This window comes from Pipra filicauda, unplaced genomic scaffold, assembly GCF_003945595.2.
Source record: "Pipra filicauda isolate LSUMZ 115617 unplaced genomic scaffold, ASM394559v2 scaffold316_size853178_pilon, whole genome shotgun sequence".
NCBI lineage: Eukaryota > Metazoa > Chordata > Aves > Passeriformes > Pipridae > Pipra > Pipra filicauda.
The window spans coordinates 318,261-462,439 of record NW_024104439.1 but is presented as its reverse complement, the minus strand read 5'-3'; the positions used below and the strand labels follow the sequence as shown (position 1 = coordinate 462,439).

Below are 144,179 nucleotides of genomic sequence, written 5' to 3'. Positions count from 1 at the left end.
TATTTTTGTGTTTGTTGTTCTGACTGCCCTTTTTTATTTGGGGAAGCTAGATAATGTACAGTATAAGTGCTACTTCCACTCAAGCTTTTTGTGCAATTTCAGTGGAAACTTTTCCTTGTAGTAGGGTATTTATACTAAATGAAAAGGTGGTCTCTCTTCCTGCCATCTTAAGGGAAGACTTGTTAGTTGATCTCAAAATTAAACTGTACTCTTTTTCTAAGTTATAGTTATGATAATGGAAAAGCTCTGTAAGCTTTTCTGTTAGTTCCTCAGTATCTGGAATGTAGCAGCAAAAATAATGTTTACAGAAAATTTGGGAGGTTCGGTACTGATTATATTTAAATGGATGCATGTAAATGTGCAAGTGCATTGTAGTAAAAAATTAGAAAAAAAAGGACATTAAACAACAATTGCAAATATTAACACAAGCTTACAGAATGTGAAAAACCATCATTACACTCAGGCAGAGAAGAAGTCTGTCTAAATCTAAAAGAAAATGCAGTGTTATTTTCGAGATTATAAAAATGTCCTCAAAGAACAGAGAGGCAAAATGACAGGCTATCTTTCTATTTTGCTTGGGTTAAGGAGTTAAAAAAAAAAAAAAGGTAAGTGTTCAGCTCTGTCATCCCCAGTGCTTGAAAATTCAGCACCTGGTTTAAAAGTTAGCAAAGAAATAGGTTGCTTAATAGCATATTAATGCACTGCATACATTTATCCACCATTCATGTAACGCTGCTCCTGATAACTTTAAATGATAACTCTCTGCTGAAATTTTAGAATATGGTATTAGAGGCAAATGAGTGAATGTCAGGGAAGAGACCTTAATATCATGATGGTATTGAAATATTCTGCCACTGCAGAATTAGTTGAAATAATATTATAAGGGAAGGTAACAACTTAGGCACAGTGCTGTTGTGCCCAAGCCAGTCCTCTTAACGCGGCTTACAGATAGATGCAGTGGAGTGCAGTCCGTAGGATTGCTGTCAAAGTTATAAGGATGCACAAGGAGTAAGAGTGAGAGAAGGGCACACATCAGTGATATGTAGCTCCTTGGACACTGATGTGGCTGTTGCACAAAGAAGGTATTTTGAAAGGCTTATGGGAGATAAAAGTAATTTACTTGTACTTTGGTTTATACACACCCCACTACCCCAGTGTCTTCCTTTCTCATCAGCAGTACATACAACTTCCACTGTAAATGCATATCTGTCATGGACATTAGGCCTGCTTAGATGTTACTAGTCTTAATTGTGCAGTAAGATAAGCTTGCTTTTTTACATGATTATCCTTGAAAGAAAAAATATAGCTCCTGGTCTGACAGAAGTATAAAGGCATGTGCCTAGAATCCCATTCAGGTAGACTCATAGAATCATCCGAAGATCAGATGAAGAAGAAATGTCATGTGAAAAGAGCCTGGTATACAAGAGCTTTCAATTTGTAGAGTTTATGTCTAGTTTAATTATCGTAGAGTTGCTTGGCTTAGGGCTGTAGTGAAATGGCTTTAACTGTTTCTGTAAATTTAAGGATAAAGCACTTAAACAGAGGGCAATGGGAAATTTACCTCTTCATAGTTTATATTCTTATATGAAAAAGATGAATATGCCGTGAAAGAGATCTACCAAACTGTAATTAGCTATGCAGTAGAAAATTTACCAGGTAATAAAAAAATGGAGGGGGGGTAATACTGAAAACTGACTGTGCACATTTACACACAGCTTTTTTCCTCTAAGGTTAAAACATGAATTTTTGTAACCTTAGAGGAAAGTCACCACTGGAAAATGAGCTACAGTTATATCCAAGTGCAGTTCATCCATTAAATAAAGACTGAGTTCGGTGAGCTGTGAAAGTCTGCAAAAGCCTTTGCTGCTTGGACCTTGTGGTGCAGAATTTTTGCTGAATAGTCTTCAAAGTGCATAGCATGTTAATTTTTGTTACAGTTCAGCTGATTGAGCAAGTGAGAGTATTGTGCTTATTTGGTAAATTAGCCTTGCGCAATTGTATTTTTCATAAAATAATTCTTTACGAACTTTTGTAACCCTTTATAAACTACTAACATAATTCTGTTTTATTTTTGTAATTTAGTTGATGTTTTTTGGAATCTTTTTGTGCCTGGATGCTTTTCTCTATGTATTCACCCTGCTTCCTTTGAGAGTCTTTCTGGCAATGTTCCGGTTCATCACTTTGCCATGCTATGGCTTACGGTAAGTTGATTTAAGAGAAAGGTGTTGATACCCTTAAATAATATTTCTCCATTTATGTGTGTGCTTCATTTTATTGCCTTTCTGTACCTTTTGAACTACTGATGACTTCTTCCACTGTAAAATAGAAGTTTTGGTCTAAACTAGCCAAAGCAAAGGTGTGTGTATGGGACTTTTAAGCTTTGCCACCAGTCACTAACTGTCATCATTGCTTCCTTCAGACACAGCAGTTTGATAACAGCACCACTTAGGCATATTCAGGTTAGTAAAGGACAGAGATGTAACCTTACCTTACAGTTTTGTTCTTTTATCTAACATCTATTTGAACACTGTTTCAAAATTTCTAAGGCTGACTGACTTGGCCCATGTCTTTTGATAGACTTTTTGATATTAAACAGAAGGGTTTTGGTGGTTTTGTTTGTTTGTTTGTTAACAATAAAAATTTTCCTTATTTTCATGGTAAACTTTGCCAAAAGGATCCCTGAATAAAATGTATTCTTTTCTTTCCTTTGAAGAATCTTGGAGAGTAACTCTTAGAGAGGAAAACTAATCAGAATATTAAGAACTTTTAGATCTTAACTCCTTGCTTTCCTGTTCAGATCAATACTAAGAAGAAGTTGCTAATACATAGGATTTTTAGTTTGCCTTTCTGGCATAGGCATAAAAAATTGGATAGAATTAATTTCCTTCATAAAATTTGCTACTTTACAGTAAAGCTGATTTTGTAAGCCTTAAGTGCAGCTCAAAAGAAAAAGAGCATTTGTATTAGTGTTGTAATTTTTTTCCTGAATGAAGAAAGACTTCAGGGTTTTTATTCCAGGTTTCCCAAAACTTGATTTATGGTTACAGATTTTTTATTTTTTTTTTAACTGAGTTGCTTGAATTAGTGTTATTAATATTGTCTTTTATATGTGAAGGGCTTTTAGATGCATAGTTTACAAATGTATGTTCTTATTAGAGCAAATGCTAGTCTAGTTGCACAAGAAATTATATTTTAAAGTATAGTCTAAAGTTGAAATGTTTGTATTTTAGCGATGCTTAACATAGGCACTAGGTGGCAGTCTCTAATGTTTTATTGTGCTGTTATTTTTGAGCCGTCTCAGACTTTGATTAGATCAAAAGATTTTTCTTAGTTGTGTTAAAAAGTGACAGCTATTTGGTTTTAACCTGATGACAAGTCAAATTATGTGCCTATTTTTAGATATCCATATGGATGGTATTGCTAAAATGTTAAAATTCAGGTAAATGTAGCGGATTTTAATGTGTCATTTTGATCTTACTACTTTTTTTTTGTTCAAGAATGTTTTTCCTTGTCTATAAACTCAGTTTTGCTTTTGACAAAGAAGTTTTCTGCCCTTCTGAAATTATGATTAAAAATTTGAAAGACCAGTTGCTGCTTTTGGTGGTTGTTCAATATCCTGAAGCAAATGACGTTGAAAACACCGCACGCACTCACACATACGTGATGTGTGTATATGTAGGTACAGGAACCTGCAGTGTTAAAACTTAGTCTGCTTGCTTGACAGGATTTTTAGTCTATGAGGCAGGGTAGAATCCAGTTTAATCTATTTAACTTGCCTGTGTTAACTTGAAAGTGTTACCAGGTAAGATGCAGTGAAAATGAGATGATCTTGAGTGAAGAAGGCTTTGTTTTTGTAACAACTGCTGGAGCGATTTCTTTTGTCACAGTTTCCTCCAATGTGTTTGGAATTTAGATCCCTAGAATCTCTTTACTTGTTCAGTACTTGAGGCTTTGTCTAATTCATTCATGTTCTAACGTTGGTGGCTTTTTACTGAAAGATTTAGAATTCACGTCTGTGATATCTAATGGAACTTTTTCAGATGTACTTACTTCCAAATATTCAGAGCCTGCACTTTGATTTTGGTTTTTTTTTGTTGTTGTTTTTCTGGTTATGCTATGTGATTTATTATGGCGAAAAATATTTGTGATTTTCTTCTAGCTTAGGAAATACATTTCTATTTGTTTGTAACAGACAAGTTCAATAGGTAAAGCACATTTGTAATTGCAAAAGGTACTTACAAAGCAGGTGGCTGTTTAGCTTGCTCTTTCTCACAAATATCAAATAAATGTTGACTAGTTGTTATTTGAACCTGCCACATCATATTCCATTCTGTGTAGTAAATAAAAGTGCTCCTCCCTTCATCTTGACTTTTTTCTCAACATCTCAGTGAAATAATTGAGCAGTGAGTGTTCTGTCTCCCTTTCAGTTTACTCTTCAGTTCATTTATTTCCTCATAATTCTATCTGCTCTTTTCAGTGTAGAAAAAGATTGTTACCCATTATTTCTATAAAACAATAAACCCACATTCTATGTAAATGGGCTAATTCCTGTCTGTGTTATATTGTGCACAGTGCTTAAGTGGATGGGGCATGCTTAATAGCCTCTTCCACGGGTTTTAATATTCCATTTTACAGAGTTCTGAAAGGAAACAGAGTAATGTATCTTAAAGAAAGTGGTTTCCTTTTTCTGCCTGGACAGTGTAAGCGCTTCAGTTTGACTTTTGTTATTCCTCATCACTTGATCTTTCCTTTTGAGCAGATTTAGTTTGGTGGTTTTGTGAGAGCTATATTGGTGCTAAATAAGCTGGTTTTCAGCAAGACTCTAAAACTTCTTCAGTCAGAAGAATCCAAGATTCTATCATTAAGTGAACTAAACTGCCGGTTAAATCACTGTGATCAAACTGGCAGAGGCTGAATCATCACGTTGTGGTAGTTTTGGCAGGTGCAACTTCATTGTTTCTGTGCTTGTGCTCTTAAAAAATTAACAAACACTTCACAAAATTAAATTACATCTTCTGAAATAAAAAAAATCAGTTTTACTGTATTTTCTTTTGAGTCATGAATTTTCCTAAATTACTCTCTTTAATCTTGTAAACTACTCTCATTTTATTAAAATATTCTTTGACAACATAAAAACACATACTTAGCTTTAACAACCAATCTGAGGTAGAGAGAGAAGTGGACCTGGTGGAATTGTCTTCCTAATTACAGTCCTTGGTGACAGGTTCCTAAAAATAACTCTGTTTGTGGCTGAAAGGTACAGTTTCCTTTTAAATGCTGATTTATTTTTTTTTTTAATACCTCAGACCCAGAGATTCTGGGTAGAATAATATTGCTGCTTGTTTTGAAACTTTCATAGAGCTAACTAATTTTTGTTGAAAATATGTTGCACATCAATAAAAAGTCATATGGGAATATGGAAAAGCTCTTCTATATTATTTGTAAAACACCATGATATGAAAGCTAAAATTGTATATTAGTGAAACTCTGATGGGACTCCCAATTTAATTATCCCTGAAGGCATTTTACATTATCTCCGCAAAGCAAGTAAGGACTTGATAGGGAAAGTGAGACTTTTTTCTCCTCCAAATTCTAGTTTTCTCAAGAAAGTACAGTAGAAGATTTTTTTATATGTGAAGATTGAATGACAAGACCTTCACACTTCTTCCACGTGGAAGTAGATATAGTTTATAAATACATGTTCTGCATTTTGCTTTTACTCTGCTCTCTGAAATAAATTAATTTAGGTCCTGTCAGCAATAGCATCATTAACTTCAACTGTATTCTATGTAACTCTTAAAATTCCCATTGCCCTCCTAAGAATTCACAGATTTACATTTTTCAGTAGGAAATAAATAGAACAGCATTATTTCAAGAAAGAAAGCATCTCAAAAAAAAAAATAAAACACACTGGCATTCTTATTAGGACATTATTTCTTTGTTCATATTGTCAGATTATTAAATAGATTTGAACCTCTGTTGCACACTTATTCCCAAGCCTAATTTTTTTTTTTTTTTGTGAAGGACTATAATGGTCACCTTAAGTTCACTGAGAAAGTAGTGCACCTGCCCACCAAAATGTGTAGTTTTCTACCAATCAAAAAAGGAAGGTGCATTCATTATTTTCGGTAGTGTACTCTCAGACCAAGTAGTCCTTTCTCCTCTCCATAGCAGTGCATAGTGTAGCAACATTACAACCTTCTCTTTCTTTCTTTCTTGTAAATCAGACCGAAGGGAAGAGCACTTTCACTTCCTTTATAGGATGGAATGTGGTGTCACAGGGATTCCTCCTTGGTGAGTAAATCCTGATTTTCTTTTTCCTTCTGTGCTGTCAGCCAAATTCACACATCTACATGTAATCAGTAAAAAGACTGGTTACAAATAGCTAAATTAATCAATGTACTTCAAAGGAGAAAGCAACACTTAGTTTTAATAACCAACACACAAAATTGATTCAGTGCTGTTTGTAGTAGGTATATTTTCATATGTAACTTGCATCACTGTGGAAGTTGTGATGTTAGATTTAAAACATTTTTGCTTAAAGTGCCCACGGACCAGTTTGGCCCATTTTAAAATAGGATATGCTGGAAAAACTATAGCCCCTGCTGTACTTTAGTTTATAGTGCCTTAAGGTTTTTGATGTTTGTTCTAAGTACTGCTTCAGTCAGGTTCATAGCTTTATTTTTGTGTGTACTTCAAGCAGGTATTTTTTTGTAATGCTTAACCTAAATTCTGGGGAGTCCTGAGAGTTCATTGCCAGGTGTCGTAGTATTAGACTTGAAGATGATTCTGTGCATAATAAAATGCAGCACTTTAGCAGTTTGTTTACTGACTTCAGTTATAGTTGATTCTGTTGTTAAAAAAATAAAAGCCTAATGAAAGCTTATTCTAGTTGTCACTTATTTGAAATCTTGTTGTTTGTTTTTTTTTTTTAATTTATTTTGAGACAGCTCTCATCGGGGCCTAACAGCAAGGTTGGTTTTGTTTCATTCTTAGCATGGTCTCGTGCTGTGTTGTGTGCATGTAGAGGCTTTTTATTGTTTAAGAAATGCAATGCCATCTAATCTTGGCAAACTGAGTTCTCAGTACCTTGGAATTCTTCATTTGGAACATATTTTTATTATCACAATTTTACGACAGTGAAGTCCTGGGTACTATAAGATGTATCTCTTTTTAAAGCCTCAAACTGGATATTAGATTTGATCAAAATAGCTTTTCTTTCTGAAGCCAAATGAGCATAGTTGTAGAATATTTCCAATGGATCACTTTGGACATTTTAAAAAGTTTTAGTGTGTAGTTATGTGGGCAAGTATACCCCTCAGACAAACTTGCTTGGATTTTTTATTTTCCTTGACATCTTTAGTTATGCTAACAGGAAAATATCCTGTTATGTGTTAATCTAATCATTTTTGTTAGTGCTTCATGTAAGATTAGAAATTTATGACACCACGGTTGATTAATGAAGGATACATTGGAGAACTGAGAGATTGATAAAGACTACAAGAAAAAAAAATCCTACAAATAATATAATTAGAAAAGGTTTTCTGTAAAATACATGCTCAAACTTGTAACCTCAGTGCTAAAAGACTTCTTCAATGCATTATTAGCAGAACAATAAACCTGTATAAATGAAAAGGTTTTTTTCCGTGAAATAAAACAACATTTATAGAAACATTACTCTTATAATAAGTTTATAAATGTAAATGTCTATTTTTTATTAATATGAAAATATCCATCTAAAGCATTATTACAGTGTTACCGTATTCATATCTTAAATTACTGTATCTATGACATCAGTATTGGAAATTTTGTCTGTGTTAACTTCAAAGGATAGTAATCTGAATTATTTGGATGAGACTAAGCAGACTAAAAGAAAAGAACCATTTAAAATGCAATTAACTGTTCAGTTAAACAAGAAAAATGTCTCGAATACCTGTTGGTTTAAAAAAAAACCAGCACAACAACCAAAATGCAAACAACCCTAAGGTGACTGGAAAACCATATATCATCAGACTAGTAAAGAATTGAGGAGCACCAGGAAGCCTGAAAGACAAAAATTAAGAAGTCGTATGACATCATATGACAGTCTGTGCATAGTTAAGTTTATAATAATATATTCAGAGTGCATATGGGTTGGATGCTAAAGTAACTAAGTGCTCGGACAAGTGTACTTGTCTGCAGATTGCACAATATAGTGAAAACATTGTTCATTGTGCAGTGACAGTTGCTGAAAAGCATACGAGAAACAACTGTAGGGAGGAGGTTTTTTTATACAGCAAGAACAAATTTCTCCTTGTCCAGGGTGCATTTCATGTTCCAAATGGTTTAACAACTTTAAATTCAATAAGCAAGGCTTGTTAAAATACTTAACACACGGTCTTGTTTTTTTCAGAAATCACTCACTTAAACTTGTGCATTAGCTAGTTGTGATTTTTAACATATTAAAGATAAATATTGGTAAACTGTGATTTTTTTCCTAATAATGTTCTGCTGAATGCTAAGTAACTTCAGTTGTACAGCTGTTGGAACAAAAAACGGCTTGATGGGGTAGATAACAATACACTGAAAGCCTTGAGCCATTTTGCTTCTTTAGTAAAGTACTGTGAAATCCATCGTGCTGTTCGGTAGCAAACGTTACAGATCCAGTGGTATTACCATCTGTGTAGTCATAGAGCATGTGGATGATTGAACTTAATGGTTCTCAACCAGTAGATGGAGACAAAACTCTTATTACTATGTAAGATGAAGATCATGGCATTTTGAGTATGATACTAAATAGACAGACCTTGAAAATTACAGACAGGTAACTAGTTCCTTAAACTTTCACTTTATCTAGTGAGTTTGCTTACAAGGAACACTTGTTTTCCACACCAGATTTTTCTTCTCTGGGTAGCTGTTTTATGTATGTCTTGATATGAGTTTGGCTGTATTTGTAAAAAAGTGGATTTTTTACAAGTATCGCAAATCATGAAAAAAAGTAGGTTTTTTTGGTGCTGTTGTTGTTGTTCTTAAAATTTGTAAAAGAAATCTGTGGGTAGCTAGGATATTTGGTAGCATTCTAATGTGATAGCATTTTAATTAATTTTATAGAATAGCAAAGTAATGCTTCCTAACTAGTTATAAGGAAAGTTGCTTGCTTTTAGCTTTATAAAGCAGGGGGACATGCATAGATCCAGTGGTTTTCAGAACAGGGGAAAGACATGGATTCACACTTTCTAAATGTGTCTCAAGGTGAACAAACCATAAACTGGAAAGTTTGAAGTATGAGTATTAAACCTTGATTTTTAGTATATTGTAAAAAGTAATTTTTTTCTGTAACAGACCGATTTTTCTAAATTTCTAGTTCTTGGTTGATGTCAGTGTCATGGTTTGAGATAGCCCCAACATCCAATTCCCTAGCTCCATTCCCCCTCCCACATCTCAACCTAATGTGAGATGGGTTTTTCCAGACAAAACACACCAGACTCAAAGTGGGGAAAAGGGAATATATTACAATGACTGTACAAATAAATACCATATCACATTATACACACGATCACAAACTATCTCTACCATGACATATGTATTTACAATGGATCAGATCTCTTCCCCCCAAATAAAAGTCCAGGAGGGAAAGAAGGACAGATCCCTTCCAGGCAGCATCTTCTAAGGCAGCAGGTTTCTTCTTCTCATGCATGCAGCAGCTGATAGCTGGCTTTCTGCCAGCACCACGAGGGAGAATCCAAGCCTCTCTCTCGGCCCCATCGCCTCACAACCGAGGGGTCTTCCGTGGCTTCGTAACCCCAGACAAGGTCGTTTCACCACATCATATCACGAAGACACAGGGGGGTCTTCGTGACGGTCTGGTATCTCTTGCAGGGCCTCTGTGCCCTGTCTCTCAGGCTGCCACCGTGGCAGCAGTGCAAGGGGGGGGAGAGCCAAGGTCAACTCCCCCTGCATTCCTCTCGGAGCTCTCTAGCTCCTTTCTACAGTGCATGTCGCACTTCAAGGCTCTTTCAAGTAAGAGTCCAATCTTCCTCCTTCCAGGAGGTCTCAAAGGAGTTTTGGGGATCTGGTATCAGTCTTACCCCAAGAACTCTGTAGCTCTCAGCTGCTGGCTCTCCTTTCCTACTCTCCTTCCAGGAGTCTCCTCTGCAGTGCTGCATGTTGCTTCTGCTGCTTCTTCAGTTCAGGTTCTTATCTCTGGCTCTCTGCCACCGTTTCTCTGGTCAGCGTCGGCTGCTGCTCTGTGCCCATGGAGAAAACATCTCCCGGCATAACTACAGACACCTAGCCCAGCTTTATGCTGTTCCAGGTCCCTGCAGCCCCCAGCCAGGGGCTGGGAGGGGGGCCAGAGGCCCCAAGGGGCTCAGAGCCCCTACCTCGTGGCTCTACAACATGACCACCTCTCCTACAACAACCCAACTACAACTCTTCTTTTCCGGTCTGGTTGTGGTATGTTTACATTTCTGCAGGAGCGCCCATTGGGCAGAACTTCAAAACTTCCAGGGGTTTCCACCCCTTGGGGTCTACCACTTCTCTTAGCCCCTGGGGAAAACAAGGTTCAAACCACTACAGTCAGTCAGTGCATTGTATAAACTTTGCCATAATTTGACTTTTAACTGCTTTAAACACTGTATGATAAGTGCTCAGCTTGGCACACTTCTCCTTTTGTTAAATGACTGGGCTGAAACAGAAACATGCTGTGGTGGAATGGGGAGGTATAGTAGTATGGCTTGCACATAACTTTCTTATGTTAAAATGAATAATAAGCTTGTATATGCCCTTAAGCATGCATTTCTGTGTTTGTATGATTTTGAGATGTAAGGCTTTGTTTTGTAGGAGATTTTCTGTCAATTAGTAGATGTAATGATAAATGTACCCAAAGGCTGAGGAGTTTCCACATCTTGTTAAGTACATGCCATAGAACATTGAAGTCTCTGTGTGTTTTTTTTTCTGTATTGCTAGTTAACATTACAGTGCAAGAGAGTTTATCTGTAGAGAAATGCTTGGATTTTCACTCTGAATTCAGCAGATTGAAAGAGCATCTCATGTTTAAAAGTTTGGGGTATTCAGTGGTAGCAATAGTGTAGCAATATAAGATTTTATGTAGTGGGCAATAGAATGCATAAGCCTTACTCTTTAGTATTAAGGTACTTTGCTGTTTGAGGAAGTTTTAAAATTTGATTTGTTGATAGTCTGTGCTATACAGTTAATGTGGAAACCTGAGACTTAGAATAATGAAACCACTTGTAAAATTCTGTTAAGAGCATCTCAGAGAGCATGACTTATAAGGTTGTACAGTATCCTGCTCTGAGTTATCACAGTAGCTAAGTAATGGCTGATTCTTACAACTTGGGTTCCTACTTTCAGGTGAGATATTAAAATTATCAGCACTATGCTGTATTTTTCTTGTTTGTTTTTTGGCCTTTGTGTAGCTGCCACTAGCAGCTTTTATCTTTGTTTCTTTGAGATTCTGTAGTACTCATGGTGTGGATGACTGCAGCAGTATGAATTTGTGTGTTATATTAATCATGAAGTCTGATTAATTAGTGCTTAAGATGTTCTGAAAGTACTTTTCGGTGTTGGTACTGAGTTGGTACTAAAGACAATAAATAGAAACATATTGAAAAAAATGAATGCAGAAAATATAGCATGTGAAATGGGTGGGCTAGGACGTTATGACAGGCATAAAATCATATCAGCCTGTGTGTGTTTATATGTATTAAATAGCTTAATGCAAAGGATAGGAATGATTCGTAACAAATACAGATTGGACCAATGTGAGCCTGATCATATAGAAAAACTGCAACATTCAGTTCTCAATGAACACTGACTATATCATTTCATAACTGCAGGCTTTGCAGTCAGTTCTGTATATTTGCTGAAAGGTGACAAATTATTAGACTTTATTAATTTATTTGATTTTCTTGTCTTTGTAGGAAATAATTATCCCTATTCCGTATTATATTCAGAACCACACCTCAAAATCCTTTTGTAATTGTTATTAACCAGAGTGCAAAAGGATTCTGCTCCGATAAAAATGCTTCTGTGGACTTATACAGTAGACATAGTTAATCTCAGTCAGAAGCATGTTAGTTGTACACCATAGATTACTTGTCTAGTCAATATGAAGGGGTCTTTCTTATTGTGCAACGAAAGAACACTGAAATATATTTTAAATGCTAGAATCTTCTTACTCTTCTCACTTTCTAGAAGGCAGTTTTCTGTAGTCAGCCTTTGCAGTAATCTCTTGTGCTGACTAGGGGGTAGAGATGCTGACAGCTCTTCTGTCATCAAACAGAGGAAGTTTGAAACAGTGAGGATATTTTTGTGACTGAGATGTTGTGGTTTAATCCCAGCCGGCAACTAAGTAACACACAGCCACTCACTCACTCCATCCCCCACCCGTGGGGAGGAGAATTGGAAAGAAAAGGTAAACCTCGTGGGTTGAGATAAGAACAATTTAATAATTGAAACAAAATATGCTAATAATAATACTAATTATTATGCTGGTAATAATAATTGTAATGATAAGAAGAGGGAAAGAGAGCAACAGAACCTAAAAGAAACAGGTGATACGCAACACAGTTGCCCATCAGTCTCTGACTGGTACCAACCAGTCCCTGAACAGCAGTGGGTCCCCTTCTGGTAACTCACTCAGTTTATATACTGGCTGTGATGCTCTGTGGTGTGGAATATCCCTTTGGCCAGTTTGGGACATCCTGTTCTGGCTGTGCTCCATCCCAGCTTTCTGTACAGCTCCTCACTAGCAGAGCATGAGTCACTGAGGAGTCCTGGACTCAGGGTAAACACTTCTTAGCAACAACCAAAAGATCAGTGTGTTATCAACATTATTCTCATACTAAATCCAAAAAACACAGCACTGTACCAACTACTAAGAAGAAAAGGCACTCTGTCCCAGCCAATACCAGGACTACTGTGTTTTGAAGAAATTGTCACAGCATTAATGTTGGACCGTGTGGATGAGAAGCACAAGAAGTTATGTACGACTTTGAATAGAACATTAACAGATTGTATTTTTAATTAAATTGTCAGAAAAAAAATTGTTTACTGCAGTTTTTTTTCCTAGACATACACACTACTGAGAAGTTAAATCCAAGTCACTCTGAGAGTTAGGACAAGAAGACTGCAAGTTGTGCCAGAGGTCATGTAGATCAGATATTAGGAAAAATTTCTTCACCAAAAGAGTTGTCAAGCATTGGAACAGGCTGCTCAGGGAAGTGGTGGAATCACAGTCTCTAGAGGTATTTAAAAGATGTGTTGACCATGATTTAGTGGTGGACTTGGCAGTTAATAGTTGGACTTGATTAACTGAAAGGTCTTTTCCAACCTAAATGATTCTAAAATTCTCTAAAAATGTTATTTGAATGTAATCTGTTCTACAAGTTTAATTCCTGTAAGGCATCAGCAATCAAGAGTAGTTGAACTGCCTCTTTAGGGCAACCTTTGAATCGAATCTTTCCAGTGTAGATGATGCTGTGTGCAAGTTTGTATGGAACTTCATACAGTGTTAGCCTGCAGAGTTGAGACCACCTTTAGAAGAGCAGCTGTGCTCTTGACTGTATGTAGTCTGTTTTCAGAGTTTGCATTCCCCTGTGATGGTTACTGTCTGCATTTACATTGGCTTCTCCTGAATTGGTTTCACTTGAGTGAGTGTAGTCATACAGATGAAAATCGACACAAGCAGAAGAGTGATAGAGCACAGAACATCTGTGACTCGTGACTGTAGTGGTGGTTGAGCATCTTTGATGTTACTTGTAAGCCAGAAAACCTTTGACATGATATTTTCAGTCTGTATTGATTTGTGGACATCAAAGCATTTTCCCGTGAGAATCTTTCTGACTGCTTCAGAAGATTCATAAACAGATTCTCCTTACTGGTGCATTTCAGTAAGACACCATCCTATCACTGAAATTGGTACCTTGCCAAGCTTTTAAAATATAGGCTTTTGAAGTGAGTGTCTCTTTTGCTAGTCAGGTGTACTCTACCAGGTACTGCTCACTGCTTCTCTAGTGATAAAGAAATTGTTGGCTGGGAAGTATGAGGATGCTAATTTTCTAAGTAACAAATTCTGATTCTGTGGTGGAGTAGGAGTACCTTTACCACTTTATCCCAGTCTATGTTGCAGAGTTTGAGTGTTGTCTGTAGACTTGTACTGAAATGACTGAGTACACTTTCAAAATGCAAGTAGTTTGGAGAAAAAGGAACATGCTGTGTTACTCAGCATATGAATGGTAATCATAATCATGAGCTTGCTTAAATGTCATACACATTTCAATATATGCTATTATATTTTAATAAGTATGACCATTTAAGTCAGATGTAGTTAAATAAGGCAGTAAATTTTCAAAATGTGATTTTGCAGGTTGGGGTGCATTTTTGGGGGGAGGTGTGTCATGCAAAGACGTAGTCATAGGTTTTCAAGCAGTGGGCAAAACATACACTTTCAGTTTTCTGTAAGTTTTTTAATTAGTATTTTCAGTTAAAACTCAGTTTGGAGGGTGGGGAAAGGAAGAAGGTTCACTGAGGCTTTTTCTCAAGGACTTTGTCTGAAATAAGTGGTGTGGATATTGTTACTGGATGACTTCTGAAAGCAGGAAAGTGTCTCTTACGGAGAGAAAGCCACTCTAAGCAGTTCTCGTACGCTGGACCAGGTTGAATTCTATTATTCAGAATATAATTAATTTTAATACAGTTTATGCAGTAAAAAGTGAAAGGAGCAGTTGCTCCTTGTTCAGAGTCTAATACTGTAAATCTGAGAGTTCTGGAAACTTTCTTGCTCATACTCCTAGCAAACACATGATCTATTTGCCTATATAATAATATAATAGCAATGTAATGCAAAAATGTCTTCAGGGCATTTTTCTTTGAATGGAAGACAACAAAGAAACACTAAGTATAACACTCCAGCTCTGATAATATATTTAAATAAAAAGAGTGAAGTAGCAGGGATTTTTGTCTTGTCCCCAGGGTCTGTAGAATGTCTTGACTCCCAGAAGTCATAAGTAACTGTTTGGATGGGTTTTTTTTATAAGTAGTGTAAATTCTTACAAATTAACTCTACTTTTTTTTTCTAAACATCTTATCAGTTTATGAGAACACTGTCTAATTTCTGGATAACCTACTGATTTAAGAATACAGAAATTGAAAATTCGTAACTTGCATTCTGCTAATTGGTTCCAACTTTTATGAAACATTAACTTCTGTAAAAGCCTTTCAGGGTATATAAAGAATATATATAATAGAAATTATTTCCTCCATTTTTTTATATTTAATTGTCAACTTTTTGATTTCATTTGAAGGCTTTTTAACTGCTTTGCATCCTGTTCATACTAAACTAAGTAAATAGACAAGTAAATACTGCCTTGCAATTTCATTATGTGTATGGCTACTGTTGGGACAATTGAGGTAAAGCTATTTTCTTCCTCTAATTCTAGTTTATAGGAAGAAATTGTGTAATGATTCCTTTAGTCTCCTGGGTTACTCTTGGGACTGTGGATAGAAAACTTCTGCAGTGGTTCATGACCAACCTCAAGCTCTGATGTCAAATTGTTTGCATTTACTGCTGCAGAGCTTAGAGTTTGAAGATACAGAATTATGTTTACAACCTACTCCTCAGCATCTGGTTCATTAGACTGAAATTGAAGATGACGACTTTATTTCTTTTTGGTCATAGCAAATACAGCTTCTGTAACTGAGGAAGTCAAAATCATAATTATGATTGGCTGGAAGAGGGAAGGTAAATGAGAAACCAAAGGGCATGCATGCAGAAGGTTGTTAATAACCGGGAGCTCTTAATAAATACACTGTTTTAACTAAAGGGTTGTGGCAGATAAGAGAATGTGATCCTGTTCATGATTGTGGTCTATAAATGTGTATCATGGTCATGGAGTTGAAGTGAGGGTCAGAGGAAGGGGCAGTAATAAACCACATTAAAATATATCCTTGATTAATGGCTTCTGTAAATTCCTGTTGACTTGGTAACACTTGTATTTTGTGGGTACATGACATTTAGTGGAACTTTTTGCCCTTTGTATTTCAGTGATAGACGTTTGCTACAACCTGCTCAGGTATGTGACATTCTCAAAGGAGTTATATTGGTCATCTGCTACTTCATGATGCACTATGTTGACTACTCTATGATGTATCATCTGATAAGGGGACAGTCTGTCATAAAGCTCTACATCATCTATAACATGCTTGAGGTAAGAATGTTGGTATCAGAATATGAAGCATGCCTTTTTCAGACTATCTAAAATGTTGTGTTACGGTGTTGGTCCTTAGAATGTGGCATATCTGGTATTCTCACAAATGTGCACATACCCATGATAATAAGCCTAGATGCAGTGAAACAGGCAGGTTTGTGAAAAATAAGTTTTTAGAATCTGTTTCCAATTGCCTACTTTCTGGAGCTTGTTAATCAATTCCACAGCATGAAACTTGAGAAATGGAAATGAAAGATGTGTCTTAGGAAATGCAAGATAATGAATGAGGTTTTGAACTCACTGAGCAAAGTAGAAACTGTTGATTTGAAATAGTGATAAGATCCCGAGAGAGAGAGCAGAGAAGGAAGATAGTAGAAAACATGGAATTTGGGTTTTTATCCATCATTATGGAAATACAGCTTTCATTGTATGCAAGGACACATGTTACTGCTTAACCTGTCTGAGTCCTGGCTAGCCGACTTAAGCCTGAGTACATAAGCAATAAGTTGAATGAATGTAGTGACACAAGAAAAGGAAATTCTCTTTCAGGAGGCAAGATAAAGAGAAATTCTGGTGAAAAAATAGTTTCTGCTTAATTATTAATGTAAAGCATGAGATTTTTAATTGCACTTCTATGATCAATGATTCACAAAGTAAATAATGTTCTCATAGCTACAATCTTATCTCCATCCTGCAAATATAGAACACAGTAGGAATACAACCTCTTAAAAAGGACTCACTCAAGGCTTTGTACACAAAAGTTACTCTACTAGGATTCTGGGATCTCTGAATGACATTAATCCTTGTTTGAACATCTGTTGTACCTTTGTTTGAAGACTGTTAAAATAGGGTTACACTCTGCTAAATCTCAATATGTTATCTAAAAACACTTGTTCTTTCTTCATAAAATACGAAAATATTGCATAAATAAAACACTTTGTTACCATAAGTGAAATAAATATCATACAAGCCACCTCAGTTGTTTATTCATAGGTTTTTATTTTCCTTTGATTTTAGATTTGCTGAAAAATATGTACAAATATTAAATTAGCACTGAGTTTTAGTTGTGTGGGGTAATACTTAGCCATATATAGTTCCATAATTGATGAGAGATTATCACTTACTAATTGAATCCATGTGCTCAAAATAGTAATTTCTCTTTATTTCAAGGCTACTTCAAGTAGTGCTATACTTTCTCATCTTACCAAATAATTTGAAGCGATACTACGGTGTTTGCTGTGAATTGGAAGCCACGTGCCATTCCATTTTGAATGAAGAGTTGAATTATTTTGCTATATTTAGCAGAATCAAAAGCATGTATCTCAACTAAGAAAAGTGCTGCCTGAGTGTTTCTTTTAGGAAAGAGAAAAATCTATTACCACTCATGGTTATTAGAAAAATTATATTAGACTTTGAAGCTGGAAACAGTATTTAACTACCATAGTGTCTCATGAAACCAAACATGCCAAGCAGAGAGCATGTTTTTAAGGGGCTTCTTTACTATGGCAGCTTGCAGCAGTATTGGCAGAAAATGTTCATGGGATCCCGCTGAAAGACTTGGTTGATAGTTAGCTTTCAACAGTTTGAATATTGGCTTGCTTAGACTGCTTTGGTGATTTTTATTAAAAGTCTTTGCCATTGATGCAAGCAATGCTTTTTAAGGAACTGCTAATGTACTTTTTTTAAGCAATATGCTTTACATTTTTTCACAAATTTTCAGAATAGGAAGATCTTTTTAATTTAGTGAAATCACTGAGCAACAGAGATGTTTACAATGTCCTAATGTTTTCGGCTGTTGGCAAGTCCAGGGAATATTGTCCTGGACAGATATGAGGAATGCAAAATCTTCAAATTATGTGCTGAATGCTCCCAACAGACAGCCTGAGGGGAGCATTCAGCACATTTGGCTTAAATGACACTTTTCTTTTTTAGATTCAGACCCACCGGCTCCTGCTCCTTGTGAAGCCCCAGTGTGCGTTATGATGGTGACAGCACTCACCATGGAATTCTGCTGGAGCCTGGAGCCGGCATATAGGGTTTAGGTAAGTCATATTTGGAAAAGCAAGCAACAATATATTGTGGTGGGTTTTAATATTTTCTATCCTTTCAGCTAAGAAACAAGGACTGTTTAAATAGCAATGAAACAAAAGCCACCATTTTATCTATTAAAACCCTCACAATATTGTGGACAAAAAAATTACCAAACTCTAAGCATTCTGTAGTTAGTGTTACTACACCAGGTGTAATTATTCAATGGGTCATCACAATGAGCAGGAACCAAATCATGCGGATCACACTAATTTACAAAATCTAAAAGCCGAAAACAATGCCACTGTAAATATCTCTTGAACTGATCAGATTTATGATTTCATCAGCTCATGGTTTTGTTCATTCTATTTCATAGGTGATACTTGGTAGTATATTTTATAGTTTACTTGAAACATCCTGTAAAATTTTATTTTAGTTCAGCTTTCATATTTTAGGAAACTTCATTTAATAAATGTTTCTTGAATAAGTATGACTTCACTCACTTTGGTATCTTTACCTTGAGAACTCTTAATTTAAAAAGTCAGGAAATGATCCCGAGTCTAGGTTTATTTGTATTGTGCCAAGAACTTACGTTCTTTTTAGTAGATATGGTTCAACATTTGAAGGTACATTACGCACCTAGTCCTCTGTTGCTACATGTTGTTTTAATGTGTCCAAAATTGTTGTCTTACAGAAAGACACTAAGAGAAAATATTGTCTTGAATAAGTAGAGGTAGTTTTTCAACTACCTCTATTTCAACTGTTTCTATTTGGTTGAATTAGTAAGCAATGAGAGATAGCTCTTTTTTCTAGCCAGACATGTGCCTTGTGATACCAAATTTAAATTTTGAAGTGTTTTTGTTGCCCTGTGCAGCTTAGTTTTAAAATTACTGAACTGTAGTGTATAGACAGAGAAAACCTCTTTCTTTGTAATGATATTCAGTTTTACCTGCTTGATGATGATGAAGTGTTGAGAACTGGTGGAACTCCCTGTGACCTTTCTTGCTGTGGTATTAAATTACAAGTTAAAATGCTGTGCATATGTTTTCTATCTTTAGAATTACTGCTAGGAGGTTTTTTTCCTACTTAGGCGTATATTCTTTAGATTACATTTCAGGTGTTTATTGGTTTTTTTTCCAAACTAATTTTCCCTTTTTGGCAGAATTTCAAGTACCTCTTGATCATTCGTTGTGTTACACTCCTTTTAATTTTGAATTCTGCTTTATGCAGATATTTGCATAAAGTGTACACTTCAGTATACAGGGAACAGTGGAGCCAAGTCTAATTTCAATCCTTTTTGTACCTGTAAGCTGATATTCTTAGCCATGCATCTGAAATTAACTTTTCATTGCTTTTTTTCCCCCTATTAAACCCAGAGGGATGGGGAAGAACATTTATGATAGTTTGACACAACATACATATTGCTTTATCAAAGGCTGAGGTTTGAGCTGCACTTGAATGTCTTTCAAGGAAGTATCTAAGATAACAACACAGGATTGTTTATCATAAATACTGTTGAAAAGGGATAGTAAATTTGAGAGGAAGAGTAAACTGCTGAGCATACAAAAGGAACAGTATCACTGTAAAATCCAGAAATGCAATAAATAAGAGATGAAAAGTGATAAATATGTGAAACTTTTTTAAATTGAGCTGTACTTACAATGGCATATTCAAGTGTTGGAGAGAAAAATAGGTAGTGAAAGGCAGTAAAAGGTTGTTCTTGTTTAGGTGGCTGATCGTCTGATTTCTTCATTTGGACAAGATATTTTGGATGCCCTTTATTGGACAGCTACAGAACCTAAGGAGAGAAAAAGAGCTCACATAGGTGTGATTCCTCACTTCTTCATGGCAGTGCTGTATGTCTGTATCCTTTTTCTATGATAAATTGCACAATTTTCTAAAATAAATTGAGTAATTTCTCTGCATTATTTTATTTTAATACATTTGAAAAACTGATAGTATTCCTAAAGCAGTGTTCCTTTACTTGCAAAGTAAAATTGCCGGTACTACCAGCTTTTAAAAAAATCCCTTCACAATGGTATACCACTGCAGTATTAGAGAGCTTTTTAAATACCTGTAGTAAAGTGAAAAACAGTGATTGGTACTTCATGGAAAATTTGATTTCTAATTTGTATTTGAGTATTTTGGGTCACGGAGTCTTGAAAAGACAGTGGGGTTTTGGTTTTTAGTGGAATGTAAATGCATCTAGCTTGAACATATTTTCTGGAAATGAAGGGATAAACTTGTGCATATTCAGGATGCAAATGTGCTTAGTGTGAAATAACCTAACAGTGAATTGGTGAAAATTATATCTCAAGTGATGCATAGTCCAGTAGTTATGGTGATGAATTTAGAATTTTTGCACTTTTCTCTGTTTGCTCTGAAATCTTTAGACTAATTCTGAATCTTTTTACCTCAAATTTCTTTTCTTCAGATTGTATCACTGTTTCTCCTGACTAATGTCATTGAGTTCTTTTAGAACAAGAAAATTTAATTTAATTATTACATGCTACAAAGCACTGTGGGTATATTACATACGTGTAAGTATTGTCTTGCTGTAAGTCTGATTGTCATGGATATAGGAACATTTTTGTTAAACTTTGGAAGCAAAAGAGGAAATGTGAGGTTTGGTGCTCTTCAGTACTGTTGTGCAGAAAAATTATTTCAAATATGCTTCCTTAACTCTGCTATCCAGTCCTGCATGCTATTCTTATTATGGTTCAAGCAACAACCCTTAATGTGGCCTTCAATTCCCACAATAAATCACTGCTTACCATCATGATGTCCAATAATGTAAGTATGTAGCTTTATTATATAGCTACCCTAATTCATTTCAGCATCCTTTGTCTTTGTGTATCATATGTCTATTCACATATTATTTGATAATATGGTTTGGTTTTATCAGTTTTTCATCAATAAAAACTAACTAACTGTTTTTAAAAATTGCAGTTTGTTGAAATAAAAGGAAGTGTTTTCAAGAAGTTTGAGAAGAACAATCTTTTCCAAATGTCAAATAGCGGTATGTATAGCTGTGCTGATCGGGAGAAAATGTGAAGTGAGGCTCCTTTTTTAATTTATTCATGTATTTAATGTATTCAGTGTATTTAATATTCTTACTACAATTACTTTATCTTTGTGAATTTGGGTGTTCTGACTTGTATTCCTCATCACCCATATTACTGTTTGGTTCAGTAGGATGAAACTGATATTCCGCTTCAAAGAACATTGGTTTTCCTTCTAGTTTTTATTTGAGGTGCTAAAACAACCTATCGACTGAAACACCTGTGTGTGTGCCGAAATACCCATGCCTCCACGTGTCTCAAGTCTTCTGTTTTCAAAAAGTTGACTCTGCAGCGTGCTATATTGGCAGCGATCTCAGAATGCATCTTGTTGGGCAGTTGTGAGGATGGATCTTGAAATACTTCCCTCCATCCCTAAAAAAAAAACCCAACTAAGCAATGAATGTAACAATGAAGTAGCTGGCATATAAAGAATATACCAGAGATGACTCTTTAAGTTTTGATGTGCTGTAAAAATAATAGCAGAGGGTACTTAGGAAACATGCTATGCTTCTGGCAGTTACCTGTGTTGCTGCTTAGTATGAATTTTGGGAACTTGTACTCAGTGTGTCTTAGGAGGAAAAGCTGTTCAGGTATCCTCTGATGGGGGTTCTTTCTAATACTGGTATCAGCCATCAGAAATATTTGTTGAATTCTGGGTTTCGAAGCTAATAGGAGAGACTGTGCTTTCAGGCTGTACTAGAGCTTCTTTGCTTGTACTGTTTTCATAGAATCATTGAATAGCCTGGGCTGGAAGGGACCTCGGAAATCATCTAGTTCCAACTCCTCTGCCATGGGCAGAGACACCTTCCACTAAACCAGGTTGTCAAAGCCCCATCCAGCCTGTCCTTGAACACTTCCAGGAATGGGGCATCCACAGCTTCTCTGGTCACCGTATTGCAGTGACTCACCACCCTCACAGTGAAGAATTTCTTCCATATATCTGACTTAAATTTCCCCACTTTCATTTATAAAGATAAGCAAAGAAAATAGAATATACTTTTTCATTCCAGCTCATAGTTTTTAAGCTGGAGAACCCAAATGTGCCCTAGGTTAAAAAAAAAAAATAAAGTAGCTACTTATTTAAAAACAGATGATTCACATTTTTGTATCAATAGTTAAATTTTCAACAGGCTTGCATCAGGTTTTGAGTTCTTGCTGAGGTGATTTTTTACATGCAAATGTTAAATGGCAATTGCTCTGTGGTTCTTTGGATGAAAGACTATTTACAAAAAAATCTTAAATATCACATAACAGAAAAATTAGCACTAAATTTTAATCTATCTCATAAAGTTCTTAAAAACACAACAAAATAATCTTTACAGCTGGGTTGATAAGCTATTTATTCTGTGCTAATAGTATTATTTTTGGTTCCAAGGTTTAATTACCTCTATTTTTGAAATTGAAGGTATTTAACTTTACAGTGAGAACACCTAAAAGTGATGTTTACTAAAATATTGACAGAAAATGTAGATGAGTTTTTTTTAAATTTCCTTACTAATGCAGAAAATAGTTACAAGTATGCGCCTGCCTCTGCTAAATAAAGGCAAGGCCTCTTTCTTCAATTAAATGTTAAAATAAAGAAGGGACTGATATTAAAAATGGCGAGTAATTTCCTCCATAAAAAGAAAAGTATATCAATGTTTTATTGCTGGATATAATTATTGAAGACGCGTAATGGCAATATCAGGTCTCCTTTTATCAGCTGGTGGAAAAAGTGATGCTATTCATTATACCACATGGGGATGGAAGCAGTGAGTACCTACAAAGAAGAGTGCACAAAACAAGCTAATTTATTCCCTTCAAACAGATAAGTTTTCCTGGAACACTTTTCAGTATGGTTATAAATAGCAGTGTTTTTCTTCTCACAGATAAATAACAGAAACAGGTTTTTAGTAGAGATTTTCACCTCTTTTGAACTTGAACAGATTTACTGCATCACATCTTCAGTAAGGATGGCACAGTATTGTTGATGTATTCAGATCACTTTAGTATCCTTTAAATGTGTTTTTTATGCAGCTGAAATAGTGATGTATCTTGTGTTGGCATGCTATGCCAATGCCATATCCTACCCCTGGAACTCAGGCTACGCTGGTCCTGTCGGCTGAGCTTCCAGTTAGGCTTTGGAGTGTGTCCTAGACACCATGTGCTTAAACTGCATGCCTGGACTGAACTTAACGGAAAGAAAACCCTAAGTATAAGCCCCCCCCACGTATTTCCTACCTTTCTCAGTTTCTTCCAGCTGTTTTCTCAGGTCTGCAATCTGCTGTAGGGCAGCAATGGCAGCGGCAGCTGATTCAGCTTAGATAGAATGAATTCCCTTTTGCATCCCCTTTTCCTGGGCTCTGCTCAAGATATTAGTGTTGTCAAACACATGTTTTCAGTTCAATGAAAAGATACTGATTAGTATACAGTAGCTAAATTATAGTAATTCTTGAGGGCAATAATGCAAATCTTGTAGAGATATGAGGAATTTGTCATGAATAAGTGAAACTCCCATCTTATTTAATATGTTAATCAAAAGAAGAATATGATCTAGCAGAAAAGATAAGCAATAACCTCAAGAGTAGATACTGTGTTCAAGAGAAGTTGCTCCAAATAGAATTTTAAAGCAAGTAATCTTGTGAATAGAAGCATGAGAACAGAAATGAACTGTTGAAGTCATACTTTCTAAGAAATGTCTTGTATCCCATGTTGAAATACCTCGCAGAGCCTTGCCTGGCTCAAGCTGGTATGTAGTAAGACATCAGGAATTGAAGTGCCACCAAACTAGGAGTTTAGATCTGGATACTGTGAAATCAATTTTACTTGGCATTGTGCTCAGCATCACTTTGTGGACAGCAAGCTGATGTGTACTATTTTCCCTAGTATTTCCATATCTAGACTTAGTGTCAGTGGAAACAGTGATCCTCCTCACCTTTGTATGGCCCCTTAAAATTCTGCTGTAACAGCTAATTCACTAAAAGTTCAAGACTAAAAGAATTATGAATCATCTGTATAAAAACTAATTGAACAGGCCATGAGATATGCATTGGTTACGTTGTTATCTAATAAAACTGAACCTGTTATCTTTTAGGTGCAGAAGGTAAACGAAGACCTTGGGGCTTATATAGCTGCCTGAGGCTGCATCTGCAGCATCTGTGACTTCAGTCATGTCGGTCCCGCAGCTTTGATTGTCAGCTGCAGCAAAACTACTTCTGCATTGTCACCCTGACTTTCACTAGGAAATTCAGGTGCATCCAAGCAGTCTAAATTCTGTGACTGTCAGAAAAGACTTCTATACAGAAGACAAAAAAAGTTTTGATTTGTTGTAGCAGGAAGAAATATTTCCCTTAATTTAAGTAGTATATTCTCTTTTTTAAATAGTTATCTGTAAACTCATTTCATAGTGTCAGGATTAGTGAACAAGGAGACCAAAATTACAAAGAGAAGCTCTTTCATCATTGTGGAAAGCCCAGCATGCTGCCTTCCTTTATGCTTTTAAATGTCTTATTTTAATTTCAAGCTGTGCTCTAAATTAATTTTTTTTTCACAAAATGCAATTGTACCTCGTACAAAGAAGTACTTTAGGTGTAGTGCATTAGGTTATTTGCTTCAACTGGCTGTTAGGCTTGACTGTTTCCTGTTTTTTAAATCTCTTATGTCAAAAATTTACTATTTTTACTCTGAAGTCTTAGGAACTTCAGGTTTTTTCTTTATAATTTTGTATTCTTTTTTAATTCTGTTTTTCTGCTTTGTTCCCAATTTATCTGTCTCTTTGATTAAAATAGTGAATAGCCTTTATTTTTATCTTTGGTCTTTGGAATTCAAACTGCTTTCTTTTGTGGCTTTATGGTTTTTTTAATACCACTATTCTAATCCAGTTGTTAATTTTAAGGATGAGGGATTTGGGGGCAGGAGTACATTTGAGATCGGTGCCCCCTTGATGATTCTTTGTTCAGTCTTGGATCCTTTCTGGTGCTCTGGTCATGTGTTAAGAGGTAGCTGTCACTGGAGCTACTTGGGATTTGCTGAGCTGTAAGCCAAAAGATCTTGTTTCACTTCTTACATGTTACAATTTATAACCAGCTTGTGATCTAAACATATAAACACTGGGATTTACATGATAAAAATTATTTTTTTCCTTCTTGATTCAGGATTCCTTCATGGTGTGCCAGGGAGTCTGAAAGGAAATAACTAGGTGTTCTAAAGACTGCCCCACTTCTATGTTTACTGCTTCTATTCATGTGACAACCCTCATAGGCATATGTGATTTATCCTAATGGAAAAAGGTTTTGTGGCTAGATTTTGACATGTGACCGCTCATATCTACTCACTTGCACCAGCAGAGGATGCATGGAAGCACAAGCAAATTCAGTGCCGTCTTTCAAAAAAATCTGAAGTGTGTATGGGCAGTATATGTATAGTATGGTGTGTGGCCAGACTTCAGGGCCAGCCCTAGTAAGTGTGCAGGTTGAGCATGGCATTGGAACGCAGTTTATCACAGAAACATAGAAAGGCCTAGTATGGAAGTTCCAACCCCTCTACTGTGTCCAGGGGCACCTTTCACTAGACCAGATTGCTCAGAACTCCATCTAGCCTGGCCTTGAACACTTCCAGGGATGTGGCATTCACAACTTCTCTGGGCAACCTGTTCTAGTGCCTCACCACCCTCACGGTAAAGAATTTTTTCCTAATATCTAATCTAAACTTACTCTCAGTTTGAAGCCATTCCCCCTTTGTCCTATCACTATATGCTCCTGTAAAAAGTCCCTCCCCATCTTTCTTGTAGACTCCCTTCAGGTGATGGAAGGGCATAATTAGGTCACCCTGAAGCCTTTTCCTTTCCAGGCTGAACAAACAAAATTCTCTCTCAGCCTTTTCTTGTATGAAAGGTGCTCCATCCCCCTAATCATCTTAATGGCCTTCCTCTGGACTCACTCCAACAGGTCCATGTCCTTCCTGTGCTAAGGACTCTAAACCTGGATGCAGCACTCCAGGTGGTGTCTCCCCAGAGTGGAGAGGCAGAGTCACCTCCCTCAACCTGCTGCCCACACTTCTGTTGATGCAGCCCAGGATACAATTAGTTTTCTGGGCTGTAAGTGCACATTGCCAGGTTATGTCCAGCCTCTCATCCACCTGCAACCCCAATTCTTTCTCAGCAGGTCTGCTCTCGATCTGTTCATCCCCCAGCCTGTGTTGATACCTTGAGTTGCCCCAACCCAGGTGCGACACTTTGCACTTGGTCATATTACACTTCATTGGATTCCCATGGGCCTATTTCTCAAACTTGTCGAGGTCCCTCTGGATGGCATCCCACCCTTCAGGTGTGGCAACTGCACCACTCTTGATGGTCATCTGCAAACTTGCTGAGGGTGCACTCGATCCCTTCATCTGTGTCATTAATGAAGATATTAAATAACTGATCCCAATATGGACTCCTGAGGGACACCACTTGTCACTGATGTTCACTGGGACTTCATGCATTCTATGTCATCAGGACTATGCATGGTATGTGCTGACAAGAGGCCGGTCAAGGGGATAAATATATCTGAATTACTGCTGGATGTCAGGTTGTCAACACTTAGGAGCATGAATACTGAGAAAATAAACTTCTTAATCATGTGCTTGTGGAGGTAGCTGAAGACCATTTAAAATGTCCTCAGTTTGTCATTTGGGCTCTCATTTAATCATGTCTTATAATGGAAAGGATTATTGGAGCTATACTGTGTTCTAAGAGAAAAACAGTTTCTGATATGCTTCTCATCAATACTTCTTGGGATACATGTCAAACTGAGTTGAAATGCCTTATATCAATGTTAGCTAAGGATGGTCATGATGGAGAATGAAGAGAGCACTCTTTCTTTCTACTTTATTCTTTGTTATGCTAAAGCAGAGTAGAGTAATTCCCTTCTGCTACTACCTGAACTCTCTGTAACTGAACACTAACACTGGTGGCTTGTCACGGTTTCGCTAAATTCACAAATACAATAATTTATTTTGCTTTAGTTGTTCTTTAAGAGCGCGTTGTCTTTAAGTGTGAATCTAGGAATGTAACCTTACTTGCTCTATAGTTCGCCACATCATCTAAGAAGTGGCAATACATAGTACAGGAAATTCCCTTCATGTGTTTAAAAAAAATGAATGTACATATGTAACATCAAACAACTTCATAATAAATGATGAAACATTACTGCTGCATATTTTCTATTCTGAAATTTTAACTGGGATTTAAAACTGATTACCAGTGGTTGATTTGGATATCCTGAAGCTTTTTTTGTCCTTGTCCATAAGGGTGAGAAATGAAATGAATTTTTTAATTGTTTGGGATTGCTGTTGAAACTGCTGTAAAATACTGTCTCCCTTGCTTGCATCTCTGACAGTCAGTTGATGAGAGGGATGAGGATGAAGAGCAGCAGCCACAGTCATTCGTCTCACTCCTAACAGCCTTGAACAGCTGTGGCAGCAGCGATAACAGATTAGAGGGGAGGCCAATGAGAATAGGAAAAATAAGCAGAGGGGAAAAATAGGTATCAGCCTGTCACCCAGTCTCAGAAATTAGTGGAAGAAAAATGTTTATTATTATAGCACAAGCGGAAATTTAAAGCCCAAGGTGTCCCTTCTCCATTTAATCCTGTCGTCTGGTGAGGTACATAAACCAAGCAGGTAATAAATGTCTGGAGGATTAGCTTGAGACATGCTTTAATATTTAGGCTTGAATTAAGGTCCTTAATTCCCACTTGAGAATAACTGTCTATAAAGGCCCTCTAAGATCTGAAGCACTGAAGATGAGATCTGTGTGTTGTCTTACACATAGGTGACCAGTGATGTGTCATGGCAGTGTGGAAGTATGCAATGCGGGAAATACAAGATGAAACCTGTCTGAGATTCTGGACAAAAGTCTGAAAACTCAGTGATTATTTCCAGGTTGCTAATGGGTGTGATAAAGAATTTAGATCAATGAATGCTTGACTGCATTTTAATCCATTGATGACAGCACCAAGTGGTATCTCATAACTAGATTTTCCAGAAAATACTGTGTTCTGGTCATTTGGGCAGTATTTTGTGAATTTAGAAGCATAGAAGAACATACTTGAGTTGCTGGAGTGTTATTGGCAAGAAACTGAGAAATTATGATTATCTATGTCCTGGTTTTTTCAGCTTTAAATTTATTGTACTGAAGAATTTCCTTGTTTCTTCCCCCATAAATACATCACTTCTTGTGTTTTGGAAGCTTGTGCTTCCTCTGACCCTTCCCGAGCCCGTACTGAAAGCTGAATTTATGTACCCCAAGACATGTCTTTTTTGTGTGTACATGCAATCTCATTCTTCTTGAATCCTGCACTTTTTGTTCCCCTCTTCTGGAGGATTTGTTCTTTTCTTTTTGCTCCATTTTTTCAGGCTTAAAAGTATTTTGAAACTTCTATTTTAAAATGAGGGGTATTATACTGTATTATCCCATACACACCCTATACAACTGCAGCCACAAGCATTGTTATTCACCTGTGTTTAGTCAGGGATGATGGAAGCTGACACAGTGTCAAATACTTTTTTTTTTTTGAGCCAGATCAATTTTTATGTGTTCTTCTGAACATTTCTATTTCTTTTTTCCTAAAATCAGTAACTAGAACCCCACAGAATATAGGAGGTGCTTGATGAAGTGAACCCTTTGGATTTGGAGGTGACTTGCCCACAAAGAAATCATTGTAATGGTTATTAACAGATGTAATAAGCAATAACAGTATCTTCACAGATTTTTCTAATAGCTCTGTCTTCTAAAGAGACTTCTTTGGACTTGCTAATTGTGATATTGTTTTAGTTTTTACCCTGTTTTTCAGTAATTTCAGGTGTTTTTTTAGTAAGCTAAAAGATGTGATACTTTCTTCCTGAAGCAAGCTGTATGCGTCATCTCTGGAGACAGGGCACCAAAGCAGAAAAAAAGACTGCCCTGTCTGGGAGGGCAAGTCATAGGACTTTGTGTATAGTCAGAATTCTTTTGTGTTACAGTACTTATAAAGATACAAGGGCTCCCTGAAGCAACATCTCAGCCTTGGCCATATTGATCAACATAACTGGTCTACTCTGGCCTCCACTCAGGAGGCCTGGAGACACACCATCTGTAACGCTGCTGATGCCTTTGAGAACGCCCGCAGGATCACTCGAGGAGAAAAGACAACGCAGAAAGAATTGTGCCTTGCAGAATATACCACCTAAGGAATCTTTCTGCTGTGCCTTTTGTAATCAGACATGTCTATCTCATATTGGCCTTTTTAGCCAACAGTGTGCCTGTAACAAATGTGGATAGAGCCTTTCCCAAATCTTCGTTCACGAAGCCTAGCCACAAATGAACAGTACTTATGGTTTTGATAACTGCTGATACATCCTGCTGGTCCCTTTTAAGGTGGCAGTGTGAAAGACTGGTAGGAACCTCCTAGCTAAGGCATAATAGTCTTGAAACACTTTTTTTCTTCCTATTACTGAACCCAGTGTATAGCAATTTGGATATCCACATTCTGTAGAAAATGAAATGCACCTTGCTAATACCTTGAAAAGACAGATGGGTATATTGTCTTCATTTTTGTACCAGGAGGTGCTGGTTCTTTTTGAGTCCCAGAAGGAAAGCACAAATTTTATCGAGAAAGATGATTATTTTATTAACATATTGGAAAAGGTGATAGTAAGTCATGACTTAAGTCCCCTCTGCTGCTTGGAACCCTGAGGTGAGGCAGCATCGGACAGACCAGACCACAGCCTGCTGCAGAAATCCTGTCTGTGGTGTCGTTCCCAGCTGGTTAAATAATTTGTGGAAAAGATTATCTAACCCAAAAATGAATAAATTATAGAACCTCAGAATGAGTAGATACCTGTGTATGCAAGCAAATGTTTCTTTGGAGTTGACAGGTTTTTTTTTTTTATCTAGATATAAAGGAGAGGTTCACCAATTACGTGCTGCTACTAATTGTATGTCTAAGGAATATGGAACAGTTCTCATGGAATCCAGGTGAGTAAACTAGTAGAAAAATTAAATAAAACATGACAAATTCCTGTCCAATCAGCAACTGTATCTCTTGCTTCTTTCCTTAATCTGAAAGATAAAGGTAACTAAAACATTTAATTAAGGATTCTTAATTTTTTCAAATACCTTAGATTCTCATTTTTCTATTTCTGACATTCTTTTAAGAGTGACTCTATCCTCTGCTAGAAGTATATGTCATTATGCCATAAACGTGCATAGTTATATTTCACGTAGTGTCTGGAATGATTTCTTCCCTGCCCTTTCCTTTCCTTGGGGTACACAGAAAATGAAAGATTCCCTAGAAAATGTTATTTTGTGAGGCTGGAATTTGATAAAGATGTTAAAAATACCATTCTTAATTTAATATTGATTATACTTAGGATTTTAATACCATATTGAATAAATATTGAGTAAAATATTGATTTTTATTTTATTAAAACATTGCTTTAATAATTTTGAGCCTCATCTATGTGGTGTATTTTGCTTTAATGTTACCAGTCTACCTAAATTGTAGCGTCAAAAACTGCAGGTGCTCTGCCTATTCCTTAGTACTGAACCTGTACTATCTAGTATTTGCAAAGGGTTTTTTCCTAATAGAGATAAAGCCTTACAAAGTAAAGACTTTGGAACCTTATCCTAACTGTGGTGAGATTGTATAGTACTGATAAGTTTCTAGAACAGTGATGGAATAAGGAAGATGCACACTATGTGCTGAGTGGTGATGTAAAGTCATGAACTCTCAGACTCTTGAAGATTTTTTGCAGTTGAGCAGAAGTGTTATAATCTTTATTTTGTATCCTGGCATTAAATTAAATGGCCTAACATGTTTCTTCCCAACCTACAGATCATCTTTGGGTGTTGTTCCCGGATGTTTGCATGGTGGTTGCTTCAGAAATTGCGGTGGATATTGTGAAACATGCCTTTATAACAAAATTCAATGACATCACAGCAGATGTAGGTATCCTATTTGGAATGCTGAGTGCTCTTTTAAGTTGTAGTTTATTTTCCTAATATTTTTTTTTAAGTATTAAAATTTTTTCCAGTGCAGAAAGTGTAAAAATAGTTATTTTCATATATAACATATAATTTGGAAAATCTTGGTGATTTTCTGATACAATATACTTCTGAGGATCTTTTAAATGGGTAAGTAACACCTCTGCTTCTAAATTAGTAGTTCCAGATCCATAAATTATTGCAAGTGTTGTGTAACAGCTCACATAATAGCTACAATTCACATAACTGGCAGATCCTTTTGTGAAGTGATCATTAGTTAAATTGATGGAAGGTTGCTTGTTCTGCAGTCTAGACAGAGCTTGTACCATTTCCTAACAAAATAGTTTGTAGGTTAAAATTCGGGCTTTTGGAAAAACAGACCTTGTTAGGCTATTTTAACTGTGCTCTTGCATGTGTGTTAAAAATGGAATCTGAAATCAGATATTTTTTTCCCACTGTCCCTGGGGCACTAATATGAAGTAGGTTATGTTAGTTTCCCACTCCTGAAATTTCTTGGGCCGCATATATTATCCAGTCCCTCTTTTAAAGCAGTGGATGAGGTTACTTCTTGTGTGTTGCAGCGTGATACATTGGCCATTTGTCTTCCACATTGTGTGAATTCAGATGCACTTGATAAATTTGTGAAGATGTGAGTTAGTGTCTTTTCACTATTAAAACCACTTTTCAGGAAATGAGATCAAAACTTGTGGAGTGCTGTCTTTTTCAACAGCTCTAAAGTAACTGCATTGTGCAGTAGAGAAACAAGTGTAATAGATGCACTTAATAAGCTCCCTTATGCCAGAGGCATTTATGCATGCCCTACTTTCATATAGAGAGTGTGGAAAAGAGCAGTAATGAAGTCATGATAGCCAAAAATGTAGCATGCTTCAGAGTGCTGAAACAGCTGGAGGATGGGGGTAGTGACTGGCAATTTTGCAAGGTTTATTTAACAAACATCTTTTTGTATGAAGTTCTAAAGATTTATGGTTGCTAGGTCAGACTTTTTCCAGAATTTTTAACACCTGCAGTGCAAGTTGTCCTGCCACTTATCCTTAGAATAGACACTTTTCTGTCTTAATTTGCAGAACTGTTAAAATTTAAAGAGAAGGAAAAACTTCATCTTCTGATGCAATTTGCTTTTTTTGTGGGTTCACTTGCTTGGTGCATAAGAAAACTCTCTCATTTGTTTAATTTGATGGTAGCGCTAGCTTTCCCATAGCTTAAAACCAATTATGAACTGTGAGGGGGAAAAAAAGTAAATGTGATTTGTCTTATTTTGTATTTCTGATGAGCCTGAAATTCATTACCTTTATAAAACCTCATTCAGTTCCAAAAACATAGTGTTGTTTGTTTGTTGTATGTATATGCAAGGTGCTTTATTGCCGGAATAGAGGCTCATCTCTTGAAGGGTGCAGTCAGACCTCAGAAAAAATGGCTTTGACTTTTTATTTATAAACTTTTGACTTTTTTTATTATAAACTTGAGTTTATAATATTCTATGGAAATATTTTATTAATAGCTGTGTTGCTTTTATAAAGTGTGGTAACAAATTAATCACACATCTGATGTGCTGGATGTTTTCCAGGTCTACAGTGAATACAGAGCCAGTCTTGCATTTGACCTTGTTAGCAGCCGACAGAAAAATGTAAGCCTGAAAATAAAAGGAACTTTCTTGTATTAACTAACATAGTTGTTAGGGGGGGATATTGGAAAAAATACTAAAGAAATATGTACAGTACTATTACATTCCTACACTGCTGAAATTCTACTCTGCTTTTTTTTAATAAGAGAGAACGAATATTTCCTTGTGGTTTATATTATTATTTTTGTCTGGTTGTTCAGGTCAGTTCAGGCTTTATTTAATATATTGTTGAGAAGTCTCTTCCAAATACACTTATACTAAGCAGATGATTGTAACATCCTTTTTGTGATGATTGTAACATAACCTTTTTGAGATACATGAAAAGTAAGCAAGCTTAACCGGATGTTCTTGAGATAATTTTAGATTCCTGTTCTTTTCACAGTATTTTAACTGTGTTGGGTTAAAACACAGTTTTAACTGAATCCCTAACAGGATTCATTAGGACTTTCTGTTTCTTCACAGAGAATGTGCACAGATGTATAGGGATGTTTGCACCATGAATGCTACTGTTATGGCATGGGTATTTATAGAACACACAGACCACTTGTGTTTTTATTTAGTACAATTTTTTAGAAGACTATTTACAGCACACCTTTCCTGGAGGAGGGCTCGTTAGGGTTCACTGGTTAGGGTTCCACTCATCAGCGCTGTAGATACATGCTTTAACTGTTAAATGAACTTTATTACAATAATTTCTGTAGTTTTCTTGGGTATGTTTCTAGGGCTGTTGTGAGGAATGAAGTAGTTAAACCTCATAAAGAAGTTAGGCATCTTCAGTTACAAATAATTAATTATTAATAATTTGGTAATAGTAAAAAACCCAAGTTTTTTAGTTTTGATAACTCTATTACTTTTTCTAAGGATCCTCTGTGGGAAGTGAAGTAGTATCATTTAGGCACTAACCTCTGGTGCGATGTTCAGTACTGCAGGCAAGCTGTCATGCAAACTGTTTTGAGTGTTCAAATGTAAACACATTTTCAAAATTATTTTAACACAATTATCTTAAGGCTAATTATAGATGTTTGTCAAATAGTTTAAATTGCTAGTGTGGCGGATAATTGTTCTTTTATCCCTGTTACAGTTTTTTCTGTAGACTATTTGAGGATCAGTCAAATTAATACAAAAAGATCTCTAAGCTACTAATAATGTACAGATAAAATATCACAGTGCCTTTGGATTCAGTATCCTAATTGCTCTCGATTTAGGGATTTGTATTATACTCCAGTTTCTCTTGATTGAGAGCACTGAAGCTAATCTTACTGGTCATGGCAGTATCACATTTTTGTCTGAGAGTACAGCTATCTCCGTTTGAATTCCAAAATGTGAATAGGTACACTTTATGCCAGTATAGTGTTTGTTAACAGATCTTTATTCTTATCTAGAGGGTGTGCCAAGCTAAAATAAGCTCATTCCTTTGCATAAGTAGTTCATTATTCTTCCTCTTTTTTTCCTAGGCATATACGGATTATAGTGATTCAGTTTCCAGAAGAATGGGTTTCATTCCTCTTCCACTTGCTGTTTTAGTAAGTTGTATCTTTCCTATCAGTCTTCTGTCAATAAGATCTCACTTTTGAGACTATGAGACTCTGAGATAGCTGACTGGATGTTTTGAGGATGAAATTATCATGTTAAGGAACTGAAATGATGCTGGACGGTTGAGTTAGCATTCAGTATAACCTCTATCACATACTACTTATGACTTCACAAATGCATTACTGGTTCTTAGAACATAGAATACCTTTCGTAGAAAATCGAATATATATTAATTTGGTAGAATTTGTAAGAATTTGAATTGTACTAGTGGAATTAAACTACATCTGTGTTTATTAAACATATATTACTTTTGGCAGTTATCCTGTTCATTCATTTGGAATAGTCAAAGCAGCTGGTTGCCAGAAGGTTAGCAGTAGTGCAGCAGTTTATTTAGGTTTTTCATAGTAGTCCTTGTGGTTGTCCCCGTGATGGCATGCTTAATGACTAAATATTCTTTTATATGGGGCACTGAGCTTTTGAGCTGTTGTAGAATACATCATTCTGAAATAGTTGACTGTTACTTGTACATGCTGCTGTAAAATGAATCACTTCATTAATGGAACTTTGTCCACATGCTGTCTGTCTTGAATTAACTATTGGAGAATGTTTTCTGTAAATAGCTGCTCTAATTTTCCCTATACACACATGTAGATAAGCAGTAGTTATCATAATGCTGGGAATGTGTACTTGTTTTGCCAGCAAATATGCTAATTCACAATTTTCCTGGAAGAATATCAATATGAATTAACTTAAATATAACGTTCTCCCATTGAGATGGGGGAAATACTGTTGACAGGCTTTATGTAGGTTTGTACTCAGGATTTAAAACAAACAAAAAATCAAATCAGAACTAAACCAACAAAACCCCAAAAAGAAGCAACACAAAAAAGCCCACAAACAACTATGATCCTAATCATTATTTTTTTTATAATGAGGTAAAGTACATCCCGACAGAATTTAATTGAAATGCTTTTTTCCAGTTATTTGTGTTCTGGCATGATATGATATGCTGGAGACTAATAGGTTTAAAATAAAATTAAGTGCTTTGCTAACTTGAAACCCTAACTGTGAACTACTGAAATAAAACTGGGGTTTCAGGATCATTTGTTAGTGAAACTTGAGAGTCATATGCCTAGTCCACAAAGCAGTTTTGTATTCATAAGGTTAGCTTGGTGCAAAACACTGATTCTGTTTTGCTGCATCAGAATCTCTTGATATTTTCCTCAAAATTTGTTAACTCGCCTTCCAGCCCTTGAGTTTTGGAGACTTTTTTCACTTATTTTACTTGAAAGTCAGTGGTGAAGGAAATGTTATCAGACTCCAGTTTTGGCAAAGCAGTATAATACTTATTCAACCCATAATCTTGAATAGTTGGTACTACCACAGAGAACATTAGAATAAATTTCTGTTAATGTAAATATTTCTACTTTTTCTTGAATTTACCAAATAAGAAATGTCTGTCATGATGTTCTGTTTATAACTGTGTGCTAAGTTTTAACTGATTAACCTTTATTCTTAAAACAGCTCATAAGAGTCGTAACAAGCTCAATAAAAGTACAAGGAGTCCTAGCTTATGTTTGTGTTGTGCTGTTCTACTGTGGGTAAGTAAATGCATACAACTGAAAAGTATTCACCATTATTTGATCAGATATATGAAAGAAGTTTCTGTTGACACTTCTAGATATCATTGTAAACATAGTTTATGTTCAGTAGGACATAAATGTAAAACCCTTATGCTCATAATCTGAAATTAAGAGTGCCGATTTATCCCTAAATACTGTAACTGCATTGAGGGATTATAGCCCTCAATAAGTAACTTCATTAATGAAAATAACTAATGGAAAAACCATTCTGAGAATTTATAACAGACAAACACCATACTTCTGTGTAAAGAGGAAAATTGAGTTCTAAGGAATAAAGCTTTCTGTGAAAAAATTCAATAAGACAACAAAAATAAGCAGTTTAAGTGCTCTGAACAGACTGTGAATTTTTCTCTCTGGTAATTAAATGCAAGGTTTACTTTGTGTTAGGAAACTGCTGAAAAAAAAAATAAATGCAAGGCTCACCTGTCTGGGAAGGGTGAGGTTAATAAGTAATCTCAGTTAAGGAATATAATGTCCTGTGGCAATTTGTTTTCCAAAACCAATGCTTTGCAAGTATCCCTTTGCTGCCCAGTCCATTTATACTTGTGTTATCTTTAGCTTCTCACCAGTCGGTATGTACTTCTGAGATACACATAGTTGTACTTTAAATGCAATCTAGTTTGCCTGTCTCAAGGCACTTGCTGTAGACTGCATGAGGATGGCCAGTTTCTAGGAAAACTGTCAGTGTTTGTTGTCTCTCAGTACTGATACATATGGGAATCATCCTAAAATTAATCATAAAGAATTAAGTGATTCAAGTTGCTACAAAGAACCTGCCCTGCGTTATTGTGGGAATATCTCTTCCAGTGTCCTACCAAGTTGTGCTTATAATTGAAGGCAGCAAGGCTTGGGAAGTGAAAGACTTCTCGGTCTGGGGGAGTGGTTCTGCAGGTATATGGGAAGAGAGGAGACTACTGTTTTACAATAGCTTATGAAAAGAACAAGATTTCTGCACATTTTTCATTAATAGGTAGACTCTTATCTCTAATCTGACCTTTATCTGCAAAAAAAAAGTAGCACTTGATCAGATGTGTCTAGTCCACATCAGTGTAGGGACACACCTTTTTAGTGTCAGACAAACTAGGGCTTTGAGATATTGCATATAGACCAAATATTAAAATTTCAGCCACATTCCTTTGCACCATACTTTGATTTCTTCCCCAGCATACTACATGCTGTGCCTGTGTTCTCCCTAAAGCCAGCTCTATGTAACTGAAAGCACTAGCCCCTAATCATCACATTCAAGCTGGTATACCAAGCTCAGCACTTTCATTCTGCACACTGGTTTCTCCTTTTTCCCAACTTATGTAATATTTTCCTACCTCTACCATTCCACTGCTGCAGCCCAGTCCTGGATTTTTTGCTGTTGCTGTGGCTTGGAGAATGGAGGGCAGGAAGAAATAAAGTGTTTAACATGAAGTATTAAATGCTGCTCCTTGAAGGCATAGGTCACAAGAATAAATACATTTTGGTCTATTTTGTCCTTGTTGAAAAATGAGAACAGAGTTTTACTTCTGCCATGAAGTCAGATTTGGAGCTAACTTACCTCTTGGATCTTTCAAGTATTTTGTGTTATGAACATAAATTTCAGCTTTTCATCAAATTAGTATAGCATAGATATGTGAGAAATGACGTGATAAAATCTGAAACAGTTAACTGGGCAAAGGATTGAGCCTGTAATTTGTTTCGTATTGATAATTAACAACTGTAGTACTGTAAGTTATAATATTAAAGTCTTGCCCAGCATATGAAACTTGAGTTTTCTTTTTCTAGAATTTTGAACAACTACAAACTTATATTGTTGTTAGAAATTTGAGCCTGGGGTGGGCTGGCAGAATAGAATGAAGGAAAATTGCTAGAAACACTTGCATAATTTTCCAGGAGGAACTGATACAGTAAAGTGTTGATTTATGGCCTTTTCAACTTCTGATCTCATTAAATCAGAGACAAATCATGCTGTAAAAACCTACTCTCAGAACAAAAACATGTTACATAAGAAGTGTAAGAAAAACACCTCTATGGAGAGCTTCTCAACTCTCTGAAGTAAAATCTGTCCCAATAATCTAATACAATTGTAGAGAAGCACAGCTTTCAACTTCTATAAAATTATGTTTTCTTTGTGGTTGCTTGGATACTAAAATGTCACTTTCTTCAGAGTACTGAAAGTTGTGTGCTCTGCTCATTCCTCCATTTCTCTAAATTTCTTCTACAAGTAAATGTATTGCATAAAATTCCCTTAAAAGTGTTTTTGTGTCTGACAAGTTCTGATTACATTAATGCAGTGAGAGAGAGTGAAGCTGCTGCTGAAGTGTGGTTGGGTTACTTTATGATTAAGCAGTTAGACCTGCTCCATGGGTCTGTGAATGTTCACTCCAAGTTGGCTTTTTAGTCTGTTAGTGATGTACATAATAAACAGACTTTTCAGAGAGTGGAGAATGAATTTAGAGTCTACATTTGGTTCACTGTTGTTACATAGCTTGATTTGCCTACAGAGTGTTTCATTCATCCTACAGAGAATAGATCATTGTTTCCTTGTTGTTCTGCAGTGAACCTTCACTCACTGCAGTGGACATTGGTCTGTGAGTCGTGTGTTAGCTAGTAATGGAACTTAGATATTACAAGGCTTATTTGAGTGGTAAATCTAAAAGCACTTGGTGGTAGATGAGACCTTCCTGTTCTTCAAATGAAAAGACAGATGTAAAAGGGATTCAGTAGTTTGCCAAAGTCTGTGCTGCAAATTAGTGATAGTAGAAAAGGAGTCTGCCACCAGCTGGATTGTGCTGTGATGGTTAATGCAGTGCTGCTACTTTGGATTTGTTGAGTTTTATGCTCTGTCTTCTGTGATGTGAAAAAGGACTTATTACAATTAGCCTGTAATTTGTGAAAGCTAGATATTGGACTTGGCAGTGCTGGGTTAATGGTTGGACTCAATGATCTTGGAGGTCTTTTCCAACCTTATTCTATATTTGCTGTCCTGTGGTTCAAAGTCGACAAGTGATCCTTGGCTGAGCACACTTATGGCTACAGTTCTAAGAGTAGTGCATTTAAGTCTGACTGTTGAGGGCCCTTTTTCCTACTGTGTTTAAATGTTTGATGTCTTAAATGGCTGCTGAATTGTCCCTGTAGTCCTTTAGTTAAATGATAAAATTTGGTGTTTTTCTCTAGATGCTTTCTGGAGGGAAAAAAAATTAAGCATTGAATCTGAAATAAATTGTTAGGAAAAGGAAATTACCTTTTGATCTTGCTATTGAGAGGATTTAATTTGTTAGCTAATCCTTCTAAGACAGCACTAACTATATGCAATTATTTTCATATAAGTAATTGCAGTATGAATAATATGCAATTATTTTAATATGCTAATGCAAATATGTAAACAATTTTTTTCAGGCTAATATCTCTCAAAGTCCTTAACAGTATTGTATTGCTGGGGAAATCATGTCAATATGTAAAGGAAGCAAAAATGGAGGAGAAATTATTCAATCCTGTCCTGACTGCAACCCCAGGGAAGACAGCTGGCAAACAACAAAGCACGTTTAAATCTACCCAAGGTAAGGTTAATTGCCTTGGTTCGTTTTCAGTAAATTTTTTTCAGATTAAATGCTGCAAATTCACCCTCTTGCTGGACCTTAATTGTACCATATCACAGCTGTGAACATAAGTCGGTAAATGTAATAGAATTTATTGCTTTTAGTTCATACATCTTCTTTTGGTAATAAATACTCCTATCTCTGATAAGATCCCACCCTTACACATGGATAAAAACAAAGGTGATAGAAACAAAGGAACAGTGGCAGGCTGTTGTTTGAAAATCATAATTATAGAATGTTTGGAGTTGGAAGGGACCTTTCAGAACACGTAGTCCAAACCCCTCTGCCCTGTCACTGCACAAATAAGTAAATATTTACACATCAGCTGTGGCAGTGCTTAAGTTTAGTTAGCAATCTATGTATTTCTGATGGAAATGAATGTCAAACATGGTAGGTTCAGGCATAGGTATAATTAGGTATAATTAATTGTAGTTGTCATGAAAAAATTAATGAAAAGCTTTATGAAATCCAAATAAGAATTTCAACAAGTCTCTACTAACTTTATTTCAAGTCTGTGCAGTGCAGTTTTCTCTTACAGGTTGTCAGCATTAGCGGTTAATATATAATGGAAATGTGGCATTATTGTACTTGTGTGACACATTAAAGAAGGAAATAGAAACCTTCATTGTTCCAGTCAACTGAATTGGATTGTATCTTCCTCTATGAAAAGCTCAATGAGAGCCCTAGAGAACCTAACAGTGAGGCTTTTATTGTGTTCACTACTGCTTGCCAAGGACCTGACCAGCTTGAAATGCAAGGTGCTTGTTAGTCGTCGGAGTGTCTCGCCAGCAATAGGAGAGTTAAGAATCTGTCAGTTTCAGTCCTAATTCTCTACATCTCACCTGTGTCAAATCACATCAGGCAGAAACTTGGTGCAGGCATTTATTTTGAAATTCATAGAATTGCTTTACGTTCATGATGAAAGAATGTAATATGAATTGGTGTCAATGTCTTTTGCATTTCATTGGAGGACTATCATGATGATAATGTTTTAATTAAACGTTTTAGCACTACAGTTGGGTATGACACTTAATAAGTTGCACTTACTTTATACTGAACCTTAAACTTACAGTATATAAATCCTGAAGACTATTTTTAACTGAAGTAGCAGAGATGTTTATTTCCTCTTCCCGTGGAAAGATTTTGATCGAAAAGTAGCAACCAAAAAGCTTTTGCGGATTTTATTTAGAATATTCTGAGCATTGGTGATTAAAAGGCTTGACTTTACAGTTTTTTGGGATTTTATACTTTTTTAACAGTTCTTTATTTACTAGAAATCAATTATGTGAATAATTTTACCTTTCACAGCTTTCGTGTATTTGCATTATTACTACTGGGGTCTACAATCTTAGTTAATCTCTATCTCCCACTCATCAGGTTTTTTTCAATACAGTTGCTCAACCCATCTCTTATTAGAATTAGAGTAAAGGAATTAATCTCATCTCCTTTCTGCCAGCTTATAATTTAAGTCAACTTATTTTCTGAAGATTTCCATTTCGTTCACAGAAACAGTTAAAATTTTGAAGAATAAAATTTTAAACTTGCTCTTGAAGGATGAAAGTTCTAATTACTGGTAATCATTTGTGAGCTGACAGCTGATGATGAGTTAGAAAACACTTATGTTTGTAACCAAGTTCTACAATTAGCATTACTTGTCTCCTTTCTCAGTGCAAGTTTATTACCTTAACTTGCATAAGACTGTAGAGCATAATCCATGTACCTTTAAGTAGTAGTTGGTACACTGTGAACAGATGTTCTACAGAAATAAATTTTTGTAGTAATTTGGATAGTTCTACCATTCTGACAAGTAAGGTTCCCTTGGGCTGGTCTCCCGTACTCTCTACATCAGTCAGATGTTTACAGATTTCTTTAGAAACAATACCTGTCTTTACAAGGAGATAGTAAATAAGAAAAAAATATTGCTTTGTCATTTGCTCGTGCATTTTAATTCTTTAAAAATTTTAACAAAATATGGAAACAATACGTGGATATTACTTACAAATATCTTAGGTTAATGAAGCCAGTGTTCAGTCCCACTGAAGTAAGAGGCAAGAATAAAAATAGACATCTTTAACAGCACTGCTTTAAGAGCCAGTGCTAATAAAGTGTGTAGCAGTGCATGAGTCATTTATTAGCCATCCCTAGAGAAGGCAGGTTTATTGTACTTATGTAGAGGATTAGGCACATCTAGTTCCTGCCACAGAGATTCCTTTTGTTCATTTCAGTAGAAAATATTTGTGTGATTCACACGACTCTCAAAAATCTTTTTGCTTAAGCCAAAAAAATGAGCATGTAAACCAGAAAAATACTCTAACTTCTGCTGCTTATGCTCTTGCTCATTATTTGAACTTCTGTAGAATTAACTTTCTATCCATTTACTAAATTAGGAAAGAAAATCTCTTACAGTAAAGCGAATAAGAGGTAGTAGCTTCCAGAAAGCATTCTCTTGCTTCTGCTGATTTGATGCAGTGCACTTTTTTAGAATAGCTTTGCATGAATCTGGATGTTACAAATTGCATCAATATGTCCATGTTAAACTCATGATTATCTTTGTAATTGTCTTCTGTTCCAACAGGAATTTCCACAGATGAAAACGGATCTACATCAGTTACCAGTCAGCCTGTGCATCAGAAGGACAGTACGCCATCTTTACTTGTAACAAGCAATTCTGATCAATTTCTGACGACTCCTGATGGAGAAGAAAAAGATATAAGCCAAGACAGTTCAGAATTAAAACACAGGTCTGCAAAGAAAGACTTGTTGGAGATAGACAGGTTTACTATTTGTGGAAACAGAATTGACTAAGATTGTTTGTTTGTTTTTTTTTTTTTAAATCAATGTGCTAAGGATACTGAGCTGTTGGGACAGCAGATGCTACCAGAATGGACAGTTGCCAAAAGGCACATAAATATTTATTTAAAAACTTAAATTATTAATGGCAAAAAAGAATATTAATTTCTTTCTACAAGTAACTTGGCTTGGTATCTGGTCGGGTCAAGTAAGTGATCTTTAGCTTGCCTCTTGGAAAATGTGGTGGATCGTGAGTCTCTAGCTTGGTGGCAGAGCTGCAGTATCACTTTGCTGGAAAACAGACTGGAAAAAAACATAATCCTGTTCTGCGTTATGAAACCATGCTTCCAGAACACTGTTTTTCATGAAGGTTCCTCCAGTGTAAGGATATTCCTGGAAATGTATGACAACTTGACCAGAAGCTTGCCTATCCTGTTACCGTGTTTTATTAAACATCTGCAAGCAGAATTCAAAACTTGTGCTTATATCAACAAACGCATAAAGCATTGGTGCATAACACATACACAAACCAGTAAGTCAAGATAGTTATTCTTGTCAACAAAAACCTTTTCAAGATGTATCTTGAAAATCTTGTAATCAGAATAAAATTTTGCCTTTAAGTGAAAGACTTACTGCATAGTATTTTATCTGAATACTAAACACCAAGGAAAGACCGCAGTAATGAAGGTTCTGCTTAACTGGGCAAATATGAAGCATATCCATTTTATGTGTTGTGTGTCCTGCAAGGCAAATTATTTAGAAAATTACTTTTAAAAGCTGAGGAATTTTTGTTGCTGTGGGAAAAGATCTTAAAGGGACACTTCTAATGTTTAGAAACAGCAATGTTAACTGCAGCGAAGAAGTGTCATGTTGGAACTGTATGTACGGCATTAACACAGCAGAAAAGAACTGCCTTTTGCATTTGACTCTTAGAAGAATGACATCTGTGTATTAACTTGCCTGAGAACATGCTTGTAAAAGCTAATACTGACAATCAAATCAGAATTATGCATCTTAATTTAATTGATTGGTTGTAGTCAAACTTCAGTAGATCTATAAAGCATTACAATGCATCTTAGTTTCTGATGTGAGATGCAGTTGTGAAAGAGTTCACAAAAGACGGTTTTGAATCCTCAGAACAAGAATGGATTAAATTTGAGCTCAAAACTTGGGCTCTGGAGTCTTGTATCAGAAGAGACCCCTTAGTTAATGATAAATTCTTCATATGTTGTTAAAACACAGCATTAGCTTCCTATGCCTTTCAGACATTTAAGTAAGCACCAGTTTCACTTTTCAAGGAAAGGTATCATAAAAGTACTTCAGTGCTGGACAAATGAAGACAATTTGCTTTTTGCTAATTTCATAACTTGTCAGAGTGGGAAAGCCCAAGTTTATTTGCTGTATGAACATTTGAAAGTTTAATGTATGTGCTAATCCCTGAAACTTGCAGGACTACAGTAATACAGCAAACGGAGGCAGTTGGACAGAGTTGTTACGTATCTGAGCAGACTTGGCAATGAGAACTGCAGTACAGGCAATGTGGTCTGCTCAGTGGGAACTTGTTGCTGCAGTCTTTCAGCCTCTCCTCTCCCATTAAGAGTAGTGGGAGTAATGGCCAAAATCTGTAGTTACTGATCAGGGATGAGAGTAAAAAGAAGAGGACTTGTGCTGTGGACAAATTAGAAATTCTTTAATTTTTGATGTATTTTATACTAATTGGAGATGTTCACACGTTGAAATTAAGATTATCTGTCAATTTGGTGTATCTTACTTCATAATTATTCAGCAGTTGCTAAAGAAAGCTTGAAATTGCTTTCATTTTTTTTCTGTTGAATGACATTCTGTATCAATTTTATAAGTGCATCTTGTGTGAAACTCAATAAAATTCAATTTTGTAATATTTGTTTAAAAAAGGAAAAGTACAGCGTTGAGATTTCTTTTTTAGTATTCAGAGTTGGTGATCTTGCAATGTATTTAATGTATTAAATTCTGATTTCCATAAAGTAAGATTCCTGCAAATGTGGGACACAAATGTGCATAAGAACTGGGTTATCAATGGCTTTACTTCAAATCTATTTCTGTAGCAGTTGGTTTATGCCACTTGTAGGAAGAAGTTTTTGATGCCAACCTATTATTAATTTGGTTTTTAAGGGCACACACCATGTAAATGAAAAAATACTGTATCTTAGGGGAGTTGTAATTTGTGTAGTCAGTTACTACAGCTGGTCTACTTACACCTACACAGCAAAGACAAATGTCAATGCAGAATAAGCACAGGCAAATCCTTCCCTGAGCACAAGGTGGTAGCAGTGGAAGGGTAATGGCTGATTGCACTTGGGTCCGAGTCCTGGCCTGGATCCTCCTGGGACTGGGAGCCTTGGTTGGTTTGTTTTGACAGTTGAATTGTGGTACCCAGATCTAAAGCAGTCTAAAGCTGGGCTTTGGGATACAGCTGGTACCTCTCTGCCTGCTGTGTAGGCATAACTTCATTGACCTGCAGGTCACCATGGTGCAAAGGTGTGCTCGAGGCACTGGTTGTAGAGGGCACTGCAAACACAACACTTCCCCTTAAACTCTGGAAGCCTCATAGGGGATCAGCTAGGCATGAAACATCATTGTTTCCTCTTGCTGCAAGCTCTCTGAGTGTTCTCATGTTTTTGTTCGTGATTTATAGGGATTCATTCCTTGGATATCTAGCAGTGAAGGGTCACAGCGGCTTCTCTGGCCCTGGGTGGTCCTCTCAGAACTCTACAGGTGGCTGAGGAGGAACAAACCACCAAACGATAAAACCCCAGCAACACCAAATTTCTCATCTATAGATGCAACTGTTTATTCAGGTTTTCTTGAAAAGCTCCTGTCTTAACACTGATATGTGTAAAAGCATCTGAAGTTAAGTAGTGAATAAGTGGAGTTCTTCAATTGATAAATCCCTCCAAAATTAAAATCTAGTCAAGCAGTGATATTTGAGCTGAAGTCACAGTTGCCAAATTAATTCCAAATGCACACATTGAGTACAGTATATATTCATAATTAGTATTATTCTTTATGGGAGCATTAAGGAACAACTGTTTTGACAGGATTATTTAATTAATCTTTTGAAGCCTTTCAGATGTTCAACAGCCAAACAGAATTTTCCCTCAAGCAAAGTAGTTTTACAATGACAAGCATGCTGTTAATTTACTTGCCTCTTAATTTAGAGTGAGTGTGTTGAAACTTTTCAGTTTTGTCTTGATTTTTGTGGTGCAAAATTTTCTGTACTCTAAGCATTTGTTTAGAATTTTGTTTCTGTGAGTCAGCATAGTTGATGAGGTCACTTGTTAAAGCCAGTATTTACCTAGTTGTGGCTGCTGTGCCAGCTCAGTTGTTGGCTACAGTTGTAAATCTATTTGGTGGTGGTAAGCAAGGATGAGTGCAACTTAATTATAGCACAAATGTACTCAAACTCTGTGAAACTCCTGAAACGCTGCAACATTTTGTCTTACAAACTGGGCTACTCCGTCCTGAGTAAACTAGGAGTTGTATCAACTCTGTCCATCTTGGGTAATCGTAGCTTCAGAAAGCTCTTCACGAGTGCTAAACAAGTTTGCTCTTAAAGTTTATTCAGAGTTTACGTGCTCTTTCTTAGAAATTTGGACTGTCTTAATTTTGCTGACTGCAGGGAAGCAAATAGCTTTGTGTAAGTATTGAACAGCTGGCAGAGGAGGCTGCAATGGGACCAACTTTATCACAAGGAAATTTTTCTGCATTTAGTGGTATGAGAGGCTTAGACTCTGAAGGCTGTCAAAAAACATCTGGTGCATCATTTCTGTATATGTGTTTCTCTAGGAGCATGGTAATGTTCATTGACCATACCTACCAATCCTGAGCCTAGTTACACTTTTTTTAGGACTTCAGTATACTCTGGTTTAGAAAAACATGTTGCCAATGGAGGAGTTGTAAGAGGGATCATAAATATATAAACACCAAAGAACACTCTTTAGTAATCTCAGAGCTCTTAAAAACAGAAAAACCCAAAATTACAATAGGTTTTAAAAATAGTTCTCAATTTTGACCAAAACACTCTTATCACTTTTGTGATGAAGTAAACTCAGATTTCAGAATGTGCCCTTGTTGTAACTACGCTGCCCACCTGTACCTCACAGCTGCTGCTTTAGGCTGTGTAGACTGTCATTTCTCCCATTCATCACTCATGTCTAGGAGAGCAATGCTAACAGGCAGAGCCGAGGCTTCACTCTAAATTGGAGGCAGTTCTGTCTGACAGCTGGACTGCAGGAAATGAGCACTGGGGGGAGAGGGAGGGAGACAGGTCGATTCTTCGTGAGTACAAAGATGTGGGTTTGCAGCAGCACTACCTTGAGTTCTATTTTTTTTAGGTTGACTCATGCAGTTCTATTTTAAACTTTGCTAAATAAATCCTATATTGCACAGGCAAACACATTGCATGTATTATATTTTGTTTATTACTTTCACATTTTTTTTATCAGAAATGACTTTTTAATCTTAGATTGGTGGTATGAGAGCTATGTTGCAAGGTAAGTATAATTTTAATAAAGCAATTTTTGGTTTATTATTTTAAAAATAAGTTTTATATTGGTTGTTCTTCCTATCTGTGTGCAGTTTGTTGACTACTTTCAATATCAGCAGTAGTCTGTTCCTGTGATGCCCAGTCCTGACAGATAGGGACTATGTTTATACAATTATGTCATAGAATCATTGAATTATTTGGGTTGGAAGGGACCTGAAATATCATCTAGTTCCAGCCCCTCTGCCATGGGTAGAGACACCTTCCACTAGACCAGGTTACTCAGAACCACATCCAACCTGGCCTTGGACACTTCCAGGGATGGGGTAGTGTGGTGGCTCAAACCACAGTTTCTCTGGATAGCCTGTTCTAGTGCCTCACCACCGTCACAGTAAAGAATTTCTTCCTAATATCTAGTCTAAACTTGCCCTCTTTTCAGTTTGAAGCTGTTTCCCCTTGTCCTGTCACTACATGCCCTTGTAAAATGTTTCTCTCCATCTTGTAGGCTCCTGATCTGCTGTTCCTGAAAATAGATTAAGTATCAAGGTAGCTCAGGAATCACTTGTTTGATGCTGACAGTTTAAAGTAAGTGGAATTGTGAAGTCTTGGAAAGTGATGCCTCTGATGTACTGAGAAGTGTGGAAATGAAACTTAAAATCCAGCATTGGACAGCACATTCTCAGGAGTGACATACCAAATTAACACAGGAGGGTGTGTGAGTTGATGCTAGCAAGTACAATCTGATGACAGACTGACTGTCACCAAAATTTTCCTGCAGATTTGATTTGAACTTGACACTTATTGAAGGCAGCAATAGAGCTATCAGCCACTTTCTGTCTACAGCCAAGGCAGCAGGAGCTGTGGTAAATGAGTTTCTTCTTGTATCGTGTGTATCTAACCTGTACATAACTATAAACCAGAGCCCCCTAAGTAACAAAAAGCTGTGGCCTAAAAGCCTCGTGAAACCTGTTAATTCTGTTTAGCATATTGTGGAGCATTTGAAAGTCTTTCCTAGTGTCTCGAAGAGAAATTGTTCAGGATAATGCTTTTCGCAGAAGAATTAATCAGGCATTTTCTTCTGCCCACTGTGGGTAATGCTCAGCAGATTGGGGTTCTAAAGCCTGTGTCACTTATATGGTTGCTAGTGATCCACAAAGAATATACATGCAGTTTTATTTATTAGAAAAAAAAAAAAAAAGAGAAAAGGAAGGAAGGATGGGGCTGATAAATAACAGTGGGGGAAAAAATGGAATTTTTGCAAATAGCCTCTGCAAATTTACAACTTCATCCATGAAGTGTAACAAACAGTAGGAGGAATATGCATTTGAGTGCACATTTCCAGAGATGCATTTTTGTATGTTTATGTGAAAGGGACAAATTAAGGTAAAGTCTTTTTTTCATTATTCCATGCTCCTAAGCTCTGCCATTTGGTCACTTTGCCTGTCAGCCTAACCCCTTCAAATCAACTGAAGGGCCTCTGGATGGAATTCAGCTGTACCACTGGTTATTTGGTGCTTTGGGTTCCCCTGACTGGACACCAGATCTTCAAAGGATGTAGTTGCCTCTGCAAAGGAAAGTGCTCAGGACTTGGGGAAGGTCTTCCTTTGAGCAGCATTTTTTCTGATACCAGACAAGAAGTGCTTGTAGAGCAAGATGTGAATATGTAGATGAAAACAAACCCCTTGACTCACTGAGATGGGGGGAGGGGGAAAGGGGCTGGCCTTGGGCACTTGATAAAAGCAGATAATTTCTCTCCTTTGTTACACTGCTCAGGAATTTGGCCAGATATGGTTCCCCTCTGCTCATGGGTGCCAAGGTGATGCTGTGGCCTGATGTGAATGCTGACAGGCTCTCCTGAATTTAGACTGAACATAGAGAACAGAGCAGAAAATTGAGGCCTTTGTCAAGGTCACCTTTGTAACTGTAAATAATGTACCTTTTTGTCATGGCACAGAACTTTCCTACTTGACCTGCTGTTGTAGTAAGTAAATGGTGCACTTGCATCATGAGAGAATCATTGCACCTCAAAGCTGACAGCTGAGTGCTCAGGGAAGGGGAGATGGTGCTGTGGTGATGATGATGATGGCATTACTTGACTGGCACAGGAAGAAGACAGATGGGCCTTGTTCCACTTGCCCCATGTAAAATGGGATGAGTTTGTGTATGAGCATATAACAACCGGGCATACGCTGTGGGAGATGGGAATGAGAACACCAAGCTTCAGCCAGTGCCTCGTAGAAGGCAAAGGAGGCATCAGAGTTATCCTACAAGTACAGCGGCTCAAGCCCTTCCACACTGGACCTTTCAAAGCTACTTGCCTTATTAGGCCATACATACACACAGCAGTCACAGCTTGTAAAGAAGCAGGGAAAGACAGTCCAGTACACTAGGCTAGAGCAGCTAGAGTGTTCTGGGATGCCAGTGTCAAAATTTGGATCTTTCTGGTTCCATTCTGCTGCAGTTCCCTCCTTGTTCCTCTGCGTTGGTGCTTGTCCAGCACAGGTGGCCAGGTTCCCTGCCACAAGAGCAGTGGAGAGCAGCTTGGTGCCAGGGATGAGGTTTGTCCTCTGCGCTGTTCAGGTGGTATCTTGCTTGTTTTGTTCTAGCACTCACTGCTGCACTCACTTCTAGTTTACTTATTTTTAAATCTTATTAATCAAGCCTAATCTTTGGTATCAGAAGCTGGATAGAGCTCTTTATTTTAGCTCAGGTCCTGTCCAATGCAGCATCCAATTCATGTACCTCCTGATAGGCATTTGCTTAACATCTTTCTCAATCTCAAATGAGAGAGATCCCACAACCTTCTTGAACAGTAAATATGACCACTGCAAATGCTGTTGTTACCTTCCTACTGTCTGTTTTTTTCTTACTGAAATTCAACCCTCCTTACTTTTTGTCCATCCTGGACATTTGCCTCTCCCTCTCTTTTCCTCTTACATCGTTGGCAGCTGAGACTGCTTCATCTTTCCCTTCAGGCTCCTTTGCTCAACCACCCCAATGAGTTCAGCTTTTGTTTGTCTGGAGAGCACGTCCCATGCTCATCCTGAGCACAGAACTCCAGCTGATGCTTTCCAACCCAGCTGAGCTGAGCCTGAGCCACCTTTTAGCTACCATATCCTGATATGGAATTTACTTCTTAAAAACAGGATGCCACTTCTGACCCAGGAGAGTTTGAATGTGCTGCAGGATCTATATGCTTCCAATGGAACTGCCTGATTGTTCCCAGTCCTGCACTTGTGCTCAAGTGTAGTGCTGCCAAAAACGTAAAATCCTGTATTAGAGCTGCTTTGGTTCAATTTTTTTATCATCTGTTTCTGTGATTAGTCAAGTTTGTTTTGAACTCCTGTTGTGTAGTGTATCCACACCCTGCCCTTTACCTTTGGCACCAGTCCAATACTGCTGATTAAAAACACTGAATAGCAATGGAGCATGAAGAGACCCCTGCAGAAACTTACTGTTGTATGATGATGAACCAGTGATAAATATTCCCAAGCAGGATTTCCCAAAAAGCTTCGTCAGCTGCTCCAAGTAATTTTAATCTGTACTGTTTCCTTAGTTTGAGAATATCATGTGAAAGTATCAAAAGCCTCATGAAAGTCAACATATGTGATTATCTGCTGCTTCTCACCTTTTGGTGTATTATGTTCTTGAAGGGCAATGCACTGGTTTGAAATGATCTGACAAATTTATGCTGGCTGTCATTCATCATCATGTTACTCTTCAAGCGCTAAAAAGAACAAAACCCAAATCTGATTACGTGCCCAGAAAAATTCTGGAAAACTGCAGTTGGTTTGATCTATCGTTTCCTATTTCCCTTTTTTACAGATTGCTCTTTTACATCACAAGAAATCTGCTAACAGCTTTGTTAGCCACTTTTTGGAGTTTTTTGTTTTGGTGCCAAGAATAAGACCTAAGCTGAGTGAAAAATCTCACAAACCTGCATACTGATGTGGCAAGATCCATACGAGTCCCCATGAAACTGCTGGTGGTATATTTTATAGGGAGAATGGAGGGATTGTATTGCTGTGTTTTGTCTTAGTGCGGTGTTCCTACAAAGAAGAGTGATATGAATCTAGCAAGAAGGTCTCCTAATATGTAGTGCAAAGCCCTGCTAATGTGCCTTCGAGTATTTATGGGGATAAAAGGAGAAAAGTACTAAGCTATCACCAGAACTGATGTTTATCAAGGGCCCTTAAGGAGGAATAGAGAACAAAAGGAGATAAATCACTTAAGTGTGTTGTGATGTTCTAAGTGTCCAGTGATGAGAAGCAAGAAAGCAAAGCCTTGTCCAAGTCAGCCACCATGACCTTCAAAAACAGGGTAAAAGCTCTTCCCCTGTCCCTGTCTTTTGCCAGCTCAGGGAGACACAGTGGCAAGCAGCTCAGGCAGCGTTCATGCATCTGAAACATTCAGTGGAGGGATATTCCTTCCTGTCCTTCCCTTGGATTTATAATAACTTCTGGTCTTTGGGCTCTAGTTGAGACTGAATTTGTTTTGCTTACCAATGGGCTCCTGTTACTCTTTTCTACCAAATATTACTTAAGGCCTCCCCATCCTGGAAATTTGGCAGGCAACAGGGCTTCCCTTGTCAAAAGGATTCCCATCCTCCTCAACATCTCATGCAATGTCATCCCGTGGCTGAGGGTGACAAAGCCATCTTGGAAACATCATCTGTGTACTTCTCTCCAGGAAGAATTTGGCTCCACCTGATCCTTGAGCAGAAGGATTAGGATTTACAAGTCTGGAGCAACACTACCTGTTGTGCTGTTCTCCTGTTCAAGCCTATCTAATTACCATAGTTGAGCAGCCAGGGTCCCTCGGTGTGTGACTCCTGGCTGTCTTTGTGCCTCTCCAGTGCCTTTGAGGCTTAGGTGGTGACAGATATTCCATCTCCTGGGCAGGGGCCCTTCTATTAAGCCCAGATGAAAGTTCACCAGTCCCTGCTGATTTTCCCTTGCAGTGATGACTGTAAATTGGGTTTTTTTTGCTGAGATATTTCTTCTTTTCTACATCAAAGAGCGAATCCTTACTTGCTGGCAGGATATTGGGCAGCATAATAAACCATCTTTAATCTGGTGCTACCTGCTAAGAGCGGAAGCAGAGGAAGCCTGCAATACGTTCATTTCCTTTCTCCTTACCCTAGCAGATAGCACAAGGAATTAATCACTTTCTTCCTAACTATATTTTTAGTAGAAGACTGTTATCTTACCTCTTCTTGATCATCTCTTTTCCTAGACTAAAGTACCTTAACATTCTTTCCTCTAGACTTTCCATAATTTGTCTGCATCTTTGAAGTACTGGTCCCAAGACTGGAGGCCACCCTCCTGTTAAGGGTTCAGAAATAGCTTGTGTTGAAACAAAACCAACAGAATAATTATTCCCTTTCCATTTTATGCTCTTATTTAAATATCTTATAATTGATAAAGCAAATCTATTATGAAGTTGTCTCTGTCAGCATAAAGTTTGAATATTTCTCATGTAGCAGCAGGGCCAAACTGCACCAAGTTTGGGCTAGAATTTACAAGGATTTAGATGCTAATTAATTTTATTTAAGCACCTGAATGATTCTATGAAACTGATTTTTTTTTGCATATTCTGTTGAGATTGGCACTTCTCATTATTAAGGTGTAATAGCCATAAATACAGATTAATGGTTTTGTTCTGGGACCCCGACACCTTGATTACAGATAATCAAAAGTCATTTTCTTTCAAGACCCAAAGCAGGCAAATTAAGATGCAATATCAGCTCCACTTACAATGTCACTATCTTGACATGAACTCCTTGATGTAGTGCTGTGAAGGGGAGATGAAAGGTGCAAGCTTTGCCCAATTTCCTTTGCACTTCAATAATCTTTACATTTACACTTCCAGTGAGGTGTCAAAGATTTGGATGTTATATTTTTGGATGAGAATTGAAATAAAACACTTCAGGCATGAAGTTAAGTCCTTGAGCCTGTATTCTCAATGCAATTCCAGCAGACCACAAAGAATCTGAGACATACTTCACTCTGACAGGTTTTCTGTACAATGAATGTATTTTTATACGGTGCTAATTTGGTGTAAAGACCACAATCTTGTCTATAACATCTAATAAAAAAACCTAAAGTCAAATACTTGTTAAAAAAAATCCACCACAACAAACAAACCAACCCCACAAAAACAAACAAGCAAGCAAACAAAAACAAACAACACAAATGCAAACCAACCCAAAATCTCACAAAACCCACCCCACAATACTGCTATCAGGCAAATGATAGCAACTTCCTGGGCATTGCAATTTGCAAAAATCTTTGAAATTATGTGGGGCAGCTTCTTAGTTCTAGCTGACTTTTCCTAATTAAAACAAATTTAATTAGTAATTCCTAGGTTGCAAGTTGAAAGCACCACTATAGTTTGCCCTTCAATGCAGTAACATTTAAAGATACCTTTAATCTGAAGTAATTAATTAGGAAATACACTATAGATCCCCCTAGGCAAGTCCCCTAGCAAACAACTGGCACTACTTAAAAGCTTGTGTCTGCTTGAAAGTGATATACTTATGAAAAAGTATACCCCAAATTCTATAGCAGCTTTCACCTGAGCCACAATCCTTTCTGAAATGTGCATTAAATCCCTGTGCAAATATAATATCATGTTTTCATATTTCAGCCAATAATCTCAAAACCAATAAATCTCAATTAAGCTTCACAGCAGCACATTCTCTCACACTGGGACATAAAATACTATTTCTGCTTAAGAAATTCATGAAATGAAGAACAGGGAATCTAGCTCGCTGACCCAAAATCTGTCTCAGAGTAAGAAACAAGGCCAGAAGGACCTATAGTGCTGGTCCATCCTAAAGAACTGCACTTTTCTGAAGCAAAGGAAACTCTGTGATTTACTGTCATTGTGTTGGGCTTCATCAAGGGAATGTGCAAGGGGATTTCAAGCCCGGGCTTCAGGATTATCCATTCTCCGAGGATAAAATTCCAAGCAGGTTCACCCCTGTCTGAAGCACCGGGATTGATACACACCATGAGATTTGAAAAAAAGAAATAGATTCGGATAGCACTTGCTTTTCTTGGACCTCCAGGACACCTTTTCTATAAGTAGTAATTTTTTGGAAGCTTTTTGTTTGTAACCTGAAGAACTGGAGGCTTTTTCTCTAAAATAAATACATAAATTGCAGATTGTTGTACAATAAGAAGACCCCAGGAGTTCCAGCTTTAAGAAATACAGCAAGTGCAAGTGTTGTGAGACTGGCAGGACTGCAGTGCAAAAATGAGGCTTGTCACCTTAACTAAACTTTTTCTCCTAGGGTGAAATGCTACTCTACTGCAGAGAACCCACAGAAGAAATTTCGCATCAAATTACCATATAATTATAGGGGCTTATTAAGAGCAATCACAGTAAGAACTGAACAACTCCTAATTCCCATCTCTGTCATGAGCACACTAGTGAGTTGCCTTGGCTCTGTGTGCAGCTTCATTTCAAGGCAGCAATTAGAGCAGACCCATTTATGAATAGGCTTAGTTGAGATATGGCTTGCAGAACAATTTACTTTGACTGAACAGTTGTCACAAGTTGTTGAGTTTACAGTCACATACAGCTCTCTAGAGCTAATAATAATCTGATAAGACCGTGAACACTTTTTCTCTTTCCTTCTTTGATGCATATCTGAGAATTCTGAAAGCTAAGTTTAAAGAATACGTCTTCCTCTGTCCTGACCTTATGATTTCTCAGCATCTTTGAATGGTACAATTAGTGGTGAGAAGGCAGGTCTGCTCCAGATCTGATGTACCATTGGACCAAATTTAGTATGGCAATATTAAAATGATTGTACTGCTTTGGTGTGGTAAAGTGCACATTAATCATATCTACCAGTTAAGTTCTGACTGTTGGCAGCCATGCTCTACTGCAGCTCCTGAATTCACCTGGCAGAAGTGTCATTGGGTTAGTAGAAAGCTAACAGTAGAAATCAGGTTGGGTAACTACTGAAAAAGCATCTCTTCCTCTATTTTCATTTCATTTGAGCAACATTCTCCAAAACACATCAATCTGTATGTGTGTGCATAGTCCTGACCTAGAAATTGTTCTATGCAACGGAATGAAATTTAACTCTAGTCACACACTTGGGGTTGTGATCTGAATGCATCTTCCTCACTAACAGGACCATTTGTTACCCCGTAGCTACAACTGTACTGAGTCAAGACCAACCACTGTGCTACAGTTTTTAGGGGAACTGCAAAAGTATGTTGGGAATGACCACTGCTGTGTGGACACTTGAGGATAGTAACTGATGATCTGCAAACTTGACTTGAGTGAGTACCATATTCACCAGCAGAAGTTGAATGGGAGCATGAAAATGAAACAGCACAGCAATATCTCCTTTGCTAAACAAGGCAGTTTTCATCTGTTCATTACTCTGATGAAAAATACATTGAAACTACCTAACACAGCTTTAGGATGGCATTTTGATAGACCAGTTCTCTTCAACAAATTCTTTGAGTAAGTTGTTGTCTAAATTTATTTGTTTTGAAGAAAAATCACAAAATGTAAATCAAACACTTCTGTTTCAAAAGCCAAACATAATGCATCTCTATGGTTCTAGATTATAGAACTGATCAAAAATTTAGTAACACTGCTTGAAACAAATGCTGTTTCTCAAATATTCCTCAATGCAGACACGCTAAATATTCCATTAATTTCAGAGGGATACATTATCAACATCTTATTAGGAGGCTTTCTTAAGAGAGTCTGAAAGCAGAGTAACGCTCATCTTCATTGTCTTGTTCACGATAATGCAAGGACAAGCCATAAAGCAGCACAGATCATTGTACAAATTTCATTTGTAATTCAGGGACTTTCTTAATATGCTCATAGATTTCACTCTGGATTGCTGCACAACTGAACCAAGACAGTGGAAGATCAGAATGGTCTTTCAGACTGTTTTAGCTGCAGGAGGAAACTGAATGCGGATGCATCTTTAATGCGGTGCTGCTTCTTGGCAAACACTGGCACTGTTTAGCTGAGCCTGATGAAGAAAAGACAGGATGGTGTTTCCTTTCTAACATCTCATCAGCCTTACGGCCAGTACTCAGAGCCATGTCTTTATAGACTTTCTTTTAGGGTCCTGCTACAGGTGCTTTTGCAGCTGTACCCAAGGCAGTCCCCACTGGCCTCCTCTGAGTTCTTTCTCCTTCTCCTGTGCTCATACCTGCAACTACTTGAGCAATACCCAAGTGAGCTTTGTGGCTTAGCCTTGCCCTTAGTAAGATTCATAGATACCACTTCTGAAAACATATCCACTTTACTACAGTGGTTCTTTTCCCTTGTTGGGTGCGGTTTCAATGGGATAAATCCTGGTAACTGATGGAAAGAGATGAATTTGAATTACAGTGCCAAGGCTTACTGTGGTCTTCACATACACTTTCCCTCCTAAACTGTGACCTTCCTTTTAACATCCAGCCACTCATTCTCAGTGTGTTTATTTCCTGTTACAAGGTGCTTCTAACACCTAAATAATCTCATTTAACCTAACAGTGCCTTGTTTAACCCAGTGGTTCCCACTGTGGGTTTACAGAAAAACCAACCATGGCAGAGTCCAATGGTCATCAGAGAAAAGGACTGCATGAGCATAACAAACAGCATCTGCCTTTCCAAAGATGACCCTGTTTCACTGGCAATAGTGAAGAGATGGAGATAAATGCAACTGTGAATTAATGTACAAACAGGGTTGTCAAGAATTTCTCATTTCCAGTCACTTGGGACCACTTTTTCCAGAACATCTAGCATTGATACTAATAATCTCTCCATCTTTGATCTTCCAATTTTTTTTACAGCTTATTTATCTTTCACACATTTAATTCAAGTTGTTTGTGCTCTTTTATGGTCAACATATGTTGGAAACCTGAGCTTTGCAGGGAGACTCAGTCAGTGCTGCACAAGCTGTTGCAGTGTTTGAATGGGGCTGCTGGAGTTCTGCCAGAGAAGGTTGCTCTGGACCCACCCTGGTGGGCTTGCCTCTGTCTGTTCCCCAGACCATATAATATTCCTGATAGCTCTAATGATCAGGGAAGACACTTGCACACACAAACAAGAGGTAGTTCATATAATCTCCCACACAGATTTTCAACAATTGAGAGACTGAGCTGGGATTTGATATCTGTGAAGGACTTCAGTGAGAAATTTTCCAGGTTTATGTGCTGCTCTATCCAGTAGTTGTTTGATGTCCAACTCAGAAATACAAAACACCATTGTCACCAGAAATTCTTTTGATGGATATCTGAAAGATATTTCTAGTAGATTCCCTATTTCCTCTGAGGTCTCTGTATAAAAAATAAAATAAAATAAAATAAAATAAAATAAAATAAAATAAAATAAAATAAAATAAAAAGATTATTCACTCAGAAAACAAAGGAAACTTCTTGCATGTTGTTTTGACAAGAAGCCCAGTCAATTCCCAATGTTTACATAAACATTATATCCTCGAAAAAAATTGACTCTTCGCATCTGGAATATATGTTTTTCTGCCAGGTAACTTGTCTGTTTTCAATGTGCAGTTGCCATACAGGTGATTTCAGTGTAACTCTTCACAGCCACAACTGTCTGAATGAGAATCTTGGATTACTTCATGTAACAGGGTCTGCAGCCCTGCACAAGCAAAGGCTGCACAAGCTCTGGCTGTCTCTTGGATGCTTGATAAAGGTACAGATGGAGCACTGTGCTGGCAATTTTTGGATATCAGACATGCCTTCCTGTGGCTCTTCTTTATGACAAGTGCTGGAGAATAAAGGGTAGCCCAATGTGGCAGTCTAACTGTGGTGTTGACACTGCTTCATTCTTGCTTAGAGGTGTCTGTACTTTTACTTTGGCTGTTTGCATGAATAGGCTTGGACTTCTGGTCCCGTTGTATGAAAAAACATTGTGTAGAACACAATTGTGTAAAATGAAATGGTTTGTTTGATTTTTGAGAGCATGGAGGGGCTCCCTCTGATCAATGGGTGCCACAAGAGAGGCTATATTCACTATTTATGGGTAATGGAGTGGTGTTGAGTGATGAGGGCACGGTATGATATGGACTAACATGTTGAGTGAAAATATCACGAGTGTAAATGAAACTCAGATTTCTCCAGTCAGCCAAATTGCAGGTAGTGAGAAAGAAAGGGCCATAGAGGATGAAATGCCAAATAGTTCAAATCTTTTTCTTTTGTCGTGGCATAAGTATAATGGGGTGCACTCAGAAAATAACTGAGAGAATGCACCAGGTGGAACAAAAATATCTCTATTTCTTTGCAATGGGAAAGTAAAATAACTGGGTTGAGGTTTTTTATGACTTCAGAGTGCATGCTACTCCAAACCAGAGGAGGGTGTCATCTTCTGTCTTTAAGCTGGCTGGCTGCCTGATGGTGGACAGCATGAACACTGAAAAACAAGACTTTTGCAGCATGATCCAGCTGCCAGCTTGACGGTGGACTTTTTTTTAATTCATCTTCTTCCAAACAGGTAATGGGAGAGATGTCAGCATTGTCTTGGGGAAAAAATAGTTCTTCCTGTTCAGGAAGAATTCTTGAGGAATTGCATGAGTGACACTTATTCTCTTTTTTTTTATTCTTTTAAGCATTGTTATTTCTGTGTTTTTAAGCAGCTTTGCACTGTGGATCACATCTATTTTGAAACCTAGAGACTAAGTTTTGTATGAATACCAGTTACAGAACCTGAATCCTTATCAGCAAGACTCAAATCCCATTAGTATTACATTTTGCATAAAATATTCAGAATGAATTATATATATTTGTAGGGCAAAGGAGGCGTAAATTAGTAAATAGAAAAAAAAAATTATGTAGGAAAGCATGGCCTGAAGTGTGTATCTGAGACTTGGGAAATTATGCATAATGAATAGTTAAGTGTGCTGTTGAATTTGGATAGTTTCTGTAGGTGGATGATGGAAATTGCACAGCACTGATGTGTAAATAATGCGCAATCACTTAGTATCTCTGACCTGCTACTTATGAAAGAGAGGAGAATGTGCCAGGAAGAGCATGACAATAATGCTCAAAATAAGTCTGTAAGCCACATGAACACATTCAGCTCCCAGCAGCCATTACAAAGGCAGTATGACAATTTGGGAATTGTATTTTTATGGTTCCTTCAACTCTCCTGCCCCCACTCATCACAAGGGGGTTTTTGCAACTACATGGATGAGGGCTTCCATTGCAGGACAATCAAATACTGAACTTTTCAGTTGCTAGAAGGAAAATTCACATAAAATGTGTGTGCTCTTTACGTACTACTGAAAACAAGTACATGCACAGTTTAATTTATTTATAAAATCTCAGAAACGGGCATGTGCTACTGTAGATGAATCTAAAAGAACAGCTGGCTCAAGCTAGATGCTGTGGATTGAAATACTAATTAATGTTTTTCTAAAGGCAGTATCTCATACTGCAATTCACCCCAGGACCGAGGAAAAAAAGATATTCACAGCAAGAGACTGAGCATTGCCAGTGTTTGTATGCTACTGAAATTTCACTCAAAAGCAGTACAAATTTACCCTGAACTCTTCCTCTGCTTCCACATCCCTAAATGGCTCTTTGAAACAGATCACACTGTTTGTATTTGGGGCAAAACAATTGTAAATACAGGAGGCAGTAGGCAGATTTTTTTTTATATATCCTGATATCTTATCTACTCTCTCTCTTCCCTAGTAATTACTGTGGTGTTGGCAGTGGAGGGACCCACAAGTAACTCTGCTCAGCAGGAGCATTAAGAACTGTGCTGTCTCCAAGAGGGGCAACATGCTAGGGAGTTCTTCAGAACGTCACATAATGTTTTGGTAAGTAAAAGTAACCAGATCTTATGAAATCTGGAGAAAACAACTCCTCTGCATATTTTTCCAATTACAGAGAACAAGAAAACCCCATTTACTTTCTTTTTGATCTCCACAGATTAACTGGGGGGACTTATTTGAAGACCTGAGTCTTCCTCCAGTTGAGAGCAGTGTTTTGGTCTTTATTTCATCCACCAGCCTCTGAGGCACCAGGACTCCTGTTGTCCTGGCAAGCTGCCCCCAAGCAAAATAATGCTGTGATTTTGGTAGCCTCCCATTAGGCTTTTTATTGCCTCACTGGTGAAGTGTCCCTTCCTCGCTATTTGTGAAGGGAGCTTCAGCAGCCTCTCTCTTACTGTGTGTTACTAAGACCAAAGGAAGATCTTTCTACAGTACAGAACCCAGAGCTTTATCCCTGTCTGCCATGCTGTCTAACAAAATTGATAAGGGAATTAAATCTTCCAGGAAGCATCTTTAATATATGTGATATTTGTGTTTGAAGGTGATGTATGTTCTGCTCTGAATATGGAAAACTAGCTCCTGTCCAGTGTATTCAGAATGGATAAACAAGTTGTCATGCATAATTTTAATGGTGAAAATAACTTTCCATGGGTGACAGAATGAGGATAAATGCATTTAATGTGAAATCCTGGTTTATATATGGATATGTAGGCTGTATTTCTCATATGCGATGGTGTAATTTCCAAAGTATTTTTCAGGTTTTCATAGCTCCAGTTCTGCTCAAAAGAGAATTCACCAGATCACGTGGAAACTCTCCCCCTCCTTTAAGTGGCTTAATTCATGGGCAAAACAGGCAGCTGCTGAAGGCAGAAACCTGACAGGGACAGCAAAACCCCCACAAGGGGCAGCCACTGTCTCCTTTGCCTACAAGAAGGGGAATTGCTGCTAGTGGTGAGAGCTTTGGCTGTGTGGGGCAGGGCTACTCCAGCGGCAGGGCAGAGGCAGCTCTACACCATTCTTCAGTGGGACTGTATCAGGGAAGTGTTCACTGCAAAGAAACAGAAGTTCACCTCTGTCTGCTCCATCAGGAAGATTTTCCCCAGTCTTGTCCCATCCTGACCCGTGTGAAGTTGAACCTTTGTGGAGGATGGGAGCCTGTGTTTCTAACATGGCACTCTGATCTCAGCTGAGATTCTCTGAATGTGTGTGGGGGGAGCAAATAAAAGCATGAAATAGTGGCTAATATTATATTTGGAGTCTTCTGCCCTGACATCAATGGCTATGATAGCTGCACAATGCTATGCTGAAGGCAGGTTTTTCTCAATCAAAATACAACAAAAGGGAACAACTCTCAATGTTGATGCTGTAATTTCATTTCAAATGGGATTCTACTATCCAAAGCAAAAGCTCAGCACTGCCAGAGGGCTCTTGTGTGGTTTGGACTAATATAAACAAGTATTCAGATGTGATTCTTCCTTTGCAAGCTGATCCCATGGTGTATTTACCTAAGCCATTCTCTTCTGGGGGTATCTTGGTGACACACTTTAAGCATAAGAATCACTAAACTAGATTTAGTCATGCATACTTGAGTCACAGTCTTGTGTTACTTAATTTAGTACAGGCCATTAAATATTTTTACCTCTGTATTAGGGTCAGGACAGGAGAACTAATCAAGAGAGATTCACTGAGGCTTTATGTGTCATACAAAGTACTCAGGCTAATCTTCCACACTCAAATTTACTCCTCACCATGTGTGACTGAGAAAGAAATAGAGGGGTCACACATTTCATGTATATACACACATATTTACATGCGAGTTTGGTGAGACTAGTGCATTTGTGTGCAAGGGCGTTATTAAACATTAAAACCATCTACATGCAAAAGCAAAGCCTTTCAAGGTGAGAGTAATGATGCTCAAGGTGACAGCCAGAGCAGAGGCACAGAATCCCCAGCCTGGTCTGACCTGAAGATGTTTTGTTGACATAGATACACCATGGATGCTTCGCAGTGGCAAAAAGTACTGCTTAGTTCAGCTACCTTACTGCAGGATATGCTTGTTGAAGTTTCAAAGCACCCAGTTTATTAATATATTAAGAGATAGTTACAGTGGTGGAAATATCCTTGCTATGCTACACAGAGGCCTGAAGTAAACAGACATATTTGGCACAATCATTTTGGAAATCTTAATCTATTTAGCCTCTTTAGTATTCATCTTGTTAAACATGTACAGCGTTAAATAAATTGGTGCTACTTAAATATTTATCAAATGTCTCTCTTCATGTTTAAAAAGTAAGCAGGCAGCCAGTCATAAACATCAACTTTTTTTTTAATCATTCCTCTAGGATCTGTATTTCTCCTTTGCCCCTCAAAGGCTCAGCATCATGGTCAACCCAGTGTCACAGAGTGGGGAGAAGCCGGGCAGGGTCTGGCAGGAAAAGGGGCAGGAGTGGTGCCGACAGAGCCCGGAACCCCCCATGGGGCTGAGCCCCAAGTCCCTGGCATGGCAGTGCACCCCTGGGCTGCTGCTCTGCTCGGCTTCCTCGGTGGTTACCGAGTGCTTTTCGTGGCACCGAGCAAGCATTTCCGCACATTTCTATTCGGAACGAGTTTTGTTTACCCCTATGATTCCAAATCTCACTGTGGCTTCAAGCTGCAGTTTTATCGCAACCTTCTGCTGCAAATAAGCTTTAAAAACCTGGTTTGCATCATTACCAGGAAGCTTAAAAGCAGAAAGGAAAGAAGTTAAGTATTTTAATATGAATTACAAAATCACAGCAACAACCATGAAGACAATCTCATCCCACCTCCCTTTTTCACTGGTGGCTGGTACATTTTGACACTACTGAAGTTTGTGCCAGGTGCACACAAGGAATTGCAATTAGAATTTGCTTCCAGCCACGTTTCACACAGTGCCAGTGCCAGCCAAGCACAAACGTGCATCGTGCTGCCAGGCGCTAAAAGAGGAAATGGAAGCAAAGACCAAAGCACGGAACAGACCTGGGTTCTGCTACCAACACTGGAAGTCCTAGAGGTTCACTGGGCTCAGCAGTTTTAGTTTCAACCAGTACAAGTGATGACAAGGCCACATGCATGACCATTGACATTCTGCACTGCAATAGCATCTTCCCCTGAGGAGCCACGCATTTCACAGGCATCTTTGTTTCCCTTTTACAGACAAGGAAATCAGTGAAAAGAGAGGTTACAGTAACGTTCTACCATATGTACTAAAAGTTGGGGACAAAATGAACTAAAAAAATCAAGCCTCTTTGACTCCTGGTTTTGTGCTATTCCCACAAAACCATGCTTAACCCTGCTCCGTGTGCAACCGAGAACACTGATGGTGTGTCACTCTTTTCATTGTACACAACAGGACAGTCAGTATCAATGGTTCAGTGGCAATACCTAAAGTAATTTCAAGTGGGGGTTTTGGGGACCCAGTTCTGTGCCTTCCAATACTTTCCTCAATGATACAGACAAAGGAGTGGAAAGGTGTCCTTATAAAATATGCAACTGATGCCAATTTGAGAGACACGGCAAGCATTCTGGAGGTAGAATTATTCAAAATAGTCTTTATAAACTGGGAAGGTTCTAAATCAAATATATGAAATCAAAGAAAGCAAAGCGAAAAGGAGGAAAAAAATCAAACACACACACACACAAAAACTCAACCCCAGAAACACTTGCCTGAGCAGAAGCAGTGCATAAGAGACTCTGGATATGGCAAGGACCAACACACACACTGAGTATGCGCCTACCAAGAAGGCAGATTCATCAGTGCATGAAGAAGTGGCTCTTTATGGTGGGGGATATTGTTGGGTTGCTTTCCTCAGGAAAGGAGCTCTCAGCTGGAGTAGCATGTTTACACAAGGGAATTATATGTTTTAAAGGACATATGCAAATTTGAGAGAGGTCACAAGATAGAAATGACAACACAACTGTAAGGACAGCTTTGAAGAACTGGGCTTTAATCCAGAAAACAGAAGATCGGAGAAAGAACATGGTAACATGCTCCAGTGCATGTCCCAGTATTTCAAACACTGTTAAAAAAACGACAATCAATTAATCCCCATGTCCACTAGGGAAGGATGAGCAGAAATAAACCTAATTTTCAGCAAAGAATATCTAGGTTAAATATTAGGAAAACTTTCTCATTATGAGCATCATTAAGTAGTTGGACCAGACTGCCTGAGGAACACAGTCTGAGGCACTGCCTTCATGGGAGGTGCTGGAGTGCAGGTTGGGCAAGTGCCTTAGGATGTCCTGGGAAGACTTTGCAGTGGGAGGGAGCACTGGGAACCCTTCCTACTTTGTTTCTATACCTGTGTAGTATTTCTGCAGTTGTGAGATCCAGTGCTCAAATGAAATGTAATATTCTTGACACTACTATTGTCTTAATATTCATCTGGTCTTTGCAGCAGCTTCTAGAGCAAAAGAGAGAGGTCAAAAGTTTGCTCCAATGGATTAAAAAACTCAGTTGATAAGACTGAATAAAAGTGCTCCACAGAAATTTTTTTTGGTCACAAATAAGTTCAAAATTACTTCATACTATGATCAAAGCACCGCTAAATCTGTGCTAAACCTCTTCCTGCCCACCAGGAAGAACTGACATTCTGCAGATTTGAAATACAGCAACTGAGGCAGCCTGGATACAAAGGTTAACCTAGACAGATTAATATGAGCTTGTATAAAGCTCTTAATGCTATTCCAAATGCTAATAGTGACTGACATTATAGGGTTTCCTGGAACTGATTTAGAAAGATGAGAACTGTTTGCAATAAAAAGTCTGTTTATCTAATAAGAAGAGCAAAAATCCCTTAATTACCCAGCAATTTAATCAATTATGATCTCATTTAACAGAAAAATAATTTCTAAACATGGCGTACATCTGCCTGGTTTCCCAAGACACTGTACTGTACCATAATAGTGCTCTTCAAACAGGGCTCCAGAGGCACTGCCAAAACAGAAAGCTGTGAAAAAAAGGCAAGTTTTATTATACCCATTTTGACAGTCAGTAAAGTGAACTGCAGCAAGAAAGTGTTTTTCTCAAGGTGAGAAAGAGGAGGACAGACAGATTCATAGTGAGGGGTTTTAGCTTTCCCATGACCATCTTCACATCTCTTCTTCCAAGCCTTGCAATGCACAGCTCCTGATTAAGCACTAAATGATCCTCGATGCTCTTCAGCATACAGGTGCTCTATAGAGATGCTTTTGAAGCTTTTCAGCTGTGCACATTTCTCCTTTTTATTTCAGCCAAACACATACTTCTTTTTTATTTTTTCTTTTTAGTGAAATAACAAATGGGAGACTACTGTGAATCTGGCAAAGGCATAACAGGAATTTTGAGAACCTCAGGGAGCTGAGCCATTTCACTGAGAGTAATCTTAGCTCACAAATAGAACAGCAGTCTCTGGTAGTATTGCAAATCCTCCTTCAGCAGCAAAAATATCTTAGAAGATTTTTTTCCCTCTCTAAAATCAGTGAGAAAATGTATACTTAAATCTTTAAGTGCTTCTGCCAAGACGTTTGGACCAGATGATGCTTGAGGTTCCTTCCAACCTGATATTCTATGATTCTGTGATTTAAGCATACAATTATAAAATACTATCTCCCCCCACCCATTGCATAAGAACTTCAATGTTCAAAAAGAAATTTGGCTTCTCAGTCAAAATCAAAAGACAAGATATTTAATTTGCTGTCTTTCAGATGTTGCAAAGCAACTACAGAAAATAAATATCAGAATGGTTATAATATAAACTAACTTAGACTGAAAATTCAACTCAAAGGACTTTTCAAGTGTATGTGGTATGCTGTGTAATTAAGTACAAACTAATAACATTTGATGTGCACCAGAATTCAGATTTGGCTGCCAGCTACACACACATATATCTTCACTTGCTGAGTTCAATGTAAACTGCATTCCCATCCCAGGGATGTTTCCTAGTCTTCCTGGGAATTTTCACAGATTTCACAGAAGCAGGAAATATTTTTCATGTGATCTCTCTGCTCTTTCTTTGCAACTCTTGGGTGCAATTACTATGCACATTTTTTTATAATGTTTTGCTGGGTTTTGCTCTGTGTATTGAGATATTCTGCAAGCTACTTAAATCCAATTACAAAACCACCACAATGTGCATGTTTCATAATATGTAACAGCTGCTAAGGAAAGCTCAAAATACATCCAAAGTGCACTTTTTAATTACATGTCTTCACTGTACCAACTCTCAGCTCATACAGAATACATAAACTAATACATTTTACTGCAGTGAGTTGTGGATTACTTTTTATAGGATGATTGCTTCTACAACTACAGCATAAACTGGGAATTTATTTATTTTCCTTACTGCAAGTAGCAGAGGGTAACAATAGGAAATCTGTGAAAGCAAATATTCAAGCCTGTACAGAGGCGAATGCTAGGATGAGTAAAGTACAGCAGAAACAGAGAACGGTAACCTGGAGAAAGCTTTACCAAAATATGCTAAAAGTTACTGTCATTTGGACTTATAAAGTTAAACACAACAAAACAACATAGAGTCCTTCAGTTCCTGGGAACAGTCTGTCTGGCAGGCAGGTAGCTGCTCCTGGATGTTTTGTAAGGCCTTTCTGTGAGCACCTCATCAAATGGGAAGGATGAAATGCAGAGGAGTCTAATGAAGTGTCCATTTAGTGAGAGGAGTGGGAATAGGAGTTTGCAATCTAAGCTCTAAGCTATTAGACCTCAGCTCTTCAAATGTCTGTAATTCAATGTTCAGGGAATTAAAGAGCAGAAAGGCTGCCACAATATGAGTAAGGCTCAGATTTATAGATAAAGCATTAGAATAATAAACAATGGCTTCCAGATTTGTCAAAAGGCCTTTTCTACCTTAGCAGCTACGTACGATTTGCAGGCTTTATATGCTGAAGAGAATACTGCTGCTTTCTAGTTGGAATCGGCACCAAAATTCCAGTCTGCTATCTGTCATGTCCACTTTGGATCACTGCCTCTTCCAAGCGCTGACCCTCTTTTTCTACACTGTGTAGCTTGTACCAGACTTGATGTCAGGAAAAACCAGCAATACACAATCACAGGCACTATTTCAAGCAAGTGTCCAGGCAATATCAGTGCTGGTAGGTGTTAAAACTTGTCTTATTATTTAACATGTTTCTTTCTAATACTTAGTTCAGGAAAAAAAAAAAAAAAGAAAAGAAAAAAAGCATTGAAGTCCTACCTAGCAAGATTCTCTTCAAGAGCAGTGCTACACTACCATAACACCTTCAGTTTGTCAAAGGAAAACACTAAAATAATCTCACAAAGGTGAAATGGCACCAAACAGTGTTGGGCCAAGATGCAGAGGTTAGACTTGAAGACTAGTATCATCACTGAGTGGTACCACAACTAATTCTTTGGTATTGCTTGGTACTGTGGAGCCACTGCACTGGTCATCACTATTATGAGGTTGTTCAAAAGAGTGGAAAATAAATTGGGAAATTAAACTGGGCAACTCAGGTGAAGGCTAAAATTTTAGTCTTAAATAATGAGAGAAGATGGCCTTTCAGACTGTTCACAGTACAACCAAGTTCTACTGTCACCTGAAACCTTGGTGCCTCTTTCCAGGAGTCTGCCATACCTGATGAGCTTAATATTGAAACTAGTATGTGAGTCTTCATGGCTTCATGTGTGTAGTGCACATGAATCATATGTAAAGTAATCAGAATAGTCGTCTCTGGCTTAGAAATAAAAAACCTATGAATCAAGAAGCTTTTGAAACAACACTTGATCATTCATTTTTTCACTGGATGCGGTATAGACCAAAGATTTCAGGACTTACTGCAAACAGGTTTGAGTGAAAGCAGGTTTGAGTAAATTTGAGGATGAAAGTTAGTCTTTGTTTTGCTCAGATTATGTGTGCAATGTGTCTGTTTTCTGTGCCTATGTGGGCCTCCATTCCCAGGTCAAAGGTTGCAGACTGTGGGACACTCTCAGGTGAATGACTTGCACCCAGACTTCACTATTCCTTGACCTGTGCCAGTCTGAAGATTACATGTGAACTAATATTTATGCAGACAGAGACTGGAAACTTGAGCAAAGAGCAAACCAGCATGACAACATGGATGCACCCCTGCTGTACTCATCAGCTCAACTGTGAACTCAAGCAGAGAGGGAGGGAAGCTGTAGCCTGAAGCAGGGCAGAACCAAGAAGCACACTGCGGATCTTGGAGCACGAGGCTGATTCTTGCTCTGCTGCCTGCACAAATATAGATATGTGCTACCTCTTAACTCAGGCTAGATTTTAAGGCCACAGACTGTAAAGCAACAAATCTCAGGTGTTCTCTAGTGCTATAAATGTTCTCTGTTCTCAAAGGCTTAATGTTTCCATGAAATACTTATAATATGAAAACCAACCCAGGCAAAAAGACAAAGAAGCAGAGTTAAAGGTCAGCTTCTCTTTTTTATATCTTGTATGGTTCAACAGTGCAAATACTTCACTCTTATAGCTTATTAGCAGGCAGGTTAAACACTGGAAATTATAAATTAATAAGAACATTAGGGAAAGGAAAAGCCAATATCCTCCATAAAATTCTGAAAACATTTTCCTTGAAAAAAAAACCCCACTATATTACAGAAAAGAAACTGTCATTTTGCTTGGAGTGTGTTCTTGTTGGTGTTGCAGTCTTTTGGTCAGTCATAATGAACATTTTTGTACCAAACTTGAGAAGACCAAGGAGGGAGCTGAAGCTCTGAGGTGGCAAAGGGGAGAAGTTGCACTTCTGGTTTGTGTGATAACAGCTTGTGGATAGCAGGCTGCTATCCCAACCATTCAGCTGAAAGGGGGAGCTTGGGGTGGGGAAGGATAGAAATGGTATTTTTTTTAAGCATGCAATTGAACATGAGGAGAGGGAGGGAAAAGTTCATCACCTTATAAAACCCAGGCCCTTACTATTCTGCTAATAAATTTTCAGCTGAGGTATAGTCTGTGTAAGATAAATCATTATACCTCATATAGTTCATTTGAGGAGACTTGCACTAGGTGTAAAGTTAATAATAGAAACTAGAGCGGAGGGGCCCTGTCAGGTTAATCCTGCAACGTGTGTTGTTTATGTGCTTCCTACAAGATGTTGTAGGTGGTGGTGTCATTCTCCTTGGAAACAGGGAGAATGACACCACCTTTCTTTCTTGCATTTTGTTGTGCTACAGATTATTTTATACTGATACTAAAAATAACCTTCTTCCAATCTTCTTTACTCACGTCAGACAGATTTTACTATGAACAAGCAGACAAAAGAAGGTCACTGCAGCAGCTAAGCTCCTGAGGTAGGATTACATTTTGTGGGAAGCATGGGATAGTCACCCTGTGCTGAGGGGACTTCTGCTTATCACAGGGATGAAACAGAGAGGAAAATATCTTTTTTTTTTTTCTGACAAATGACTATCAAGATAATTCACTTTGCTTCTGTGCTAGCTTTCATGTGTGTACTTGGTTTGGCTGATTATTTCTGTAGTGTTCTGTTCTAACTTACATGCACTGGATGCATAGTTCGTGTAAACCATATATTACAGCCTCTCTTGCCTCTGTCCAAGCAGTCCATCTCAGATCCTAGCTTTCAGAAGAAATGTATAAATGCATTCATTAAAACAAAAACAAATGGAAAAAATAAGCCATAAGAGAGAACAAAGAACCCATAAGTCCTATCTTTGGGTGTCCATGACTGTAGCCTGAGGTGAGGCCACAGGTTATGCTCGGTGCTGTATCACATACACCTGCTGCCCACTTGCATCATCTGCACAGTGATTTCGTTAGTCAGGACTCAACTTTGTCACTGTGCCTGTGGGACCCAGCCTGGCTGAAGCCTGTATGTGCCCCCAATAAGTTACCACTGTACCACAAGAAACAGCTGTACTGGTGGTCAGTGATTAACTGGTCACAAGCAAGGAATTACCAGTGTTGAGAACAGATGTGCCCCATGGCTGTACCCTCCTTTCTGAGGGGAAAGGTACCAAACTGCATGTTCAAGTTTGGTAAACAGAAGCATCCTTATTTAAAATCTTTTTTTCTATCAGGTGAAATTACACTTGTGCAAGAGGTTTTCAGGACTTCATTTGAAAGCATTTATTTAAACCCATAAGTTGCTTTCTAACAAACTGAAATGCCCTTGCTGATATGGCCACATCCTCTATCAGATGACTCATTACATACAGTTCCCACAGAATGAACCTGGGAGATGCTGACCTTTTTGTCACCAGAGAAGTGTAAGTTGCTAGAGCTGGAACCAAAATCGGGGGGGGGTGGTTGGCCATTGCTCCCCAATCTGTTATCACACAGCATTAGAACCAAGTCATGCTTCTTTTGTTCCAGTGTCAAAAAGACGCGTACCTTTCCCATTTTAGTTTCAAGCATTCCTGAGATGGTAATTTATCAGGATGTCAAGCATCAAAGCTTGCAAGCAGAAAAAAAACAGAAATGATGGAAAAACAGATAGGGGGGAGCTCATAAAAGAAGATACAAGCTCCAAGTACATGCATCATGCAATCCCTGTCAGTTTGTATCTCTGTTTAACTGTGAAACCTGTTATAGCAACTACTAGTGGTTTGTTTCCTCAAATGAAAAGCAATGAATATAATTTTTAAGTTCCTTGACAAGTTGTCATGCAGACCTATCACAGTCATAAGAAAGGGGCACAGCAGAGCGTAATGGCAAGATGTGTAGCTGACAAAATATCAACTCTCTGAAGGCATTCTAAAGGGATATACAGCAGGATAAATCTTCCATTCAAATGAAGGCAATCCTCATTGAAATTATATGCTAAATTGGCATGAATCAGAGGGCTACAATGAAAGGTTGTGTTGTTTTCTAAGCTTGAAAATTAATGTGAGTAAGGTTGTCCATTTCCTTTTTTTATTTTCCCTCGGGAGTAAGCAAATTAGGCAAATATATGTCAGAGTATAGCACACAGCAATTGTGCTGTTTCTCACCATTTTTATGGACCCTTCTATCTCTTTCAAATTTTACGTGTTTTCTGTCTAATACAGCAACATGTTCCTCCTGCTTGCTAAAACCTCAGTTCCCTCCTCTCCCAAAGCCTGCAGAGCCTGGGCTAGCCTGGCTCCAGCCTGGAAGAGTTCACAGCTTGGAGTTCGGGTTGTGAACTCATACAGCCTGTAATCCCTTAAGCCTTGCATCCCACAGGAGAATTAAGGATGAAGAGGGCTGCATCTGTGGATGTTGGAGAGGGGAGAAACAGTGCTGATGGGGAGCTGAGCAGAAGGAAGGCATGGGGTATGTGGGTAGGTGGTGGGTGCTGCTGGGCAGCATTAGCTAATTGGGAGGGCTGGCAAAATCCAAAGGGCTAAGCCAGAACCAAAGGGAAGGGTGATGTTGAGCAGCAGGAAGAAGGGCAGAGCTAGTCAGAGTGCATGGTGGAAGAGGGCAAGGAAGGACTCAGAGGTTATAATCCACAGAAAGATGAGCCAAGTGGGCAGGCATTGGGCTGAAGGGTAAAGCTGACAGGGATTGGTAGACTAGTTTGATTTTGGGGTATTGGAAGAATTCACTCCTTGACATGTTCTTGGCAAAGGGTGTAAATCACTTTTCTCCATAACCCCGGTGCAGGGAAGGCAACTGCTCCCCTCCCTCACTTCCATGCACCCTTCTCTCCCTAAACACACGCTCAGAAAACAGTCAGAGGAAGACTAAACATAATACAAGAGGTTTTCTACCTTGACCCTTTTATTTTTGGGAGGTGGAAAGTTTGGAGTTATGATTTTAAAACTCTCCAGGGAATACTATGCCTAGCTTGGCTCTCAGCTAATGAAAAAAGCTGTTTATCTAATAGACCTTTAATCACAAGCTCTACTTAAAAATCAATTACATGATACAACCATTATAGTTAAGCTCTAAATCTCATGTATCTTTCTGTTATCTGAGGATTTTTGTCTGAGATAACAGAGATTGATACATAGCCAGATTTTCAAATGCTCACCATAGAGTATGGGCCAGGTTTTTTCATCCAGCTGTTCCTGTTTTGAATGCTTATACAGCAGGTTTTCAGAGGCTTTATCACCTACGGCAGGCACTGTGGTTCGAAAGACCACTTCCCCATTTATGTGAGCAATTAGGGGTTCAGCTGCCTTGGGAACCTGACCACAGCCCCGAGTGCAGACGACATTTAAAAGTTTTGGCCCCCAAAGAGCAGATCTGGAAGGCATTCTGATTAATTTTAGCCTAATCACTCTAATAAAGCACAAAGGACCACAAATAGAAGATGGTGCAGTGCCTGGAGGACAAGTTTTCTTGATGCTCTCTGATCTTGCTAAGACTCCATGCTGTTTTTATATATTTTGCTTCTCTAACATGACTGTGTTACACGTGTAGGCAAACCACATACCAGCACATCCTTCACTGTGCCCACAGGAGTGTGCAGCTAAGCAAGCCTGGGCACAGCTGTGATTTGGGTGGCAGGGAGGCAAGGAGCAAAGGAAAGGGCTGCAAACCGGTGCAGTATTTCCCACTGCCTGTCTCTACCTGACATGCAGTTAGCAGAGAAGAAACATCAAGGAAAGGTCAACAGCTGCTCAGAGCGGTTTCAGGTCAGACATATACTTGGGGTTGCCAGCAATGTAATGGGAAGCAGCTGAAGAGGTCATGCTTCCATTTAGCATCTCACAGTGACAAGCTCTGACATTTTAACTAGGTGCTACTAAGAGAACATATTTTCAGTACCTTATATGATATAAATTATCTTAACTCAGTCACTTCCAGACACCTTAGGCAAGTTCCTTATTTCAGGCTAGATACTAGTCGTACAAAAAGACTCAGATATGACTGAAAAGCTTTCTTATATTGACAGCATCATCCCTAAAAATAAACAGGAAATCTGTTATACATGGATAATACTAATTAGAAAATAAGTGTTGGCTTAGTCTACTGAAGAAATGTCTTCATTAATAATGTTGGTCTTGATTTAGGTTATTTTTCTCTGAAAGCTAATATCTTTTTCCTGTAACTCTAGTTGCGTGTCCTTGTTTATGTAAACTGCAGACATTTCTCATCCAGAAGTACTGTGGTAGCCTACCATAAATGGCAGAAAACCTGTAACTTGTATAAATTAGTGACCCCAAAGAAAATCTAAGTGTCTTTGGCTCCAGCAAGTCAAGATTTTATGTAACTTCATTCCATGTTGTTCTCCTCTGCATTTCCACATTCTCTTAAGCTCCTACAGCCTATTTCACCCTTGCAGTTATTTATCACTGTAGTCATATGCCTTCATCCTGCAGCTTAAAATCAGTCAAACAAGTCACTGAGGTCAGTAAGATTTGGGCTTTTTGATTTAACCCTGAATGGAAGCAAGGGAATCAACTTCACCAGATTGTCTCATTAATAGTGTTGGGCACTCACAGCCCATTATTTGGAAGGAACATTCTCTTGTATTTACAGTAAGTTTCATCCAAAGCTCAAGACAGGAACTGTACTTCTGTTTTTGAGGACTACCTGGTTAATTTAACACATCTCTCCTTTTGTCAACGTCTTCTGTGTTTTCCCCAAGACTACAGTGCTGTCTCTCTTTGACGCATTGCTTAGAGTACATTATGACAACTATAAGAACTAGGACAAGAGCCTGTCTTGCAGCTCAGTGCCACTCCATTTTGGGTTGTACCTTTATGCGTCCTCCTGCTGAACAAGTCCAGGGTTAACTGTGGTCAGAATAATTGTTCTTTCTAGGCACAGCCAATGTGGCAACTTGTTCTTTGATGGACACTGCTGGCAAATGCCCTGAGCTGAAATACAGGTAGACTTCAGCAACACTAAATGCCACCTCTGGAGAAACCCTTGGCTAATGCCAAACTTGCGTTAGCAGTGCAGACTGCTGCCAGAAAGATTTCTTTCTGCTTGCCAAAAGGGAGACTAACTGCCTTCTCCATCAGTGTTTTACGGATTTCCAAGGACCCAGCACAACCTTGGATGTCCAGTGAAAATTCTTGCTTTGCCCTGCAAAGCATTTGTCATGCTGATTAATGAAGGGTCTAGTAAGAGAGGCAAGAATCATTGTTATATTTTAATATTGCAAGAGAGGAACTGTATTAAAATACAAAAGCTGCAAATAAAAATGACAAAAGGGTGAAGGAGGAAAGCACTGGAGGCTTTGACAGTGTATGCTACTGTAGGAAAAACACTTCTCATTTTACCAATAAATCACTGGTCTTCAGGAAAAAAAAACACTTAGGGACATGGATAACAGCCCTAAAGGAAACGCTAAACCCATCAGGCAATAAGGACACCCCTCGAGAAAGGTAAAACAAGATGGTTTTTTCGAAAGCTAATGGAGTAAGTCATCTTGACGGGAAAAGCAAACCCGCTCGACCTCGAACCAACCCCCAGAAGAAATCGCCGAGGGGAGGTGGCACGGCCACCCCTGGGACGGCGAAGCGGGATGTGCCTCGGCGGAGCCCGGCCCTGGGTCGCGGAGGGAGCCCCTTCCCGGTCGGGGAGAGGGCAGGAGCCGGCCCGGATGCAACAGGTCGCCAAGCCTTGCGCGCTCCCACCCGCACGGGTGCAGGTTCAGCCCGACCCGCTCGGCCGCCTCGGAAGAGCCGCTCCACGAAACCTCTCCCCCTGCCCAGCGCCCAGTCGCCCGCCCCGACCCTCCGTGGTTAAAGCCCTCACGCTCCTCCTCTTCCTCCCCCCTCCATCCCGGGCTGCCGGGGTGGTCCTGCAGCCCGGGTCCGGAGCAGAGCCCGCCCTCCGTAATCCATGCGCGGGCGGCACCGGCAGCACGGCTGGCGCGGCGCTCTGAGGCGGAGCGGGGCGGGCTGTGCCGTGCTGGCCGTGCCCGCCGCCTCCGGATCGCTGTGCCCGCTTGGCCGGTGAGTGCTGCGGGCGGGGGGGGGGGACGTGAAGAGGGGTCCCGGGGCGGCTCCGCCAGGCCGGGGGGGCGGGCAGCAGGCGGCGGTGAGGCTCCTCCGCCTTCTCCCGCTGCGGGCGGCAGAAGATCCTGGCCGTGAGAGCACGGCCCCTTCCCCTGCGGGAGGAAAGGGTCGGCGGGCGGGGAGCTGCCGTGAGAAACCAGGTGACGGGGAGGGGGTGGTTGTGGAGGGAGTGGGGCTGCCGTCGGGAAGGGGGTCGGTAGGGATCCCGGAGGGCTTAGCCGGGGCTGGGCGAGCGACCTGTGGGACCGGGGAGCAGCAGGATGGAGGCGCCCCAAGAGCGCGCGGTGAGGCGGGGGCAGGTCGGTGCTGAGTGGGGCCGGGGAGCGGGATGGCGGGAGGGACGGGTTCGGTCGCGGGGAGGGGGCTGCGGCACGGCGGGGGGATGCGGCCGGTCCGCGGGCAGCCGGGGCGGGCCCGCCCGCTGAGCCAGCGGAGTGGGGTGGTGGGCGCGGCGCGGCGAGGGCAGCGCGGTCCCTCCTCGGGGGGCCGCGTGTGGCTGCGGCGGCTGCGGAGGGGTCGGGGGGCTGCTCAGAGCTGCCGGGCGCTGAACGGAGAGTAGCGGCGGGAGCTGGGCGGGGAGAGCCCCACAGATCTCTGGGGCGAGGGGGAGCCGCTCCGCGGCGAGGAGGAGAACGAGGGCGGCCGCTGAGGGCACCTGCCTGGGGCGGGGGGCGGGCGGTGGGGCCTGAGCCGTCCCAGGGAGGCGGACGGGGACAGGGTGCTGTCCTCGAAATGTGCTCGTCAGGGGTAGGGGGGGCAAGGAGGCGACCCCCCGGCGGGGCTGTGAGCGGGGACAGGGCCCGTCCGCTGCCGCCGGTCCCGCTCGGTACGGCAGCGCTGCGGCGGCTGCCGCCCGCCCCGCAGGAGCTCCCTGGGGCGGTGCTGGCGGTGGCTGCTCGCTGAGCACCTGGGCACATCGCGCTGGCACGCCCCGGGTGGCCGCGCGTTTTTTTCGTCAGGGTGAGCTCTGCAGTGAGCCGGGATCCTCATCCGAGAGCTGGGGGAAAGGGGCAGATGTGGTGGTAAACGTAGGGTTGTATCTTGTGCACACACATGCAGAGCGAGCAGCTGAAGAAACTACCACATCGGCCGGTATTCCAGCAGAGGCAGAGCTGCGGTACCCGCGCTACTCTGCAGTTTGCAGATCAAGGACTAAGCAGCATGTTAGAGGAAGAGGTCTCCACGGTTTTAGTAATTGGAAAGGGGATGAGGGAAAGGCTTGGTCTCAGCTGCTAGTGGGTGTATGTGGGGTCTGTCGTATCTTGGTACCTTGGTGTTGGGACATGTAGGCGGCACTCATCAGTTCACCTTTGCCAAAAACTGCCTGTTTATGGGCTGGACGTACTGTGTTTTAAAATTTTCTGTGTGATGCTGAAAAGTAATCTCACAAGAAATGCTCTATGAATACTGGGGTAAATGCATCATTTAAAATCAAGTTATATATATTTGTTTATTTAGTGAAAATGTGCTTTAAATATTTATGCAGTCAGCTGAAAATCAGACCTGCTGATGTTCAAAGGAAGGTATCTCCCCTGGAATTTTTACAGGTCTGTTTCTGTTTGCAAATGGCTGTGACTTGTAAAACAGCAGGATTTTTTGATGCTGCTTTTTTAATTTATGTATTTTGAAATTATTGAGAAGCTGCTCAAACCAAACTGGATTCCGAATACCCAGTTTTTCATCACTTGAGCACTTACTCATTTTGAACATACAGCAAGCAAGTCAGGTGCGTACTGAGGCTGCCTTGTGTGGAAGATACTATTTGTGTAGTATTTCTCAGAGCTGCCAGGCTCCTATTCTGCAGTCAGTCCCTAGTGCTTGCTAGGTTTATTTGCTTCCTGCTCCTCCTATGGCAACAGGTTGTAAATGTTGGTAGGCTTAGGGCAGATTTAGTTACAGAAAACTAGACCTTTTTAGCTTACCAGCATCTAACTAGGCTTGCTCTTTTGGGTCTCTTGAATGGAAAGGTGGTGGTGTGGGTTTGGTCTTTTTTGATGCATATTTAGGATTTTTAATCTACCTGTAACTATCTGTTTTGTGGCTCTTCTCATTCGTTTCACTCTTCGGGTGGTTGCTGGTTCGGATGCAATCTCACTCAAGGGGATTATGGACTTGGATCTTCAAATGTATAATTAAAAAATGTAACAAATGTACCCAGCACCTTTGTGTGGGCTTCCTATGGACAACTGCATCTTCCATCATCCTGCCCCATCCTGGTTCATTGCCAGCGGGATCCACCATTGAGCTTTAGCAACGTAGCCCCTGGTTGATTGAATTTCAGTTCACGGGGTTAATCATCGTTGCATCAGTGCACTGCAGTGTTGTATTTGCGTGAATTGCAGTGTTGAACAGAAGGAGGCCAGTCCCATTGAAACAATGAGCTGGATATCCTGCTGCCTCTGAGCTCTGTTATCTGGAGTTGATGTATCATGGAAGCAGTTGCTGAACTAATGCATCTTGCTCTGTCTCCTCTCCCCTTGTTAAAATTACAGTGGAGGTGCTGAAGTTTTACTGGTTTTGGAAAAGATTACAATATTTTTAATAATGGATAGGATATATCTGAGATATGATAATGCTGCTGCATGTGTGAGCTATCAACAGATAGCATTTAAAACCCCAGGAATTATGTTTAGTGACTTGCATGTGTAGAATATTAGTGTTAACTACAGAATAAAATACAAAAGCTTGAATCTTTTAAAGATGGCCACTTGCAAACAGAAAATAATTTAAAGATTTTCATTATTATATATCTTGTTATGTATCTTCATGGGGTGTGTGGTTCTGGTTTCTCTTTTTATTGAAACACAGTAGTGAAATGAGTAGCTTATTTGATAATTAATGTAAGCATTTCAAAGTTTCACACAGCTTCTTTACATTCACTGTTTACTTGAACTTGGGGAGAGTTGTAATGGCAGTGCCTGTAGCTCACTGACTGCAGTGATGCCACACTGTGTCTGAAGAAATGAGATGGCCACATGCTGCAATGAAGATTAGCATAAACTGCTAAGAGAACTTGAGTTCTCTTTATATGTGTCACCACTGTGTATGCCATTCTTGCAGTTCTTACAATTACAAGTTTCATGGATAGATTTTTTCTCTTTAATGCTGTTTATCCAGCATATTTAACTACTAATATGCTCCCAGCTAAGTTTCTTTTAGATATCAAGAAAAGGATAACTGCTGGGAACTTTTTACATCTGAGTTATTTTTAAGTAGGTTGAATACATATTGGATACTCAGAGGTATCCTGACTTATAGGTTTAACGGTGTTTCCACAAGTTTCTGATCATTATTAATATAACCTTGAAAATATATTAGTGTTTTATGTAGTATAGAGGAGAACTGGTGTCAGACTGGAGGATTATATATACCGTGTTTACTGTGATGCATTTGCCAACAAAGGGAGAATGGAGTATGGTCAGAATTCTGCAGATTCTTTGATTTGTATGAAACTCACCTGAACTTTATAAAAACTTGACTGAAAATTATGAGGAGTTGGAGACTTTAGTAGTGTCTTCGGAATTGAAAATTTATGTGTCTCCACTTAGCAGGATATTGTTAGTATTTGTGGTACAAGGAGTGTCCTTGTCTTGAAAGTGCCCACTTTGTCTTGGTTAATACATGACTTTGCATTTCTAGCAGGTGTAGCGATTGTTTTCCCATGTTGGGGGGATATTTTGACGGTGCTTTATTTGCCCGTTTGTGCAATTAGATAGACTCTAAATTGTCTTTAGTCTAAAATCTATCAAAAAAACCCAAAGCTCATGTGTACTTTCTCTTCTGCTCTCTTTCTAGAATAGCAGAATGCACCACAGAGAACATGCTTTGCCTTAAGACACGAGTTAAGGAAGTCATCTTCTCCATTTCAGCTTTCACAATCACACCTACCAATTCCCTGACTTAGAAAACATAAACCTGACTTAGAAAAATTGTTCAAACCTCTTTTAAGAAAACCAAGTTGAATAGTAGTATATCAGACTTCTACGATCTTCACTGTTCTGTCATTAAGGCAAAATAATTTGTTTCCCCACTTAGTTTTTATGTGTGGAAAAAACCTAAGTTTTTTATCATAAAACTTAGGTTTTATGATATTTTGTCCTGTAGAGTTTCTGTAGATTTTATAATGAACTGCAGCCTAAGCAGTTCTAACTTTCTGACCTTTCTGTGTTCAACCCTAGAGCAAGAGATGCATAAAATAAAATTCCACTAAAATATCTTTTAGACTGAAAAAAAACTGGTCTTAAGAAAAAAATAAAGGAGGAAAATTAATATTTTGGATCTAGACTTTTTTTTCTTTCATTAATCTTTAGCAAAATATTCTTTTCCTGATAAGAAAATACTCATGGTGTAATGTGTTCTAAATTACTGTGTTCCTGTGTTGAACATCATATCGCGGAGTGGTTGCTAACATCATCTTTTTGAATAAGGCTTGGATAATTGTGCTATTTGTAGCATTATTACTGTTCATTCTTCTTGATTTTTGCAAGGCATGAGGGGGAAAGATAGGCTGGAATTTTCCCTCTTAACTCAGTTGGACTGTGGGGAAACAAAACTGTCTCTAGTTCTTTGATCTGATCTTGTATTCCTTTGTTCCATATTTTTCTTGATCTTGATCTCTCCTTTGAGTGCAGCACAGACTACTAAACAGTGTGATTTTTTGCAAGTCAATACTGGTTTTCAGAAAGGTAGCCTGTGTTTTACTGGAGACTGTAAAGCATGGGAGAGACTTAGGTCTCACCTTACTACATGTTTAAAGTCTTCCGTCTTCAGCATCTCTTTGACCTGGAAATACCTTGGAAGTAAAGGTTGTTGGTGTAGAATTGGGCTGACTGAACCTGTGAGGTTATTTTGCTCTCTTTGTTGCAGGGGAATGGTCTGAACACTGTGGCCCATGCAGAAGTGAAGGAATTTTACCTGGCTCTACTAGATGCAGTCACTGGTTTTGTCAGAAACCTAGGGGTGTTTCTCCTTACGCTTCTTAGGTAGTGGTTGATTAAGCTGCTGTGATTTTGTACATTCAAAATGTTCTTGAACCTGTATAAGCACCCAAAGTTAATGACACTGAGCTTTAGCAATTTGTGAATAAAAATTGTTGAGTTGACTTCCCCAGTTCCTAGGGAGAGCCTTGAGGTAGCTGGAACTAATAGGAAGTAATTGTTGACACCCATTGTCATCTGTCAGGAGGGTGAAGTTTTGTTGGTTTTGGTAACTTTTCAGTGATGAATATTTTTTTTTCCTTAGTCTTGAAGGACAATTAGGAGTATCTAGCTGTGAAGGTTTTACTCAAAGGTTTAGATTAAAGAAACTACAGGATATGATTTGTAATAATTGTCACCAACTACAGAACTATCAGGTGGCTGATTAAATGTATTGTGTAACTGTTGTGACACGACATATTGTACTTAGTCAGAAGCACAATTCATACACTGTTCTTTTAGTTTTGTTTCCCTCGGAGCTGTACCAATGCTCTGCTTTGTTTTTGAAAACTCACTGACCTGGAACTGTGCATAATTGTTTTTTCCACCTCTTTCAAGTACAGTGTATGTAGTATACCATATTATTCACAAACTTCAATTTTTTTTTCTTTCCTATCCTATCTGGGACACTTTTCCAACTATTGATATGTTCAGTTTCCACAGAAGGTTGCAGGTTATCTTGCACTTTCCTATTTGCTTGCACATATCTTAAAGAGCTCTTTCTTTCTTTTTTTTTTTTGCCAGAGATGGTGCGCTGAGTCATTTCCACGAGAGGCTGCTGTACCACTCTGAAGTTGGAATACATTAAAGAATTGAAGGTGTGAGAGTGTACCACTGTTCTCCTGGCTAAAAAACTGCCCCCCAACTGAATGTACTGAAGATTTCTAGACTTGGTCGGACAAATATCTCTACCTCCAATTTTATGAATACTGCTAGCTATGGCTGTGGAACTCTGTTTGCTGCTGCTGCTGTTTTGTGGAAGTACTATTTCAGAGGTACAGCCTATATACAAACCACCTCCTGGGACTTTGGATTTTGGATTTGTACCATCCAAGACGTATGATACAGGTGCATACCATGAACCTGGGTCAATAGGAATTTTGTTTAAAATAGTACACGCATTCCTGTACTTAGTGCAGCCAAATTCTTTTCCTCAAGGTAAGCAGATAAACTACTTTTTTTTAAATACAGACTTGTTATTGATGCTGTCACCCTATTGTAGATACCAAGGCCATAGTCAGGAAGTAAATTACATGAAGGGCTTTGTAAGTAGCATGTGTTATGGTCTGGAAATATGTACAGTTCTCTATAAAAGAACATTTTTCTGCTAAGCATGGTGGGGAGGAGGTTGTTAATGAAAATGAAATATCGGGGAAGTTTCAAATCTTACCTATCTCAAAGCTGTCACTGATGCATTTGAGGCTTTTTTGCATAACTGAAACAGCCTGAGACGGGAGTAGAGGATAAACTGCTTTGTATTTAGTGTTAAATCCATAAGAGACAACTCTCTGAGATTTGCATATTATGATAAACAGGTGTTTATAATATTAAAAGATTTAGCCTAGGAAATGGAAAATTTGAAATAAATTTTATTTGTTTTCAAGTCTGTGCATCCATGGTCAAATTTTATATAAGGACGGTTCTGTTATGCAGCCTTGTGTAGCTTCTTGTGCCTTTGAAAGCTATCAAGTTAAGACTTGAAACTGCATTTGTTTTATTGAGATGTTTTTCCATTCCTTTCCTACTAAATTGTCCCTTCTAAAGGAAAAGTTAAGATATCAGAGAAGTATGTGTTTATTGAGGTTGCATTGATTAAAAGGTGCTTTTGGAAACCTTGTGTGTTTGTGGACGTGGTAATTATATGAACTGAACTTTTCGACCAACTTTTTGTTTCATTTAGCTCTTAAAGTGCTAATGTGTTTGTATAATATTGGCATTTGAAATTATATTGAGGTGAACCTTTGATAAAATCTAAGAACAGCTTTGGTTTGTAACTCCTTTTGGTTATTTAGCTGTGACTGTATAAGAGGTGTTTATATTATTTCGTAGTACAGCTTTCAGTTTATACATTAAAACTTTTAGTAATTTAAAGCCTAAAATAAGTTCTTTGGTCAAATGTTCACATACATTTATGATATCTTTGAACTACTGTATGCTTGTATTTTTGATGTTTCTTCATGCAGCTCTGACAGAGCTGGAGCAGAATGAGCTCGAGTGAAATGGAATGAATGAATTCTATTTAGACAAGTGCTCAGAGTCCCAGGGGTTAACAGCAGAGTACCATCCTGGCCTGTTACCTGCAGGATCTGTCTTTTGAGCAGGTCTTGCACGAGATGTAATGAGGGCAGTTGTATGAGGGTGACAGTAATGTCACCTTTTGGAGGAACCGTTTCCAGATATCTCTGCTTCTTTTCCTTCATTCCTTCTGATAATTATGCAGGTGAACTATTTACCTCTCTGTGAGACCTGGGAGGTGAGGATTGCCATCTGCATTCAACTCTTAGAAACAGGCCTTCATTCTGCCTAAAGCCTGCTTGAATTGAATCAAGTGGAAACTTGATTTCAGTGAGATGTTTACTGTGGTTTTATATTATCAGCAATTTGGTCTGTAATCTCGTATGTCAAAATTAATATCATGTGTCCTAAGCATGTGAATAATTAGTGAATATAGAATTTATGATCAAGATTATTGTCCTGTGGGACTGCTTGTAGTGAGTTCTGCATCACATTGGTGTGGTGAACTCCAGTGTTAAAGAGAAAGGAGACATCCAGAAGTAGATCATTTGTTCTTAGCTTTAAGGTTTGAACATGTCATACCTCTCTTTCCCTCCTTGAAGATACTTTTTTTGCCAAATCAGTTATTTTCAGAAGTTTGGCTTTCATTACTTGAATTAGGTGAAGTCCTGTTCCAATGCCCCCACATGCTTCGCTGCAAAACACAGATTTGAGGGATCATGTCAGTTTGAGTCATACCATTTAATTGGCTAATCCACATAATCTCTTTTGCCATATGCTGTTCTATTTTCACATTCAGTGTATTAGTGGTGTAGTTACATATTTGAAATGCCTTTTTTTTTTTAATTCCAACTTGAAATAGAGTTAATTCTGATTCAGTGATGAAAATAAACATAATGACAAATGGGCACTGGAAGCAAGTCTTTTGGTGTTTCTAACTCAAAACTTCATTATTCTCCTTGGACTGGTGGTTCAGAATAGCTTGCTCCAGGTTCATGCCCCAGTGTATTGCATATAACCATGAGATACAGAAGTATGATTTGTGTGCAGGACTTGGCATCAGTCACTTTAGACCTTTGAACTTAGTAGTCTTATCTTTCTTCCTAATACTTGGAAGTACTTGATATTCAGTTTTCCAATCTACTATTATTACTCTTAGCTGAGCGGAAAAGAAGTGATAGCATTGTCTTAACTGCATGTAGATATTCCTGCCTTTGCAAGTCATCTTGATGCTTGGAACAGTGCTCTGATGGATCTGAATATGTTACAGTATTACATTCATACTCCTTCATTCCCAAGTATGCCTTTTAGGAAGAAGGCTAGTTACTAGATGATGTACTGCTGTAAATGGGAGTGCATCTACTCAAGTGTAAATAAACTGATATGCGTGGAAGCAATTTCCACTTTGAGTTAATGATACACTGTTTGGAAAAGACTGTTTGGTCGCTGGTTTGCTACCTGAGGCTCAGTAAATCACTTTAATCTTGGTGTGCCTTTGTTTCTCCATTTATGAATTGGAAACGGTGGTGCTACTACTCCTTTTGTTGAGGACTGTGTAGGATAGAGCATTACTATTCTTTCTTGTTAATAGCACCACTTAGAATAAATAGACTCACAGTATGTTGGGAGTTGGAAGGGACCTGCAAGGATAATCATGTCCAGCTCTTGTGTGAGTGACTCATATGGGGACCAAACCCATGACCTTCATGTTATTAGCACCATGCTCTAACCAACTGAGCTCATCTCAATAGGAGTATTGTAAGTTGCTTCTATCACTCAGCTAAGAAAGAGGACATCTAACAAAACAAATTGTCAGTTTTTCTTTTACCGAGAAATTGTCATAAACTGCAGCATGAATTAATTAATGAAGTTGTTAGTTCATGGTTGTGAGATGGTGCATGTCACCTGTTGTGCTGGAAACCTTCAGATGTGAACTTGGTGCAGAGAGGGCATGGTCAGTTTGATACTGTGGCTGCTGTGAAGTACCTTAGTTTTGTCTTTGTTCCCATGGAAACAGTAGTTAGTTGCAGTAAGACAATGTTAATGTGAGATTCCACTTCCCAGCAGGATGTACACAGCAAATTTTTGGCTTCACAGCTTGTGTTTTATAAGAAAATTTGAAGAGTTCACAAAGGAAACAAGCTGGGAATAAAGTTCTTGCTCCTATTTTTAGGTGAAATAAGACCAAAACTGATAGCCTTGTTTACCTTACTCTGCTGTACCTGAATGTCTTGCAGGCCAACTCTGCCAGTTAAGTTACAGTGGTTTTGTTCCAGCATCTGTATTTTATTTGAAATAACCCTGTTTATGCTGAAGCAGGAGTAAAACTTAAACATAAAAATCAGCTGTTGAATGCAGGTACTTCCTGGGCAAAAGATAGTATGAAGAGTTAAATATACGATTTTCCTGTTTAGAAAATGAACAAGCTGTTTTTTAGACCTGGATTACACCTTTCAATTCTTTCTGATTGTGGAGTCTTTGTTGTTGAACAGTTTGAGAATAGGAGTGAGGATCATAACTTGACTATTTTAATGGAAAGTCCTGTCTCCAATCCCGTTTGGTCTTTCTTTCTCCTCGTCTGGTCAGCCTTAAAGCCACTGCAGATTGTGAAGTTCAGCAAGTTAAGTCTTTGTTGTCTCTGTAATGATTTATGGTCTTAAGCTGTGCCAGGGGAGGTTTTGGTTGGATATTATGAAGAAATCTTTTACAGAGAAAGTAATCAGGCATTGGAATGGGCTACCCAGGGAGGTGGTAGATTCACCGTCCCTGGAGGTTTTAAGATGAGACTGGATGTCTTAGTGCCATGGTCTAGTAACCATGATGGGGTTGGATCAAGGGTTGGACTTGATGATCTTGGAGGTCTTTTCCAACTTGGTTGATTCTGTGATTCTATGAATATCTCACATGACTGTATTCAGCAATTAAAGCATTTTAATGTATTTTCAAGAAGAAACATGTGACTTGATGTGAAAATAAACTCTATCTGCAGCTAGTATAGCTGTAATAGAAAATGCATATTCAAAACACTGTTGTTGTGGATGGGTTTGATGAGTTCCTAGGATAGTGACTTTTTAAATCTATTGACTGTGACGTCCTAAAGCAAGTAATCAAAACACTTTATCACCCCCTCACTTAAACTTGAGTAAGTCAGAATTATGTTTTTGTGTGTGGGTAAAACTAGCTTCTTTGCCTTTTGTAACTATTTAGTTCTTGGTTGCCTGTTTTTACTTTAGTTTTGCTTCCTGTTAATAATAGATCTTCCACAACTTCCCTACAAAAAACAAATTCCTGTGTCTGGACGTTGGAGCTAAGCTCAGTTATGCATAGCTGGTAGTACCCTTCTGTTTTTAAACTTGAGACTTACCCAGGAGCTTTGGGCATGTCCACACGAGCATGTGGTGAAAGGACTGTGCTCTGGCTCTGCAGATGCTGCAGTCCAGCACCATAAGATTTTGCTCAGGTACCCACAGCCATTATGATGCTATATAAAAAACTTAAGTTAGAATATCCTTTTTTGCAGTTGTGTGAAGTCTCAGTTTTAGTTTGGGTGTGAAACTGTACTGATATGATTGACTGCTTTTTTGAGCTAGTGTTTGATAGCTACCCCTCTGTTCATGTGGGCTGGTTTTCTTAAAAGCTTGCATCCTGGAGCTGGGAGCACAGATGGAACTGCTGGTGCAGGAGCTGAGGAGAGGGGAAGAGCAAGATCTGCCCTTTAGTGAGTTAGCTGTTAGACTGGCAAAGTTCTACTGTGAAATGACAGTTTCAGTAAGCTGTAGAGTTGGTGCCTTCACCACATCCCTGTAACTATTTTTGTTCCATTGCTGTGACAAGAGCTGTGATGTGAATTTAGAATAGTAACTGAATTGTGTATGTAAAAAATGCAAGTCCCCGGTGACAGGTGTTACATACAGCAGTGGTAATGTCATTTGTGTGGAATTGGGGTAAGAACTTAAGAGTGCTCCTTATTTTGGTAATATGGTGTATGCATTGGAAGAAATTTCTTGTGTGTAATGTTGGAAATATTTGGGAAGAAGGAGTGTGCTGGTTTAAGAGTTAACCAGCAGGGGAAATGAACTCAACTCAAAGGAGAGATTATAAGTCAGAATAACAATTTACTAAAATAATACAGTAAGTACAATCATACAAACAAACAATTGGTCTTAACCCACAAAACCCAAATGTATAACCCAGTACCCTGGGGCATGAACAACGTGGTGTTCCTTGGGCCCCGCTTGAGTCCAAAGTAAAGGGAGAGGGGAAGAACCTGCTGGTGGGAGAGCTGTTGCAGTCTGGTCAAAAGTGGTGATTGCAGTGAGATGCTGGGGGGAGAGCTGTTGCAGTCTGGTCAAAGTGGTGATTGGAGTCCAGTATAGGGTGGTGATCCAAGTCTGTTTGAGAGCGATGAGCTGCAGTCCTTCTCTGGATCCCACAGAGTGGTAAAAAATGTTCCAAGACTCCAAGATTATATATCCTGCAGTTCAGGCAGGAATGCTCAGCACTTCCCTCAGGCCGGGGAGTTCCACAAAGGGTGTGAGGACAGGAGCATCCTCCTATCTCACAGGCCTCTTAACACCTAGTTTATAGCCTGAGGAGTCAGGCTCTATGGGCAGATGGTGTAAATGGTTCATTGATAACAGTTTCTGGGAAATGGCATGGAAGGCTATAGAATACACAGTTTTGGGTTACACCCATACCCTGATGAACTGGTCTCAGTTGTCCTAACTAGGACAAGGAGCAGCAGGAATATACAAGATAAATTAACCTCTTCTTTTCTCTGCCCACTCAGATACATTTAAGGAAGTAATGTCTAAAAAAATCATTGCTCATTTCATGCTGGGAAGTTAAGAGATGCTCTATTTGATGACATACCCATGTAAACAAGGAACAGTCTGAGAACATTTCTGAATCGGATTTAAGGCTGGCTTTTTAATTTACTGAGGCATCCGAAGAGCAATTACTTTTTCCCTCAACTATTCCAAACTGCAGACTCTCTAGCAGATTGCTTGTCAAGAGGATTTTTTGGGTACAGGGAGGAGACACAGGTTTTAGGGAGGGGAGACTTATATAGATTATCTACTAGAGGCTACCACAGAAAACTACAGTTGCAGATGTTAATACTTCTCTGATGTCTTCTTGCCTGCTTCTTTTGGATTATGTAAACAAGGAATCTCTTTTGCAGACAGGTATTATATGTGGAAAATATGGAAATAATTTTTTAATCAGGGTACTATAGCTGATCATCTGAAAATCTTGCTCTATATGCACATCTGGAATCCTTTTTCTCAGTATCCTCAGTGCTTGCCCTGATCTGGTTTAATACTGCCTGCCAGCTGTGCCTAGGAGAAAAACATGCCTTGTCAGCAATTGGAAAATGACAATTCAACTTTACAATTGCAACACTATTAGAATAGAAGGGAGAAACTAATGAAAATGAACCTCAGGTAGAGTTTGAGGGAATTTGGTTTACTTTCTATGGGGAGTGTACTCAGAGGTGGCATTTCCACAGATGGCTGTGGTAATAGGTGGAGGGTACCTCAAACAGCAATGCCTCTTGGAGTTTAGATAATAATTATCAATTAAGTGGGCTTATAGTTGTGTAGTCAATACAGACTCAACTTGTATTTCCCAAATCTAAAGTGCCTTCTCCCACGATGTTAATGGAGGACACAGGTGTAACCAGAGAGCTGATCAGCAGCATTCCCTGCTTCAGTGCACAAGAGATAAGTTCTAGACGCAGTTAAATCCAGGGGTGCTAACTACAAGGAAGGGAAGGGTCTGAGGTACAGGATGGTATTGTGACTGAATGTGGCCTTGTTGTTTGTTCATCATCTGAGGTAAAGGGGCTTCATTGGTACAGTTTGAATATTTTTAAAGAAATAAGCAAAGGTACCATGTCCTAGAAATGCCTATATTTAGCTAATTAGTACTATTGTATGGTGTGTATATTGGGACTGAGGTTGGTAATGTTAGCTGTGTTGAATGTAGCATGGTGTCTTTGAACTAGCAATTACAGTAAAACACTGAATTAAGCTCTGTGTGCATTCATTGTTCTTAATCTAAAGGTTTGCCAATCCCATTTAGTATCTCAAAGAGATAAGCACCTTGGGCATCAACTTGGTCAAAGCCCAAGTTTTGCCTTTCAGATGCCAGGGCACAATGGCAGTCAGAGTACACCATGTGAAGAAGGCAGTTCTTTGTGTCCCTCCCTCTGTGAACAGGAAATCTAAACCACTAAAAGCATGGTAGTTTGTTTGAGACTTCCAGAGCATATCTGCAGCATCTTGTATGGTGAGAAGTGGGACAGAACAGGTTTTGGGTGAGCCACATTTTTGGTAATGTGTACCATGCGTGAACCTCTTTGAAAAGAGGTTTCTATAACTGCAGAAATCTTAGGGTTTTCAGGCCACTGGGCTGAGGTTTCCTGATTTTCCCATCTTAACAGTGGCTGGTACTTTGCTGTCCCTTCTCTCTCTTCATTTAATTTTTACAGGATTATCTATTCACATAGTGCTGAATCTCATTATAATTTTTAACTTGTAGTTTGTGAAACTGATGGGGAGAGAGTGGAGGGGGGATGTCACTGAATTTAGTGGAATGATGGTTTCACGAGCCTCTAAGGGACCTCTCAGTTCCTTCATCATCTTGACTATTATGAAGCATTTTGAGTTAATCATGAGAGACACTGTCCTGCCTGTTTTTGGAAAAGCAGTCATTTGACTCTCTCTTTTCTTTAAAATACACCATCATAATAAGATGGCATTAGCCTAGCCCTCTTAATTTTGTCTGGTAATTTGCATTGGCGGTTGTTCACAAAGTAACAAACTCCTAAATCTTGTTCAGTGGCGGCTTTTTCTTGAATGATTTCAACTGAAGTAAGAAGGATTTGATAGATCTTTGCAACAAATCTTTCCACAGTCATGTTCAATGTTTAATTACATTGAAAATGATGACAATTACAATTTTTTCCTCTCCCTTTTTCTCATTGTTATTTTTGCTTCTGAAGATACACTGTGCAACTTTTAGATCTTAACCAAAGTGATGCTTTTTTCTAAGTGAATATGCACTGTTAAAAAGTTGCTGGAGCAAAATAAATGTGTAAGTAATAATTTTAGTGGGCTTTGTCATCCTTTTAACAGTATTAAATTTTTCCGTGTAGGTATGAAAACTTTTGAGTATACTTATTTCTTTTTCCACTAGTGAGTTATCTTCATGTTAGAAGGAAAACCAGCTACCACAAAGGCCAGCCAGTGTAGTTTACACTGACTATCAAAATATGCATCTAAGTGTAAGCCTGCCAATTAAAAAAAAAAAACCCAAACCTGCTTTGACACTTTTTTCAACATGCAGATAGATTTCTTATCTAAAAACACTTCTGTGATTAAATTATGACCTGTATTGCATCACAACATAGTCAAGATCTTTCTTATATCTGAAAATACACCAAATTATTTTATTTTTGTGAACTTTAAACAGTGATTAAAGTTGTGAATGTGAATATTCTTGAATATTAAGTATTGCTTTGGCTCTTTAACTCAGCTGAAACATGCCTGGCTGTACCTGTAAAGAACAAATCAAAACTTCGGGCCTAATTAACTTTCTTCAGAGTAGCAACTTTATTTTTTGCTTTGATTTTCTGAGTGAAGTAATGATCTCTGTAATACTTTGAACCCAATATGCATGACCCAGTTATCAAATGTGGAAAATTGTGACCCTTGCAAAAAAATGGGAAAACAGGGGAAAGGGAATTCCGAGGAATCTCAGGGAAGCTGCCAGAATGCCAGTCGCTGAGGTAATCTGGTCAACAGGGCTCTGGTGTGTCATTCCCAATTAATTATCTGTGTTCATATTTCCAATAATCCAAGTTATGCAGGTGAGGATTTTCTGTGCTTTCCTTAGTTTACAGCAGCTCTTGAGGAGAGAAGGGAAGAGGAAAAATGCTGTTCATAGAAACTAAATATTTACTACTTTGATCAAAGTCACAAGTCCAGTGTGTCTACACAACCCACTCTATCAAGAAGTTGCTCAGCCTGTGCAGTGTGCTAAAACAGACAAGCATGTACAGTGCACCAAGTTAAATCTTTGCCCATAATCTGTTGTAAATCCTTACCAGATGGTGGCCTAGGGAGAACTTTAGGCAGCTACTGCAAACAAAGCAAGTGGCAAAAAATAGCTGTCGTGGCACAAACAATGTGCTACAGAAGTTTTGTTGCCTTCAGAAAATGAGAGAATGCTGTTTCTGTGTGAAATACTTCTTCAAAGCTTTCTACTTCCCTTCGTGTCTGTGTGATGCATGCAAATTTATTGCAGCGTCCCAAGGAAGGATTTTTCTAAAGGCTTCTCTCTTTTTGTTCTTTTTCCAAAGCTTCAGCAAGAACAGAACTTTCTCTGTAGCAAAGAACAACTAAAAAGCCCCTGCAAAGGTTATTTTCAAAGGAGAAATCTTTCATTCTATGTGTCCTGTAACCGTCAATATTGTGGCTATTTCCTTTTTCTTCAAGCCTTTTCTTTGGCCAGGCTCTTTAAGGTTGTCCCTGCATGTCAATGGAAAGCAGAATATGCCTGAAGAGAAAATGCGACTGCACTAAAGGAATAACCTCAAGTTTGGGGCAATTCTAAGGTGTGGGGATTTCCTGTGGAAGACTTAAATTACCTATTTGGTCTTCCTGACCAACTTCAGTTTTTTGGAAATTGGGGAACTTTTTTTGTCCGTGAACAAAGTTCATTGACTGTTACTGTTATCTGATCCACTGATGTATAATTTCTTCACTGGAGCAGTGTTATTTTCTGTCAGGAAGGGTGCTGAGGGGGTCTCCTTAATTTCACATTCTGGTTCCTTCAGCAGTTGTTGCTGCCAGGCAATTACTTGTCTTCAGCAGTTCCACCATGCTTAGTCCTACCTGTGCTCTGGCTAAAGCTCTCCCTGCTTAGACCACTCCTACATTTTCAGTCCTGCTCATAGCTGTTCATCTCTTCATTACCTAGTTCACGTTGCAGCTCTACTCCCCACTTGCTCTCACGTTGCCCTGCACTGTGTGCGGTATAAGCTAATGCACATTTCTAGATAGTCTGGTAGCTTGTCCTTTCAATTATGAATAAAGCAGCATATGCTTTATAACTGTGACAAGACCTTAAAGATGTATTAACTGTGTTTTTGTTTGTGTCATATTGTGTGTTGTTGGATTTTGTGACAGCCAGAGTACTGTAGCATAACAACATTTAATTAAAGAATGTGGAGTCAAGGAATGGGAATGGACGATGATGGTGTGGATGAGAGGAAACAGCAGACTGAAGGCAGAAAAGGGTGAAAAGTAGATGAGAAGTTGAAATACCTAAGCAATTTAATATGTATCTGTTGGGTTTTTTTAACTCCATTCAGACAAGTTCTTCCAGACATCGTGGAATAACAAGTTCTAGGGCTTTGTTTTGCACATCAGGGATGAGGTACAGCAGCGAGGCTCCTTTCTTACTTGCCTTTTTTTCTTGTCCAAAGGCATGGCTGATAATTTAAAGTTAGTTTTTGAACATTATTTCTTTAATGCAGGTGAATAGACAGGTGATTGAACAGAGAATTTCCTTTCACCACGTCTGTAATATAAGTAGATGATCTTGTGTGTGGGCTACAACAGTGAGGGAAGGTTAATGTGTCACTTGGGAGTTGTTCTTGAAGGGAAGAGGGCCAGAATGACCTCTGGCGTGGAACAGGAGGATGGAAGCTGAATCAACCTGATGTTCTGAGTAACTCAAGGGAAAAAAACCCCAGTGAATTGTATGGAGAGAGACTTGGCCTAAAAGTTGGGGGAGAAATTATCTGAGAAGGCTGGGGTTTTCTTCTTAGTTTAGAGAAAAGGGTTATGTTCCAGGTCTGTCTGAGGAGTACATTGTGAAGAGGAGAGTGAAGCTTTTCGGGCTAGAGTTGGAAAGGAATGGTTTAGACTATATGAGTGACTGCATGGATTAGGCTTCTTATCTGTGGACTAAAGTGATCTCTTATTGTATGGGAAGACCTCCTTGTGTGGGAGCCTTCCCACATGGCCTACAGAGTGAGTTTCCTTCCTGCACAGTGTGGCAGGACCCTCTCTTTCTGCTGTCTCTGCATCAGTGTGCATGGTGGATTCCTCAGCAAGCTCTCATCTTGCTCTGCAGTGGAGCCAGAGACAAGTGGTGCTGTGGGATTAGGGATGGTAGGAGTGAGCAGAACCATGGTGTAGTTAGTGGCAGTAAAGGGGACCAAAGGTGACCTTGGCTTACCTTCTGAAGGAGACTTGTCAGTGGGAGCTGAATCTGACTGCAGTAAAGGCTATTGGCTTGAGGCTTTGGGGAAGCAACCAAAGATCCACCCAAGTCAAAGCAAGTATTTTAAAATGTCAATAAACTAAGCTTGCTGTAAAACTTGATATAACATACATGGAACGTTTTTGTCTTTGATAAGTCTGAAAAGTTAATACAGCTTTCCTGGTTTTCTTGGCCTTTCAAGAGATATTCATTAGTCTGAGTAGTAATTAGAGAGGAAAAAAACAAGTTTGAAGTAATTTTAATTCATTAATTTCAGGCTAATTGACCCATACTCAGATGCTGAACTGTTCAGTGTGTATGTAGTCCATTGACTCTCTCTATTATAGATGAACAGGAATGGGCTGAAATACGGTTTTATACATTAGAATGAGGTAGCAATAAAGTAGTTATTAATTGATCATGTGTATTCTCTCTGTAATTCTCCCCTGTTGTTCTGAAAAAAATCTCTATTCAGTGTGATATGAATGCTTCAGTCATGGTTCTTATTGGTTTGTTTGAAGACCTTTCAGAATAGAAGCCTAGTATATTATACTATGCATAAAAAGACAAATTAATTTCTGGCATAATTTGATTAATGTTGGAGTTGCACTATTGCTGAACTGGCTCAGTGGAATTGCTTGAGTGAAGAGGAAGCATAGCATTCCCAAAGGTTTTATTCCAACTGTTTTCCTGTCACCTAGATTTGAAAAGCTTTCTTGGCAGAAGAATTTGTAGCTAATTTATGTTGATGCTTAATAGCCAGACAGCTTATTTTTAAGTCTCTATTATTTTTGCTATCCCTTTCTCTAGAGCAGTTTTTAAGAAGCATACCTAGTGATAACCAGACAGGGTAATGAGACATTGAGTGTATATACACAATACTCATGCAATGCAAGAGTTGGTGATTATGTTTTGTTAATTGGAGATCCTCAGAGGTGCTTAATATTTCTTCACAAATTGCACTGGTAAATTAACGGTTCATCTGGCTAGTTAGATTTACCAGGGCAGATGGCATTTCGCATGTGTGATGAGAGCAGGAGGGAGACAGCAAAGCAGTAATGTAATTAGCTGTGTAAATGAGCCTCACAAGGTAAATCTCTTTAACCCCAATGATAAAATGTGTTCTGTGCTAAAGCCTTGGATTACTGGTCCTGTGAAACAATGTGTGCAGCTGGTCAAGCCAAGATTTCAGAAGTAATCGAGTTAATTTGAAAATAAAGGACACCACTTTTTATCACACTTGTATATTTGAGACAGAAATCAGCCTTCAGGTGGTACTCTGCCAATAACTCAGGAGAGTGTCCTGTGGAGTTACCTTAGTTCAGTTGAAAAATAAAAGCTTATTTCAATGCTAAAGAGGAAGTGTTATAGCTAGGGAGGAAAGGTGCTTCATAAAAGCACACCAGAATCACAGGCTGAATAAAATGTGGTCTGAGGTGTCTCTTCATTTTCCTGCAGTGAGCAGTCTAGCCATAAGTAGCTTGTGTTTACACAGTATCTGGCACAGGACGTTTCCCCAGGATTACTATCAATGTGTTTAAAACCTAGTAGAATCACAGAATGGTTTGGGCTGGAAGGGACTTTGAAAGATCATCTAGTCCAACCCCCCCTGCAACGAGCAGGGAGATTTTTGGTACCACAAAACCACTAAGGTGTGTTTGTGTGTACAGATGTGTGGACGAGTAACTGCAGATAATCTCACGTTCAGTTATAGCCAAAAATATTTTTTATGGGAATATATACTACTTCCACACTTCATTTGGAATTAATTAACCAGGGATGTGCCCTAATCCCATTTATACTGAAGGCTGTTAAAATAATAAATTCATATTAAAGACTGGACAATCAGTGTGTGCTGTCTGGTGAGAAAAACACCCTGAAGTATCATGTTACTTCTGAAAAATCATTGCAAAGTAATGTAAGTAGTGAATCTTTATTCAGCAGGGAAATCTCACATTCTGTAAAATTGAGGGGAAAAAGTGGGCTGTGCAGTAGCAGCCATTGTGTTGTGTGTCAAGCCGGTATTGTTCTTACTATTAAACTTATTCAATCCATGTGGGAACATTTTATACCTATTTTCAGGCTTTCTTGTTTATTATTAAACTTAATGATGTTTTACTTTCTGATGAACGAGCTTTAGAGACTCTAAATTTCAGAAACACAGAGTGCAATTTTCTGCATAAATTTGTCACAGAGTATTCAGATTGATTTCTGTAATTTTTTTGACTGGCAGGCTATAAAATATGGAAACAGTATAAATAAAACCGTGAATCAGGAACATTCAGAGCAATTTAGGCATATCACAAGAAACCAGGGCACATTTTGGGTTGTTTTGGTTTGATTTATTTAAATATTGATTGTTCTGCTTGGAGATACTCAAAGCCTGACTGGCCATGGCCTTGGGTAACCTGGACTGGATGATCCCAGGGGGTCTCTTCCAGCCTCAACCCTTCTGTTTCTCTTGAGCTCTTACTTCCATACACATACACACATGCATACAGAGGTGCATAAATGTATATGTGTGTATAGATGTATGTAAAACTTTATGCAACGTTTGATTTTTTTTTTTTACTTTTAATTTATTATGAGGACAGACACTCAACTAGGAGAATGGGTAAAATCTTTCAACTTCTATTTAATGTGAAAAGCTAATGCTTTTAAAATTTTCTTGTACCAATTCCCAACATTAGGAAATGTATCAAAGGACCTTTTTTTCAATAATAAAATTTTGCTTTCTTACATGCTTCCTGGCAGTGTTTTCACTGCTCTCCTAAATAATTTGTAATAGAAAGTCATTATGATTGCAGGATAACTTTGGAATAATTCAGATTTAAAAGGATGTCCAGATGTCAGCAAGTCCAGCCCTTTTCCAAAGCAAGATGAATGTTTGAGTTAGGAGCAGCTTGGAAGTGAGAGCAGGTTGCTGGGAACTCTTCTGGTCGGTGTTAAGTAGCAGCAAAGAGGGTGATACCACAGCATCCTGTGCCTGCTTCATGCCACTGAGGATCACAAAAGCTTTTCCTTTTTATTCCTTCCTATCACATTCTCATTTAAGCTGGTAGAAGTTTCTCAGTGGCTTTTCTATAGGGTGTTGTCATGCAATGCTAAATAGTTGAATCAATACATAAACGAGAGAGCTGTTTTAGCTCTTTTCCTGTATGCTAAAAGCCATCTAGCTATAAAGAAAATTCATTGCATTTATATTTTATGCACCAGTATTTTATTTACATGGTATAGATATCAACAGGAATAAAAAAATGTTACCTCTGCTGAAGAAGAAAAAATTGCATAACAACTGGTGGGATTTACACCTTTGGAGTTTGTGCAGTTTTTCCTCACTCAGCTGTGTATCTCCTTGTTGCTGAAACTTTTGGAGAAGCACAGATGTTGCTGGGATGGTCTCGATGCAGGGAGGACTTTGCTGATCCCACTGCCCGAGATGCGTCAGAGCTGCAGTGGTGGATCAGTTGTGTGTTGCCCTTACAGTGGTGTGTGCCCCTTCCTTCATCAGTCTCATGACTCGCAAGATGCAGAGCTTGGAAGGAATCGCGGGGATCGTAATTCTTTTGTGCTTCCCAGGTGCTTATTCTACATATGTTTTGGTTTTATTTCTCTAACTGTGGGATTCAGCCTTGTCTTGTACTCTATGGATGGTCTTTCCAAAACGGGGTTGCCTCACTGTAGAGAGTCCTTGCTTACCCTGCTGCAAGCACTCTGTGTTAGAGAATGTACTTCCTGTCCCAGTTTGACACTTCAGTGATGTTTTAACAGATTTTTACTTTTTCATTGCCAGTCTTGCTGTCTGCAGGTCCCTTGCAGGGACTACCTGCCCTAAAACAGCAGTTTATGCCTTGCTGTCATGTGCTTTCTTTCCTTGGACAGTTTTCTGTGAGGAACATTTCAGGATCTCTTCAATGTGCAGATCAGTTTAGTCCTTGTTCCCTCTGCAGGGTGTTGGGGAGGGAGGACTATGAGCGCTGTTTGTTTAGGAATTCGTTTTTCTGAGCCAGATGGAGGGTGAGAGAGGAGTGAGATCAAAGCCTCTGTGAACTCCCTGAACATATTTCACAAGTGCTACAATCAATTCTGAGAGGGCTTGGATTTTTGGGAGGTCTGCAGTTGGGTTTGAAACTTCAGGTCCTTTAATTGAGCCTCAGGTAACTTTTTATCAGGTATGTTCATTAGCATATGGGGAGACTAAAAATAGAGCAATAGTAGTGTGAAGTCCAGCTCTGTATGAACATGGGGGGCTGCTGGAGCCCCTCTTCAAGTACAGGGTGTCACAGAAATGACTGGGTGCCACAGTTCCCAGCATTGTTCCCATGGAGTTGTCAAAACCTTGATAAGAGTAGGCTGGTGATGTCCCAAAAAGGGTATCCTTGTTACAGCTGCCAGAGTTTACTGAAAGTGGCACAATTTGTGTTACATTCCTGCTTTGGTTTTTTGGTGTTGCTGTATTCTTTTTATGTTGTAAGTTAGAATGAGTTTTAGATGGAGCTGCACACACAGTAAATAGTAACATGTTAGGCTTTCTGATTTGTTTTGGTGCTTTTCCATACTAACTGTTGGTCCAGAGATTGGGGTGGGGGAGAGGGCAGGAAAAAAAGATTGGGATAATGTTGGAAAGATAAGAGTCTTCTTCCTTGTACCATTCAATCAAGAAGTCCTCATTAGCATGTTTATTTCGCACATTATGTATATAATGCTGTGTGTATGTATGTTTGTATGCATATGTATATGTATGCACGTATGTACTGGGCATAAACATGAAGCAAAGCTGACACCTGGAATGTTGTCCAAGTAGTTGGTATATGTGTGATGAACTTTTAATAATGATTTTATGGTACAGAGGATGACCTCAGAAAAACCTTTACTGTATTTCAGTGGTAACTGATTAACTGATAGATAACCTGTCTCTCCCTGTGAGCTCATAAAACACACTGTAATTAAAAATGTTACTAGACAGATTTATGGGGACACTTATGTGCTTACCTATGCTGTTGATTTCTGTTCTTAATTTCATCTTGCCTACCTAACAGTAGAATTCAAACCATTCTTTTCCCTTGATTTTAATAAATTGTGTTTTTTAAAATTCTGGAATATTCTTGCTTATTTTCAGATCTCATCAGAAAAGTAGCACAGCAGCAGTTGGGAAAGACACAGGGCGATTATCAAAAGGTAAATTGTCTATGTGTATTTGCATAAAATAATGAAAATTATGACTTTGAAATTCAGTTTTGTTTCTAAAACAGGAATTAGTATTTTAAAACTATATGAACAGGATAGAAATAGTAATTTTTTGAATAACAGGTGTGATAGTTTCATGAAAAATGTGGGACCAAAATCTCTCAAAAGCAATTACAAGGAAAAGTCCATAAGCCAGTGTAAAGAAACTAATCATAGTTAAGGCTGACTTATAAATTGCAGCTGTAATGTGATTGCAGTATCTGTTGCACAAAGGTTGAAGGCTCTTTGTATTGAAAAATACTGCTTTTATTTTAAAAAAGCTTAGAGAGAACCATTACTGCTCAGCTCTCATGTAAACTTCAGCTGTTTTTCTCGAAAAGCTGAATTTATGTGCTGGTTCTGATGCCTTTGTAAAATGAAGTTCCCATAGCCTACTTACAAAGTATATTTTAGTTTATGTAGTGTGTTAATCATGTGGAGGATATTTTTCATTATCTCTTTAGGTTTGTGAATATCCTGTAACAGTTGAAATTCTTAGGGTATCTGGTAGCAAGAAGATGGAATATAATGTGCATCTGATTTTGAGGCTGTTCTCAAGGATGGTGTTCTGTTTTTGAAACAATATCAGGGGCTGTCTGCAGTAGGAATCTAAACTATGGCCAGGCAATAACAAGTTACTTCACTGAGGTGCTTGCTTATAGTCCCTGCAGTGTGGTGTACCTGTCAGAAGGATGAGTATGGCACTTGGCATACAGGCACTGAGCTACTGCCTTGAACCAGGATGGCCTGAATGACCTTGGTCTTTGAAAGGGGAAAGCCTTGTGCTTCCATGTCTTCCTGACAACAGGCCTATTTCTCCAGTAGCTTGATAACCTCTGCCTGACATCCTGGTGTGTGGGCATTGTTGTTATGATGCATCAGATGACTCTTGCTGATCCCATATACTTGTTTGGTGGGCTGTAAAGAGTGGTGTGTCATAGATTGTGGCTGTATACCCAGGGAGGAAAGCAGGCTTGGGCTTGGCTGGGAGAGTTGGGACAAAACCATTAGACCATAAGTGGTGTACATGAGCACAAGTTTAGTATTTAGTAACTAGTGCATAAGTCTTGAGAAATCTGAGATTGATGATGGCTCTAGTCCTGCATAGGGGATGTGCTTGTTGAAATACAGGCCATTTATCAGTCCAAATTCTGACCTGAATAAAGTGCAAAACTTTGAAATAAATTTGGAAAAAGAAAATATATCAGGACAAGTAGGATGGCATTCAGAAGACAGAAACATTAGTGAGAGTCAACTGTGAAGTGGCTAGCATGGTGGTAGATGTGCCCCTGGAGGAATTTCCAGTGGAGATGGGGAAGAGTGAATATTGCTGAAGGGTGTGGATAAGTAGTTAGAAATGTTTGCCTGTGGTTCTGATCACTCAAATTCAGGGACAATGAACTTAGAATAGGACGAGTTCAGAAAATGTCCATTAGGGGGATCTGGAAAACCTATGGAGGTTTTTCCTCTTCAGAGGAAACTAGAAGAGTTTGCTTTGCTTAGGAGAAGAGTTGATAAGGGGCGTGATTACCTTTTAAAATATATATGGAGAGGAAGCACCTGGAAGAAAGCACTGCTCCTTGGGCAGAAGATAGTGCTAGCACAGAAACAAAGCAGCTGAAATATGTATCATGTGCAATTCCATGTGAGAAGAAAACATGCTCACCAAGCGTTGGGAACAGCCCTTCAGTAGTAAGAACAGGAAATCTGCTGCTCATATTTATCCTGTTAAATTTCTGCTGCCATTCCTGTGTATAAATTTTTTTTAACCTATTTATAGAAAGTGTTAGTGACCCAGGAGGCCCTTCCCATTTCTGTGCTGTGTCTCCCAGTGTTCCCAGTTGGACTCTTAACATCAGCATCTCCCCATCCCCTGCCAGGGGCAGCAGTCTGCCAGGACAGCCCAGCAGCTGATCCGTGCCCGCTCTGGGGAGCCAGCTCACTGCTGCTGCCATTGCTTTACTTCTGCTGGGAGAGTCCTCGCTTGAAATGTTCAAAATCACATTTGGTACCAGATCTGTAAGGGAGGGTAAGCATTTGTTTTCCTCCCATTAGTATGGAAGAAAATATGTTGATATGATCAAAATACAATTTTGAACATTTTAAGTAATATTGTACAGTAGAGATTTCATAAAGATATGTATGATGCTGAAAAAACATCCTGAAACCTGAACATTTATGATTTTCACACATCAGACTTTGGGCTGAGGGGTCTTGCCATCTTTAGCTTGTCCACTTCTCTTCCAGTTATGAAAAAGAGGGAAAGCATTATGAGCTGTGAACTTGTCATGCAGACATGAAGGGGAAAATACAAGAATTTCTATTTCCACTATGGAAACAAAGGGGAAGTTGGGTTCTTCTGGAATTCCTGTCATTGGATATTTTTTTTTTTTTTTTTTTTTTTTTTTTTTTTTTTGCTTTAGAATAATCTAAATTAAACCTCTACATGATTACTTAAAAGTGAGGATGAATTTTTATGTAGTCCCAAAGATTAAGATCCCAAAACTGCTAGTGGAGGTACCAAAATAAAATTGAAAAGAAAAGGACAGGAATAGCGTATCAGTTACGACAGGTGGAGTTCATGAAGCAATCACTAAACAACAAAGTAATGCAGTTTCTGGCCTTCTGTGAGACGTGTTGGGAATTATATGAACTGGATGCTCAATGTGGAAATAACTGGTCTGTCATTGGTTTAAAATGGAAGTATTTGTTGGACAAATCCTAGATTCCTTTCACTTACCAGGGAAACCAGAAAATACCTGCTATGTATTTTATTGTAAATATTTTTCCATAATTATTTAATGGTGCTTCTGTGCATTATTTTACTTTAGTGGCTTTCATTATTGTTTCTGTGTTGTTAATTGTTGTGGTCATGGCTAATTATTCATTATTCACCGGATTTGTTTTTTGTGCATGCTGCCTGTGTTTTATACACATTCTCCATTTGTTTTGACTTCCACAGCCAGAAAATGTTGTCCTGACTCTTCAGGTAATGTCTTACGGTAGATGAACACTTTGAAAAGAAACTAATCACGTCTGTATACATTACTTCCGTTAGAACATCCATAATAATTTTTAATGTTATTTTAAATACTGTTTTCCCATCTGACCTATCTTAAAATAACTTCTGTTGTCAAATAATTTTTGAAGTATTCAGCTAGATAGAAAACAGTAATTCTTTTGCAAAATTAAGCCAAATTCTTCTTCCAAACATCTTGTTCATATTCTTCAGAAGGAAGCAAAAGGTTTAACCAGGATTTAATAATAATAATAATAATAATAATAATAATAATAATAATAATAATAATAATAATAATAATAATAATAATAATAATAATAATAATTTAAAAAATAGTTTTCATCCTAGAATTGGTAATTAGGTCAGAAATTTGCAACTCTGGTAATGGTGATGGTTGCTGTATTTGACTCAGTTCATAATTAGGGATTGTGAAGACAGACATCAGCGAAGCTGGAACTGGAGCATGATTGATAGATTGTGAGAAATTTTAACTTACTTTGCAGGACAGTTACACAGCCTCAATATCATTCCTTTTCTGCTAAGCTGCCCTTGTATTGGTGTAAAACAGGAGAGTACTCAAAGTACTCGGATGAGAATTAGTTCTCCTAAAATTGGGAAAGGAAAGGAGAAGAGAGATTTATCAGGGAAGAAAAAGCACTGGGACATGCCCACGCTGTGCTGTTGATCTCTTTGTGCAGACACCTGCTTGATGCTCTCTGGGATGGGCTGGCTTGTGTTTTCAGCAGAGGGAAACAGCACGGCAAGCTCACAGCTTGTCCCCTGTAAGCGCTGTGTAGGGCTGTGCCAGGGCTGCCTGGCCCAGCTTCTTGGTCTGGGGTCTCTTGCAGTGTAAAAGCTGGTTAGGGCATGGAATTGCATCGTTTCTTTTCACTCCTTCCAGCTTTTGAAAGCATCCTTTTGGTTGCTGCTGCTTTGCTGTTTGGCAGCAGAATAAATGTCTTTACCTGAGAGATCTTAAAATCTATCTGCTCCTTCATGTTGTCCTGTCCCTAAGCAGTTTTAAATTCAGCAGTTTGGAGGAACCTCTGCCATTGTAATCAATCATCCAGTGAAGTACTTCCCTTTGCAGTTCATAAGAATCTTTCTACTCATAAGTGAATAAAAAGGAGAAAAAGCTAAGCCTCCCTTCCCCCTCCATGAAGTGTTGCTTTAGTTAACCTTCCTGACATTTGTGGAGCCTTTTTGGAAACAGATGTGAGAAACAGTAGCTTTGTGGTCCAGGAAATCAAATGTGTTCATTTTTAACCTGTTTCAATTGCACTGATTCACATTTATTTCTTGTGAGCCTACTCTCTCTTAGTACTCACTCTTGTAGTTTGCCTAGCTAGTAGTCTAGCTAAATAATTATTAGCTATCAGTATCTACAATGTTATTGTCTTTTTGTTGGAAAAGTTGTCAATTATTGACAAAATATACCAAGTCTGTAACCTTGGTAACTTAGTAGATGGTTTAGTCCGTAGTTTGATTTGTAATTATTTGCTCTATATTGATTGCAGTTGCTGTGTGATATATGCTATTACCACTATTTTTGTCTGACTTACAGGCCATCTACTATGAAATCGGTTTTATAGTCTCCGCAGCCTTGGGATTGCTATTTATTTTGTTACTGCCTCTTGTGGGACTTTGCTTCTGTATGTGTCGTTGCTGTGACAACTGTGGTGGGGAAATGCATCAAAGACAGAAGAAAAATGCTGACTGTCAGAGGAGCTGTTTTGCAACATTTCTTTTTGTTGCTTCTTTAATAATAAGGCAAGTGTGATAAACAGAACAATATGAAGCTTGGTATAGCACTTATTTTGCAGTGTCGTACGACAAATAATACTGTATTAGCCTACAGGTGCAGAAATTATTTTATTAGACTACAATATTATTGCTTATTAAAGAAAGTGTAACTGCATTATAAAAATGCTGCTACCATTACTATCCACAGGTCATTATATACTTACTTGAGCAGAATGTAGGTGTGAAACAAAAAAAAATTGTTTTAATTTGGCAGGTGAAATTTTGGCCAATCTCAAAATGGCAATTGCAGAATGTTGCACTCAACTTATGAGAGACTGTGTCCTGTGTTCAGTTACCATCCCATAGAGAACCTGAGGTACAATGTACTGCTTTGTTCTTGATAGTGTTGTACTGGTGTGAAAAGCAATTGTGTGACTTCCTCCAGTGTTTGCTGTCCTCCAGATATTCTTATTAGTTCAAAATAATGTTTTTTCTTTTGGGTCCTGAGTTGTTTAAACCATGCATGAACTCAATGTAAATCCTGGAGTTAGGAGACATTTTTGCACAATTTTGCACACTACTGTGCTAGGTGTGTAATGGGTGATGAGGAACTACAGTCAAGATTCTTCTTTTCCCTACCTTCAAAATAAATTGTTTGCTTTCAGGCTTTCTGTTTTCCTCTAACTTCTTCATATTTTCACCTGCCTACTATGCTTATTTTGTGATTATATTAAAAGAATAAAAAAGTCTTTTGATCTATACCATGTGACTGTTCAGTCAGGTGGGATGTACTTTGTCACTTCATTGAAATCTAGAGTTTATTTTTTCTGTTACTGTGTGTCGGGACAAATTGAGACCTTGCCTATGCTCAAATAGAGGTCATGCTGATATCAGATATGGGAACATGCTTTTTTCTACTAAACATCCCTAACAAACATGACCCTTAGTGTTCTTAAAATGAGAAACGTAAATCAAGTTGTGAGTGATAGGTGCATCCCTGCTACGATGACAGGACAAAAGTACAAGGTGCCTTGAAGACAGTTAATTATTAAATTACCTCAGCATGCCAAAACTGAAGGTAGCTCACAGAGCTCACCAGCTGTCCTTACAACGCGTTGCAGGATGCTACTTTCTGTTATAATGGCTGAGGGATGTTGCCTGTCAGCAGAGAAATTAAGAGATCATCCCCCTTGGTGGTCTCTTAAATTTGTGCATTTGCTGCCAGCTATCCTTGTGGGATTAAACATACCCAGCATTGGTAAATGCTTCCTCCCAGGTCATGACTGGCAGATCAGCTATCCCTAGTAATATGCTTTACAGAACTAGTGAAATTGCCTCTTTAATTCCTCGGGTTTTTTATCCTTTTGCATGAGACATCAGGAGTATCAGATGCTTACCCTAGGGAGGAGTTGGCCTGAGATCTGTCTGCAGGTTTCCACAAGTAGAGATGATCTCATATGACTGCCTGGCTAAGTCTCGAATGCTGTGAATGCTGTGCAAGGCAAGATAGAACTTTACAAGGCTGATATTACTGATCCCAGCCTGACTGAGATCTCAGGTCTCTGGTACACTTCTGTACAAAGAGAGATTCTCCTGCCCTTCCTGGATCATCTTTCACAAGAGAGGAGAAGATACCATGCCTGAATCTATTTGAACCCATGTCAGGCTGCTTATTACAATGCTGTAACACGAAAGGACAGTCTTACTGGTAGCCATTACGCCAACAGAAAAAAATGGAGGAGGCCTGAGATTTACTTAAAACTGTTTCTACATGTCTTGTACTGTACTCAAACTAAGTGTTCTGGATTTATTATCTACTTTTCCCCAAAGTTTCTATGCAGTTTTGGCTTAGGTGGAAGATTTACCTGTAGTGCTTCCCAAAATCACACTTCTCGAGTACTGGGCCCAGCTAAATGTGTAAGCTGTGACATTAACCAAAAGAGTGTAGTCCCGTGCGAGTAAAATGCTTGTAGCTACTTGAGACAGAACCAAAAGAATGAAAACTTGAATGATCTCCAATACAGGGTTTGCATCAAGTATGCTCTGAAATCACTAGGGTGGGTCCTGTTTGTTTGGGTATAGTTTTGAGTTCATGCAGCACTGGGGGGGGGGGGTCTCCTAAACCCCTACCAGGTGACTGGAATGCCATGGAATCCTTCACTAAGAGCTGTGCTGCTTCAGAAGATGCATTTAGCAGGGCTGGCATTCATCAGATACCCTGAACCCACACCTCTGCCAGGGGAGCTTTGCCTTAGAGGCACTCCCAGCTGCTGGAGGGACTTCTTCATGATTACCATCTGAGTGTATATTCTGCATCTTTCTTCATCTTTCTTGCAGTGCCAGCTATTCTGAGATTCTCTCAAAAGTTCAGAAGATCATTGAAGAGAGCAGGGAGCATTGAGCTGTTTTTTCCTGTTTTTCTTTCTTTCCCCTTTCTTTTTCCTTATTTTTTTATTTTTTTAATTAATTTTTCGATTTTTTTTCGGTCCTTGGTATGAAAAAATGGTTCCAAGCTGTCTTTCCTTGGATGGAAGAGACAGATTAAATGCACGGTAAAGAGTATTAGGGGAAAGACTCTGAATTCAGAGCCTGCAATAGATTCTGTATGTAGGTAACAACTCTAGAAAATTCTAGCAACATGGGGATGTTTTTTCTGTGTGTCAAGGTGCAAGTTCACGCTGAGATATGTATGCTGTTAATGCAGATTTTACAATAGTTCAGCTAGTAAATTTTAATCATGCCGAACATTTCTTCTCACTTTTCCACTGATGTAGTGCTCTGGTAATTAGGATGAGGTTTTAATAATAAGCTTATTGGAATGATGTGTAAAGGCAATAAAAGTATGACAGATTTAATTTTAAAAACAACTCTATGTAGATCTGCTTTCTTCAGGTGGAGCATAATGTGAGAAGTATGCTTTCCTCAAGGAGGGATATAAGAAAGAAGTTACATACGCTGTGGTTTATCTTAAACTAAATAGACCTTTAGTGTGTCTTTTTCTGCTGCGTGCACTTTGTGTTTTAAATACTGCTTTTTATAGATTGAATCAAAAATACGTGCAGTGTTTTTGGTAATTCACAGCTTTTATACAGGATATTGCCCTACAAAGTAGGATTCTATTGCTAAAGAGCAGAGGATGTAGAAATAATCTATCAAATACACAATTAAGTAGATTTGATATTCCAAATTTATAATGAGTACAATTATGTGCTTTTCTTCAAAGGTGAACTGAGAGTTTAGGAACAGAGACCTCTTATTTCCTAGGCATCTGCAAGCTTAGGCAAATGTGTTTTTCTGGGAAAGAAATGTAATTTCCTTAATTCCTCTGTATTATAAAGGGAGGAACACTGGATTTTTAAGAACGCGTGTTTTGCAATGCCAGACTTGCTGGTAATACAAAATGTCTTGGCTATTGAATAGAAGAACATATAGTCAGTTTTCTGTCCTTCCAAGAGAGCTTGTGTTATAACCTCTTTCATGAAGTTGTGGATGTTATGTATGAGGCTAGGGAAGGCCAAGTCTGGAGGCACGGAATGGTATTTGGCATCTTGGCAGATATCTCGTGCAGGCTTCACAAGTATCCTTGGCTTTGTGAGATTGGTAGGACGTGTTGTTTAGAACCTGGAAATTAATATTATCTGAAAGAAGTGGTGGAAAGGTTGGTACAGAAATCTCTATCCCATTATTTTCTTAAATGCATTAGCTTGTACTGAGAAAGGGGACATTCTTCCAATATGTAAATCTGCTCAGGTTTTCTATTCTGTGACTTGACATTTTTTGCAAGTTCAGCTAAAGGAAAAGCTTGGGTTTCCCTCTGCAACTGGATTAATAACATTTAAATTGGTCTGTGAAACCTGACAGGAAACTTGAATGTGGAATATTGGACTCCTGAAGAATTGTTTAAACAATTCTCTAATCTGTTACAGAAAAAGCATGTCATTTTCATTCTTGCTTTATGACAGAAGCATGTCCTTTTTATTCCTGCTTTATGACCTCCTCTTTGCAGCTGCTTATTGAATGTTGACTCACGGCTCAGTTACATAGTAAATAGATTTTTCCTCTCTCCTGTTGTGTGTTTGTTTACATTCGCAATTGTTCTGAGCGCCTTGAAGTATCTCCTCTATCTTGCTTCCTCCCATTTAGGAAGCTAAAGAGAAAGATGATCATGCTGGAGTCTTACAAAGCGCTGTTTTGTGAGCTCCCAATTGACCTTTCTGTTCTGCGAACATAGCACTGAAAGGGCACATAAACGCTGGTTGTCTAAAGAATGAGGATGTGGTTATAAACCCTGAGCCTCAGAGCGGTACACAAACGTTTGCTTTTCCTGATAGCTTGAGATACTTTTTCTTATTAACAAAGAAAAAAAAAAAGCTTTTGATAGCAATTGCCATCACAGTAGAGTTAAATAAAATAGTGTATATGTCCAAAATTAAACCGCTTACTTCTGCTTGTCATAGAATCACAGGATGGTGTAAGTTTTAAGTTACTGAGTTCTCTGGTATTTATGCATTTTGGATTCTCATTCCTTGGGTGGTAGCTGATATCATGGCTGCTTGAGTGTTGGTCATAGTGGAAAAAAATATGCCATTTGCTGTAGGTTAAGTAAATACGAAGATAAGTGTGTATGTCCCTTTGTTCCTTAGTGATTTCTGGGAGGTTCATTAATAGCCAGTTTTGAAGACATGGCTATATATTTTGGGTAGAGAAGCAACCTCTTTATGTAAAACTCTGTCATCCTGTTCCGGATGTTTTTGGATATTGAGAAAAATATTAGTGAAGGGATCCTAACAGACCTGCACCTGTAGCATGCTCTGAAATTAGAATTTTTCTTTTGAGAGTGTTGTCAGAGCAGCAGAAATTATTATAGTTGAGATCAGTTTTACCAGGAGAACAAGCCTTTACATTTGCTTGGGAAAGCTAAAATAGGAAAAGGAAAATAAAGATGAAGGCTTGATTTTGATTCACTGAAGAAGGAGATGAGCATCATGAATCAGGGTGTTTGCTCCTATCTTGCCAGGATACACATGTCATTTTAGGTACTATTTGCTCTCCACCATTTCATTTATGTGGCTGTATTATGGCTTTTTTTGAATGTACATTCTTTGGAGCAGAAGTTGTACTTTCCATCTATCTTCTTCCCCGTAGGGAGCCTGGTATAGGGTTTTCTTGAAGTCTTATTTACAAATACTAGTATCTGGGTCCCCTTGACACTCCAACTTAATGTTTGACAGTCTGGAAAGAGTATGGTACCATTTGTGTCAGTGATTCCCTTCTCCTGTGTTTAGATGTCCATAATGGCTTTTCAGAGAGGTAGTAACCTCTCTAGTATTGAGCTGTTTTATTCACCACAAAGTGAGAGATTTAACAAATATGCCAAACAGGAATTGCCTGTAACGCACCTGACTGCAGCCTCAAGGCAGTGTCTGCCCTTTGGGGATGTATCCTGCCTCTGGTGAGTGGATCTCTGCTGTCTACTGGAAAGTTAATGGTTAACCCATCAAGTGGGTTTGTAGTCATCTTGATTCTGAGGCTGTTACCACTCTGGTGGTTACTCTTGACCTTTCTGGTACTTGTCTGAAAGGTTAAGTGTTCTGAATGTGAGATGTTAAAAAACAAAAGTCATCCTTCTGTTTAAGTCTCTTTTACACCTAAGCTAAACAAAAAGCTAAGGATCGTGTATGCTAATAGAGCTTCGAAGACTCTCATGGGACCTTTAATTGCCTTTTTACTTACTGTTTGTGCAGATCTGCCATGCTGTAATTAGAATTTTACAGTAGGGAGTGATCAAATAGAAAATAGCAGCAGTGCTGACTGGAAGTCTAGCTCACTTTCCACCTTTTGTTTCAGTATCAGGAAATGCTTATATATTATTTTAGCATTATTAGGGACTATCCATATGCTTTTGGAAAATCCGTGTAATTATGTAAATAAATTGTGCCATTTTGCATAAATCTTGCTGCTGAAGTTATCAAATGAAAAATACTCTTTTTCACAGTTAACTTATGAGCATTTGTTTATAGCTGTGTCAAGGTTAATGATACTTGTGAAAGAGCCTAGCATTTCTAAGTCTCATACAATTTACCTAGGCTATACACATTTTCTGACAGTACCCATGCTAATGTATTAGTTTGTACATAAATAACTTCTGATGTCTTCGGGTTAACATCACTTTTCGTTTATTTTTTTTGAATTAGTAATACAATATTGGCCCTTATAGCTCATTCCTCAACTCTATCTGATGGTGCATGTGAGAACCTCTAGTAAGAAAAAGAATGTGTAAATTTATGGAGACCTTTCTTTTGACAATGTTGCCTTTTTTTGCTATAATTTTTTCGTTCTGTTTAATGTTAGAATATGCATTTACAGTAACAAAGAAATATCTGTTATCTATATTTTTTGTAGTGTTGGAGTGCTCTGTGCATATGCTGCCAACCAGCATTTAACTAACCAAGTCCGAGGAGCAAAGAAACTGGTTAACAGTAATTTTAAAGATCTGAAAATATTCCTTAACGACACTCCAGCGGTAAAGAATTTTTTCTTTATGGGGAATGAGGGTGGGAGGGAATATGTGTAAATAAGAAATTTTGCAGAAAGTAATTTTTTCTTTCTATTTGGTTTAAATCACACCTGCAGTATTTTGTTTATTCTTTGTGTGTCAGTCTCAGTAAATAGAATAAATGATGCAAGGGAAGATATTTTCACACGGTAGTAAGTGTTTGGGAGTTATCCTGATGAATCAGCATTCTTTGAACAACTTCTGAGCTGTACTCTGGGAGTATGCTGCTATGATGCTTGTAGGCCCTTTTCCTCCTACTGAACTAGTGTAGATCACTAGCAGAAGTTAAATAATTTGGAAAAATAAGGTTTTAAAAGGAATACATACAAAAATATATATTACATGTAAACTTGGATTCCCTGTTGCTTTTTCCTGTTTCCTTGTGGTTTGGACTTAGTTGTATGTGCTCTGGGACTGAGTCACAATAGCTTTTTTCCCAGGAATATTTTTGACTGTTTTTTCTTTAAACCAGAGTCATACTGTACCATACTGAACAGGAAAGATTCCTTCCTTTCAGACTTGCCTTAGAATCCCATAAGCAGTCCTCTGCATATCTTGTTTTGTATTGAAAGAAAAAAAGAAATGCTAGTGAGGAAGGCTTGTAAAGAATGTAGTTTCAATTCTTTGTGAATTTGTAGGAGACAAAAAAGTCCAACAACTCTATTGCCTTGGCTTTCATTAATTTTAATTATTTGAATTTTATTTTATTAATCTGTTTTACTTCCATGAAATTAGAAATAGGTGGAATTCACGCAATTATGTGGAATCCACAAGTGTGGTAGCATTCCAGTCACAGTAACTCTGGGCTGTTTTGTTGTGGTTTGTTTTTTTTTTGCTGACCAGAGCTGTATGAGAACAGGAGACATCTGGGGGGTGCCATAAAATGTTTTCCTATCTGAAGATGTTCCCTATACAACTATTTGTTTGGATATGGTGCTCTGACAGACCAGTGGTGGAGGTACATGGCAGGAATTGAAGGTCATGCCAATAACCCCAATAACCCCTCTTGAAACAGGGTGCCTTTTGTCAGTCTGGAGCTGACACTGGGCACAGAAGGATTCATCCAGTTATATCAGAAACCACCAGAGTCCCTTTGACAGCACACTGAGTGCTGGCAGTGGGAAATGTCAGAGGAGAAAATCTGTTATGAAGAAGTAACTTATCTTAATAGAGAAAAAATAAGCACTGTCTAAAAAGTTAATAAAAATGCTGAATTATTAAATTTAAAAGTGTCAGGACTTGGAACACTTGTACCAGAGGTTACTCAAAGTCTCACTTAGCACTTTTTTCAGTTTCAAAACAGGATTATTACTTTCTATTTTTTTAGACTTGGAGCTGATGCAGTCATCAGCTGTATCTTCTAAGTCATTTTGTCAGACAAGGTGCATGAGTATCACGTAGACACACATATTTGTAAGAATTTCTTGGGGAAATGAGAAATGCTTCAGTTCTAGAATCCTACCAATTGGCTATAAAGCTCTGAAATGCAAATTGCTGCCTTTGACTCATCAGTATGAGGTATGTACAGCATGTAAGAGGATTTGAAAAAGTCCTGTGTTAAGAGTTCAAGTCACAGATTTGCAGACTGTGAGTATTGAGTGATAACACTATTAGTGATAGAGAATCCCCTTTTGTCTGTGACATTGCTGGAGACAATGCAAAACCTGTAGTCCTGCAAAATTTTAGCCCTTAGGTTAGCCTAGGTCAACAAAGCAAACAAATAAACAAAAATATACCTACAGCCTTCTTAGTAAGAAACAAATATTTTTTCCTGTTTTACAGAAAGAGAGTCTGCTTCATACTTTGTCATTTAATGATGTCCACTGCTGTGTCATCAATAGGTTGTTTTGAGGGTGGTTTTTTGGTCTTTTTTTTCTTTATTTCACAGAGACTACAAGCCATGTACGCTTTGGTACATATTTGAGTCATGCTTAAAATTGAAAACCCATTTGTCAAGTATGTGAACCTTTACACCACTCTAACTCGCTTGGGGTAGAATTCATAATGCATTATTTTAAGCATGCAGAAATGAATGAAGGTTATTTAATGTCTTTTCAAAATTAGTGTAAGCTTTCCACTTGGGATGGTTCTTTGATAGCCTTTTGTCCAAACCCAGTATCTGGGGATAACTAAGTTGCTGGTTTATATTGTTACGATGTCTTTGGTAGAGCTCAAGTTGAGACCAAATCCTCTTGAAGGTGAGGAAAACTATTTGCATTAAGACAGAGCAGCTGTCTCCTTTCTGCAAGAGAAGCTCTGAGAGGCTGCCCAGACACAAGCCAGTGTGGTTGGTGAATTGCTTCAAAATTACCACTGCATCAGTGCCTCACGTTTCTCCGTGAAGGAGAAACTAATGCCGCGAGAAAATCAAGTAACGAAATTGGAGACATGCAAAAAAACTTATTTGCCTGACTGACTCAAAGGCTTCATGAGGTCACAGTTCCTTCTGCTTTTGAGCTGAATCATTTACCACAGAGAAGTTCCAGTTAAGTAGATGTCTCAATTAAACTGGTCTTTTATTATGTGCAGTTCTGCTAAGGAAATAAAATACTTAGTTAACCGAAAACAGTAGAGAGCCAGGGAGTTGGCACAAATATTTTGATTGTTTCAAGCTAACAGTTTGACACATTCAAAAGCATCACTTTTTTCCAATTCTTTTAATGTTTTTTTTAATCATCTTCTTTACAGCAAATTGACTATTTGGTGAGCCAGTACAACACAGCTAAGGATAAAGCACTCTCTGACCTAAATAGTAAGTACTTTGATTTAAGGGGGGTTAGCAGCATGTATTTAAAAGCTTCAGTAAGATAATGTAATTAGCTCATAATGCAAAGTGAAACTTTATTTATGAGAACATGGTTTTCAAACAGAAGTGCTGTTCTCAGTAGTATATGAGACCAAAATCTAAAATTGTTTTCACGTAAAAAGTCTCAGAGCTCGTAATGTGTAGTATTTCCAAAATAAAGGTCTTTTATTAAATTGTTTATAGTTTTATAGTTATATAAATATACTATAAAGCTATAGTTTTATAGTATATGTTTTATAGTTCAGTAACCATACTTAAAGATTTTTTTGGAATATTTTTCCTCAGTTTTTAAATTGAAGCCAAATATCAGTGAACAAATATGCAAGCAGTTGTGATGGTTCCAATGAGTGAGAGATCTCTGTTTATTTTTCTTGTTGCACTTTTGTTCTCTACTCAGCTAGAAGTTGAGGCATCAGCTTATCTTCTTTCTAGCTGCTTAATGTATTTGCCATTTCGGAATGAGCAGTTGAAGAGCAGGAGATAAAACTTGAAGTAGAACTGCTGCACTTTCCCCTTCAACACAGTTACAATATGAAGTGTCACCTTTTAAAGCTCTCAGTCAACAGAAACAACCAGAAAGATGATTTTTATTTTTTATTTTTATAATTTAAACTTTGCTTTACAAAACTCACAATAGAAAGGGCCAACCATATTCAGTGCAGATGATAATTCAAGTTGCATTTTTAGCAGATGTTAGTAAATGCATACAGGTCTGCATTTCAGGCTGAAGGATTGTTGCTGGGATCAAACTGTGCAACTGTGGCATCATGCCAGTTACCATAAATTGACTTCTCATGCCTATAATCTATGCTTCTGTCTAGTTTAAAATGTATTTTAAAGGTAGTTTTCAATGCAGCCAACTTGGCATGCACTGAAGTTATTATGTCTTGGCTGTATGAGGGTGTACTGCACATCAGATGTGCTTGTGAAAGTAGCAGTAGTCTTCCTGCTTAATTACTGCAGGAACACTGGTCTAAAAAGATGTATGTAATCTTTGAATCTGTAAGAATAATAATAATAAAAAAAGGTTGACATCTGCATTTCAAGTACTACCTTGAAGCTTCTCAGCCGCTCCAAACTGAAATTTCAAATTAAATGTTTATTAGTTCTCAATGCCAGTTTGTGATGTTAGTTAATGGGAACCTAGCTGGATCTGTGGTGAGAGTGATCAGCAGTAAATTAAGATAGCTTTTATTTTCTAGAAATACCAGAATTAAGTGTGTGACACCGGGGTACAAGTAGGATAAACTTATAGAGAATTGTACGTGAGTTCATTTGCCCACCCTAAGGAAAAGCTGAAAAGTGTTTCTGCTTGACAGAAACTCTCATCTCAGGCCAGACATGATGGTACTAACAGTAAAGAATACTTCTGTACCATGCACTATTCCCATTTCATCAAAACCAAAAATCTCAAAAATGTGTTTGCTGTGATCTGAAAATGCAGAGGACCCAGTGACTACCTAAAGAATATGTTACATTAAAATGCTTCACCAAACTCTGCTTGGCATTTCTGTGTCATTTTGCTGGACTAAGCTTCCTTTCTCTTTGTAGACAGTGAGACTGGAGTGTTTGGAGGTGGGGGTGGCTATGGGTAAGGATGATGCCAGTGCTGGGAGCATCCATGCTGGATGCTCTCTGTGAGGGAGCAGGGACTGGAGACATGTGCTTAACACGCTTAAGGGATTTCAGCAGAGCTGTCTGGCAGGTCTGGGTTGTGGGTGACCTTGACATTGCTCGATACATGAGGAACAGGGGAAAGGAAAAGAATACATTTTTTTAGTTCCTCTTGCACTATTAAAACATAGCTTGAGTGAAAGAATATGCCACAAAACTCCTGTCAAGATGTTGGGCCTCTCTAACATAGATTGTGGAAAAAATCCTGTTTTGAAAAGAGTAGAAAATGCAATGAAATACATACTGTGGAGTCTGTTGAAATGTTATGTGTCTTTACCTATATGGTCAAGTGCTGGCGAATATTTTCTGCTGTATTTTGATTTACTGCTTTCATTTGTAGGCCTATAGCTAGCTAAAACAGAGCTGTATCCCTGTGTTACCTTCTGTCACTATGTTCTGACTGTCAGGCCTTAGAAAAATTTCAATAATATAAGTACACTTTGTTATGTAAGAGTGTGACAGCACCTATGCTAAGAGGTAGTTCAAGTTGAACTAGTCGGTAATGTTTGGTTTTTTATTTCTCCATGCCACAGATGTTGGACCTGTGCTTGGAACCAGAGTTCAAGAACAGCTGGGAAAAGAAGTACGTCCTGCACTTGATGCAGCTCTGACAATGGCAGGAGGTAAAGATGTCCTTTTTTTTTGTTGCCATGGTAAAACAGGCATTATCTTTCTAGCGCACGGCATGGGATAACTTTATGCAGTACCATGAGTCAGCTCATCCTTCTACATGCCTTGATGTTTCTTTTAAACTGAGGATTTCAGATATTTTAGGGTTTATAAATATATTTAAAGGCTAAATCAAGATTTATGTGCTGTTGTTGATATTTAATTTCAGCAGTCATTGAAGAGAGATGAAATCCGATTTCCCTGCTCCAGGTTGTTGTCCCTTTCTGTTGAATATAAGGGAGACTAGGAAAACTGTCCTCTTAGAGCTGTCCATAGGTATTTGCAGGTTAGTCTTCAACAGGTCAGGGAATGAACTACAATGTCCTTGTCCTGTACACTGCCAAGCTTATTATGAAAGTACTGTCCAGCATTTCTTCATTGTATCTTTGAGTTTAGCCTTACTCACACTTAGTTCTTTCTCCCTCTGGAGGAAATATTCCTTTATTATTTTTTCCATTTAAGGTTTGTTTTGTTCAGGAATCAGGTAGAGCTTATAGAAAAAAGGGAAAGACACCCAAGAACTTGAGTCACTTTGGTTTTGTTTTATTTTTTTTTTAACCATTAATTCTTTCTCATTCACTTGTCATCGTTCTCCTTTTTTGCTTTATTTCTCTTATTTGTCTTGAAGTCAAAGTGGAAAGGGCTATCAAAGGTAAAAAATACGGTAAAACCTTGTGTTGTGTGAAGTGCACTTTACTTTTGTAACTTGTTTTTTAGTTGTGTCTGTGTGGTTCTTTGTGTACTAAACACCTGTTCAGTGTTTGGGGTTTTTTTCATTTTGTTCTGTTTATTTGGTGTGATTGGGATAAAATCTAAAGCCAGTGCTGAACGTTTATTAATGCTTGGCTGATGCAACATGATCTCCTTACCTTTCATCTTGCAGCTGCATAATTTGTGATTTAGATTATAAGCAAAATACTGAAAATACTGTTTTGTGGATATGGGCTTTCTTCCAATTTCTAATGACCACGTGTTAAAGTTCTTTACTGAAATCACTGAGTAAGGAGAGGTAGGGAAAAGGTATAAAAGAGTAATCTGGGAAGTGGATGGAATCTCAATGAAAATAGCCTGAGCGGATTCATTTCTTTGTAAGAAAGCATGAGTGATGTATTTTTATGTGCAAAAAGTACATATTCTGTGCTAGAGGGTTTTTTTGGGAGGGAGGCAGGATTATTTAGATCAGTATTGTTAAGAATATCGTAGCATTTATGCACGTGCACTTTCTTTTCATATCTGTATCTATAGTCTGCTTTCTAACTAAAGTGTTTTTTTAAAAATTTCCCATCCTTGCAGCCATCAGAGAAACGAAGGAAGCACTGGAAAATGTGAGTGTCTCTGTAGAGGTTCTACAGGAGGGAACAGAGAGGCTTCGTGCAAACTTGACGGATGTTAAAACGCATCTCAGCAACACCCTCAATGACTCCGCGTGCAATGCGGCTCAGGCCGCCTCAACGTGCAATATCATCAGGAATTCATTAAGTCAACTGAACGTCAATGCCAATTTTAGTGGGGTAAGATTTTATAATAATGTTTTTCAGACTCTTAGAGCGTGATTGCCTTGAGCAAACCCGGTAGTGTTTCTGCAGCTTTTAGTGGCTTGGTGTGTGCTGTCACTTGTCAGATAAGTGACCTTCCCTTATTCTGTGTTTCTGGGTAATTCCAGTCACTGTTTTCATCTTCTGTGTAGAAGAGGATAAAATGTGTGTCAAGCAGCTATGTTAAAAGTGCTGCTCTGGGCAGTGAAATAACCTGCCCTCCCAAAAATGCTGAGGTTAAGCTTTGCTTTTGTACAGCAGAGGTTTCAGGAGTGTGTTAGAAAGATTCTGCTACAAATCATTTTAGTTTCTTTACCCTCTCTCCTAACTGTGAAATATTTACTAAATTAGCCAGACTGCTACTTCATGTGACTCAGGCATGTTTTTTGCTTCCTAGTTGCCAGGAGTGAGCTCACAGCTTGCAAAGGTCAATGATGTCCTTAAAATAGACCTTTCTAGTCTCGTTCAAAAGGTATGTTTCTTGACAGACTTGTAAACTCTTAATTAATAATCTGGGATACTTGTGAATCACTTGTTTTCCCTTGGTTTCTCAAGCAGAATTCTTTTGTTCCCACCTCATCCTGCTTTGTGGTGGATGTCTCTCATTATTCCATTGTTTGGCCAAGATATAATACTTGAAAACAAGAATGTAATGCTTTGTATCTCCAGGATACTACAGGTCAAAAATGTTTGTGAATTGTCAGGTTGAAAGAACAATCCTAAAAAACCAAAAAGGCAGAAACATGGATCCAATAGCATGTTCTATTTTTTGGTTCAAGCTAAAGAAATAAAAAACCCCTATGCTCTCCTGATTAGTTTTATTGTATTGAAATACTTCTTCTAAATTCCTAATGTACATACTTGACATTAAATCTGGTGTAATGGACAAAGTGTAATTACTATTAGTATTTTTGCAAGACTTTCCACAAAACACAATGATTTTCACCTAGAAAAAAAAAATTACTTAGTTTGGGCAGTTGAAAAATCTAGGAATCTGAAAACATTTTCTAGGAATAGAGGGCAGAACCAAAATGTCTGCCGGCCCTTAGACCCCTGCATGCTTTTGAAGTGATCAGGCTTGCAGGGAGTAAGGATTCAAGCATATCCTTTCTGTCCAGATAAGCTGCTCAGCTTTGTTCCCATGGCTTAGACCCTTTCTTTTGCCTTGTCACTGAAGAAAGCATCACCCCGTCTTTAGAGGCAGTTGGATTTCATTGTTTGTAACATGCATTTCGTGTTTGGAAGGCATAGACTTGGAAAGGGGAGGCGTTTGGCTGGTACACAGTAACTCCTTTCACCTACTGAATTTTCATATGTGCATTCTTGGTCTGACAGGCAACAAAGTTTGAGGTCATTGTAACTGATTCATGTATATTTAAATTTAGCTTTTTTTTTTTCAAGGAATACTCTGAAGAGCAAACTGAATCTGAAATATACTTAGAGTTCCTATTTTACTTTCATCTTTTCTAATGTGTAGTGATAAAAATGTATTTTTCATAGTTTTATCACATATATTTTCGTATGTGTATACTTTTGATCCTTGAATAAAAGGAAAAAAATTGCAACCAATATGACAACGGGAAACATGCTCTGATCTTTCCAACTTCTATTCTTAGGGCTATGCAGCTTTTAATGATACTCCAGACTTAGTGGTGAATCAAACCAGGAACATTTTATCAGGTGAGGACTGTCTTTTCACTTTGATTAATGTTTTTGTTTTCTTTTATTGATAATATATTTTCTTGGCTAAAGATCATTAAAAGAGTAACTTCTTTTTTTTTAAATCTGGTGCTAGAAAAAAAACATAGAAGGCAACTGTGTCTTAATGAGGACCCAAAATTAAATCTAAAAATAGGCCATATGGTATATTATGGAGGTGTTTTATCTGTTAGGCTTTTTAGTCACGAGAAATCTTGGGATCCCAGCTTCACACTGGCACTTTATTTGGTTGAAAGGCTAATTTTCCTTGACTGATGTGTTTATGACATATTTAGGAGTGTGATGTTAAAAAACCTGAACCTGCCTGCAGTTGTATTAAAATGTAGTGGATGGCAAAGGGAAGGTAAAAATATACCTTTAAGGATAATTTAAATGGCTGTCTTAATTGTTTTATTACTTGGGCTTTACACTTTTTAATCTTTGACCATACCTGTATGGTAGTATAGTGTATGTATACTAATCTGTTTTAATTTTTGTTCTTGCATTGTGGACCTGTTCTGAATTATATAAGCAGCTGTTCCTTGTAAGTTTTTCTGTTCTTTTTCTTCCCCTCCTGGGCAAAATGAAGGACACTATAGATACGAGCATAGTGTACTGTGTGAACTTGCCTAAAATGAGCCAGTTTTAGAAAATCAATGTTATACTTGTCATTAGGAAACCTAGAGCAGATTTACTCATTTTCAGTATCTGCTGCTATGTGTAAACACAGACAAGCCATCTTAATTTACCTATTTATAAATTTTTTGAGTTTGTTTGCACTAAACTGAGTTTGAGTTACAAAGCATATAAATGGGTTTACTAGAAAAAAATGCATTTATTTATAAACTTCTAAAAAAAGAATGATTTGTTACCTGGTTGATTTGAAGAGTAAACATCAAAACAGACGGTCTTGTTTGAGAATAGAAGGTGTTGTCTGCTACCAAATTGCAACCTGTAGTTATACATCCTGCTGTTCCAAGTATGTTTCAAGTTGAAAGAAGGGGGAGAGTGTAGAGAAACTGCATTTTACACATAGACAGGGTGTGTAATAAGTGAATTAATCATGTGTCTGTAAATCTAAATAGCGTATATCTAAACTGTAAGTATAGGGTAGCATGTTTGTTCATTATCTGAGGGAAAAATGGATTAATTGATCGTTACCTCAAGAGTGTTGCTCATTAATTGGAAAGAATTTATTTAAGTAATCTCCTTTAATACGGTTGAAAAGAACTAGTATAGATTCTCAATATAAGCAGTATAATTTCTTTCACAGTGTTATATTCCCAAGGCATGGAGTTTAAATAGATTTTGATCTTCTCCTTCATAAACTTAGTGGCTAATTGTCTTGATCAGTGTTACCATTTGCAATATTGCATGAAAAGGAAGATTTAAGCTGGCTAGATAAAAAGGTGACACATTCATTATAACGAAAGACAAGAGGAACAACTCTGGCTCAACTTCTACATCTTTCATCATTAAGCTGAATGCTAAAAACAAAGTGTGCGTTTTAAAATGCCATTGTGTTACTTCAAAGCTTGATGTTTTTGTTGCCTGCTTGTCTCTTCCTCACACTTGTCTTCATGGCTTGCTTGTTACATGTGGCAAATGGCTTAATAGCATTTTATAATGCATACATGGAATGTGAATTTCCTCTATGGATCTGTAACAGTGCAATATGTATATTCTTTTAGATATCAAAAGCGTGCTGGAATCCATTGGTTCAAATATTACTACCTTCACAAAAGCACTCCCTGTTCAGAAGATTTTAGACGATTTGATGGTATATCTTACACAGAGTGAGGCATATGTTCAAGATTATTTTCCACTAGTGGAGCAGTATGATTTCTACAGGTATGTACATGAAATAAGGCAGGAGTGAAGTGTTACCTGTTGTTAATACTTTTAATAGTTTAGTGGTCTATAAAGGCAAGTAAACTATTAATGATGAACACAGTGAAACAAAGATGCTATAAGGCATGCTATGTTTGTTACTGGCATTTTGGTAAAGGGCAAAAATGCAGCTAATCAACATCTGTGTGCTGTTCCACCACAGAGCAGGAGGTAGTTTCTACTCTAGGCCTTCATGTCTTTTTCAGGAAGGATAGAGGTAGGTAGATGTCAAAGATGTAACACCTAAAGGAAATCAATTGTTCTATAATGCCAGGGTGACTTTTTAGTTAGGGCTTGTTTTCACTGAGTTGCGGGTAAGTTGTGAGGGCATAGGACCACAGAGACCTTGCAGCCAATCCTTGTTATTGCACCCTTTTTACCACAGGGGAGTAGCAGGGATTCTGCCTCACACCTGTAAATCTGTGCTCACCCGCGTGTGTCCCTGCTGGTGTAGCACTTGTCCTTGCAAATGCCTGGGTTAACTGTACATTGAGAGGAACATACTCTTTCTGTTTGAGACTTTGTGGCTCTTACAGTTGAGTAATCTTGTATTTTGAAGCATAAAGCTTTTTATTTCCTACCTTTGTCCAGATTTAGTCATTTCTGTCGTCAAGCTCATCAGATTCTCCCTACATTTTGTTTGACTCTTCGGTTGATTTTATAATTGATAATTGCTTTTATCTTTGTGTCCTAATCAGTTTCATTGCTACAGACTGTGTGTTGATGGCTTTAATGCAGTGTTAAATAAAAGTGAGCAGAAGACTGAACTTCTAGAACCTTTTTTAGAACCTTACCTTTAGCCCATTCCTTATCTGACAGTTTTTGTGGTGAACCTTAATTTGACAAATTTATCAGTATTTTCTTTGAAGCTCACATAGCATTTAACCAAATAAATATATTGTTTTATTCTGCTACTGGAGAATATATCTCATCTAAATTGACACTTAAATGCATGTTTTTGTCTAACCTAATAATACTTCAAGTACAAATGAGACCAACAAGCCTGTAGTTGTTTAAATTATTTTCTATCCATTCCTTTCTTAATTACAGGTGCCTTATTTGCAGTTCTTAATAAATATCCTCTTACAAATATGCCTGTCAGCATTAATGGCTTCCTTTTTATTAGCTGTGCATGTTCATTACAGTATTTCTTTTGCAGAATTTTCTCTACAGAGGTACAGGGAGGAAAAAAGGGAACTTAAAAATATAAGTGACAACAGAAGAGAAAAAGAAGTGCAGAGGAAATTGGGAGAGGATTAAAGGCTAGAATGTGATATATAATGTATGAATAAATAGATGTGCTCCAGCTATGTAGACAGATAGACCTGTTGTGTGATGTACTTAATAAAAATTAAAGTTCATTTCCTATCCAAGATCTTTCTCCTCATCAAGTTCTGTTAACTGTTCCAATCACTGAAAGCATTCCACACAATGCCTAGGTTTTTACAGCCTAAAATATAGTTATTTACAATTACAAGCCTAACACTGTGTCCAAAAAGTTAGTAAGCCTTGCAGTAAGAGCAGCTGTGTACTTAATGAGTGATGGCCAGTCCACATTCATAAATTTCTTCATTGCTTCTTGAATAAATTACTGTTTGAACATCTGCTTCTTCTGAGTCATTGTTTGCTCCACTTGGAGCACTTTGATGCTTCAGCACAGTCCACCTGCAGTAACTGGTGTTGGGGACACCTTGTTCCTGTGGTGCCTGTTCCCCAGTCCTTCAGCAGCAGCTGCCTGTAGTCCAGCAATAACCATGTTCTGGTCCAAAATACACACTAGTGTAGTGAATGCTTGTTTTTGTTGCTAGCATTTGTTGCTCAGACAGATCCACGAGTGGGCCAGTTGGGAATATAGTATTGCATGATGTTCTCTGCAGGTCTCCAGCGTGTTCTTTGCATGAAAATAACAAAAAACTTCGTCTTTTATTCCTCAGGTGGCTGGGGTGTCTCATTCTGTGCTGCATGGTGGTCCTCATTCTGGTCTTTTACTATCTTGGATTGCTATGTGGCACCTGTGGTTATGATAAACATGCTTCTCCAACAACCAGAGGCTGTATCTCCAACACTGGAGGAAACTTTCTTATGGCGTAAGTTTCACTCATATGGGAAAAATGAACTAAGTGTACCTGTAGAAAGTTGCTTTGGTTGATTTTGGAGGACCTAAAAAACAATCTGGTTTGTTACCTATCTATATCTGCTGAGGAAAAGTAGAAATAAATATTGATCTCACATACTCGAGGGACTTGGGGATTTTGGGTTGCTCTTTCATTGAGGATCATAGCTGAAGGATAAAACTTCTGAATCTACTGTTCTAAGGCGAGTGTTTTAGCTAATGAATTTCTGTGTAAGCCGCTTTGGGAACTGGAAAAACTGGGAACAGATAATTGAAAATAAAAGGAGAAAGTCATAGCTTTTTAGTGCACTTGAGCATTTGCTCAAAATTAAAAAGCCATGCGAGGAGACCAGAGACACTTGATTTTCTCAGAGCATTTCAGAAGGTTTGGGGATGAAAAGTGCCTAGTAGTGGATTAATGTTGTTTCTGCTGGCTGCAGGAGAAGATTGCACCTGAAACCTTCCTAAAACATTTTTGGGAGCACAAGGCTAAAGAGTTGAATTTAAAAAAGAAAATTGTATGGTTTTGTGGCTCTTAAATGTAATTCTTAAAACAGTTTGCACACCCAATGCAAATGTGAGCATTTTAGATGCACTTTAGCTGAAGACTTTACAGTGCTGAAACATTTGTTTCAGAGGACAAGAACATATTTGGAAAACAGAAGTATTTCAACTGTCTATCAGTTTTTCTATCTCTGTTATAACTCCTAACTGTTGGCCTCACTGTTACCCCAAGTGTGTGTCTCTGTGTGTGTGTGTATAAAATGTTCTTAAAAAGCAAAAACTTATTCAACTTATTTCTTTTTCAGAGGAGTTGGATTCAGTTTTCTTTTCTCCTGGGTGCTGATGACTGTAGTGGTGCTCACGTTTGTCACAGGTGGAAATGTAGAAAAACTGGTCTGTGAGCCCTTTGAAGATAAAAATTTATTCAAGGTGAAGTTATTCATGTTATTAAAAATTATTAGGATCCCAGTGAGTCCCAATGGTCTTGTTAGCTCTGTATGGCATATTATTTTTTATAGGACACTTTAAGTGAGTTTGGATCTGGCTTTACTTTCTCCTTACACACCAAATAGAGATATTCATCCTTTCTTGGTTTAATTTGCTTTGCAGTGTAAGTACTGCATGCCTGTCTTCCTTTGGAGACAGATTTTTCTGATTCAGCTTTCCTCAGTGATGGGAAGCTTTAATATTCACTTTCTGCGCCAGAGTTTGAATTTGCTGTTATTCTTATATTTTCATTAGTGGGTGATAAGCTTAGGTGTGGGTATGTGTCAAAAGACCACATATGAACAAGTACATGAAGAAACTTGGAATTATAGTAACGTTACTGAATTTTGTCTTCTAGGTTTTGGATACACCTTACTTACTAAATCAGCAATGGAAAAACTATCTTGCTGGCATCCTCTTTAAAAACCCAAATGTTAACTTGACTTTTGAAAAAGTGTACAGGTATTAAAATTATGATTAAGATTTAATTCATTTCATATTTAATTCACTTTTAGTTCATTCATTTTACACATACTGATTTGGTGGTATCTTCCATGCTTCGTTTTCCAGGCACATCCAAAAATCACACATGTTCCAGAAGACATTCTGATTTTCTAGTGAATCACTAGCAAAAGCAATTTTCTCCCATATATGAGTTATTAGAGGTAGTCTTAGCATAATATTGTATGGTGATACTGGTCAAACTCTTTGATAAAATATTTTGCATCTTTGAGACAACTATTAATTACTTTTCTTGTAGTCTTAGCTTCAAAAAATATAGCCAGTATTTTTTTTCTAAAGGATTGATTTTCTTAGAATAAGAAAAATTCATTAATCATTCTTTTAATACTTGGTCCTCCAGGTGGTTTTTAGGCTGATCTGTGTATTTGTGTTTTTTTAGTGATTGCAAGGAAAACAAAGGAATTTATACTTCCCTTCACCTGGAATACCTGTTCAATATCAATGAGTTTCTAAATATTAGTATGGTAAGTAAAGAAACTATGAGTGAGTGTGTGATTGTTTCTGAAGGATGTTTGCTCTCAAAACATTGTACAGTGTGTCCTGGTTTTATGAGATTTTTGGTTTTATATACAAAACATCCTTCAAGGAGTCAAGAACTGTCCAAGCTAATCTGAAAAAAGAAGTCTAGTTACAAATAAGATGATTTTTACCACTCTTAGTGGTCCATGTGCTTTTTTTATGGGTGCTGATAATAATGTTGGTTTTAACTTTGAAGCTTGCATAGAAGGAAGGTTGAAGTCTAGTGTCTTCCAAAGGCTGCTTATGGTGTTTTAATGACAGTCTTCTTTTTATGTAAATGCCTTTCTTGGTGCGTTCTCTTCTGATTACAGTCAGATTTGTGTTGATCTAGGATATGATATACCGTGGTCTTAAGAATGGTTGGAAGGGGTTGGGATTAAATAATCTTTTCAGTTAAGCTCTAATAATCCGTGACTGCACTGTCATTACATGACTGTAGTAATTTTGGGGTTGCCTGTAGTCCCTGTCTTCATTACAGCAACCCCTCAGGGATACATGTTCTGTACTGCCAGGCACTGAACCCACAGTTAACAGACAGAGTCCCTGTCCCAAATAATGTTCTTAAGGATAACGTTTCCTGGAGGGATGTTAGTCTCTCTCTTAGGAGGGACTAGCATTTATTCAGGGAAGCCTGCTTAAAACAGAACAGAAAGCAAGTAATTCATTGGTATGAAAGAGGCATAGGTAGGTTAGAACTTGGCCTGACTGGGTACTGTGGATACTGCAGGGAAGGGAAGAACACTGCCACCAACATTACCTGGTGGATTAAAGTTAATTAAATTAAACTGATGTAAGCAAAAGTCAGTGCATGCTTCTCTGTGGAAATGAGTCATCACCAAAAGCAAGATGCTTTGGGCAGGGGCTATAGCAGAATATGAACTGGTTGCAAACTACTTTTATGCTTTTCTTTTGTTTCCTTCTCAGTATACAGAAGATGTGGCACTTAAAATTGAACATATTCAGATAAACCTCAGCAAAATCATTCTGCTGGATGAAATTGGGAAGGAGAATCTTCTGAATTTCAGCTCTTCAGGAATAGATGGGATAGACTTTTCAGCATATTTGACAGAGGTGAGACTGTAGTCAACCAGAGACATGACTGGGACAAAGTATAAAATGAAATATTTCTTTAACTATGGGCAAAACAGAAAAATCTGCTTTTGTGTGAAAGGCCATATTTTGAAGGATAATAGAAGTTGGGGAAAAAAAGCACTTCAGAAGTTAAGGTCAGTAAATATTTAAAGAAATAAAGAGTAAACAGAGTAGGTAGTATAGTTAAGTACAAACTGTGTAAATGCAATAACAACACACTCCTTTTCTCACTATTCACATCTTGTTTCAGATCAATAAAAGTGTTACCAAGGTTGATCTTCTCTCCTTTGCTAATGACTTAGAAGCAAGAGCAGACCAGCTGGTAAGTTTAATTCAATAATAAAATAATACATAAAATGTATCATTTTTATATCATATAAGTATAAATACATGGCAAAGTAGACTTTCTGTGGGAGAATTCTTGTACTTTAGACACTTACATACATTGTGCACTGTCATGTAAGGAAAAACTTTCTAGAACAGTGTTTCCTATGAGTTATATTTTAGATGTTGCTAATTATTGATTTTTGTATGCTGTTGTGCAGTTTCTGCTTTGGAAGTCTGTTTTCTTAAATTGCACTGTTTGCTTAAGAACTGAGGGGAATACTCCATTCCAGTATTTCCTGTTATGCTCTCTACATTTTCAGGTCCGAGATAGAAGAAAAATGGGTTAGATCATGATGGAAAAGATGGTTTGAATTAATTTTCTTTCAGTTAGTGAGCGGAAGACTTTGCAATTAGTGATGATATTTATACTGTGGCAGCTCATAAGAGCTCTAGTGAGAACTGGGGCTGCATTGTTGAGGGAGAATGCACAAAAGAAACCCTGTCTTCTCTGAAGGGGTTTTTGAAAGCAGACACATGGAGAATGGTCAGAGGGTACTGCTACAACATTTCCCACAAATGAATCAGTCTGCAAGTGGCACAGATCCATGTTAATGGATAGTGACTATTCACTTGATACGTTTGTATGCATGTCAAGGTCGTTTTGTACTCATTTTTCAAAATTAAAGTCATGGTTTGGACACCGGCCCCAGACAGATTCCTGCTTGCAATGTAGGAGGAAGAGTTACACTGCACACATACTACAATTGGTTGGATCACTAAGGGACACAGCAGAGGGAGACCACGTTGTTTGCAATTTATCAGATATCCATCCGTCCTTCCTCCAGGGAAAGGAGGGCACCAGTGGAAGCCCCTGCTTTGTTTACTTCAGCTTTTTGCATAATTTGTGCACACCTGTTGCTGGGTTTGGTTTTTTGGTGGGTTTTTTGGTGGTTTTTTTGTTGTTGTTGTTGGTTGGGGCTTTTTTCTGCTTCATGTGCACTTGTGTCAAGGTCAGCTGCTCCTGGAGTTTTCCTGTATTGTAGTTAGCAAGTTCTCCAAGCACCATCGGTGAGCTGCACATTGCCTGCTTACCCATGTAGGTTGCCTGCTAACTTGGGCACATACCAGTATCTTTGGCCACACTTTACTTCAATTTCCAGTTTTTACTATGCCATTTGGAAGGTTATACAGGTGAGGTGGTTTTGTTGTTGATTTGGGGCTATTTTACAAGTGAAAGCTGGAGTTCTTCAAACATGTTAACATCGAGTTGCCCCTGAGATATGTTCTGCATAGTTTCATAAAGGAAAATATATTGTCCTGGTAGGCTGTTTTCATTATTTTTTATAGTAGTAGAATCTTAAGGAAGCAGTAGAATTGAGAATAGATCAGACAGAGTAATTTCTTCATATAAAAGACAAATGCAGTAGTAAATGTGTTCACTATAACAGTGTATGTTTTTATTTCTTCCTTGTGATGCTATTTAATGTAATCTATGAAATGTCTAAAAAAAGCCCAAAACCACAGCAATACAATGTATTACAGACATTAGATTATTAAAAAATGATACTGGTTTCCACGGATATTTTATAATCCCACTTTGTTATTAGTGATAGATCTTAGAGTAATCAATTAAAAAATAAACTAAAAACTTCTGGAATTCATGCTTACATGAACATTTCCCAGGAAGGAAACACATCTCTGAGCATTGAGGTCTGCCATTATTACACTTCCAAAGTTAACAGTGTGTATTCGGTGTAGATGCAAGGAGCCAAGTGGTTTTGCCACCAAAAGGAAATGGAAAATAGATTTATTTCTGGGAGTAAAATGAAATTTTTAGGGTTTTGCAACGAGCGTGAGCTCCAGACAGGCATTTGGACTTGAAAATCAGGGCACGAACTCAAATCTTCTGACTGAAAGGCAGGAGCCACAGAAATGGAAAATACCCTTCACAGGCATCTTTCCAAGTTGCTGGCTGAAAATATCTATATTTCTGTGCCTCTCAGAAAGCAGAGGATGCCTCAGGGTGATGTCCACATTGCCAAAACAGAAGCAAGTACCCATGACTGAGAGATGCTCGTCCCAGCTGGGGCGCAGTGCTGCGGGGTTCTTGCAGTGAGGTCTGGCTTGTGGCAACTGCTAGGGAGGTGTGCTCACTCTTCTGTATTTAAAATTACTTAGTGCACCATGTGAAAATTCCCTTCAGTTAAATCTGTGCTGATAATGTTGTAGCCAGAAAAGCAAGGTGATATATCTGGTTTGGTTGTTGAGGCTTGAATTATTAATACAGTGATTATTTTCCCCTCCTTGTGTTGAGGAATTCAGTTTGCCATATCCCATTTTTAGCATGAGCTGTTCTGGAGTGGATGGGTATAATGTGCAACTTTCTTTGGTTTTTGCTTTGTTGGGAAGCTTTGAGATTACTGAACAATACTGCATAATTGCATTTTTTGCAGCCAAAAGGAGCACTGGAAAATGCCTTAAAAGGACACGCAAACAGCATTCGGATGATTCATAACCAGCAAGTTGTTCCACTAGAGCAAGCTATGGTAAAAACATGAAAGTAATATTGAAACATTTGTAGAAAATATGAATCTCTAAATCTCTTAAATAAAGGTTAGAGGGCTGGACTTGCATTAGCACAGATTGTGTCAGTGAAGAGTAATCTGACTAAAGTATGTGTTTAATAAATAGTTTTCCTACTTGTAATACTACTGTTTTATAATACTGTTTAAAATCATGACCTTTTTCTTCACTATTTCTTTCTGTAGCTACTTGTGGTTATATATGAATAAAAGAGGAAGCAGGGGAGAACTTTACAAAGCTCTAACCCGAAATCACTCGTTTTCTTTTTTGCTTGCCATTTGTCTTCAGTAATAAAGGCAGTTACCACTTTCACACTTTATTTCTTGGAGTTAGCAGTCACCTAACAGAATTGGAAACTCTCGAGAGTAGCATTTAGAGCCAAAGTGGTTTTTTTATTGATGCTCTGAAAGATGTCAAAGGGCTGCTTCTGCCTGATTTTGCCAAACATGGATTTGTATAGTATCAAGCTGTGAATCTCCTACCTGCTTGATGTTACTTCTTCCTCTACATAACATGAAGACCTTTAATTTATCCTGGCATCTGATACAGTATTTCTGCCCCTATCAAAGCCGACCTGTAGAAAAACATTAGGTCTTCTGGTCCACTCTGATTCTATGCTGTTCTTTCCTAATTAACTCCTAATTATTTTCATCTCTTTTTTCTTTTACAAAAACTGACTGTCAAGAAATATGTTAAAGCTAGGGTAAGTGCTTTTTCCCTTCAGAAACTGCACAATATAGAATTCTCTGAACACTTGGTTCTGATTTTAACTGTTCTGTCCTCCCTCCAGCTAAATCTTACTGAGTTTGTTGGATCTAACTCTAGTTAAGTCAGTGCTGTTGGCAAAATACTGATTAAACCCACAATGTATTCATTTTAATGCAGTTGTTACTGTTACACATAGTGTGATACTTAGTATTAATAACAAAATAATCTATAGAAGATCAAAGTATTAATATAATATTAAACCAGGTGTGCTCATACCTGTAGTAATGACTTGAAGCTTCTTTTCTCCCCTCTTTTCCAATAGAGCACTTTAAACCAGAGCGTTAGGTTACTGAAGAAAACATCATCTGAACTTATGGTAAGCTTCTCTTTCTGGCAGCAGGAACATTTTTGTGTTTTAAATCCTTTCGCCACATATGCAGGGCATATATTTTCAGTGCAGTTTTCTTCTATTTACAGCTGTTCTGTTACTGCGAGAGATTGTAATGTATTGAGGTAGTAACAAGGAGTTAGATATCTCCTCTGCGCAAAAAGGGGAAAAAAAATGAATGGTTGAGGTGTTTTTTGGAGAATGAATTGTAAACTGAGTTGTCACATGATAAAATAGGCTTCAGTACAGTTCTGTATAGTGTGCTTATTCATTTTCCTCAAAATGTAGGTTTATTGTTTTTCTAGAATCCTTGACTGCAAAACTTGGGGGGAACGACCAAGAAACAAAATGCAAGAGTACAACTGACAAGAGAGAGCTTTGTGATTCACATCCTTAACCACCTCTTGTTCCATGTTCAGCTCCCACTGGGCTCTCTTTCATTAGATGGTACCTGTTAACTCCCTGCTCCTGCAGCAGCATCCTCACTGTGGGAACCTGGATCTGTATAGAGGCTTCCCCAGGGCAGCCCAGGTTTCCTCTCTAGGTAGCAACTGCTGCCTGCATCACAGTGAGACCAACTGGCTCCATGCTCTGCCAGAGAGTGAGGCCAACAGGACAGTTACTTTTCTGGGAGCAAAGCTTTCTGTTGCCACCAGCCTGCCTTGGCTCTGGTAGCAAGAATCTAGGCACATTAACATGGTCATAGTTACAACAGCTTTGTGGGTCATACCTACCTCAGTGCTTCCCATTGCATTTTTCACCCATCCACAGCAGCAGACCAGTTAGATGTCTTTTAGAGTCTGTGATTTGAGTCTGGGTGGGGAGGTAAGAAACCGTAAAATAAAGTGTTGATGAGAAAGGGATCATGTTTGACATCTCTACATTTTCAGGCTCTATGTGCACTGTTCTTTGTGTGTGTTCTTTGAAAGACTTTATGGGGTTGTATATATATTGAAAAAGCATCTCAATCCTTTAGGTTATTGAATACTGGCATATTCTGGCTGTATAGAATCCTACCCTAGTCATCAAAAGTTTTTGTGATAGTATATGGCCCAATGTTTTCTTCCTGTGCACCGTGTGTGTCTGTAGTGCATATACAGGCATTGATGTAACTATTTCTACACTTAAAGAAAAGAAAGAGAGTGGAAGATAAAACAGATCCTAGTATATAAATTAGTTGTGTAGTTTCCAGGAAAAGATACTAGTCTTAACCACTGATACAAACCTTTTTTAGTAGTGAGAGAATTTTGTCAGATGATCATGAATCCTTAGGCAGGCTCATGTTCTGTCTAGAATTGCATGTTTTGTCAGATTTTGACAAGACAGTGACACTGGTTCATTAAGAGAACAGGTCCTGACAATGGCTCCAGAACCATTGCAACAGCCTGAAAGGGATTTATTTATATTAAACACCATCTCTTCCTCTCCAGGTTAAGGTGAAAAATGTCATTAGTGCTGTTAATGCTGCCCAGTTTCTCATAAATAACAACGCTTCTCAAGTTATTGTCCAGGTAAGCTTTATTTGATCAAAGTACATTAATTTGATGTCATGGAGGTAGAGGTTAACTTGCTTTTGTTCTCTTTTATCTGGTCCTAGGAGACAAAAAAGTACATGGATACCATAGTTGGCTACTTTGAGCAATACACTGAGTGGGTCAAGGAGTCGGTAAGGTGCATTTACTTAATTGAGAAAAGCTATGTTTAAAAAAAAACATAATAAAGCTAAATATAATAATAATACCACCAAAATGTTACTTTTGGTATGTTCTATAATTTCAGTTTTTAATACATTTGTATTTAGTATCAGTGAGAAAGTTGGTCTCGTAGAGTTTTGTTGGGTTTGCAGAATAGAAATGAAGAGCTGTGTTGTTTGGAATGCAGTGCAAATTTAACAATGTTGTTTTCAGGGCTAGCCTGAAATCTACCATTTGTAGCAATACTGCATTGAGTCTCACCTGCATAGTTCAAATTGATGTCATTAGCGTCTTGTTTTAAATTTCTCTCTTCAGCTGCAGGCTTTGAGAAAGTAAGCTGATGTTTAAAAGATGTTCAGATGGTAGCATATCCCACTGGTATTTATTTTGAATTTGGGTAGGGTGAGACATAACAATTTAGTAAAATTTAACTGTAAGCAAGTTTTGAGATTCTTATTTTATTCTGTTAGATATTGTATTTTTTTTAAATCTTTCTTTCAGATTGCCATGGAAGTAGCAGCATGCAAACCTATTGCCAACGTGATAGATACAGCAGTAGATATTTTTTTATGCAGCTATATAACCGATTCTGTGGTAAGAAACATTTTATTTTACTCAAAATTGGGGTATCAAGTGGGAAATTCTTTTAATGTACATCTACGTGTAATTATTCCAGCTAGACTATTCTGAAGTAAAATAATAAAGTATCACATACCAAGTTATGTAAGGAAAATGATCTGATCTGGATCAAGTCCAAAGACAAACCAGTGCTGGACTTGTTTTAGGTTTTCATTAAGCTTCAGCTTGTATTAGCAAGAATTTTGTAAAATCAACTGATTCTGTACCACCTTGAAGTGGAAAAGCAGAAAGGTCTGAAGTTTCAGCTGTAACCATTTCTGACTTACAGGATTGGAGTGAGAGCAGAAAGTGAGTGGAAAATACAAGGGAAAACTTTCTCAAGTATCTTTCCTGGAATCTAGAAAACCTAAATGAGGTTTTATCACTTGACTTGTAGCAGACAGATCTTGATTAGTTTCTGTATGTTGGGGACTTGGAGCATGACTTGTAGCAGTATATAAGGGCAATACTGGCTTTTTCATCTTGCCAAGAGAGCTTGGAAAGAGGACAGCATGTATTAAAAGTAAAGCAAGCAACCATGTACCTGGAAAGTACCTAAAATGTCTCCTAGCTATTACTTAGCTTTATGGCACATTGAGCTGGGTCCTAATCGTACCAGCAGTAAATATGTGCAAGCTGTCAAAGGCAAAGCACTCTAACCTTGATAATGCTTAACTAAGTAATGCTTAATCTTGGTAATGCTTAACTATGAAAACCTCTTAACCTGCTGGAATCATGTTGTACTCATTGATTAGTTCATACATTACAGAGCTTCTGTTCTCCTTTGTGGTAAGAGATGATCCATGATTTTCCCTTACAATAGAACTTAGCTGAGTCACTTGGAAGTCAAAATCCCTCCAGCCAATACAAATCAAATTTGAAAAATCATCATTTTAACATCAGGTTATAACTCAGTTCAACTGTATGATAATGAAATTAGTTACACAAACAGGGCTTCAATTAACAAGTTATAAAGTACCTTGAGAAAGTGCTGTGAACTCATATTTTGACAAGAATTGCAAGAAAGATGGTTTAAAATATCAAGGAAAAAACCCAACATGGCTAGTAAATTAAGAGTGAGATGGGAAGTTGCTTTCTAGCCCACAGCTGAGTACATTGAAATAACTTCTTAGGCCACTATGGCCCTGTAGCTTTGAGCAACTTTGGCCATATTTCTGTTTGGTTACATTTGTAAGATTGGTCGTGTTCTTAGGTTGGCTCACACTGACAGTGGAGAATGCTTTATGTACCATGTTCCACACTGGTATAAAGGAGCTCAGACAGACCATCAGACCGGTGCCACTAATTTCTGCTGTGTTCTGGGAACAGTGGTTCAAACATCAAGCAGGGGTTATTACTTTTCTGGTTAATTTTCTCCATGATCTTTTTTTTTCTTGATTTTGTTTTGTTTCAGAATACCTTCTGGTTTGGTTTGGGAGGCTCTTCAATGTTTTTAATTCCTGCCATAATTTTTGCTGTAAAACTCTCTAAATACTATCGTAGAATGGATACAGAGGATGTGTATGATGAGTAAGTATATACTCCTAAATAAACTAAATGGCAAATGGATTAAAATGTTTTTTCTAGTGTTTCATGTGAAGGCTCTATAATCCTTAAACCTGTGCTGACAGAGCAGATGCCCATGTTCCTGGGAAATGCTGCTGGTTTGGGTCGGTGCCTGCAAAGTGCTTCATGCAGTTGGCCTTTGGGGTCCATGACTCTGCAGATAGTGCTGGCTCTGACCTTGAGAAATTTATTTCAGGATGAGGTCTTCAGGGCTTCATGAGCAATGTTTATATAAATAAGTTCCAAATGTGCAAGTTATTAGCTCTGCTAAGTAACCTGTTAAGGTGAATTATGCTTGATTTGTAATCTCCTTGAATTAATGATTTGCTTTCTTGCTGTCTTAGTTATTCCTAACCAGTCTTTCCTTTTTCAATTGCAGTTCCTCTGTCTCAGGGACTTGGCATTTTACTTTATGATAACTATTCTTACGTATTTTCCCATCAGTTTTGTTTTTACTGTTTTCTTTTCTGCTCTTTGTTTTGCTCATCGTTTATGTAACCTGTGCACTGCATTTCTCACATTTCACACTGGTCATTTTTCATGGCACATTCACAAGTCAGTAGAGCAGAAACAGTCGTGTACAGCTAAAATTACTCACTTATTACTGTCTAGTTAATTACTCCTCCTTTTCTGTGTTTTTTAGTGTCGAAACTATACCCATGAAAACGTAAGACATTTTTGCTGATATTTGCTAAAATTATTTTATTAATATGGGAGGGTTTATATTTTTAATGTAACTTGTTACTTCTAAAGAGGTAACGTGATCTGTTTCACCAGACTTTATACATTATATTAGAGTATCCAACTCAACAAGAATAGAAAAATAATTAATTGATTTTTTGAGAAGATAAAAATATTTTAAAATGTAAAATTATAATTATGCCATAACTCCTGAAAGTTACAAAGGATAAATTATATTCTATTGTACAGACACAGTTTATCTTTGCATATCATACCATCACCCATGTACATGTCTTAGAAGCCATACTGTACATAGTGCATCTTATAGTTAACATGGTCTTTCTTGGTGTATTTATTTTATTACAGTACAGAAAATGGTAATAATGGTTATCATAAAGAGCATTTATATGGTATACACAATCCTGTTTTTACAAGGTAAACCAAGTCTGAAACTGCATGCCTTCATGTGTCCTTACTTAAGCTACTCTTTTAATCATCTGTTCAATTTTCTGCATGCTTTAAAGTGAATCATTTAATTTTGTTTGGTTTTTTGCATGATTATTAACTATAACAAATGCTGTATGATTTATATTTCTCAAATATTCTTTACATAACAGCAGACACTGTAGTAATTTCCTGCAGCTTAACAAAGGAATTGCCTATATTTGATCTTCAAATCCATGTAATTAGGTATTTAGCTAGCACAGTGGGTAGTCCTAAATTGACAAACCTATTAAAATACTCTGATAGCAGTTGAATGTGATAGGCTGGGATGCATTTGTACTCTTGAGTAATTTTATTTTTTAAATGGTGAGAAGGGCTTTTCCTGTGCAGAAGGCAGGTGATTCACGTATGCAGAAAGCATGAACATAGAAAATGGGTGTTTCTGTATGGGTAGGACTAGAATGTAACATCACAAAACAAGAAGTTCAAGTTATGTGTAAAAAGAGGAGATTTGGGTTCTTTTCTGCCTCTGCAACAACCGTGCCATAAAACTTAAACTAGCTGTGAGAATTTCAGTTTCCATAGGGATAACATAGGATGTCCCACAACTTCAGTATTTGGCTTTGCAGACTTTGCAAGTTGCATAAGGAAGGATCAAATTTATGATTGAAATCTGTAGCTCACTGTGCTTTAACTTGCAACTTCATGACTGAAAGTATAGGTTGATTATTTGCAGAGAAGATATAACCACTCTTAAATAATGGGTAAATACCAAGAGAGCTCAGAGTTTGGGTCTTGTCAGATTTTATGGCTGCATCTGATGATGATGATAATGATTATTATTAGTAGTAGTATTTAAAACTGTATTTTACAATACTTATTTACTGACCAGATCTTGATTCCACATCTCATTCTGAAGGAGTTTTTAGTGATATTTATGATCACAATTTTTGTGGTCTGTTCTGCAACTAAAGGGTACTTACTCTCTAAATTGACTGACAAGGTGTTTAATTCTAAAGTACTGTCCACTGTCATTTTTAAGAACTTTCAGTACTGTACATAAGAGGAAACTAATAATTGCTCAGGCATTGGAAGTCCCTTTCTGATCTTTGAATCTTTAGTGTAGATATTAATACTCTTAAGGTTCATATCATGTTTTATTGTGGTATTTCAGTCGTCGATGAATAGGTAATTGTGTTCCTGAATAACCTAAAAATGACTAGCATAAAATAATGTTTTACACAAAGATCCACTAGTTCAGTCCTGACTTCCTTTTCCTAAATTCTGAGTTACTTAAAATGGGCTTCCGTAATAAAATTTAAACATTCAGTTTGAAGCAGTGCTGGCTTCTGATCTGCTGAGATAATTTGAAAAACTGCTAATTATGGCATACATGCTTTGAATTTCTCAATATGGAATTCCCATATGAATAAAGTCTTGGTTTTAATTTTCATTTCAGCATACTCTTCACTTTTATCCTTGATTTTTTTTGATTTCCTACAAATTATTTTTGGAGATACTTTGAGGGATACAACTTTGAATAGATCTCTGTACACCTGTACTTTTGCAGGTTTAAAGAATCCCATAGGGTTGGGATTTTTTTTTTTTTGACCTTCAAAATCAGGAAAGAGAGGCAAATATTTTTATAACACTAAGATATGTAAGTACAAGTGAGAGGTCTTTGAGGTGTGTGTGTCTCACACAAGGGGTTTTCATATACATATCAAAGATACAAATAACCTTAAATGCAGCCACCATTTTTGTGAGAGAAAAACAGGAGGCTTAAGTTTAAAGAGGATTAAGTTTGCAAAGGAATGGTGTTGGATAGGTGATCCAGGCATTTCTTTCTATCATGAAACAAAGGTAACCAGAAAGGTTGATGGAGAGAACCATGAATCTATTTCCTCTTGTTTGAAGAATGCTTGACTGAATGGGTAAAAGACTGAGAAGAGTCTGTGCCAACTGAGCTGGTCTCACCTTAGTTAGACAGAGTATTTCTGTTCCATTTGTGGCCAAAAGAAAATGATGGGTTTGGTTTCTGTTTTTTTTTCCTTGTACAGCTCTGTGGAACAGTGGTAACACATACTGGAAACGTTAAGGGGTAAGTAATAAGCTTTTTAAGTCAATTCTAGGTCTATTACTACTTTACTATTTTTAAGAAAGCTGCTCTGGTTTCTGTAACTCTCTAAGGTGCTCTAAGGTTTAAAAATAAAAAAACTTTTTCAACCATATTCAGGTTCATATGAAAATCTGTGCCTTCATTCTGTTTAAATGACATTAAAATTTTATCTTTATCAATTTTTTATCAGATTTTCCTGAATTGTTTTTGTTATTATTTCCAGGCTATGTAAATGAGGCTCAAGATTCTTCTACGGGAGCATATCATTATTCTTCCAAGTGTATTGGCATTTCCATTCATCTGACGAATCCTGAGCCATTTGTTTTATGTCAGCTGTACTGTAAATCCCAAATATACTATTGAATGTTATGCCATAAACTACTGTACAGAATATTTTGAGATCAGGGCACTGCCTCTCAAATACCACTGTTCAAGGCTTGAATAAAAATGTTTTCTGTTTTTTACTTTTTTTACACTGGGCTTTGTACCTTACATCACAGTATATAAATTAATTAGATAACAGCCTTTGCCTAGGAATTCTCTGACAGTTGTTCAAGTTCTTATCTTTAATTGTTGATTTGTGTTAAATACAGTACATACACGTTTACATAAAAATACATTTTGTATACAGAGACTTTTGTATATACATTTTTCTTAAAACTTCTAAGTGTTTAGTTAAGATTTTAATATTGTATAATACTCTACACAAATGAATTTACCAGCATGATCAGTGTTGCTATTTGGTGCTCTTGAATGACCACATTGGACTAAATTTGAATTTTAATGGGTTCCACTGTGTCTCTTTGTGCATCAGAAAAGTTCAGTTGTAGTTTTGTTTTCTTCCTCTTTTTTTTTTTTTTAAATTATTTAATATTTAGCGGGTTTTGCAGTATAGACCTAACAAAAACTTTTTGGAGAAGTTTGTTTTTAAACTTTGAGGGGGGGGGTTGGGAGTGTGCGGGTTGCATAATATAGTGAAAAAGCTAAGCTTTCTAGAGTTCAGTAGTACTCAAAAAGAGCATGAGGGATGTCCTATGTTGGCAATTTTTAGAATGCTTTACATTCTCTGTCTTCCTTTTCCTCTTTGACACCCACTTCTGTAACGTCCTTAATGGTGTCACTGTGACTCTTTTGGGGGCAGTGATACTATTCTTGCTAAATAATTTTAAACTGTGATTTCCAATGTTAAAATTCAAATATGTTTAGCAATGGAGTTAACATTTGTGTTACTAAGAGTTACAGCCTTGAATTTAGGCAAACAGTTGCATTGCTGAGTTAGTTAACAACAGAATTCATCAAAAGGCCAAAAGTATGTATGTTACCAGTCTAAAATGTTTTGGCAGGTGAAGTAGTTGGATATATTGATCTAAAATAATCTCTTCATATATCAGTATTGTCAACTTCGTTTCCAGCAAGGTTCATTATGTTGAAGTAGGGTTAATTCTGTAAGTCATTATCATAATTTCAAAGAAATGCTTGAAAAGTGATACAAGTCTTTAATCCAGAATAACCTTAAATTTTTAATTTTTACGTCATAAATGGAAACATTTCTAATTGACAGTATGTAGCATATGTGTATATGTAATGTTCAGAACTGCAGATTTTTAAAAGTTTCTATTTTTAATTTGAGAAAATGTTCCCAGTTCATTTAAATAAAAAAGAACTTACTTAACTACCTGATGTTTGATTCTCAGTTGTTTTGTTGTGTAGAGCTGTCTCAGAAGAGTTGCACTGAGTTAAAATCTTAGGAAAATTAATTTTTTTACCCTGAATAAAAATTTCTGCTGTATTTGACTTTTATTTTTGGAGCAGGATGGACTGAAAGAACATTGACTCTGGGTGAGGGAGCTTCCAACTTCCACAAAGGATCTGAATTATGCAAAGATGGTAGGAATCAAGCTAATGAGTTGTGGAGTATATCCATATAACCTGTTTCTGTAACCCTGACAGGAGAATTAAACATTTGCTAGTTCTTCAGCTCCCATAGTTCACTGCTGGCATTCTAGCTTACCTTGTAAAAGGACAATTGTTTTCTACTGATACAAGAGACCATGAGCTCTTTCATCTGAAGCACAGGCGGACAGAGGACGCAAAGTCAGATGGGAGTGAGACAAACACTTGGCAGTAACCTAGTAGCTGTAATATGTAAATATACTGTAATCCAAATTTTGGTATTTATCCTTATCCTTGTAATTTATTTGTTTTCATGATTAAACTTGAAAACTTTGAGAACAAGAGATCTGAAAGTGGTATAAAGTAACTTTTAAGTTGTTTTAAACTCTTTAGCAGTTATTAGAATGAGACAGATGTCTTTAGTTTCTTATCTAAGAACTGTCAATGCTGTTGTGCATAACAAAGTGCAAACAATACAGTTGTTTGTCAAGTATTATGAGGCATTTGAGTGCTTGCAATAGGGATTTGAAATCCTTGAAATTAAGTGTGAGGTGGGCAAGGGCTTTTCCTCATGACCTTCTGAATGCCAGGGGAGTTACAGTGATTTTTCCTTAGCTCTGCTTTTAGTTACTGCAGCAGAAACCACACTAAAATATTTCTATTCTCTTGCCTTTATTTTATGTCATTTTTACAGCTCACTTTTTATGAACAGGAAAATACCTTTTTTAAAAAGAAAAAAAAAAGTAAAAAGTGATGAAGCACAAATATCTCTCTGATATGCTTTGTGGTCTGTTTCCTGCTGCTGTGACCCATGATAAATTAGTTCTGATGTCTTGCTCTGTCAGCTGAAAGTAACTCATGGTGTGACAATGATGATAAAACTTCCAAACGTTTGGTGTATGTTTAGGCCTGTAATACCTTATTTTGCTCAAGCTTTATTCCTTATCTTGCTTAAGTATTGCAAGTGTAAAAATCTTTCATGGCTCAAAGAATGTACGGTTTATCTTTCATGCATCCTCAGTGCATGTCATGTGCTGACAAAATGAAGTGCTAAAGGTGCATCCTTACTGTGCAAATCCAAAGAAAACCGGTTGTACAAATCAGCCTTTTTTACTAGGACACATTTATAATCATCCAGATGTAGCTGCAGAGATTGTTTTGACACTTTTATCTTTTTTTCTTTGATATGGTCTTACAAGCTCTGGCATGAAGATAGCTATAAAGCAGCTGGAGAATGGCAAATATCTGTTAAAAATCAAATATGACATGTTCATCCTGAATAGGAATGTGCTTCTCAGTTATACAACTATCGTTCTGTATTTAACTGCATTTACAAGACTTGTCTTGTTACCTTCTTGGGAGTTCACACTCCCAAGGTTATTCGACACTCCCTCAGGCTATAAATTATGGGCACATGCCTACTGAAGTGTGATTTATTATTTTTATAAAAAAGCCCAACCCTTACGTCCCATGTTTTGCTGGAAAGAGGCTTCTTTGTGCACCAAGCCTTTAAATTGTGAGCAACCATTTACTTACTGATTTCGCTTTTTTGGATCGTGTTGCTCAGGGATCTCGGTCAACTCCTCACACCATGAAGGGTTTTACTCTTCTTTTCCTAGTTGTTATCTGTGGTATGGGAGGATTGGGACAGAAGCTGAAGCCAAAGAGAAGAAGCAATGGTGAAGAAATCAAATTTCGGACTAAAACCAAAGACATTTGCACAATGAGCATTAGTGGGGACGATGAGGAGATGAAACTTAGAATTGAATGCAAAAGCCAAGCTATGTCCTACTGGTGTGAATTCACTGGCAAGCCATCAGTCTGTCGTGCTTTCAGAAATAATCCAAAGATTTACTGGAATCAGATCGCTGCGGAACTTAGAAAGATCCCTCATGCTTGTGAATCCACAGAAGTGTTGAAGACCTCCATGTGCCAAAAGGCTCCTCCAGAGGCTCTCATGAAGCAAATAGCTACTGGTGTGGAGCCAGAAGAGCTAGCAAACCAGGAAGAATCAGCGCAGAAAATGTCCACTTCTATGAGAGGAGCAGGGCAAGGGTCTGAAAATGAAACAGAAGCAATGAAACTGGCACGGGAACATTGCTGGGAATCCCTGCATGGTTTCTGCTCCTACATTATTGGCATCTTTAGGGGTTAAGGACTCACTTCAGGTAAAATTAGCATCTGGAAGCACAGTAGAATATACTCAACAGTAATTCTATTGTACTTTTGTTTTAAATTTACTTTGGGGATCTCTCAGGAATGTGGACAGGGAGGGAGATTCTAGTCTCACTTGCTAAAATCTGACATTGCAAATCCTGTTTTGTGGCTTCTGAGGGGCTGGGTTAAACTTTCAGTGATGCCTGTTAGTTCAGGATTCCCTTACAGCCTCACATGAGGTCTTTAGTACGTACTCAGATGTTTGCCCTATCTATTGTTGTTAATCTTACAGTATTTCCATTCTAACTGTTTGAATTGGGCTAATTTTTCTCCTTCTGTCATTCCTTCCCTTCTGGATTTATCCCAGGGAAGTAAGATAAATAACAAATGCATCAGATCCAATAACAAATGCTGCACCAGCTAGAACAAATTAAAACTACATTCAGAAACTGAGAGGATAAAGTTTATTCATCAAAACTGCTAGTTAATAATCAACTATTTTAATTTCAACAATTAGTTAAGAAACAACTTGCAGAAATTAGTAAAACCAAATGGACTGTCTTGGTTTGTGGGTCTGTTACTGTAGGGTTGACAAGAGATCACATGCAGGTGATTGCCTGGTAAGTCTCAGGTTTTCCACCAGGATTTAAAAAGGCAAAGCTCTTCATTGCAGAACTGATTAGTTTTATACACACTTCCATTTCGGCTCAGAGAGAAAGCCAGGAGCTGGTGAGTGAACCTGGCAAACACTTGACAGAAATGGGAGTATATGCAGCATGAGCTGGCAAGTGTTTAGGTTGCTAATGATAATTTATGCCTAAAACAGCAAAGTGACTAATTTTTTTTTCTTTTTTGTTTTGCAGAGCAAAATTATTACAGCTGAAGAAGGGTCCTTGCTGTAGTTTAATAATTTAGACATAAGAATTTTGGTTTAAAAACAAATTATCTCTATTAATCTTGTAGGTGTTTTCTTTTTATGCCCCTAAAATGAAACTTTTTAACAGCCCTGAAAAATGCATGAAACTGGAGTGACTGTGTTTAAAGTGTTAGGATGAACGAACTGTCACTAGACTTGTTACACACCCAGGTGTGCATTTAAATAACAGAGGTTCTGCTTTAGGAGTGCTGACCTTGCATAGGTTTTTGTATGTGCTGATTTGCTTTAGTTTGTTAGAGATGAAAGCTGTTAATGATGATACAGTTAGTGCAAACAATAAAAATAAAATTTTTTTAAACATACTTGTGTGCTTTCATAAAATTTTAACTAGTGCTACTTGTATAAAGTCACAGTATTTGACACTTGTTTCCTATGAGATTGTTGGTAGAATGTGTTAGAGAAGTTACAGGTCTGAGTCATTACTTTCGCACTGTGAACACATTTTCATTAATATTAATATTTTCAATATTGTGAGGTTTATATTACAATGATGAGTTTCAGCCAGCGGGGAAAAAAAAAGATTGTAGAGTAGCGTAAGAATACATTTACATTTCTAAACAAATGTTCATCAGTGATGCATCTGCAGAGTTCAATGTTATCAGGACCTCTTAGTGGTAATATTAACGTTTGGGTTCAGTAGATTTTCTGAAAAGTAACTCACTTGGCAACTTGGGCAGTTGCATAAATTTCATCAAAACACAAAACAAGACCTAATGGCCTGTTGTCAGACTATGACGTGTTTATATTCAGATTATTATTTAACAGTGATCCCTTTTGTTCCCAAGTAAGCTTTGCATCAGGGCTATAACTGGAAAAACTTTATACTGTAGAAATTAGTAGTTTTCTATGTTTGCCATTACAAAGTTTGTGCAAGGTAGTGTTTGCTAAAGTACTTCTCTAGCTTTACTCTCAGATTTGTAATTCTCACTACACAGTTCCAGATTGTGACTGTCCAATCATTAAACTTGGAGCCTTGTACCAAAAAACTTGATATAGTTTTCTGTCTCCAAACCTCTTGAAATATGTGGAAAGAACAGCAAGCCATGAACACAGGATCAGTGCAGAAGATTGTATGTACAAGGCAGAAATGCAGCTTGAATGCTGATAAAATGTAAGCTGTAATTTTGTCTGCCATGAATCCAGTGTGGTTAATCTTCATTAGTAATTTCAGTTACCATTGCCAGGCTCCTGCATTGTGAGTAAAAAAATGTAATAGTACACGTATTGCCTTATTTTTGTCATAGACATGAATATAGTTGTTAGATTTGCAGACATGCAAAATTCATCAAAGTGATATTAGGGAACTTTTTGCGATGTTAAGGAAAGGTTGCATGTTTTCTTGAGGTGTACTTTTAAATATTTTAAAACTCTTTTTTTATCTGATACAAAATCCACTGTGCAGAGGGAATGTTTTGCAGTACAATGAATGTTTTCCACTACAACACTAATGACCTCAAAAATGAGACAATGACTTGCATTGAGAGAAGTTTGAGAGAATCTGTTGCCCCCATACTGGTAGCAGGAGAAAAGAGGAAGTTTCATCAGTTCACCAAAAGAAAATTTTCCCCTTTTATGCCATCAACGAGTCAGCAACTATAATGATCTTGCTTTCAAAATGTTTAAAAATTGGATATTAACTGAAGTACCCCACCTCAGTGTAACAGCACTGTGATTGTATCAGCCACATCACCATTTAATTGTGTTTAGCACCAGAAACCAGTTATGACATTTCAGTTACCTTCTGGGTATGGAAGTGCTATTTATTAAAGGATGGATTGAAAAGGTTTTGTGGTGAGTTTAATGCAGTCTTTGGGTACCTTGTGAATGAAAACTGCTGTTTCATTCATTTTGGGTAAACCAGTTAGTCCCTGTATATGTAAGTACCTCAGGAAATCCGTTCAAGTGGAGGGAGGTCTTTGAATTTGTCTTTATTTTCCTGACAGAGGAACAGCAGGCAAAAATGTCTGGATTCCTGCAGGCGGTGAGACCACTGATACCCAGACCTGCTACTTCTGCTGTTAGTTCAGTGCAGTGTGAGGTGTCCATCTGCCTCGGGATCCTCACATTTAGGTTCCCACTGAAGCAACGCAAGTATTTGTTACTTTGACAAGGGAAGCCTTCAAGAAAAGCAATATGAAGCATTTGGAGAGCCTGTGTATGAAAGGATGTGTATTTAACACGCATAGTTACGATCTAAGAAAGACTGGAGTGAGTGTAATGGGAAGCCGTTGAGATGGTCAGAACTGGAGCATGCTCCTGTGAGGAAAGATCAAGGGAATGGGTTGTGTTCAGCCTGGAGAAGACCTGGGGAGGTGGGGGGGACCTAGTAGCTGCCCCTCGATACATGTGAGGAGGCTATGGAGAATATAGAGCCATGCTCTTCACTGACTTGTGTGATAGGAGAAAAAGAGGTCGTGGTCACAAATTGATACAAGCAAGGTTCTGACTAGATATAAGGGAAAACATTAAGAAGGATAGACACAGCAGTGGGTTCCCCAGAGCAGCTCTGGAATTTCCATCTGTGGAGCTTTCCAAGACCAACTGGACAAAGTTTAAGCAACATAGTCAGAATTCGCTGTGAACTGCTTTGAGGAGAAGGTTGTACTACAAACCTCCTAAGGTGTCTTCTCGTCTGAATGATTCTATGATTTACAATGGAAACACAGAATAAAGCTTATAAGTTCTGGTTATTCAATAATGAACACCTCTCTTAGCATCTCTATCTCCTGAAAGTGAAAAAATGCTCTTAGATCAGCCGTTCTGCCAAATTGAACCAGAGACATTATTTTGTTAAGTACTTTCTGATGGCAGATCTCATCATTAAGTCAAATGCGTCATCTTGGGTAACTTTGTGTTCAGTGCCTCTGACCTTTGATACATATTTTAATTTAGCCTGGTTTTGACAGCAGAGAAAATCATTAAAGAAGTCAGGTGTTAGGGAGCACGAAACGCCTTAAAATCAAATACCCCAACCTAAGAAAATCGCTGTTTGCAGTGTGGAGGGTTTTTTTTCCTGAAGTAGGCCAAATTCACACCCCTATAATATTGCTTAGCCTGCTTGTAAATCATCTCAACTATGCAGTAGTGCACTCTGGTGTTTTCCGAGAGAATTGTTTAGGTGTGCTTGGTTGTTCTTGCAGCTTCACATTTTGCATTCTTGATTTTTCGGTAGATTTCATAGTTAATATGGCATGGATTTTAGGGACAGAGATCTTCCACAAAAATACAAGGACAAAGTAAAAACTAAAATTTCCCAAGGCTGCCTGTTGCCGTTCCTTCTTCTGTAGAAACTTTGTCGTTTTCAATTTCTTTTTTTCTGTTTCTCTTCTTCTCTGAAGAGGAGTCAGACACAGCTCAGGAGATTTTTTTTTGGCTCTCTCTGCTTTTCCCCTTACAAACAGGAGAATTGTTCTAATCAGACTTCAGAGATCATTTTACAGTAACAAAAAGTATGTGATACATGCACAAAAACAGGAGTAAGAAGACAAAGCGGGGGAGATGCAGTGGGTACAATGACATGACATTGGTGTTATCTCATGGACACGTTGTTCACTCTCTCATCTTGCATACAAAGTTAACTGCTTGATGTCAGGCAGGAGGCCAGGTGCTGAATTTCCAGAGTAGCTGTGTGTCCTGGAAGCACAGAACTGTATGTACAGAGCGAAAAAAAAAAATGAAGCTGACGTCTGATTTGGAGCGGAAGTTCATGTTCCCCTCCCTGCCGCCCTCTCCTCAGCAGGTTATAAAACTGTTTGCATAACCTGCTGCTCGCTGTAGGCATCCCTCCCATGGTAACTCCTGCTGCCTCCAGGCTCACAGTGATTGTAGTTAGGAGGGGAAACAGTGGTGTTCTTTTAG

General features: G+C 38.2%; 3 protein-coding genes across 23 annotated transcripts in view; all 3 read left to right on the top strand.

Moving 5' to 3' along the window:
* TAPT1 (transmembrane anterior posterior transformation 1) overlaps window positions 1–44,397 on the top strand; it is a 51,454-nt gene extending 7,057 nt beyond the window's left edge. For 3 of the 5 annotated variants that reach the window (XM_027729431.2, XM_039383573.1, XM_027729433.2), the window contains exons 3-15: window positions 2,083–2,201; window positions 6,951–6,974; window positions 16,046–16,208; window positions 19,965–20,100; window positions 20,932–21,029; window positions 21,186–21,255; window positions 30,195–30,275; window positions 31,135–31,244; window positions 32,869–32,928; window positions 34,380–34,448; window positions 35,983–36,059; window positions 39,489–39,649; window positions 42,264–44,397. In XM_027729431.2, coding sequence (XP_027585232.1) covers window positions 2,083–2,201; window positions 6,951–6,974; window positions 16,046–16,208; window positions 19,965–20,100; window positions 20,932–21,029; window positions 21,186–21,255; window positions 30,195–30,275; window positions 31,135–31,244; window positions 32,869–32,928; window positions 34,380–34,448; window positions 35,983–36,059; window positions 39,489–39,649; window positions 42,264–42,493 — 1,398 coding nt within the window. In that variant the 3' untranslated portion in view covers window positions 42,494–44,397. Of the gene's footprint in view, window positions 1–2,082; window positions 2,202–6,227; window positions 6,295–6,950; window positions 6,975–16,045; window positions 16,209–19,964; window positions 20,101–20,931; window positions 21,030–21,185; window positions 21,256–30,194; window positions 30,276–31,134; window positions 31,245–32,868; window positions 32,929–34,379; window positions 34,449–35,982; window positions 36,060–39,488; window positions 39,650–42,263 lie in introns of those variants that run through there. The other 2 variants (XM_027729434.2, XM_027729432.2) reach the window with 2 other exon arrangements.
* Window positions 44,398–74,502: 30,105 nt separating this feature from the next.
* PROM1 (prominin 1) lies at window positions 74,503–137,012 on the top strand. Of its 17 annotated transcripts, none has more exons than XM_027729435.2 (31): window positions 74,503–74,605; window positions 80,389–80,802; window positions 97,274–97,332; window positions 100,343–100,369; window positions 101,964–102,169; window positions 108,545–108,665; window positions 111,387–111,450; window positions 113,712–113,801; window positions 114,476–114,499; window positions 115,141–115,358; window positions 115,780–115,854; window positions 116,999–117,062; window positions 117,616–117,624; window positions 118,772–118,931; window positions 120,905–121,057; window positions 121,893–122,016; window positions 122,432–122,535; window positions 122,975–123,059; window positions 124,039–124,185; window positions 124,457–124,528; window positions 126,987–127,079; window positions 127,802–127,819; window positions 128,147–128,200; window positions 129,643–129,723; window positions 129,810–129,878; window positions 130,408–130,500; window positions 131,939–132,054; window positions 132,734–132,757; window positions 133,138–133,206; window positions 135,276–135,316; window positions 135,558–137,012. In XM_027729435.2, exons 2-30 carry the CDS (start codon window positions 80,583–80,585, stop codon window positions 135,292–135,294), a joined length of 2,658 nt encoding a protein of 885 aa, XP_027585236.1. In that variant the 5' UTR covers window positions 74,503–74,605; window positions 80,389–80,582; the 3' UTR covers window positions 135,295–135,316; window positions 135,558–137,012. The 17 variants fall into 17 exon arrangements, 16 of the variants coding, with proteins under 16 accessions (XP_027585236.1, XP_039239497.1, XP_039239501.1 ...); XM_039383563.1 differs by having other exon boundaries at window positions 127,793–127,819; XM_039383564.1 differs by lacking the exon at window positions 74,503–74,605 and adding an exon at window positions 74,723–74,808 and having other exon boundaries at window positions 127,793–127,819.
* Window positions 137,013–137,633: 621 nt separating this feature from the next.
* Window positions 137,634–140,623, top strand: FGFBP2 (fibroblast growth factor binding protein 2). The gene is made up of 2 exons (XM_027729454.2): window positions 137,634–139,395; window positions 140,248–140,623. Exon 1 carries the CDS (start codon window positions 138,819–138,821, stop codon window positions 139,380–139,382), a length of 564 nt encoding a protein of 187 aa, XP_027585255.2. The 5' UTR covers window positions 137,634–138,818; the 3' UTR covers window positions 139,383–139,395; window positions 140,248–140,623.
* Window positions 140,624–144,179: the final 3,556 nt, after the last annotated feature.

Bases quoted from the DNA above. Each gene is read 5' to 3' on its own strand.
- PROM1 (XM_039383563.1), top strand. From the start codon at position 80,583: ATGGCTGTGGAACTCTGTTTGCTGCTGCTGCTGTTTTGTGGAAGTACT. The intron at 111,451-113,711 runs GTAAGTACTTTG...TCCATGCCACAG, and splicing joins AGCACTCTCTGACCTAAATA to ATGTTGGACCTGTGCTTGGA. The intron at 118,932-120,904 runs GTATGTACATGA...TTTATTCCTCAG, and splicing joins GAGCAGTATGATTTCTACAG to GTGGCTGGGGTGTCTCATTC.
- FGFBP2 (XM_027729454.2), top strand. From the start codon at position 138,819: ATGAAGGGTTTTACTCTTCTTTTCCTAGTTGTTATCTGTGGTATGGGA.